Source organism: Cyanistes caeruleus, chromosome 3 (genome assembly GCF_971803275.1).
Source record: "Cyanistes caeruleus chromosome 3, bCyaCae1.hap1.1, whole genome shotgun sequence".
Classification (NCBI taxonomy): Eukaryota; Metazoa; Chordata; class Aves; order Passeriformes; family Paridae; genus Cyanistes; species Cyanistes caeruleus.
In genome coordinates, this window is record NC_141703.1 from 2,407,422 (window position 1) to 2,547,951 (window position 140,530).

General features: G+C 44.7%; 4 protein-coding genes and 2 long non-coding RNA genes across 27 annotated transcripts; 5 read left to right on the top strand and 1 right to left on the bottom strand.

Moving 5' to 3' along the window:
- Window positions 1–2,811: 2,811 nt before the first annotated feature.
- On the top strand, window positions 2,812–43,940 carry DOP1B (DOP1 leucine zipper like protein B). 4 transcript variants are annotated; one of them, XM_086883940.1, is made up of 37 exons: window positions 2,812–3,261; window positions 5,590–5,764; window positions 11,863–12,044; window positions 12,216–12,386; window positions 14,270–14,459; window positions 14,985–15,083; window positions 16,106–16,229; window positions 16,723–16,823; window positions 17,248–17,362; window positions 19,132–19,252; window positions 19,689–19,808; window positions 20,351–20,456; window positions 20,536–20,727; window positions 21,791–22,475; window positions 23,557–23,825; window positions 24,004–24,156; window positions 24,772–24,872; window positions 26,326–26,516; window positions 29,070–30,645; window positions 31,037–31,148; window positions 31,478–31,666; window positions 31,845–31,970; window positions 32,457–32,591; window positions 32,999–33,054; window positions 33,371–33,475; window positions 33,557–33,623; window positions 34,306–34,447; window positions 34,658–34,740; window positions 34,921–35,030; window positions 35,709–35,855; window positions 36,150–36,211; window positions 36,824–36,952; window positions 38,940–39,076; window positions 39,373–39,428; window positions 40,268–40,417; window positions 40,814–40,943; window positions 41,233–43,940. In XM_086883940.1, the coding sequence occupies exons 2-37, from the start codon at window positions 5,627–5,629 to the stop codon at window positions 41,488–41,490; spliced, it is 6,828 nt and encodes a 2,275-aa protein (XP_086740066.1). In that variant the 5' UTR covers window positions 2,812–3,261; window positions 5,590–5,626; the 3' UTR covers window positions 41,491–43,940. The 4 variants fall into 4 exon arrangements, with proteins under 4 accessions (XP_086740066.1, XP_086740063.1, XP_086740065.1 ...); XM_086883937.1 differs by having other exon boundaries at window positions 2,849–3,261; window positions 23,554–23,825; XM_086883939.1 differs by having other exon boundaries at window positions 3,054–3,261; window positions 5,598–5,764; window positions 23,554–23,825.
- Window positions 43,941–46,466: 2,526 nt separating this feature from the next.
- On the top strand, window positions 46,467–67,824 carry MORC3 (MORC family CW-type zinc finger 3). 4 transcript variants are annotated; one of them, XM_023926114.2, is made up of 17 exons: window positions 46,467–47,802; window positions 53,077–53,149; window positions 54,378–54,510; window positions 55,569–55,783; window positions 56,064–56,211; window positions 56,489–56,636; window positions 56,724–56,855; window positions 57,104–57,223; window positions 57,628–57,725; window positions 59,763–59,867; window positions 59,975–60,097; window positions 60,209–60,283; window positions 60,840–60,882; window positions 61,822–62,006; window positions 62,491–63,325; window positions 63,453–63,616; window positions 65,475–67,824. In XM_023926114.2, exons 1-17 carry the CDS (start codon window positions 47,542–47,544, stop codon window positions 65,527–65,529), a joined length of 2,913 nt encoding a protein of 970 aa, XP_023781882.2. In that variant the 5' UTR covers window positions 46,467–47,541; the 3' UTR covers window positions 65,530–67,824. The 4 variants fall into 4 exon arrangements, with proteins under 4 accessions (XP_023781882.2, XP_023781873.1, XP_086740068.1 ...); XM_023926105.2 differs by having other exon boundaries at window positions 47,665–47,802; window positions 66,185–67,824; XM_086883942.1 differs by having other exon boundaries at window positions 47,745–48,093; window positions 66,185–67,824.
- A 2,330-nt stretch (window positions 67,825–70,154) lies between these two features.
- Window positions 70,155–95,545, top strand: CHAF1B (chromatin assembly factor 1 subunit B). 16 transcript variants are annotated; one of them, XR_015285342.1, is made up of 20 exons: window positions 70,155–70,233; window positions 70,691–70,821; window positions 71,789–71,921; window positions 72,054–72,171; window positions 72,577–72,680; window positions 73,504–73,600; window positions 74,719–74,803; window positions 75,739–75,832; window positions 76,829–76,898; window positions 76,987–77,078; window positions 78,077–78,239; window positions 78,469–78,918; window positions 79,651–79,742; window positions 80,122–80,494; window positions 80,654–80,781; window positions 81,435–81,606; window positions 84,674–84,742; window positions 86,558–86,620; window positions 87,085–87,194; window positions 94,568–95,545. XR_015285342.1 is itself a non-coding variant. In XM_023926058.2 (14 exons), the coding sequence occupies exons 2-14, from the start codon at window positions 70,696–70,698 to the stop codon at window positions 80,241–80,243; spliced, it is 1,746 nt and encodes a 581-aa protein (XP_023781826.2). In that variant the 5' UTR covers window positions 70,155–70,233; window positions 70,691–70,695; the 3' UTR covers window positions 80,244–82,286. The 16 variants fall into 16 exon arrangements, 3 of the variants coding, with proteins under 3 accessions (XP_023781826.2, XP_023781839.2, XP_023781835.2); XR_015285340.1 differs by lacking the exon at window positions 86,558–86,620; XR_015285341.1 differs by lacking the exon at window positions 84,674–84,742 and having other exon boundaries at window positions 86,554–86,620.
- Window positions 93,993–95,402, bottom strand: CLDN14 (claudin 14). The gene has a single exon (XM_086883945.1). It carries the CDS (start codon window positions 95,400–95,402, stop codon window positions 94,710–94,712), a length of 693 nt encoding a protein of 230 aa, XP_086740071.1. The 3' UTR covers window positions 93,993–94,709.
- Window positions 95,546–97,039: 1,494 nt separating the features above from the next.
- On the top strand, window positions 97,040–99,250 carry LOC147653876 (uncharacterized). The gene is made up of 2 exons (XR_015285344.1): window positions 97,040–98,400; window positions 98,825–99,250. It is a non-coding gene; the product is annotated as an uncharacterized LOC147653876 (long non-coding RNA).
- A 17,448-nt stretch (window positions 99,251–116,698) lies between these two features.
- LOC111928652 (uncharacterized) lies at window positions 116,699–120,673 on the top strand. Its single transcript, XR_002864235.2, has 3 exons — window positions 116,699–118,043; window positions 118,299–118,635; window positions 119,709–120,673. It is a non-coding gene; the product is annotated as an uncharacterized LOC111928652 (long non-coding RNA).
- Window positions 120,674–140,530: the final 19,857 nt, after the last annotated feature.

Genomic DNA, 140,530 nt, shown 5'->3' on the forward strand with positions numbered 1-140,530 from the left:
ACGGAACAAAGGGCTGGTTATCAATTGGTTTTTTTAAGCATACAGGAGCATTGTTTTTGTGAAGAATTACCTCATCAGTCATGCCCCAGAGCTCCTTGAAGGGAAGGCCAAAAGTTCTCAGGGTAATCTATTCTCTGGGAAGAAAAAAAACTTGAGGCCTTGGGTTTAGGGGAAAAAAAATAACAAAAACTGTGTAAAGTTTTGGCTGCTACACTAACTCAACCCCCCTGATGTGCCACAGAGAAAAAACAGTTTGTGTGTGCCCTTCCAGTTACTGGGATCTCAGCAAAACACAATGTGGCTCTTGGATTTAGTCAGAACTTTGAGAGACTTTATCCAGCAGTGGGGAATCCTGCCTAATTCTTCATCCTCAAGTGCTGCCTGAGTCACTCAGTTTCAAAAGCTGGGTGTCCATCTGCATGGCATCTCCAAACATTCCAAACACACCTTGGCCTTTGTTTTCTGCAAGGACCGGACTGGAAGAGTCCTGGCTACCTTGACCACAGCCAGGAAATACCCAGTGCTAAAACACAAATTAGTTTTTAAGTATCCTCTGGGATCTGTAAGGCTCCTGCTTAAATCTAATTCAGGATCTGCTTTGATGGTTTGGGTTTTGTTTTTAGCTTCACCCAAATTCTACCAGATGTTACCAAAGGAGTTAAACTCATCCTGGAGTGTTTTGTTGAGCTGTAAAACTTTGTGTAGAACCCAGGCTGGAGATGAGAAGGCTCTGGGGTGACCTCAGAGTAACTTTTCAGTGCCTAAAGGGGGGAGCTGGAGAGGGATTTTCCATAGGGACATGGAGTCAGAACAAGGGGGAATGGCCCAAACTGGAAAGAGAACAGGTTGGGATTGGATATTGGGAAGAAAATCTTTATGTGGGGGTGGCAAAGGTTGTCCAGAGAGATTATAAATTCCCCATCCCTGGAAGTGTCAAAAACCAGGCTTGATGGGACTTGGAGCAACCTGGGATCATGGAAAGATCATCTAATTCCAACCCATGGCAGGGGGTTGGAATTAGATGATCTTCAAGATTCCTTCCATCCCAAACCACCTGTGCATTGCCAATTCTTAGATCAAGCTCTCTGTTCCACAAACTTCCTCTGAGGCAGGGTGAGGAAGCAAAGCAGGGGGTGAAGGCTGGAGAGTCACGGAGGTGTTGATCAGGAACAGCTTCCCATGGAATGAACAGAAGGAAGGGCAGGGGACAGATGTTCTTCTCACCTTTGCAGCTGTGGTGGGGGACTCAGGAAAGCAGAATCAGCAGCTGGAGGTGGGAACAAGAGGCAGAACATGTCAGGAGAGAGTGTGCCCCCATTCCCTGCTGCCCCTGGAAGAGGGAATGTGCCCTGGGACTCTGCACAGAACTGCATTGTCCAACCCAAATTTATCAATTATTAATTTCCTTTCTCCTTTTTTTTAACTGCCTCCCCCACTTCTCTCCCAGGTCTGTTGTGTGGAAATAATTTTGTTGCTCTCAGATGTGAAGTTTAAGGGTTAGGAAGGAGTGAAATAATAATGAAATCATCATGGGCTGGTGTCCTGTCCAACACTTCTACACGTGGTTTACTTTTCAGGGCATGCCACAACCACTGAAGGAGAACCATGGAATCACAGAATATCTGGGTTGGGAGGGAACTTAAAGATCATTCAGCTCCACCCCTGAGAAAATAATTGGAAAACATCCTAAAAAATACACTGTATTTTAGAACAGAAATGTTATATCTTAAGAAACTCATCAAAAATACCAATTCTTTGCTCAGGCACATGGTTAGAAGCTCTGACCAGCATTTCCAGGAATAATTTTAAAATTTAGGAATTGAAACTTGGTGGCATTGCAGTTTATAAAGGTTAAATTCCTAAAATCTAGCTAGGAAGGGGAGAGGCAGGTGGTACCAAGAAAAGAAAACAGTATATTAACATTACACTTAATGTACTTTTTGTGCTTAATGTACATTAATACTTAATGTAACTTAACAGGGGTCATTGCTGAAACAGTATCCATCCAAATCTGAACAGTTACATTGAATAACTGAATAAATACATTTCCCTTGATTTTTTTTTTTCCAGGATTTTCTGCCTGAATGTTAAAAGACAAAAAAAAAAAAAAAAAAAAAAAAAAAAAAAAAAGAGGGGAAAAAGGGAAGAAAAAAAGGGGAAGGGGAAAAGGGAGGGAAGAGGGGAGAGAAAAAAAAGGGAAGAGGAAGAGAAACTGAGGCTAAATACTGTGTTTCCACAGTAATCCTTTTTGGGCACGATCCTGTATTTTACTTCCCGAGGGTATTTTGATTATCTTTGGTTTGTTTGTTCCTTCGGTTTGCAGTCACAGGACTAAAAGTCCTCCAGCACCATCACTTCTTGCCAAGCAAACACACGGCTCCTTACATCGAACTCGAGCCCTCTATGGACGCGACATCCGATCTCTCGTGAAATCCACAAACATTTCCCAAAAACGCTTTTATTTTTCCTAAATTCAGCTGGACCAGGAGCGAAGCTGGAAGCGCTGGCGCTCCTTTACCTGCAGGGCGGCTCCCGGCGGGGCGGGGACAGGTGAGGTTGTCCTTGTTTTCCGAGCATGGGAGGCTCGGCCGTGGTACCGACGCTTCCCGGGGCTCTCCCGGTGCATCCCGGGGCTCTCCTGGGTCTCTCCTGGTGCATCCCGGGGCTCTCCCGGGTCTCTCCCGGTGCATCCCGGTGCATCCCGGGGCTCTCCCGGGTCTCTCCCGGTGCATCCCGGGGCTCTCCCGGTGCGCAGCGGCCGCGGGGTGAGCGCGGAGCCGCCGTCCCAGCCCGCGCCGCCAGGGGGCGCTCAGCGCCCCGGCCCGCCCGCCGGGCTGTACCATCTCCCCGCGGGGGGGGGAGGCAGGTGACGCGCTGCGGGCCGTGGCGCGACGCGACAGAGGGTGACACCGGCAGAAAGGTGACAGCGACAGCGCGTGACAACGACAGCGCGTGACAACGCCGGCGGCCTCGGCTTACAGGGACAGCTGGAGCCCTCCCGCACCGCGATGCCTCGGCGCTCCCCGCGCGGCGCTCGGTGGTGCGGTCCCGCTGTGGGCCTGGCGGCGCGGGCGGGGGCGGCGTTCCATAGGGCCGGCGTTCCATAGGGCCGGGCTTCTATAGGGCCGGCGTTCCATAGGGCGGTGTTCCTTAGGGCTGGCTCTCCATAGGGACTGCGGGAGCCGCTCCCGCCCCGCCGCCTCCGCCCGGGCTCCCTCGCGTCGCCGCCGGCGCCCCGGGAGGTGCGGGGGCCCTGAGCAGGTACGCGGTGGCGGGGAGGGGACGGGACGGGACGGGAGGGGACCCGGCTGAGGGGGCAGCGCTGGCCCAGGACACGATGCCAGGTTCCCATAATGGCAGGGTTTGGAAGGGGATCACCCTCCCCTGGAGCAGCAACAGGAGGGTGTCCAGGTGGGTTTGGAATGGCTCCAGACAGGAGCATTCCCAAGGAACGGGCACGGCCCCGAGCTCCGGCGATTGGAATTGTTGGGGGATTGTGCAGGGACAGAGCTCGGACTGGATGATCCTGATGGATCTTCCCCAGCTCGGCATATTCCATGATTCTCCCTGGGCAGCTGTTCCAGTGCTCCGCCACCTCCATGGAAAGCTCTTCCTTATGTTGAGGTGGAATTTCTTGTTTTAATTTATGGCCATTGCTCCTCGTCCTGACCACTGAAAAGAGCCTGGCACCATCAGTGGTGGAAGCTGAATAATTATTTACATCAGGATTTACCAAGGAAATTTGTGACCTGGGATTTGGGTTACGTGCCTAAAGGTCACTGGGTTTTGTACAGTTTTTTAATTATTTTATAATATTATTTATTTTCCTGCCTTGGTGTCCGAGCATATACAAGATCTATTTACCTTATTTAGATTATTGAATTTTATCAAACCTTGCTGACATCTGGCAGCTGAGGTGCAGGAATATCAATCCACACTAAATCACGACTTCCATCCCTGCTTTCCTGGGTGGAAATCAACTATTTACCTGTCTTTTCACTGCAAAAATCCGAATTAAATAGCTTGAGAGCTGATGTGTCCTGTCAGCAAACCAGCTGCCTGATTCTGAGTGATCCAGACAAATCTCTTCCTCATGGAATTGGCAGCAGCCCTTGGCAGAGAGCTGCTGGAAAAACTTCCCAGCTCCTGCTTTGTTCTCAGGAGTAGAAACAATCCCGTATTTAAGATCTTTAGATGAGATGAGGGAAATAGGCTTCCATTTCTTGCCCAGTGTTTGTATCAGATTACTCCTAATTTTTGCTGACAGTATCTTGCAGCTTTTCCACTTTGTTGGGTTTTATGGGAGGATTGACTTTGTTTCTTCCTTTTTTTTTTTTTTTTTTTGGAACAAGGAGAGCTTGATCCCAGATAAATGTTATTCCCTGATTTCAGTTCTGATGTGAGAAGCACTGCAAACATCCTGATAAAGACAAAATTAAATCCTCTCTGTAGCCAAACAAACCAACCCAATCTGACCCTGATGGCATTGTGTGGTAATTTTATTTTTTTCCATGGAGGTGGATCTGGCACAGAGTGGTTTTATTGGCAATTCCTCAATCCTGCTCAGGGGAGTGCAAAGATGCCTTAAACCTGCACTTAAAATCCTTCCTGTTTTTTCATTTCATCCAGCATTTTTCTGTTTTTAAGAGTTTCCTACCAAAACCCTTCTATTGATGGAGTTAAAGTTGTTTATTACAACATATTTAATGTTTTAAAGGACATGGAGGATGGTTTGGGTTTATTTTTGTGTCCTAACAGCAGGAGATTGAATGCAGATGCCCTTCAGAAATGTAAAATATTTGGTTACAGAGCTGTGATTTCTGTATCAGTGATGCAGCAGGGATTGACCTAAGCATATTTAAACTATTCTAGAAGAATATTTTAATGTTTTCTAACAGAACTGGTGTCAGAGGTAGCAAAGGAGAGAAGGAAGGATTTTTAAATAGGGAAAATCCAGCCATGCTTGGACTCCATTGTTCTAAATCAGGTGTATTTGAGTTTTTAACCTAAATGCCTTGCAAAACACAGGAAAATCAGGTCTGAACAGCTGATTTTAAAACATAAAAATAGATGGTTATGTTTTGTTGAAATACAGGGAAGATTATAATGCATGGCTTGGCATTTTGGCACAACACCTTGGACTTGGACTCGAGCATCTGCTGCTGCCGAGTTGAGCTGCAGAGCTCTGAGAGCTCCTTCTGCTGCAGGCTGAGAGCCCTTGAGCAGGATTCCTCTGGAAAGGGAATATTTCCCATTCCATGCTCCAGGTGACCTTGCAGAGCACAGGGGATGAAGGCAATTCCAACTCCCTGTCAGTGCTTGGAGGGAAACTCTGGAATCCTCAAATTGTGATATCCACGTGCGTGGAAGTGAAAAACACGGTCCAGAAAGAGGAAAAAGCAACTGAAAATCTTTTGGAAGAGGCAGTGGGAAGTCAAATTGTTTTGTCAGGGAATTATTTTTAGTTTTGTTTTGAAATTTTGATCCTGTGACCTGTTTATTGAGCTGTCAGTGCTTCTCCATATTTATTATCTCAGGTGTGGCAGAGCTGAAATCTGGGGGATTTTTGTAACTCTTAGCATGTTTCAGTTTACCAGGAGGTTCCACCTTGCTATGAGAAGCCAAGATGGATCCAGAAGAACAGGATTTACTTGGAGATTACAGATACAGGAATTATTCTTCAGCCATTGAGAAAGCTTTGAGGAACTTTGAATCATCCAGTGAATGGGCAGATCTGATCTCTTCCCTTGGCAAACTCAATAAGGTACAGTGTGAGGGGAATTTTTATCTTTTTTTTTTTTTGATGACATTTGTATTGTTATGAACTTTTCTGTCACTTCCAGCATCTGGAAAAATTGAAAATTCACTCAAGAAAAATAATGGGAAGAGCTAAGTCAGTATTTTTTTATATAAATGTGAGAAATTCTGGTGAAACCAGCAGAGCTTTCCTGCAAATGGTACTGCTGTCTTAACACTGCTAAGTTAATTTAATTTTTGCATCAAAGAAACCCTCACTCTAAAGCAGGTAAAAAGCTTTTCTAGAAAACAGAAAGTGGCAAGTTTTAGAATATTTTCTGAGTCAAAGCTTTTATTTAAAGGTCACATTGACTTGGCTGTGCCCTCCCCTTGGATTTGGGGAAATTTGAAATATTGTTTTGGAACAGAAGTTCCACGTTTCTGCCTTTTCATTGTGAATCTGGCTCTCATCAGAGGCCTTCAAAATGTTCTTCTCAAAGGGAAAATATGAAATAATGAGAGTGAGAGGTAGGCTTTGATCTTTTTATCTTGACCTAGATGAACACTGAACTGCTGAGCACACACCTGAGCCTTATTCAGGTATAGAATTGCCAAAATCTGTGGCAGCAGAGCAGAAACCAAAGGAAAAGCTTTCAGCTGATCCAGTAGTCCATCTGCTTTGGGGTTTTATGGATTTAATCTTTTTAGGAGCTTAAGAATTGGTGGAGTAAATCATTCCCAGTGTTGATCCCTGTCTGTTCTCTGAAAATCGGGGTGGATGTGGCAGGGGAAGGTGCTGCCAAAAGGAAAATAAGATGTCAGTAACCATTCCCTGAACTCCTGGGATTGCTTGGTCTCTGACAGCTTCAAATATAAATATAATTGTTGAGTTTTATCAGGGTTGGGGGAGGTGGTTCTGACAGAAAATCCTCATTTTTCCTGCAGTCAGTGGTGGAGGTGGGTGAGCAGGAAGGAGAACATTGATAAAATGGTTTTTACAAACCACTTCTGGTTATATTAAAGATCCTGGGGGTCACTTGTGTGCAGAGGTAACTGAGATCAATCACACACGAAAATGCTGAGAAAGGGAAGGACAAAACACAAGAAATCAAGGAGTTCTGAAGTTCTTTTCCAGAGCAGTGTGAAATCTGTTCTTGCCCATATGGGTGTAATATTTTTTGAGGCTTTTTCTCCTACAGGCTCTATTGAGACACAAACACTCTCTTATTTCCATAAAGCTCAGAGGTGTCACCCTCCAGGTAATCCAAGGTCGGGAAAAAGCAGGATAGGCTCTTGTTCCTTAAAAATGAGGATAAAAAATGGAGCTTGGTGAAAAGGAACAACTCTGCTGCTTCTCTGTGGCTCCTTGATATTCTTAAAATCTCTTCCAGCCTCAATGATTCTACTCAGGACAGACTGGAAGTTGTTTTTGAGTTTCTCTGTTGTTTCTACAGCTCAAAATAATATTTCTGGACTTTCAGAACCAGAGAAGCAACATCTGAATGCTCGGTTTGTGGATCTGCAGAGATTTGATTTTATCATTTCAGGGAGGTGAGCTTTATGTGACTTGACACAGCTTCAGCCCAGACAGCTTCACCTTGAATTGCTTTTAGACAGGCAGAGGAATAAAGGGGTTTATTTTTTTGTTTTGTGACTCATCTCTTGCTTGAAGTAGGTCAGAGGAATGTTGTCCTAAAATTGTGTGTGTTCCTCGTGGGTCTTATGGGGAGCCTGAGGAGTTACTGCACTTTTACCCATTTTTTTTGGCTGGTTTTTTTCGGTTTCTGAGGTCAGGAGAGATGAATCTCCCCTTCAGAGTTCAAAACCTGCAGGTAGCAGGTGAGAGCATGAGAGAATTGGCAGAATTTGCTCATTTATTTTACACCCCAAACTTCTAAGGGAGAGATCTTGGGGAGTTATTTTGGATAATGTGGGTACTATAGATCATTATGGGAAATGAGAAACGTTGGAAAGTAATATTTCTAATAAGAATGTAAATAGATGTAAACAGGTGGATAAAACAGGCAGTAAATATGGATGTCAATGTTTTAAAGAGGATTCAGCTTCATTTTCAGTGAGAAATCACTTTCATATTTTGATAAAAAAGCTGCTGGGGTGGAGGGATGTTGCCTCTTAAACTTAAAAATAGCTGGTGATTCAGAATAGATGGGTTTGTCAATGAAACAGGTGCTTTTAACATTGTTTATATATCCAAAATGCCTGTCACTGTTTCCAGAGTATAAACAAATAGCAAATATATCTAAAATGTTTAGGTATGGGGAACTTCAGGCAATTAAGAGGATAAAAATATTCTGAAGGTAGGAAAATCCAAATGCACAGTTTGCATTTATCTAGATTACAGGCGTGTGTTTTCCATCAATTTCAACTCTGGGTGTAGGGAATTAATAATTAAATGACACAATTGGCAAAATGAAGAACTGAGGAGCAGAAAATATTGGATTTTGGTTTCGTAAGGAAACAAGGAAAGGAGTGGTTTTAAAAAATCCTTGGAATTTGTGGTGAGAATTCCCAATTCCTGCACAGAATTTCCAGAGCTGCTGTGGCTGCTCCTGGATTCCTAGAAGTGCCTAAGACCAGCGTGGATGAGCTTGGAGCAGCCTGGGACATTGAAGGTGTCCCTGCCATGCCAAAGGTTGGAACAAAATGATCTTTAAGGTCTTTTCCAGCCCAATCCATTCAGGAATTTTAATATTATTTGCTCTAAAAGAGCACTTTCAAACTGCTTTTTATTCTTGGATATAACACAACTCTGTGAATCTGAGTTAATCTTTACTCTGCAATTTCAAAGCGATTAAAAAAAAACCCAGGAAATAAATCTGTGACTTTTTGGTTCTGAAGGCTTTTCTTGCCTCAGAAGCTTTGAGGTGGACCTGATCTCACCCAAATCCTTGGAGGGGAAAGGAAAACAAACCCCAAAACTCCTTGCAGCTGCACATTCATGGTTTGAACAGCAATGCTCAGTGTCCCAATCTGGCTGTTCTTGAGGGAGAGCCGAGGAGGATTCTTCTGAAAAGTGATTTAATGAGTGCAGCCATTAATTAAGCACTTGCTTCATAGGAAAACTCAGACATTCAGGGTTTTATACCAGCTGCTGGCTCAGTTACAGATTTATGCTGAAGACAAATCTTATTTATACTTTTGAGAAGTTCCTTTATTTTTTTCCCCAAACCCAATGGACAAATCCTCAGGATTGGGGATTTTATACACCTTCCCCCCCACTTTTTTAATACAACTCCAGCTGCTACTTTCCTTACAATCAATTTTAAAATTAATTCTCCTACTTTAAAATTAATTCTGTTCATGGTATTTCTATGGAAGCTGAAGCTCTGCTTGGAATTTTTTCTTTACTTGGAAAATGAATCAGTGGAAAATAGAATCACAGGTTCTTCTTCTCCCCCTCTCCTCACAACCATTGTTGTTTAAACAAGAATTATGGTATTTCCTAACTGAAGATAATCTTAAAAAATTGCAGCCTTTTCCTGGAATTCTAGTGATGGAAATAAAATTTTTTACTTGATTTGCATAAAGTTTTATCATTATTTTTAACAGATTTCTAGTGCAGAAGAAATTAAACCAGGAACTGAGGAAATGCAAATATTTTCCTGTGCCTGTGGTTTAATTTTAAGGCACAGGTGGAAAAAATAACAATTTTCCTTTTGTAGACAATTCTGTATTTTTATAGCTCGATTTCAGAGAAATTCTGAGCATCCTTAGTGTTGGAAAAACAGGTGTGGGATGGGATCCTGAATTTATTCACCTCTACCAGCCAAAGTTATCATTCCAGCATTCCTAGATCCTGATTCTTTGTTCTTTTTTTCTCTTGTGGAAGCTCAGGATATTTAAAAATCCAACTTCTCAACTTTGCCTGTCAGCTGGAGGAGATTAATTAACATTTCAAAATCTGTCTCTTACCACCTCACTCTTATTTCAGTGAGATCCCTCTGCTAATTAATGCCTTTCAAACCTTTTAAAATCCTTGGATCTGCAATTCTGGGGAAGCTGGGAAGAGCCTGAACCTTCCAGCACAGCAGCAGCAGCTGGGAGGGCTCTTTAGAGCCTTCTGAAATGTTGGAATGGGGTTTAAAATCCATGAATCTGCTGGGAGATCAGGAACAACTGGGAATTTTTAATAAATGGGGTATTGGGAGGGAATTCCTGGCTGGGAGGACCTGGCACAGCTGTGGATCCCTGGAAGTGTCCAAGGGTATTTTGGATGGGGTTTGGAGCACCCTGGGATAGTGGAAGATGTCCCTGCCCATCCCTGGATCTTTAAATTCCCTTCCAAACCATTCCATGATTTTAAATATTCAAATGGTGTTTGGGGAAGGGAGTTCTTATTTCCTTCAAATCCTTAAGAAATGTTGGAGCCAAAGCAGAGATTTGCTGAGGTGCCATTATTTCTGTGCTGGAGCTGATTTTCTGTGTAATAAATAGCAAAATTTAATTAAAAAAATAATTAATATTATAATTCATTAAACATTATTGATGCTTAATAAACAGTGAAATTTAATTAAAAAAGGTTTCCATTTTCTGATATTTAAATTCAAATTGTTGGAATATTAAGATGGTATTTGTTCAGTCTGAACACTGAGAGGGAAAACAATTACCACTGCTCTGCTTTTTTGTAATTAACTCCTTTTATATCTATAAATATACAGAGAGGGTGTGGGCAAATACATGCCAAGTAATATAAATAGAAAGTTTCAAAGTCCAGCTTTCCAGAAATCTTCAAAGTTCTTACAGCTCTTCAGATTTTTAATGTTGAAATAATATTCCTCATGTAACACATGGGGGAATGGCTCAAATATAAAAGGTGTAAAGAAGGTAACTGCACAAATATGTGAAATAATATTTTCTTTTTGGATTTTGGGGGGTTTTTTTCATCCATTAAACACAGCTCTGCCCATGCTGGGGGAGGGAAGGAAGGAAATGAAGTGGCTCTAAGTGACATCTGTGTGTCTGCCAGGATGGGGTGACATTTCTGTTTGCTGTTGTTATAAACTCTCAACCTTTTGGTTTTTTTTTCCTTCTCCAGTAAAATTCCTGCCAGCTGCTCTTACTAAAAGCTGTGGATTTTCTTCCTCCCCTTCCTGCTGAGGAGTGCTCAGGGTTAAGTGACCTGCTTTATGTTTATTCCAGGAAGGGTTATTCCACTTTCTGCTGCTTTTCCAAGCAAAATAGAAGAGCCTCAAGCTGAAAATAATTCCATAGGATGAGACCATGATTTAATTTTTGGGAAGAGACCAGAATTTACCTGATCCTGAAAATATCCCAAATGTTCACATTCCCTGGAACATGTTTGTGTTTGCACATTAAGCAAAGCCTGAAGTGCCCTTGGCTGGCAAATTTTCTTTTTGTCTCTGATTTGAAGAGAAAACTTCATTATTTTCCTGCTGAAATGCTCTGGTGGCTCAAGGAAAAGAGTCACCTTTCCCAAGAAAGGAGGCACATTTTTTTCCTAAAACCTGGCCCAGCAGCAAATCTCATTGAAGTATTCCCTGTCCTAAACATCTTGAACTTGCACCTGATTGCAGCGGGTTCCTCAGCTCAGTGAATTCCACAGAGAATTCCAGATCAGAAGGTTTTGTCCCATTTAATCATCTCTGCTTTGGCTGGAAGGTTTGGTTTGGAAAGTCCACAGGTTTTCCTCATGCCTGGAAGTGTCCAAGGCTGGGTTGGGCAGAGCTTGGAGCACCCTGGGATAGTGGAAGGTGTTGGAACAAGATGATCTTTAAGGTCCCTTCCAACCCATTCCATGATTCCATACATGAAGTGAGAATTTATGAGGAAAGATAAATCTTTAATTCTTTCTTTATTCCCTAGAAGCTGAGCTGCTTTTCTTGTCAATTCCCTTTTTCCTCTGGTGATGAGATAAGGATACCCTGTCCCAATCCTGGTTTTTGACTTCCTTTTCCCTCATCAGAGCAGACTCAGAGCAAGCTTTTCTAAATTTCCCGTGGCTGATCCCAGATAAAAGCTCAGCTGCAGAGTTCTGCTGGAACTAAATACAGTTAGGAGTTAAAACTCTTCTCAACCTTTAATAAACAGCCATGAGATATTTGATATTTCACATTGTAACTATTTCTTCTCTCCTTTCTCCCCCAGGCTCTTCAGAGTAACCTGAAATATTCTCTGCTGCCCAGAAGATTGATCATCAGTAAAAGATTATCCCAGTGCTTGCACCCAGCCCTGCCCAGTGGGGTGCATTTAAAGGCTTTAGAAACCTATGAAATAATCTTCAAAATCATTGGCACAAAATGGCTTGCCAAGGATTTATTCTTGTACAGGTAATTGGATTTATTTATATTTTTTCTCTAAGGCACAAAACAGCTTACCAAGGATTTATTTTTGTACAGGCAATTTTAATTTTTTTTTTTAAGGCATAACCATTTCAAATCTATTTTAATTAACTCTTCTTTTGTCTTTTTTTTTTTATTTTTTATTTTTTTTATTCAAAGCTCTGGCTTGTTCCCTCTGCTGGCAAATGCAGCAATGTCAGTGAGACCTGTTCTTCTTGGCTTGTATGAGAAATATTTTCTCCCTCTCCAAAAATCCCTCCTGCCTGGTCTCCAGGCCTTTGTCATTGGGCTGCTGCCTGGCTTGGAAGAAGGATCAGAAATTTATGAAAGGTAATATTAATTATTCCATATTCATTGAAGCAATAGCCAGGATTTGGATTTTCTAGGGAATTCTCAAGAAGTTTCTGTCAGATTTCTATAAATAAAAGAGCTTCTAAAAGGGGATGAATTGTGGGAACTGGAAAGATGTTGAAGAAGAAAAACCTTTTCCCCTCTGTCTTCATCCCAAGAGAAAAGAAGAGGAAAAGGAGAGTTAAAAAAAAAGAGATGAGGAAAAGGATGGTTAAACATAGAAATGCTGAGAGAAAAGAATAAAAGAAAATAAATTACATTTTTAAATTCAATTTAATTTAATTTTTTTTGGTTTTTTTGTTTTTTTTTAATTTAAAGCTCCTCTAATTTAGCTCCTCCTAAATAGTTCCCTTGACTCCCCTGACCACTGCTCTGGAGATAAATTCTCTTTAAATTCTGTTACATGAGAGAGCAGCTGATTTCTTTCCAATATTTCTGTATAATCTGACAAAATCATGGAGCAGGGAGATAATGGGAACTGCAGATGAACTTCCAAGATCTGACCTCTTGTTTTACACCTTTTTTTCCCTATTTCTGATGGCATTATTTTCCTCTTTGCCTTGAACAAACAGGATCTGACAGGAGCTGACATATATTTCATAAATCTGGGGAAATATTTGTGTTAAAACTAATTTAATGAGGTTTTTTGTTGAATTTACATGAGGGAGTTTTTCTTTTATTTACTCCTTGCAAGGATTCTGTGGTAAGAATATCTCATCATGAGATGTGTTAGGTTAATTTTCAATTCTTTTTCCATGAGAAGCTCTTCACTGAGTGTTTTCAGAACCTTCAATATTGAGGACTAAAATTAATCCATCTCCTGCTGTTCCTGAAAGTGAACAAAGTGCTGAGCTTGTGCTTCAGCCTAGACACCATTTCCAGCACTGAATTTCCCTGCCTTTGTGCACTCACACAGAAAATGGAAAAGGAAAACTGCTTGGAGGGATTTTTTTTAATAAAGAAATAGAAAAGAGCATCACACTGGGAGGTGTTTCCTCTTCTGAGCTGGGCTTTTTCCTCTTCTCTCAATCTTGCATTCCTCTCATGAGGTTTGATTTCCTCCTTTATGGTAAATAACCAGATGTTATTTAGCAGGGAATGTGCTCCAATCACAGGATTTGCAGTGGGATGGGCTGGAATTCATTTCAAGGGGTCCTGTGTGCAATTTGTTGTTTTATCTCATGGAATCCCAGAATGGTTTGGGCTTGGAAGGGACCTTAAAGCCCAGCCCTGCCATGGCAGGGACACCTCCCACTGTCCCAGGCTGCTCCAAGTCCTTTCCAGCCTGGCCTGGGACACTTCAGGGATCCAGGGGATTTCATCTCTTCTTTTTCTTCATCCAGTGCCTTAAAAATTAACCCTGTTGGTTTGAAAGTAGTAGTTTTTAGGATAACCTCCAGCTGCCAGACTGGATAAAATTGGCTTTCAGACTTCAGCATCTGCTTAAAAGACTTCAAATTTATCTTTTCACACCTCTGACAATAAACATTCTGCAGTCAGAGGTGCTGCAGTTGTTTGGCCAGAGCTAAATATTTGCAATTATTTCCTGGAGAATTTTCCAGTGTGTGAACAGAGACTTTGTTTTAGTGACAAAGAATTGAGTGGGTTTGATTATTTTTGTAAAATGAGATTCATCCATCACCAGCTGGGATAGGGGAAAGTTCCCTGCCCATAGCAGGGGGTGGAATAAGGTGATTTTTTAAAGTCCCTTCCAACCCAAACCATCCCGAGATTCTGTGATAAAGGGGAATCCTGATACCACAAAGCTGCAAAACATCAAATAAACTACGTCAGCTCTATATAATTCCATTTCTGTGGTATAAATCAGCCAGCAAAGGTTTTTTTTCTGTGTGTGTGTGCAGAACAGATGCTCTGCTGGTGAAGCTGTCCCTGCTGATGGGCCAGGAGGTGTTTTATGGAGCTCTTTGGGGCAGTGTCCTGGGCAGCCCCTCCATCAGGCTCCCTGCTTCCCTCTTCGTTGTCAGCCACATCAACAGGGAACTCTCTGGCAAACAGCAGAAATTCATGCTTGGCACTGATTACAAACTCACAGTAAGTTCATTTTTCCACCCCATAAACCCTTTCTCTGGATTAAATTAGGATGGCATGCAATTAAAAATATTTTCAGAGGAGAGACTGAAAGGTCTGTGCTCTGAAATTGCTTCATCCATTTAATTTGAAGAGCAGCTTTTCTGGTTTCAGTGTTTAATGTGCAGTTCCCAAAGTGTTTGCTGCTCTGAAATTTTGTGTCTTTATTTTTCCAGTTAAATGGAGATCTTCTGTGGGGAGTAATTTGTGTTGAGTGATGGAATAAGTGTAAGGCTAATTAAGTTAATGTCTGCATTTTGGGAGGTTTTACATCTTGTAACTCTGGGACATTCTGTGCTCTTACAAACCCAATATTAACAATTCTTTTAATAGCCACAAAAAATTAGTTTGAACTTATTTGGGTGCAGGAGTTAAATTGTAATTATTCTCTTATTTAAACAAAATATTGTGCATAGGTAGCCAAATTTCCTTATTTTCCCTCCCATTTGGTAGCAAAATCAAATAAAATATTGTGTTTTCCTTTTCCAGATAAAGTCTCTGTGTGTGTCAGTGCTGGATTCAAATGTCCTTGTGCAGAGGAACACTCTGGAAGCAATCCTCTTCTTTTTCCCATTTTATACAGCTTTGGTAAGGGGATTATTATGGGATTTTCCCATGGAAGGTGTGTTCTGTGCAAGCAGCCCAGCTCCCACCTCTGTTATTGCCAAATGGCTGAATTTTGAACCTTTAAATCTGTGAATTTTGGGCTTTCTTGTGCCACATCAATTTACCCCATCAATTTTGTGCCCCACAAAGGAGGGCAGGAGACTCTGCTGTTTCTCAGAGTCTTTACAGCTTCCAAGGCTGAAGAAATGATCTCACAGGAGCGTTTGGGGGATGTTTGGGATGTGCTTGAAGTATTCAGCTCTTGGCAGCTCATATGAAAAAAATACGGAGTTTATTCAAGTAGGATTTTAGAACTGTCCACATGAAGTTATTTCTGGTAAAGACCAGGGAAGAAAATCCTCCTTGAAACAAAAGTTGTTCCCATTGTTTCCTCACCTCCCTGTAGGACAGGCAGTGTTTAGGGTGGAGGAAGGATTTTTAAGTCTTAAGGAGAGGAGAGGCTTTGGGCTGAGCTCAGGGTGGCCTTGCAGGGCCTGAATGAGCCCCAGGAAAGCTGGAGAGAGACAATTGCCAAGGGCTGCGGGGCCAGGAGCCAGGGAATGGCTTCAAACCAAAAGACTGTAGGGTTAGGTGGGATATTGGGGAAAAAATTCATCCCTGGCAGGGTGGGGAGGGGCTGGGATGGAATTGCCAGAGCAGCTGGGGCTGCCCCTGGATCCCTGGCAGTGCCCAAGGCCAGGCTGGACATTGGGAGCAGCTGGGACAGTGGGAGGTGTCCCTGCCATGGCTGGGGTGGAACAGGATCTTTAAGGTCTCTCCCATCCTGTGACTCCATGATCCCACTTTTCTCAGATCCCTTGAGATTGTGTCACATCCTTTGACATTTTTATCACACAACCCATTTTCCTGTTGATGCTTTGTTACCTTTTCCCCAAAACATGAATATTCCCATTTCAAAAACCCAACCCATCACCAATTTGACTCCTTTCAGTGCTTACCAACAGCTGAAAAATCTTTCTTTAAATCTTTCTTTTCCACCCTAGGACAGCAAGGAAAGCACCATCCTGTTGAGAAGGGCTGATCTGGTTTATATCCTGTCAGCAGCCACTCAGACACTGCTGAGGAGAGACATGTCCCTCAACAGGAGATTGTATGCATGGCTGCTAGGTACTGTGCAAAATCCAGGGATTTTCAATGTTCTGGATGCTTGAGAACAAAAAAAAATAATAAAAATCAGTGTTTAAAGTTGAAATACACTTATTTAGCTGGAGCTACTTTAGATAAAGTGGTGTTTATTTGCTATTTATGAAGTGCCTTAATATAATGAAACTTTTGGCAAACAGAGGTGAATTTATTTCTCTCTGAATCCCAGGGTTACTGATAGGTGCTGGTTCCACCCACAGCTTGTTGTGAAGTGGTTCAGTGGACTAAAAGGACTAAAAGTTACTGTTTTAACCTTATTTTTCTGGAAGAAATAGTGATTCCCACTGCATTTGTCCTTGGTTTTGGTTGATGTGATGTGCTGAACATCTGGATGCCCTGAGACTGGGACCTGTGGGTTGTTGAAATGCCAAAGATGAAAAATGCAGTAGAATTCAGTAGAAACCCCTCAGTGCTCTGTGCTGCTCTCTGAGCTCCTCCTGCCTCTGTTTTCTTGCAGGCTCTGATATTAAAGGTGGCACTTTTGCTCCAGACTCCACCACTTCTGAAGACCATGCTGTGTATTTCTTTGGAAAATACTCTAAAGATCTTTTGGTTGAGGTTGGTGTTCATTTTGTACAGATATATTCCAGATAAATGCATGATCCTTTACATTTTAGCTCAAACTGTGTCCAGAATTATTCCTAATTATTGGTTTGTCCCTCCCTCCCTGTTCCTGTGGTTACATTTCCATCTATCCCAAAGCCTCTGTGCTGCATTTATCCCAATATTGGATAGCTTATGGAATCTTAGGGAAACCAAAGGGAAGCATCTTGGCTGAACTACCTGAATTATTTAAAAGTGTTTCTCTGGAAAAGAGAGTAGAGATGATGGGAAGATGGAATTGATTTGTTTACCCTGGATGGAAAATTTGAGTTCATTTGTAGTCAGCCCTAAACAAAATCAAATATAGGAACACTTCAGCCTTTAATGAGATGACAATCTGTCTCTGATGGGTAACATTGTGATGTTTTCCTTTTCCTAGAGCTTGATTGTGATTCTGCACCAGAAATTCCCGGAGTCTGACCCAGAGGAACAGCACCAGGCTTATCTCAAACCCTTCCGGATCCTCATCAGCCTCCTGGACAAACCTGAAATAGGTAAAGTCTTTGTCCCAAATCTCAGTAGGATTTAACAGAACCCAGCACAGTCCTAATCCTGACTCTGTTGTGTGGGAGTGTGCAGGAGGCTGCTCCTTGCAGTGGCCCTGCTCTGGAACAAATTCCCTCTCCAGGTTCCCTCTGGCTGTCCCACAGAGCCCTGCAGAGCATGGATGGATCCCAGGGAGGGAAATGCAAATCTGTGCCCTCCTGGAGGGTCAGCACAGCCCAGCCTGGGGGCTGTGCCAACCCCAACCCTACAGGCTGGGGACAGAGTGTCCTGAGAGCAGGAAAAGCTCTGGGGGTGCTGGTGCCAGGGGCTGGACACGAGCCCAGGGGTGCCCAGGTGGACAAGAGGCCACTGGCCCCTGGGCTGGGTGAGGAATTGTGTGTCCAGCAGGAGCAGGGCAGGGATTGTCCCTCTGTGCTGGCTCTGAGAGGCCCCTCCAGGGCTGGCTCCAGTTGTGGCTGGTGCAGGAGAGCCCTGGAGGGGCTGGAGCGTGTCCAGGGCAGGGAACGGAGCTGGAAAGGGGCTGGAGCCCCAGGAGGGGCTGAGGGAGCTGGGAAAGGGGCTGAGCCTGGAGCAAAGGAGGCTCAGGGGGCCCTTGTGGCTCTGCTGCTGTGTCCCAAGGGAAAGGAGGAGAGGAAATGTCCTCAAATGGCACCAGGGGAGGCTCAGGTTGGAGATTGGGAAAGAAAATTTCCCTGGAAGAGCCATGAGATGAGCTCATTGGGATGAGCTGCCCAGGGAGGTTTGGAGTCCCTGGAATTGTCCAGAGGAGTCTGGATGTGGGGACAGGGTTTGGGGGTGATTGTAGTGGTTTAGATTGAGGCACCCCGAGCTTTTGTGGGAACAAATTCTCCACTTTGGGGAGCTTGGAGGCCACACACTACAGCCTCAGGCTTCTTTAAATGTCAATTAATGTCAAACCACCACAGTGATGCTGGTGGGACTGGGGTGGCTCTGGATGACCCTGCAGGGCTCTTCCCACCTTGCTGATCCTGGGACTGTGTGCCTTGTGCTGGCATCTGAGGGACACTTAGAAAGAAACACTTCCACCCTTGTGTCAGTGTTCCTCCTGCTCCTTGGAGTTTATCTGCCGGAATGCTCTTCCCTTTCCCATGCCTGTCCTGCTGTGTCCGTGCAGCACCAGAAGGATGAGGTTCTGCCCATCCTTGTTTCAAGGGCAAATTCACCTTTCTGCACTAAAAAATTAAACCAAACTGACTTGACAGAATTTTTAAAATGTTTTGGGTGGGAAGTGATGCTGCCAAAGAGGTTGTTTCCATTATAAATGTATTGATTAATCTGATTCAGAAAGTAAAGGAGAGACATTGCCCTACTGGATGTGTTGGTTGGCTGCCTGACAATCTGCATTAATCCAAAGTACATATAAAGGGATAATAAATCCCTTTTAAATCAGGGATATTTAGCTCAACTACATTATCCAGTTTAATCTTTCCAGTCAGCACACAAAGTTGGATTCCTTGAGCCTTGAGTCATTAAGACTTTCACTCCCTTTAGAAATGGATTTAACAATGCAACAATTATTTAAAGGTATCAAACATAACAAGCTTTGACCTTTTCTGCTATTCTTAGTCACTTAAACTTTTATATTTTCATTTTTAAAAGTGCTCATTGCAGTGAGTTAAAACTAAAAATACTTTTTTTTTTTTTTTTAATTATTCCAAGTTTAGGCCACCAAAATTATTATTTCTTCCCTTCTTCTGTAGACAACTCCTGGATTCTTTTTTCCCTTTCCTTGCAGGGCCACAGGTTGTTGGGGATCTGTTCCTGGAAGTTCTTAGAGCTTTTTATTCCTACTGCAAAGACACCCTGGGTTCTGATCTCAAACTCAGCTACAATCAAAGTGGCAACATCCTGGCAAGGTATGACAGATTCCCAACTCTGAGCTGAAACTGGTTCATTTCTTTAAAGCTAAGTGATTAAAACAAGGAGTTTAATGGAGTTTTGGGTTCTAACAAAGTGACTTTCTGGACAGAGGATGAGGTTTTTCTTTGCCTTTCTCCACACACAGTGAATTTCTCTTGGATTAGCAGGGAATAAAAATGAAGTTTGCTGCATGTGATGGGTGTGGAGTAACCACGGTGACATCAGGCTGCTGACAGAGCTCAGCTTTGTGATTTCCATCATCTGAAAGATGCTCCTGCTATTCCAGAATGATTTAGTCTTTGATTTAAAAAAAAAAAATCAACATTTTTTAGCTTGTAGATAAAGGGAAAAAGAGATTTTAGAGTCCATCAGCTCACGTGATGTGAATCCTCACTGACATCTGCTTTTTTTTTCCTCTTCTTTCCCTTCCAGTGCAATCAAAGAGAACAAAAATGCTTCAGAAATTGTCAAAACAGTGAATTTGTTGATCACATCCTTAAGCACTGATTTCCTCTGGGATTACCTGACCAAATGCTTTGAAGATTGTTTCAGGTGTTTATGTTGTGCTCTCAAAAATGCCACTTCAGAGCTGTCTGTTCAGGATAATATTTACTGAAGCTTTTAAGGGACATCACACATGGTAGAGCCAGCCAGATCTGTAAGTTGTGTCCACAAATAATTCAGGAATGCAACCAGGTAAATAATTAGATGGAAATTTCAACCTGGGAACAAAAGAAATTCCTTTCAGTTCAACAGAGGAAGGAAAAAGGGTTGGGAGGGAAAGTGGAAAGGTCTTTATAGAAGAAAAATAAAGATACTAAATGGGCTTTAAGGTCTCTCTTCAACCCTCTATTCGATGACATCTCTCATTTTATCATTTTCTAACTCTAAGAAGATTCTGCAATCTGAATATTATCAGCTCTTCATCATACCACACTGAGCTGAGGTTGTTTTGACAGGATATTTTCTCCTGCTGTGTTAGGAGCCCTTTGCCTCAGAGCTGTTCAGTATTTTGTGCTGATTTTAATGAAGCTTTTTTGCTTGTAACCAGAATTTTGCCAAACCCTTACATAAGAATGTTTCTTTCACTCCAGAAACAAATCCACAGGGATGAGGTATCCTCTGGAAAGTGTGAGCACTCCTCCTACCATCTCAGAGCTCTGCACACTGCTGGTGTTCCTGCTGGATGTCATTCCTTTGGTAAGGCGGGGTTTATCAGTGGATAAACTGATATGGATGAGATGGGATAATCCCTTTAAACATTCCTTATTTATTTCAGGAGCTCTACTCAGAGGTGCAGACTCAGTACCTGCCCCAGATGCTCAGTTACATGGTGCAGTCTCTCCTGGAAAACATGGAAGTGTTGGGACTGCCAGAGCTCACTCATGCCTTAAAAACCTGTTTTAAAGTGCTCAGCAAGGTGCAAATGCCCCCTTCCTACCTGGACATCGAGACAGGGAGTGGCAATGGGGTAGGTGATTTTCAGCCCCTCAGAGATGGGTAAAACCCTTCAAAACTCTTGGTTTAAAGAATTTTGAGACAGAATTTAAAATGTTGATTCTCCTTCAGCCTAGATGACAATTGCACCTGAAGGGAGCCACAGGAAACATGGAGAGAGACAATTTCCAAGGGATGGAGGGACAGGACACAGGGAATGGCTTTAAATTGAAAAAGAGTAGGGGTGAATGGGATATTGGGGAGGATGAGGAGGGGCTGGGATGGAATTCCCAGAGAAGTCTCATCCTTGGCAGTGTCCAAAGCCAGCTTGGACAGGGCTTGGAGCAACCTGGGTCAGTGGAAGGTGTCCCTGCCCATGGCAGGAGTGGCACTGGATCATTCCTAAGATCTCTTCCAACCCAAACCTATAATTCTATGAAATTTTAAAGTAAAAAAAAATATTTTTTGAAACTTCCCTTCCAGGGCATTCTGCTGCCTTGTTACTCTCACTGGGTGTTCAGTTCTGGCCTGTTTGAATTACCTGGGGCACTGAAGGGATTTAGTCTTGTCTCAGCCTGGGGCTATAATTCGGCCCCTGGGAAGGATGGGATCTAAATGGTTTTGGAAACAGGATGCAGTAGCTAAAAACTGGAGTTGCCAAATGCAGCCCAGCTTCACAGCTGGCTAGGTCTGCAGGGCTTTCAATTAATATTTCAGTGGAACACAATGGGGCATTGTTGGTGTGCAAAGGAGCATGCTGAGGAATGAGGAATAAATGGGATAAAAGCAGCCCCACGAGCACAGCCTGCCAAAATCTGCCAGCAGAACAAATACCTGCATTTGAGCAGAAACAGTGCAGCAGATGGAACACTGCTCTGGGGGGAAATTGGTTTTAAGGGAACACATCCCTCTGTTTGATGAGTCAGTGTGTGAGGTTCATACAGATCCTAGTTGGCTTTTAAAGAGAAATGAATGGAGCTGTTTATAAACAACTGGGAATCACCAACAGGAATTTTTGCTTTTTCTTTCATTGCTGTTCTCTGAGTTAAATCTCTGTTGGCAGTGCCACATTAAGCACGTCCCTATTGCTGTTGCAGAGCCCAGTGCCAAAGGAAGATTTGGACATAACCCTGGAGACCAAATCTGTGCTGCAGGAGGAGGAGGAGGCTCCATTCCCTCCCCTCAAGTCAGAGGACAGTGGCATTGGCCTGAGTGCCTCCTCCCCAGAGCTGTCCCAGCACCTGGGGGTGCCCACGGTGACCCTGGAGAGAGATGATGTCTGGAAAAAAGGAGGGAGCATCCAAAAAACTCTGTATTGCATCCAGGAGCTGGTTGCCAAATTTTCCAGCAAATACATTTTTGGGATGCAGCTCCAAGAAATGAGCCCTGATGGGATTGCAGCGATAAATGTGAGTGGGAAGGAGAAAAAGGAGAATGGCTACAGGTTCCCTGAGAGTGGCAACAAGAAGAAGAGTCCTTGGGATGCCAAGCAAATCACTGTGCCTCAGGTGAAACAAATGCTCTCAGAGCTGTTCTCAGCCCGGGGCTCGCCCTTCAGGAGCAAGAATTCCACTCCTCTCCTCTCTGAGCACAGCTCTGGTCACAAAAAGGAGAAGGAGGAGGAGGAGTGGGACTTGGAGCTGGTTTTGGGACCCCTCAGAGGTGACTGCAAGGAAGCTTTCTCTGCAGCTTGTCACCTGCTGCTGGACTGCACCACATTCCCAGTTTACCTGTCCGAGGAGGAGATGGAACAGTTGTACCTCTCCCTGTTTCAGGGGCCTGGTAAGAAAAACATCCTTTCCTGAGCATTTTTTGGATGCAAACACTAAAAGCTTGGCTATTTTCAAGACCAGAGCCAGTAAAAACCCCTTTTTTCACTCTAAATTGTGAATTAAAGCCTCACCCACCTCAGCATCTGGGGTGTGTGCCTGGCAGCTGAGTTTTTTCCCCAGGTTTTTTAAATTCAAATTTGTTTGGAAAACTTCCACTTTTGGAGCTGAAAGAATAGAAATATCTCCTGGCCTGTACAGCCTTGTATGGTTCAGGATTTTCAGGATACCCATCCCTACTGTCCATGGGTTGTGCCCCCAAAAAAAGGATGTTTTAGAGGAAGATGGGTGTAGGTGGAAAATTTGAGCTCTAAACCATAAAAGAGGCAAAATCAAATCTTTTCCCAAACCCTCAGGATTCAGAGGAGTTCAGTGTAACAAATAAGAATAATTTTGCATAACTGGAGGGCCTGTTCTTGGATTTCCAGTTCATTCCTTAGCTTTAGCAGGAGCTGTTATTGGCCTGAAGGTTAACTCACAAATAGCTTTGTGGGGAATGGAGAGGTGGGAAACTGGAAAATTGGTTTCTGTTCTCCCCTCACTCCATATTCCTGCTGTCTGATGATATTCCCATCATCTGCATGGCTGAGCATGGCATGGACATGGAATTCTTCTGTTGTTCCCTCGGGAAAAGATGGCTTGGATTGATGTCAGCCACTTCAGTTATCAATTTATAAATCCTGAAATGACATAAATCCTCAGTTCTACTGGAAGAGTATCCATGGATCCTGAGCCCTCTGGAGCTGTTTGTGACAATGGCAGCTGGAAAACAAAACAGCAGCTCTGAATAATGGTTGGGAATAAACATAAAGGGGAAATCCTGTAGGTACTGGGGTCCTGCAGGAGCTTTCTGCTGGGAAAACAAGGAGAGGTTGTGGCTGCCTCATCCCTGCCATTTTCAAGGTCCATTCCAACCCAAACCTTCTGTGGTTCCATGAGCTATTGATGATGGCATCTGGGCACTCATTTTGGTCCTGTGACCTTGCTGAAAGGATTTAGTTTCAAACCCTTTCTGTCCCTTCCCTTGCAAGCAGGAGGTGATGCCAGCTTCCCTCTGTGGCTGAAGTCCCTGATGACAATCTGCTGTTGTGTCAACGACTGCTACGTGCAGAACGTGTCCATCTTCACCCTCCTGGAGGTCATCAACCACTCCCAGTCCCTGGCCCTGGTGATTGAGGACAGGATGAAGAGGTACAAAGTGTCTGGCCACAACCCTTTCCTTGGCAAGCTGCAGATGGTCACCCTTCCTCCCATTGCTCCTGCAGTCCTGAAGATGATCTCAGAGAAAACAGATTTCTACCAGGTGTCCGTTTCCTTTTCCTTTTTTACTGCCCAGCTACACTGACCCTTTCATTCATAGAATCCTGGGGTTCTGAGGCAATTTGGGAATGCCTTCTGGTAACAGGAAGCCAGGAAAGAAATGTTATTATTAAAACAGTTATAAATAGAGTTCTATCTAGTTGTTTGCTCTTTTTCCCTAGAGAGTTGCCTGTGTGCTCTGGAATCAGCTGAACAAGGAGACTCGGGAGCATCACATTGCCTGTGTGGAATTGTTCTACAGACTTCACTGCCTGGCTCCCTCAGCAAATATCTGTGAGGACATCATCTGCCAGGCCCTTCTGGATCGGGATAAAGTAAGTCCTGGATGCACTGAAGCCCCTCCAGCACTGGGGAATTGTTCCAGTGCTTCCCAAATTTCTTGCTGTTCCCTTCTCCCTGTCTTCATTCCTGTGGTTGCTGTGTTTTCCAAGAGTCTGACAGGCTCTGTCCATGCTTTTACAATTCCCTGGGATTTGTTCAGCATGGGATTAGTGCTGGATTTAATCCCTGGGTACAAAATCTATCACTAGATATCAGCTGGAGTTTTTAATTCAAGCCCAAATCCTGTAGTTTTTGTTGGTATTTCCCACTGCCCCAGCTCCACCAATATCTATAAAATCACTTTATTTTAGCTTGATTTTATAGTGTTTGGTCTCCCAATAAGCTGTATTTTAAGTGAGCCGGTTATTAATTATTTTCCTTCCCTCATATAATGACAGCATAATACTTTAACAGCTTTCACTACATTTTGCACAATAAAACTTCAACCAGTCTTTGCTATTGTTTTTCTGTCCTTGCAATTTTGCAACATAGAAGTTTGCAAACCTCTTTAAAGCTTTCCACCAATAACCACTGCCTGGATACCAATGTGTTCCCATTTTCATCCAACTTGGAAACCTCCCCTAAATCTCCCTTTTTTCCTTGCCAAGGGGACAAGGCTGGAAGCTCTGTTCAGATTCTCTGTCATGTGGCACCTGACCAGAGAGATCCAAGGCAGCAGAGTGACTTCCCACAATCGTTCCTTTGATAGGTATTTCCACTTCCATTTCATTTTTATATTTAATTGTATCATGCTTTGTTCTCTTTTCTGAGGTGGGGGAGGAGTTATCTGTAGGGAGAGTAAAAAAGATGAACAAAAGGAACATTTTGCACTTCCTTGGAGTTAATCTTTGCAGGGCATTTTGTGCATGCTGTGGTTTTTGTGGGTGAAGGGAGTTGCTGTAAAAATAGAAAGAGCTTCACAAAGGAGGAGTAGCTTTTCTGGAGAGCAGATATTTTTTTTATCTTGCAGCAAATTAAATTCACCTTCCAAAGAAAATGACACCAGCTCCTTGTAAAAATAAAAACCTTAGTTTAGTTTTACTTCCTATGGGATAAAATGAGATGAAAGCAAATAAAAACGGGAAAGAACTTAAGAAGGGGGAGGATTTGTGTAGCCTTGCTTGTATAATTCCTGAACTCAGTCCAGGAAAAGCTGCTTGGCCAAAGCTCTTGGGAGCAGAGCTGAGCCATTGGCTGGTGCTTCCTTGAGCACGCTCTGGGTGTGTTCCCTGCCAGGATTTTATTGCTTGATTTAACTTTTTCCAGGGATTTCAGCTGTCCTTGGTGCTGGTGGTGCCTTGGAGTGGCTCCCTAGAGCAGAGGCTAGACAAGGTTTAAAGAATAAAGTGGGTGTTTATTAAAGGCCTTGGGCACTCAGAAGCCTCCCAGAGGCTCCCCCAAGGTGGAAAATGGTCAGGAGTTTTTCAGACAATTCTGAGTTTGGTCCATTTACATAGCAGGGTTATTGCTGCAATTACAGCTTCAGCTAATGAAGTCATTTACCCCCAGTTTGCTCCCCCACAATTCACTTTTGTTTTTACTTTTTGGGGCCTGAGGCTGTGGGGTGTCCTTGGATCTCAGGCCTAGAGGGATTGTTTTGTCTGATCAAAATGTGAAGACAGTGATGCCTTGAGAGGCTGCCTGGAACAGAGGCTGGACAGAGTTAAAGGAATAAAGGGATTTATCAAAAGGATTCACCTTGAGCAGTGCAAGAGCCTGGCTGAGGCTCCACTCAAGAAGGACCCAAGATGGACGATGGGTCAGGAGTTTTCACACTTTTATAAGTTTTGGTCCATTTCCATTTTGGGGTTAATTGTCCAATTACAGCTTCAGGTGATGCAGTCCCACCCTCCCAGACTGCTCCATCAATTCTCTGTTGTTCACACTTTGGGGGCCTGAAACTGCAACGGTGTCCTTGGTTCTGGGGCTGGAAAAGGATTGTTGTGTCTGCCTGAGCTGTGAGGAGAACTTGCTGACACTTCATATGAAGTTTACAGTTACATCCTCATGCATTCCTCAGAACCTGGAAAATATGAATGCTAAAACTTAAGGCTTTAAGTAACTAAGACTTTATGAGGAGTTTAGAGTTACACACTGATACAGTACAGGATTTGAAAACTATAAAAGCTAAAACCCTAAGGCATGGCTGGTTTGTCCCTCAGGTCCCTGTTTGTGGTGCTGGACAGCCTGAACTGCTCGGACGGGGCCATCGGGGCGGCGGCTCAGGGCTGGCTGATCCGGGCGCTGTCCCTCAGCGACGTGGCGCGGATCCTGGAGCCTGTGCTGCTGCTGCTGCTGCAGCCCCGCACCCAGCGCACCTCCATCACCTTCATCAAGCACAGCAGCTCCCCAGGTATGGCTGGGGTGGGCACCTCCATCACCTCCATCACCTCCATCACCTCCATCGAGCACAGCAGCTCCCCAGGTATGGCTGGGGTGGGCACCTCCATCACCTCCATCACCTCCATCACCTCCATCGAGCACAGCAGCTCCCCAGGTATGGCTGGGGTGTCCTTTGACGCTGGCCAAACACCAGAATCACTCCTTGCCCTCCCCTGCCACAGCTGGGCAAAGGAGGAAAAAGGCAAAAAAAAATTAGTGAAGGCTTCGTGAGTGAGGTAAGGACAGGGAGAAATATTTTAATGGCAAAATAGGCTTAACTTAAGTTGCAAAGTGAATTCATTACTAACAGCATCAGAGGATAATGAGAAGTAAAATAAGCCCTTAAAAAACAACTCTGCCTCCCCAGCCCCTCTCTCTTTCCCACCAACAGCACAGGGTCACAGCACATGGGGGTTTTGGTCAGTTCATCACTGAGATTTTCTTCCACTGCCCAGGGAGAGGGATCCTTCCCCTGCTGCACCATGGGGTCCCTCCCACAGGAGACAGCTCCCTCTGAACTTCTCCAGCTTGGCTCTACTCTCATGAGCAGCAGTCCTGACAAAACTGCTGGAATGTGAATTCTCCCCATGGGCCAACAGTCCCTTCCAAAACTGCTGTGCCGTGGGTCTCTCTTTCCATGGGGTGCAGTTCTCCAAGGACAGGCGGCTGCAGCCTGGAAGCAAAGGCCCTCTCTCTCCACCATGTTTCCCATTGGACCACAGCCTCCTCCAGACATCCACCGCTCCAGCGTGGGCACCCTGACATGGGCTATGGGTGGATCTCTGTGTCCAGGGTGGATCCCCAGGGGCTGTGGGTAAATCTCAGTGTCCAGGGTGGATCCTCAGGGGCTGTGTGGATAGATCTCTGTGTCCAAGGTGGATCCTCAGGGGCTGTGTGGATAGATCTCTGTGTCCAAGGTGGATCCTCAGGGGCTGTGTGGATAGATCTCTGCATCATCTGTGGACCCCCAGGGGCTGTGGATGGATCTCTGCATCCCCTGAAGATCCCATGGGCTGAAGGGGTACAGCTGCTTCACCGTGGTCATCACCACAGCCTGTAGAGGAATCTCAGCTCCAGCACCTGGAGCCCCTCCTTCTTCCCTGACCCTGGTGTCTCCACGTTGTTTCCCTCACATGTTGTCACCTTGGGTCACAACAACCCCCCAGAGCTCCAGGCTGGGCAGAGGGGCTGGAAAAGCTGGAAAAGCCCTGGGGGTGCCGGTGCCAGGGGCTGGACACGAGCCCAGGGGTGCCCAGGTGGGCAAGAGGCCACTGGCCCCTGGGCTGGGTGAGGAATTGTGTGTCCAGCAGGAGCAGGGCAGGGATTGTCCCTCTGTGCTGGCTCTGAGAGGCCCCTCCAGGGCTGGCTCCAGTTGTGGCTGGTGCAGGAGAGCCCTGGAGGGGCTGGAGCGTGTCCAGGGCAGGGAACGGAGCTGGGAAGGGTGTGGAGCCCCAGGAGGGGCTGAGGGAGCTGGGAAAGGGGCTGAGCCTGGAGCAAAGGAGGCTCAGGGGGCCCTTGTGGCTCTGCACAAGTCCCTGGCAGGAGGGGACAGCCGGGGGGGTCGGGCTCTGCTGCCAGGGAACAGGGACAGAAGGAGAGCTCAGGCCTCAGGCTGGGCCAGGGGAGGCTCAGGGTGGATATTTGGAAACATTTCTTCATGGCAAGGGTTGTAAAGCATTGGAAGGGGCTGCCCAGGGCAGTGCTGGGATCACCTTCCCTGGAATGTTGAAAACTGTGGATGTGGCACTTGGGGCCAGGGCTTAGAGGTGAACATGGGGCTGGTTCTGGGTGATGGTTTGAACTCTGATCTTGAAACTTCAACAGTTCTGTGATTTGGCCCAAATATCCAAGGTTTGTTTTTTTTTTTTCCTGGAGCAGAGCAGGAAGTGGAGAAATTTCTTTGGCAGTTTTATACTCAGCAAGTTCCTGACACCTGTCTCATGCCTGTTACCAGGCTGTGCTTTCAGCATCATTTTTTGGTGTCAGTTGACAAATGAATGTCCCACCATTACAGCATCCACAGGGCTGTAATGAAACACAGAGCTAATCTGTTCCTTCCTTGTTCCACAGCATTTAAGTAAGGAAAATATTGGCTCTTTAATTAATTAATTTATCAATCCCTCTGTTGCCATCCTTCTCACTGCCCTCCTGATGTCCACAAATATTTAATGTTCAGGAAGCATAAAGAGAGACAATTTCACTCCTAGGCAGTCTCAGCCTAACAATGCTTTATGTTTTGATCCTGTTATTTTATAGTAGAACTGTTCTTTAAGCACTTTGAAAGAGAATTAATTCTTGCCTTCTGAATAATACTTGCTTGTTTCTTTAGCCCCACTCATTACAATTAATACTGAACTGGAGCAAAGTAGCGTTATAGACTTTTTTTTAAAATGATTTATTGAATATAAAGCATGATGTGTTGACTAAATGACGCTTAAAGGTCCATTCCAATCCAGACTGTGATGTGATTTTATGTGTGTGAAACGGAAATTAAATTAATTAAATGAAAAAAATATTTTTTCAGGCTATGTTCATGATTGGCTTTGCAAGAAAAAGGCCCCTCTGAAAGAGTCTGGCATCTCTGAGAGCAATTCTGAGGAAAACCTTCCTTTGAGCCAGTTCACTACTGTGGACAGAGAAGCAATTTGGGCAGAGGTGGAAAACGATCCCGAGACAGCAGAGCTGAAAGCGGAGCAGCCTGAAAACGCCGGATCTCCCCGGGACACGGAGGGCGAGCAGGACAGCAGCGAGCACACCGAGTCTGCAGACACCAGCACGGGCCACGACAGCGACAACACCTCCTCCTTCTCCCCTTCCCTGGAGCTGCAGGAGGTGGGCAAGGAGGACAGCGAGGCCCCGAGCCGCGGGAATTCCCTCAGCGCCTCCCTGTCCGAGAGCTCCAGATCCAGCGCCGGGCCCCGCCTCGTGAGGGCCGACTCCGAGAGGACTCAGGCCTCGGAGTCTCTGTCCAGCGACGAGGAGGTGGACTTGGAGCTGCAGGAAATCAGCCACTGCAGGCTGCTGAAGCAGCAGAAGGAGAAGCAGGAGCTGGCAGAGGCCCTGTTCAAGCACATGCTGCTGTACTTGCAGCCCTACGACTCCCGGCGGGTGCTCTACGCCTTCTCCGTGCTGGAGGCCGTGCTGAAAACCAACCCCAAGGAATTCATCGAGGCCGTGGCCACCACCAGCATGGATACCAGCTCCACGGCGCACCTGAACCTCATCTACAACCTCTTGGCTCGCCACCAGGAAGCTCTGGTAGGGCAGAGCTTTTATGGGAAGCTGCAGCCTCAGTCTCCCACGGTGTGTCCCCACTCCCTGCTGATCGAGCTGCTCACCTACCTGTGCCTGAGCTTCCTGCGCTCCTACTACCCCTGCCGCCTGCAGCTGGGCCACAGGGACCTGCTGGCCAACAGGGACGTGCAGGTGAAGAGCGTGGAGGTGCTCATCAGGATGATGGCCCAGCTGGCCGCCACGGCCAAGGCGGCCGAGCCCAATAGCGTGGAGTTCATCCGGGATTTGCTGGGAAGGTGCAAAGTGCAGGAGTTCGTGCTGCTCTCGCTCTCGGCCTCCATGTACGTCAGCCGCAAACGCTACCGGCTGCTCGTGGCCGACGGGCCCGGCCGCGGCGCTGAGGAGGAGCTCTTCGAGGAGAACCTCATCAATTTCGGCCACGACCAGATCTGGAGCGAGCACCCGCTGCAGATTGAGCTGCTGAAGCTGCTGCAGGTGTTGATTGTCTTGGAGCACCACCTGGGCCAGAGGCCTGAGGAGCAGGAGAACCAGCCAGACCTCTCCAAGGAGTGGCAGCAGGCTGTGAACTTCCAGCAGGCCATCGGGGCCATGCAGTACGTGTACCCACATCCCATCACTTCCCAGGGGCTGTTTGTCTCTGCCGTGGTCAGGGGGCTGCAGCCCGAGTACGGCCATGGGATGCATCCCGCTTGGGTGGGCTTGGTCACCAGTTCCCTGCCCTATTTCGGGAAGTCCTTAGGCTGGACCGTGGCCCCGTTTGTGGTGCAGATCTGCAAAAACCTGGATGAGCTTGTCAAGCAGTATGAAAATGAAGCTGTGAAGACGTCTGCCAAAACATCTGCCAGGTAAGAGACAGCCAGGGAGGGTTTTCTTATCCCAAAAATTCCACTTTCCACAGTGTGTAGGAACTCCCTGGGTCAGCACCTGCGTGGCTCCCAGAGTTTGATCCTTAATTCCTGCTGCACCTGGCCCTGGAGGGAGCTGGAGACAGGATTGTTGCAGCAGCTGGAGGACAAGAGGAAAGAGGAGCAGCAGCTGTGCTATTTCCTGGCTCCCTCTGCCTTCCATCCAAGTATAAAAGCTCCCAGTTTTATGGCTCCTTTCATTTTGATGTTGATATTTGACCTGATATTCCTGATATTCTCACCATTTACTATGGAGTAAAACCAGGAATTTTTAATTGAGGAAATACCACTTGGCTTATTAACATGTTTGGGTTTTTTTCCCTTTCCAAAGCTTCACTTCTAAAAGAGAAAATGTGACTCCTGATTACCCCCTGACCCTTCTGGAAGGGCTGACAACCATCGGGCACTTCTGCCTTCTGGATCATCCCAATCCAACCAAAAAGGTACGTGGGAACCCCCTGTGACCTTCCAGGTGAATATAAACAGTGAATTGTACAAGAAAATAACCTTAGAGAGGCCTCACAGCACACCCAGACAACTGAACTGACTCAGAGGGAAAGGACTGAGCTTAATTTTTCCATATTTGAAGCCTGAAAAGTGAATTTTAAGTCATTGTTCATGAAGATCTTGGTGATGCAAATAGCAGTCCTCTGTCCTTAACTCGTTTATTTTCCTTTGAGTTGACCATGTTTTGATGTGTTCCCTACCATTTTTAGGCTCGTGTGCATAAGAAATTATTTTAACATTGGTATTTTGGGGTTTTTTTCCCCAGTCATCCTGTTCAGCTGAACCTGCCAACCTGAGGAATGCCAGGAATGCCATCCTGGAGGAGCTGCCTCGAATTATGAACACCATGAGCCTCCTCTGGAGCGTCATAAAGAGGGAAGACTCCCAAAAGAGACCAACTGACTTCTTTGGGACAACTAAAGGCTCTTCTTCAGTCTACTTTAAAGCAACCAAAGTAGGAGCCCTTTTAAAATCCTGATTTTTTTGATCTCCTCATCCTCCCCAATGCATTTTACATGGAGTCCTTTTATTGTTGTGTATTTTCTGTATATCCTGCGAAAATAAATAATATTTTATAAACTAGGAGATGGTCTTTGCCTTACATTGATAATTATTTCCCCATCCCTTTACAGACACTGAGAACAAAAATATTGGACTTCCTGAATCCCTTGACAGCACAACTTGGGGTCCAGCTGATGGCAGCAATTGCAGCAGTGTGGAACAGCAAAAAACCTCACAGGAGTCACAGTAAAACCAAGGTGAAGCTAAAGAAAGGCACTCTTTTATTTCCTCTGTAAAGGCAAATGTTACATTTATACAGTCAGTTGCCTACAAACTCTGTAGATTCTTTGGGGTTTTTGAAATAGGACTGAAAAATCTGAATTCCTCTTTAAAAAAAAAACATCAGGACTACAATTAAACCTCAATAAATAATCAAATAAAACCCACATCGTGGTTTTAAATCTGAGAGTAAAAGCTGTTTTTTATTCCATACTGGATTGCAGTTGGACAATTATATTTTAAAGCCCATGAATCAGCTGAGTTTCTAGAGAAAATGAGAGCTGTGTTCTCTGGAACACAGAGAACTTTTCCTTTCCTGCTGTAGAATCCAGTTGTTTTCATCAAGTGTTGGGAGAAGATCTTCTCATGGCAAGGGCTGTGTTTGATTGATGTAATGTAAATGATCTCTGTTATTTCCATATAATTTTGAGGGGTGTGTCTTTGGTTTTGTTTGCTTTTGTCAGATTCTCCCAGTGGCCAGTGCATCCCAGCTCATTCTCGTGGACTTAATTTGTGCCCTGAACACACTGAAAATTGACACCATATTAAATCTGGTCAAAGAGGTGGTCAAGAAACCAGCACAAATCAAGGGGGAAGAGGTAAGCAGGAAGATAATTCCATTTTCTTAATGTATTCCAGCCTGGATCTGTTTCCTTGTGTCTTTGAAGCATTGTTAGAAGGGTTTTCTTTTAAATGTGGGATCGTCCTTTGCTCCTGAAGAAGTTTTGGTATCCAGGTTGTGTTTGATCCACAATAAGTAGATTCTTTAAAATATATCAGGCAGATGGTGATGGGACAAGGGGAGAGTGGTTTTAAACTATCAGAGAGCAGGGTTAGCTGAGATTTTGGGAATAAATCCTTCCCTGTGAGGGTGAGGAGGGGCTGGGATGGAATTCCCAGAGAAGCTGTGGCTGCCCCTGCATCCCTTGGAAGTATCCAAGGCCAGCTTGCATTTTTTTTTTTCCTTCTGATGGCAAATAATTGTGGGTTTGCTTTTCTTTTCCAGAAATCTTCTCTCGTGGATATCCCAGTGCTGCAGTTCAGTTATGCTTTCATTCAGAGGTAACTCAGTCCTTCTAAAACAGAATTTCCTGTTTGACTCCAATGAGGGAACAGCCAGTATTGCCATTTCTGCTTTCCTTTGATCTCCCTGTCCCAGAACACTTCTCTGCAGGAAATGTGTTGTCCCTTGGTTGTTGACACACAGACAGAGTGCCAGGGCTGTGACACTGGAAGGGGAGGTGACACTGACAGTCAGGAAGGGCAGGACTGATCCTGAAGCTTTTAAGCCACCGAGTTCCTCCTACCTGTTGTTTTTTGTTCTTTTCTTAACTCTGCCTTCACTCAGGTGTGCTTTGGTTTTATATTTTTTTGGCAGACTCCCTGTCCCAGCCCTGCAGGAGAACTTCCAGCCCTTGTTAGGGCTCCTCAGAGAGTCTGTGCAGCTGAACTTGGCTCCTCCTGGCCACTTCCTTCTCCTCAGGTACTGCATGGGACAGGAGAGGTGTCACTGAGGTTTTACACTGTGCAGTTCCTGACTGGGAGTGCTCTGCTCTGCCCACAGCACCCTGAATGACTTTGTGACAAGGACACCCACCCTGGAAAACAAAAAGGATCAGAAAGACCTGCAGGTACAGTGGCTTCAAATTCACCTTTTTGTGCCTAAACCTGGCACTGCTCAAGGAAAAGTGACCTGTCCTTTGGATCTGAATTCCTGGGCTTTTGGGAATGCTTGGATGTGCATCCACACATTTTGGCTGAACAGGGGAGACTCAGACATGACAAACAAACAGAATTTTATCCCAAATGCTTGAAATCTTTCCAAAGCTGGTTTTTTTGTGCACTATTAGGGTTTTTCTCAGAACTGAGCTCAGGACACGAGTGGGATGTCATGAGTTCACATCCTGTGTGTGAATACTGAAATCTCCAAGCTGTCTAGGAAAATGAATTAACACTTGGAGCTCCCAGCTGGGTTTGGCAATGGGAATGACGCTGACCTCAGCTGTGTAAAGAAAGGAGCAGAGCAAGATTCTCCTCCTGTAGTGCCTTATTTCACCAGGACACTTTGACCACTGCTTACCTGGGTGGTTTTGGGTTGTGCTTACAGGACTTTGATGTGCCAACAGAGAAATTCAATCTCCCCTTTCTGCCTCAGAGTCCTGCCAGCAAAATGCCAGCAATGCCAGAAAATTTTTACATTTTACAGCCTTTGCTTTGCTTTGGCTGGATGTGGTTTGGTTTCATTGCAGCTCATTTCCCTGGGAATTAAAAATTGCCAATTAAATACCTGATGCCACTTTGGTTACATTACAGGAGGTGACCCAAAAGATCCTGGAGGCTGTGGGGACCATTGCTGGTTCTTCCCTGGAACAGACCAGTTGGCTGAGCAGGAACTTGGAAGTGAAAGCTCAGCCTCAGATTTTACCAGATGAATTCAACATGGAGGATGTCAATGGTAACGTGGCTTTCCCTGCCTCCTGCTGCCCCCTCTCCTCTGCTGAAGGCAGTGAAGAGCACAAGGGGTCTGGTGATGTGTGCTTTGCATGATTTTATATTTTAGTGTAACACCAGTTTGCAAATAAATGTTCTGGTTGGGCAGCAAGTTGGGAATCAGCAACATTTAAACCTGTCTGAAGAGAAAACTCGATTATTTTGCCTCTTTTAGATACATCAGTGGCACCATCTTCAATGGTTTCTGCCTCTGCTCCTTCAATCTACAGCGTCCAAGCCCTTTCTCTCCTTGCAGAGGTCAGTGGGGCCTCTCATCCCTGGGGTTATTGGGGTCATTAAGCTGATTCCTGGCAGATTAAACAGGAGTGCAAATCTTTTGGGGGCTATTCCATTGTTCCAGCCTGAAACATGGCAGGCTTTCCCCTTTTCCAGCAGTGCCAGCTGTGGCTCTGAAGGGTTCTCCTGTGCATTGTGCAGGTTCTGGCCTCGCTGCTGGACGTGGTGTACCGCAGTGATGAGAAGGAGAAGGCCGTGCCCCTCATCTCCCGCCTGCTCTATTTTGTTTTCCCCTACCTGCGGAACCACAGGTGAGTCTCTCTCTGCTCCTGGCATTTTTCCCTGTCTGATCTTTTGGGTTTTTGTATTCCCTTGTTTGTCCATTCTCTGTTCCCATTTGAATGGGTTTGAGCTGTGTTTGAGCAGTGTTTCCCCAGGAGCTGAACCTGTTGTTGTGTCAGTTCTGTGACAGCACTTTCTGCTCAGCTGTGGGGATTCCCTCACCTGGGATTTTGGGTTTTACTCAAATCTCCCCTTTCTGTGCCCATCTGGGAATGGGGATGGGGCAGTAGAGCATGGGCAAGTCCCAGGATCCACCAGGAAGCAGGAAAAGCATCATCTCTCCCTATCCCCTTCCCAGTTTGTCTCACAAATGTGGGAGAAATGGATGATATCCATTGGAGACACAGGGCATGGAATCCTGGAATGGTTTGGGTTGGAAAGGCACTTAAATCCCACCCATTCCCAGCCCTGCCATGGCAGGGACACCTCCCACTGTCCCAGGAGCTCCCAATGTCCAGCCTGGCCTTGGGCACTGCCAGGGATCCAGGGGCAGCCCCAGCTGCTCTGGCAATTCCATCCCAGCCCCTGCCCACCCTGCCAGGGAACAATTCCTTCCTAAAGGAATTCAAACCAATCCTTTTGTGAGTTGGAATCTATTCTTGAACTTCAAAAAAGCCCATACTGATCATTTTTGTCCTCTCTCCCAGTGCCTACAACATTCCCAGTTTCCGTGCTGGTGCTCAGCTGCTCAGCTCCCTGAGTGGATACGCCTACACCAAGAGAGCCTGGAAAAAAGAAGTCCTGGAATTGTACATGGATCCATCTTTTTTCCAGATGGACACTTCCTGCACTCAGTAAGACATGGAACTGCAGCACTCCAAGTGCTGAAATTGTGTTCTGAATTTGCAAGGAAGGGCTTTAAAGGAGAAGAGTAACTTTGGGAAGAAAATTCCATGTAGTGTTTTCTTATGGAATGGGATCATGTTAAAAATGAGTCTGTCCACTAATTCTGCTCCAGACAAGAGTCTGCACACAAATCCTGCCTGGAAACTGTTTCCTTGTATGAAAAGTTTGACCCAGATGATTTCTGAGGTGAATCCACACCACAGCTTTCCCTGGATATCTAATTCCTTCTTTCTCTCCTGCAGCTGGAGATCCATCATTGATCATCTCCTCACACATGAGAAAACCATGTTTAAGGATTTGATGAGTAAGTATCAACTGCTGATCATTTATTTCTACCTCAATTTGAAATCTATTTGCATTTGAGCCATTTGGGTGCATTTTTATTACACTGATTTATCCATAAAGTGCAGACTGTGCATAATTAACCATTTTATTAACTTCATTCCCAGCTAGAGCTGAGTTAAATCTGGATTTTGGTCACGTCCAAAACACACCAGAGGAGGTTTTGCTGTAGAGGTGCTCCTGTTGGGTTCCCACATTCACATTTTGCTCTAATTTTGAGTTGTGCAAGAGAGAATTTGGCAAACTCTGCAGGTGTCTGCCATGAGCAGCGCAGCAAACCTTCCATCAATGTGCTGTGACCTCTAATCCAGGCTTGAGGAGAGCATGGAAGAACAAATCCTGGGGAAAAGGGTGGGACAGGACCCCTTAAATTGACCTCAAGCAGCTTTAGTCTCTTTTCCAGCCTCTCTAAAAGAATAATTGAACAGTTACAACACCAGACAAATTTTCTTACGCAAGACAAATTCCCGCTCGGCGAGGCAGAGAGATTTTATTGTGGAGGATTTCAGGGATTCTGTGCAGCCCCCGAGGCAGGCAGCTGTGGTGGGGTGGATGATTGTGCTGTGTGTTGCAGCCATGCAGAGCAGTGCCCTGAAGCTGTACCCCAGCTTTGAGCAGAAGGCCATGCTGCTGAAGCGCCAGGCCTTCGCCGTCTTCAGCGGGGAGATCGACCAGTACCACCTGTACCTGCCCCTGATCCAAGGTGAGGCTCCATCCCTTCCCTTCAGCTGGAACACAAATCCCTTTGTTCCAGAGCAGCTGGGGCTGCCCCTGCATCCCTGGAAGTCTCCAAAGCCAGCTTGGATGTGTAACTTTATTTAAAAAAATCCTTTTTCTGTTTCTCTGATTCTGCTTCATTTCTTTTGTATTTTTCTTTTTCTTCCTGGATTTCTCAGCTTCCTTTGGACTGAATTTTTTTGGGATCCTCCCTCGTGGGGAGCCCTGCTTATCTCAGTTCTTATGATTTGAAGAAAACTCTCGAGCTCGTTAGAATCTTGTTTCTTGTGTTTATTAAAAGGTCATCACAAAACTTGACAGTTTTTTCTAGGCTGGCTGCACAAGGTTAATCTTTGTAATCTGGTACATTGCTTTCTTCTGATGGTACAAACAAGGCCTTGTGGCTCACCTTGTGTCTGATGCACAAAATGCCCCCAAAGTATACAGTTCTTTTATCTTTATATTTATTTTTACTCAATTAACAATATATTGTTATATTGTTATATATAACAATATTATTTATTAGTTGAATTATTAGAATTCAACTAATTAGAATTAGAATTATTTAATATTCAGATAAATGGGATTTGGAGGAATTATTTGGTCTTGCTGTAGGAGGATTTCAGCATCCTCTTCAGGGGATTCCTTAACTTGGAAAATTGGGAGAGGAGAAAGGTGGGGATTGTTTTTCATCTGCACACACTTGGGAATGATTTGGAGCTAGTTGTATTTAAATATTGACAAATAATAGCAAAAGAGAACATTTATGACAGATTTTTATAGAAACAACCAATATTAGACATGTATATTATTTTTCTTAATGACCCAATGACCCATCACCTGAGTGCTGCACTGTGACATTTTCTGTCCAATCACTCACTATTATCCAAAAACTTCTAGGAGAAGAACATGAAGAAGAAAGAAAAAGGACAAGAGACAACACCCTAAATCCTCCATCTTGTCTCTTGTTCTCTAAACTTTAACTTTTTCACCCAGTGATTTAAGAAAATTTTCTAATCTACACACTCACACTTTTAGCTTTTCTGTCTAACTTTAACAGTTGTTTTCATGTATCACCATGCAAACATGCTCATGAATTTCATGTTGTATGAAATTCAGTGTTTTTCTGGATCTTAGAGCTAGGTATCAGAAACAAGGGCACACACTCTATCCCAGATTCCAACAGGATGGGGCTTGGAGCAGCCTGGTCCCAGCCCACTGACCTGGCTGATCTTTATTGTCTCTCCCAAGACAAACCATTCCATGATATAAAATTTCTGTAGGAAAGCAAACTCACCTCTTTTCCAACAAATGCTTCTGTATTTTTTTTCATTTTGAACAGAATTTATGAATCTCTCAATTACAGCAGATAAATTATCTCAGCCAGGAAAGACAGGAATCTTGGTTTCACAGCCTTTGCTCTGGAAATGTGGTTATTTCATGGCAACCTGTTGTTGTTCTCTTTAAATTCCACTTTTGATCACATTTTGTGCCCTATAAACCCACTCAGGCTACATCTGAATTACAATTTCGTTAATACAATGTGAGGAATTCAGCCCAAAACCGATGATGAAGTAAAAATTGTGTTTTGCCACCTGCAAAGTGGAGAGGGACCTTTCACAGGGGCTGGAGCGACAGGAGAAGGGGAATGGCCTTAAACTGAACAAGGAAGGGTTTGATGGGATGTTGGGCAGGAATTGTTCCCTGGCAGGGTGGGCAGGGGCTGGGATGGAATTGCCAGAGCAGCTGGGGCTGCCCCTGGATCCCTGGCAGTGCCCAAGGCCAGGCTGGACATTGGGAGCAGCTGGGACAGTGGGAGGTGGCCCTGCCATGGCTGGGGTGGCACTGGGTAGTCTTTGAGACCCTCCCAACCCAAACCATTCCATGATTCCACACTTTAATTCCCAAAACAACACAAATTCAGGAAAATGCTGTTTTTATTTTGCTTTTTCCCTTTTTTATGCTTCCTCCAGAACGCCTGACCGAGAACCTCCGTGTGGGCCAGACTTCTCTGGTGGCTGCCCAGATGTTTCTCTTCTTCAGAGTTCTTTTGCTGAGGATTTCCCCACAACATCTCACCTCCTTGTGGCCAATCATGGTCACAGAACTGGTAAAAAAAGCAGTTCTGAACTTAGACTTGAAAAAAAAAATCAGCCTGTGATTTTTCCCTTTTTCCTCTTCCCTGCTTGGAAATGTTTCCACAGTTTTACATTCATCTGATTGTTTATGGGGGAAAAAGTTAAATTATCATTAGGAAATTCCTTTTGGATTAATTTTGGTGGTGTCAATGGAATCTCTTGCCTGAAATATTAATTTGTTACGAGTCATGAAGGTTCCTTTTCATCACTTTTAGTTGGGATTGAGTTGGATGAACATTTCAGCATCTCCATAATTATTTCTTTAAAGATCCAGACATTTCTACAGCTGGAGGAAGATTTAACTGAGGAAGAGGAACCAGCAAAGTAAGAGTTGTCATTTGAGAGAGTTCTTTAAAATTAATTAATTTAATTAACTCTCTGGGATAGGGAGGAGAGTTTGAGAGATTTCCTTGAAATTAATTAATTGTTTCTCTGGGATATGGAGGAGCCAACAGTGCTATTGCACTTTTATATTTCTATAAAATACTAATAAAATATAATTTATAATTTATAATATAAATTATAAAGAATATAAATACTAATAATGTAAATAAATATAAAAATAATATATTAACATAATATATTAATATATTAGCATAAATATGATTAATATAATTAATATAATTAAATATAAATAATATAAAATATAGAAATATATATTTAAATATACTTAAATATTAATATAAATTAATATAATTTATAATATAAAATACTAATAAATCATAATTTAGTTATTTAAAATTTAAAGTACTAATAAATCATAACTTAGCATTTTTTCCAGCAGTGGTGATATGCTTAAAAATATTATTCATTATTAGTTGTGTACAAAAATAAAATTAAATGCTAAGTTGGCAATTGAATATTTTAACGTGGTGCCATTTTTGGGTGTATTTTAGATTATTTTGCTCCTTCCTAAAACAAAATGAAAACACTGATACAAGAGTTCCTTTGTGTAAATGTCAGGGTTCCTCTTGTGCTGACTGAAAAACTTTGGGTGGATTAGAGACTGGGGGACTTTTAAAAAAAAATATTATTTATTATTAAACTAAATATTATTTATTGTTAAATTTAAATTATTTTTAATAACTTTTATTTTTAATTACTTAAATATTTTTTTTAAAAAAATTAAATAAATGGGGCTTTTTTTTTTAATTTAAACACAGGAACAACAGCAAAATCAGCAAAGCCAAAGGCTCTGGGGATGGCAGTGGGGCAGAGATCCAGCCCAGCGAGCTGTGCCTGTACCTGGCAGCCTGCAAATTCCTGGACACTGCTCTTTCCTTCCCCCCTGACAGGATGCAGCTCTTCCAAATGTGAGTCCCTCTTCTCCTCTTGTTCCCTTATCCTTGAAAAGAATTCTGCTTTCCTCAAGTTTGCATTTTGCCTTTCGTCAGTTCCTTTCAGGAGTGGTGATATTCAGATAAATGGGATTTGGAGGAATTATTTGGTCTTGCTGTAGGAGGATTTCAGCATCCTCTTCAAGGGATTCCTTAACTTGGAAAATTGGGAGAGGAGAAAGGTGGGGATTGTTTTCCATCTGCACACACTTGGGAATGTTTTGGAGCTAGTTGTATTTAAATATTGACAAATAATAGCAAAAGAGAACATTTATGACAGATTTTTATAGAAACAACCAGTGCTGCACTGAACTAGGCATGATCCAAACAAAGGATTTCCATCTTTTTGAGGAATCAATCCATTTATTCCAGGTACAAATGGGCCTTTGTGCCAGAGGTGGACACAGAATCATCTCCTGCCACCTCTCACCTGGTGGAAAACCACCAGGAATGCCAACCACACATCGTGAGGATCATGGATCTGCTCAAGATGAAATATGGGGTAAAAAAACTTTTATTTTTCTTTAATCCATTAATCTACTTTTCCAAACACAAGATTTTAAGTTACTCAAGGGATTTTTAGATACTCCCTGTGAGGAAGAGGAAAAGGCTGCCCAGAGCAGCTGTGGCTGCCTCTGGATCCTGGGAATGTCCAAAGCCAGGTTGGACAGGGCTTGGAGCAGCCTGGGACAGTGGAAGAGCTCATGGATGAGCTGGATGATCTTTAAGGTCCTTTCCAACCTTTACCTTTAGTAAATCCCAGCCTTTTTTTTTTTTTTTTTAACTTTCAGGAGCCAAAGCACCCCGAGGGAATTCCCAGGAATCCCAAATTCCCCCTGCTGACGCTGCACTCTGTGTCCAGCATCACCCAGCTGATGCCTTTCTTCCAGACTCTGTGCTGGGCATTCACAGCCCGTGGCACTGACTCCCAAAATTCCCAGCCCTCTGCAGCTGCTTCCATGGATTCTCTCAGCAGCAACAGCATCAGGATCCTGCAGCAGCTGGAGGACAGCGTGGAATGGGATTTCCTGGAAAATATGGAAAGCTGAACCTCACCTGGGACGCTCCTGCTGGATCAACAGCAAACACAGGGAAAGCCTGGCTGAAATTCCTTCTTTTCCCCCCAAGATTTCCAGCTACATTTTGGGATTTCTCCTTGCTGTTGCAGAGTGCTCTTCAAATTATTCAGGAGCTGGTGGTAAAAAGCAGGAATGTCCAGTTCCTGTGGTGGGAAAAAAGGGCAGTTTGGTGGGAATTTCTCTGAGTTCCTATGTTTTATTTGTTTTCCGTGGGAAGGATTAAAGACATTTTGTAAATAAGGGAAGAATATTTTGGACTTGGTGGAAGCAGCAACTGCTCTGGGACTTCTCCAGTACTTGAAAGTGATTTTGGAGCTGTGTCCTGAAGGAAAGTTGAAGGAAAATCCAATATTGCATGTCAGTGTACAATCAGTTTGCAGTGAGTCGTTTCCTGAGGTGAAAGCCCTTTAATTTGGCCTAAATTGATCAAATTCTGAACAAATCCCCCAAATTCCTCACAGGTGGATTTCCTAAGTCTCAGCATCGTGCAAAGAGCTGCAGCTTTGCCCTGGCTGTAATTTCAGCTCTGTGCTAGAACAGAATCTTCAGGCTTAGCAATTCCTAATGAATCAGAAGTGTGCATAAAACACAAACCTGTGTAGGAACATTTTGTAATTAGCATTACTTGAGCGGGGTTTGATTTTAATTAATCGATTAAAATATTTAAATTCCTATTTTTTAAATTAAAAACTTGCATTCTTTCAGTGACTCAGGTGGCTGCAGCTTCTGAAATGCAACTAAATGAAGATAATGCTGTAAAAATAGAAACTGCTTAACTAAAATGAAAATAATATTCTTCTTTTTTTTTTTTTTTAAGAACATTTTTTTGTACAAAAGAATGTATTTGGTCATTCCTGGATGGTGAGAGAGGTAGGGAGATCATCCCAGTGCTTTTTCTAAATTAAAAAGGGAAAATTAAAATGGGAAATGTTTGGTTGGGAGTGAGGGGTTTCTTTCTCTCAAGCTCCCATAACAAACACAGGAGGCTTTTCTGCAGTGGGTTTTAGGTACAGATGGATGAGATTTTTCATCTTGGGTTTATAAATTAAAATAATGGAACATCCTTTCCTCTCCTACTGGAATACTGCAAAAAAATAATACAATAGGATTGTGCTAAACTTCTTTAAATCCTCTGCATTTTCACAGTGGAGGAAAGTGGTGGGCTGAGGTGTGGTCATTGAGAATGTGAATTATTTCTATTAATATAATTTATTAATGGTCTCTAATGCTGTTGGAATGAGCACAAGTGAAAAGTTACCCTTTGAAAGTGTTACTTGAATATTGGAGCAGGCCACTTTTAAAATGTTGGTGTTCATTTCCTACCTATCTTCAATAATTTTTATGGATAAGCTGAACACTCAGGATGGTTTGGTACTTTTATTTTCAGTTTCCTGCTGGTTGAATTCCATACTTGGATATTTCCCTTAAAATGCTGATAAAGGAGAGTAGGATTTGATGGGATCTTGGGCAGGAATTGTTCCCTGGCAGGGTGGGCAGGGGCTGGGATGGAATTGCCAGAGCAGCTGGGGCTGCCCCTGGATCCCTGGCAGTGCCCAAGGCCAGGCTGGACATTGGGAGCAGCTGGGACAGTGGGAGGTGTCCCTGCCATGGCAGGGCTGGGATTGGGTGGGATTTAAGGTCCTTTCCAACCCAAACCATCCCAGGATTCTGTTATTCCATGATTCTATCAAATGGCTGCTAAAATCTAAGACAACTTTTTGCCATTAAGCTGCTTTCAGTGGCCTCAAACATTTAAGGGACTTGCAGAATCCTTCCACTTCAAAAGAAAAAGTTCTTTAATGTTTAATATCCAAGCAGACCTTTTGTAATTATAAAGAATGTGAAAAAGGAAGAAAGGGCTTTAACTAAAAGTCCTGCTTGAGAGGTGGAGGGGCACAGGTCCATGGGCCCAAAGGGGAATATTTTATTCCTTTCTTCCATAACTTTATTACTTTTCCATGTGGGACTAACTGTGGTTGTATTCTCCTTATGCTCCTACTGCTGAATCCACCAAGGAAGCACAGCAGGGCTGTCCTGCTCTAAGCTGCTCCTGCCAAAGCAGAACAACCTCACTGCCCATGAATCTGGAAATGTTTTTGCCTGGAATTCCAGACTTTCTCTCCTTTTCCAGGAGAGGAAATGCTTTTGCTTTGCTGTGTTTTTGCTTTTCAGTCTAACCAAGCTCAGCTTTATCTTTTGGATACTTCAGCTCCCATACAGCAGAGCCACAGTGCAAAGAGACAGGCTTGGAAATATTCCAAAGGATTTCGTTTTCCTGAAAGAAAAAATCAGGAGGTAAACTGCTGAAGAGCAGCAGGACTTGAAGTGTAGAGCATTAAGTGATGGTTGTGTATCCCATACCGTACATGAATGTAATTCTTCTAATAATATTAAATGTTATTTTGCAATGCCTTTTCAAATGCAGTTCTTATTTTTCAACCTGCCTACACTGCTCACTCACCAACTTTAATTTTTATCTGACTCTGGAGAAGTTCCCAAACTCAATCATGGAGTAATTGAGGTTGGAAAAAATCTCCAAGGTCATCAGGTCCCAGCTGTGCCCTATGCCCACCTTGTCCCCAGCCCAGAGCCCTGAGTGCCACGTCCAGCCCTTCCTTGGGCACCTGCAGGGATGGGCACTGCAAAGCTCCCTGGGCAGCCCCTGCCAAGGCCTGAGCTCCCTTTCCTTGGGGACATTCCTGCTGAAAAATCCCATTTCAGGATGAGGGCTGTGATGTGATCACTGCTGGCCCCTGCCTTGGGAGAGGCTGTGCTTGCTGCTGCCTCTCTTCCCCTCTCATCCCACGGCCCTGCTGCTCCACTTCCTGTATCCCTGGTTTTACACCCCTGGAATTCCCACACTGAGATCCCTGTCCCTGCTTGGGACAAGCTTTGGGGAGTTGTGTCTGGAAGATGGAACATCATGGAGCATGTGGAGGCAGCTGCTGCTGGAGAGATCATGGGTTGACCCTGGATGCAGGGAGAGGCTTCCCAGGAAATCAGGAGCTGCTGCTGCTGCACGACTCCAGCCTGAACGTTTTCACATATCCAAGGGAATGCCCTGGAAGTGCTGCCTTTAATGCAGAGGGAAGAAAACTCCTGTGCCACGAGCTTTAACAGCTGAGGCTGGAGGAGTGGGGTTTAAAGGACTGTGGGAAAGCTGCTGCTCACATTTCACCCTTCCCTGTATCCAGGGCCTCCCCTGGAACGCCGTGTGAGGGATTGTGGATGTGCCAAACACCGCTGGCTGTGGAGCCACCCGAGGGCTGCTGGTGAGGATACTGTGAGAAGGAACAGGATGTGGCTGGGGAAGGGGCCAGCAGGAGCTGGGGCAGCAATTTCTGGGACAAACGTCCTTGTTCTGGCACAGGGATGAGATCAGGGAGTGCCAGACAAAACTCCCAGATGCTCCTCCAGGGTCATCCTGCTCTCCCCAGGAGCCAGCCTTGGCTGCTGGTGATGCGTGGACAAAGACTCTCCAACTAATTAAAGTTACAAAGTGATACGTTAATTACAACACTGGAAGTAATCTCCCACAGGCACGTGCAAAATCCATGGGGCTCTTGCCCTCTTTTTATCCACAAAAATCTTACATATTCATAGAATTATTCAATACATCTATACATGTGCATTATCTAACCCCATCTACCCCACTTTGCGTTAAAATGAGTTTAAAATCTTTCCATCTACATGCAATTCCTTCCTCCAGATGGGTTGGTGGGTTTCAAAATGGGTTGGTAGTCTCCTAAGATGAAGTCAGGAATGTCTTCCTCACGTTAAATGTTTTATCTTTGTCCTGCTGGGAGGCTCTCTGGTCACAGCCCACACTCCCCACCCTGCTTCTGGCTGCTTTTGGTCACGGTTTCTTCATCTTGACAATACCTCATCCTCCCATCCTGACACAACAAAGTCAAGCAAATGATTTATTGTCTTAGCTCTCACTAGCTCCACCTGCTAATAATTAACTCTTCTAAATCCTTCATCATTATATATATTGCTTCTCTCCCCTAGCTAGGCTCTTAACCCTTTCATTCTTTTAGACCCTTGATTCATTGGGGTCAAAGAAGAGAATCCCAGAATCACCAAGGTGGGAAAAGACCTTTAGGCTCTGTCAGGATCCAGTTATTAAAGTTATAAAAATGCCTCTGCCTGAATCAAGGTGCAAACAAGACCATATGCCAGTGGAATAGGATGGGTTTTATTTGACAGTAAATATGAGAGAAAATAAAGAGATGGAGAATAGGTGGTGGGGAAAGGACAGCAAGAGAGCGACAGGGATGGAATAAAGAAATACCACCAGTCCAGAGATCCCAACCATGTTCTGCTGATCCTCTCCAGCTGCTCTTGGTGGTGATGGTCCCACAGAAGCACAGAATCCCATGGGTTATTATAGCTCGGGCCAGGTGGGAATGTCCAGGGCTGTCTCTTGCAGCAGACTCCAGATCTGTTGGATCCCGTGCAAGGCTTCAGGAATGACTCTGAGGGGCACTTTGGGGGGTCTTTGATGGGTTCTGACACCCCCTGAGGTGTCCCTCTTGTGAATGTCCCGTGGATGTGGCCTGTGGGGTTGGGGCAAGGCAGGATGGGTGTTCAGTGCCTCTGACTAGAGCTTGCACCCAAAACCTCACCCACAGCCTCCTCGTTTCGGGGCGAGGCTCTGGAAAGCTGGCCACTGTGGGCTGAGGTCTCCACACCCCAAACCCAGCCAGGGAAGGATCTCTGCTGCATTTGGCTCTTTTGTGGAGGCGTTCCTCTCCCTCAGTCCTGTTTGTTTCTCCCTAGGCTGTGATGATTGAACCACAGCGTTTCTAGGGGTTTAACTTCCAGCCAAAGTCCCAGGCAGGTATCTCCAGGGCAGCTTCTGTGGTTGTAGCTTCTTTATACTCTTTTTGTTATAATGGGCAAAACTTTTTCATAGCAGTGTTCAAGGCATGAATCATTCCAGTCCCTGAAATGATGAAAAATCATTTTGTCACATCCAACCATGACCCCAGCACCACCAGCATGTTCACTATCAAACCCCATCATCAAGTGCCACACCCTCAAGCTTTTTGAACGTTTCCAGGCATGGGACTGTATGACAATCCTTGGCGTCCTGTTCCAATGTTTTACCACTCTTTCCAGGAAGAAATGTTTCCAAATATCCACCCTGAGCCTCCCCTGGCCCAGCCTGAGGCCTGAGCTCTCCTCCTGTCCCTGTTCCCTGGCAGCAGAGCCTGACCCCCCCCGGCTGTCCCCTCCTGCCAGGGACTTGTGCAGAGCCACAAGGGCCCCCTGAGCCTCCTTTGCTCCAGGCTCAGCCCCTTTCCCAGCTCCCTCAGCCCCTCCTGGGGCTCCAGCCCCTTCCCAGCTCCGTTCCCTGCCCCGAGCACTTGGAATCAGCAGAAATGGAGAAGGAGAAAGTGCGCTGGAGAGCCAGACAGGAACACTCCGAGTGCCTGGAGAGCAGGAATGCTGTGGGAAAGTGCCACAGTGGGAAAAGCCCTGGGGGTGCCGGTGCCAGGGGCTGGACACGAGCCCAGGAGTGCCCAGGTGGGCAAGAGGCCACTGGCCCCTGGGCTGGGTGAGGAATTGTGTGTCCAGCAGGAGCAGGGCAGGGATTGTCCCTCTGTGCTGGCTCTCAGAGGCCCCTCGAGGGCTGGCTCCAGTTGTGGCTGGTGCAGGAGAGCCCTGGAGGGGCTGGAGCGTGTCCAGGGCAGGGAACGGAGCTGGGAAGGGTCTGGAGCCCCAGGAGGGGCTGAGGGAGCTGGGAAAGGGGCTGAGCCTGGAGCAAAGGAGGCTCAGGGGGCCCTGGTGGCTCTGCACAAGTCCCTGGCAGGAGGGGACAGCCGGGGGGGTCGGGCTCTGCTGCCAGGGAACAGGGACAGGAGGAGAGGGAACGGCCTCAGGCTGGACAGCAGCAGGAATTTGCCCATGGAAAAGGAGCTCAGGCCTTGGCAGGGAGGTTTGGAGTGCCCATCCCTGGAGGTGTCCCAGGAAGGGCTGGACGTGGCACTCTGGGCAGGGTGACAAGTCGAGGATATGGCACAGACCGCACGGGGCGATTTCGAAGCCCTTTTCCACTCGGAGCCAGCCCCTGGCTCCGTCCCGCCGCCATCCCCTCACAGCTCCCTCAGCCCCGGCCCCGCCTACAGCGGAGGGGGCGTGGTTTCACCCAAGCCCCGCCCCTACGCGCGCGCCCGGTGCCGGAAGCGCGAAAGGGCCGCGGGGAGGCGGAAGCGCGCGCGGGGCCGCGGCCCGAAGATGGCGGCGAAAACACAGGGCGGAATCCGCCTGAGCGCGGTGAGTCTGAGGGGGCGGCGGGGCCTCGGCCGCCCGGGGGAACGGACCCGAGGGACCGCCTCGTTCCGACCTGCTGCCATGGGCAGGGACACCTTCCGCCATATCCCAGGCTGCTCGGAGACCCGTCCAGGCTGGCCTTGGACACTTCCAGGGTCACTCCCTCAGCGAGGGCGGGGAGCGCCGCCTCGTCTTTCCGGGGGGACGTGAGGCCGGGGGCTCTCCCGCCCTTATCCCGCCTCACATCTTGGAAAATGAACTTCTCTCGGTCCGGCCGGGTGTGCCGAGGGGAAGGTGAGGGCTGGGGGTGGGCTCGGGATTTCCCAGCCTCTGGTCAGCGCCGTGACCTCTAATTACCAACTTGTAACTTCAAACCTTAACTACTTTTATTGCGAGCGGCCTAATTACATTTTAACCCTAATTGCATCTGAGGGGGTTGAGTGTTCACGCAGTTAAACGCTGCTGTGTTGTGCTTTTCAGTTGCAGTACTGTTGCTGAGCTGTTGTGGCAATCGGTCGTTTATTTGTGGTGATATAAGTGAAGTTAAAGCGGTTTTTTCAGGTGAAACGGGAGGGTTTTTTCCAAGTCAGTGCCCCTAAACCTCACCTAGAGCTACACCTGGCTCATCACCTTGTTTATAAAGTGGAAAGAAGCAGAAGTACTGCGATGAGTCAAAATATTTCAAATATGTCAAATATTTGAGTGAAAAAGGTGGTTTTGGATTTGCTCAGCGCTGCTGGAATTACAAAATTAATTAGGATGGGAAAGACCTGTGAGATCGTTGAATCCAACCTCTGTCTGAAATTTTATCACCTAATATCGATTTATGTTACCCTAATAGCAATTTCTGTTACCTTGATGTGAATTTATATTACCCTAATAAAAGTTGCCATGATTCTAGAGATGAGCCCTAAATACTGTCACCCTGAAGTTCCAAAATTGCATTTTGATTTTGATTTCAGGCCTTTAATTCTTGCAAGTGTTTGAGATCTGCAGATTGTGTGATATTTTATCGCAGCAGGGTTGTCTTGCTTCTTTAGATAAAGATTTGGCTTTATTATTACTTTCTGGATGTGTTATTGGTCTTCTTGAGAGGTAAAAGTGTCAAAAATCAGCCTTTGCATCTGGCAGTTCAGAGTTTAAAATCATTCTCAGGTTTAAATCACTTTGCCAAGCTGAACTCTGAGAGGCACAAGCAAAACAAGTTTTACTTGGTAACTTTCTGAATTATTTTTAGGCTGCTCTTTGGTTTTGTCTCTTGCAGGCACAACTGAGAGTTTGCATTCAGTGGCTTTCCAGTGAAAGCTGTGGGTTTTGTAAGGTTTTTCTTGGTTTTGGTTTGGTTTTTTTGAGGGGTTTTTTTTTTTTGCTCAGGTGAAGCAGCTGATGCAGTTTTGACCAGGTTTGTAAAAGGGTTTGTAATGCAGAGCCTTGGGGGGAGAGCTGATGCTCCCAGTTCTTTGAGAATATAAAGTATTTCCATGGATTCAGAGGCTCTGGGAGGGCCTGGGAATTCATTCCCATGCTGGAATTTATCTCCTCCTGTTGCTCTGGCAATATTTTTGTCCAGCTGAACAATGAAGCAGCTTGGGGAAGCAATCCAGGTTAATATTTTAAGAGTGGTTTTTAATTTGTATCAGTCACTTGATGTGGTTCATTGCACAGTTGTGGACCTGGGATTGTGTAGCTGGGAGGAGAAATTTCAGGAGGTTTCAGCAGGAATTTGCCCATGGAAAGGGAGCTCAGGCCTTGGCAGGGGCTGCCCAGGGAGCTTTGCAGTGCCCATCCCTGCAGGTGCCCAAGGAAGGGCTGGACGTGGCACTCAGGGCTCTGGGCTGGGGACAAGGTGGGCATCGGGCACAGCTGGGACTCCATGGGCTGCGAGGGCTTTTCCAGCCTCAGGAATTCCATGAAAATGTCAGTGTTGTTCCCAAGAAATTGCTTAATGCAGGATAAACTGTGTTTTTAACTCAAATGCATTAATTACTGTAGTGATGATGGGTAACACAACAAAAATTTATTATGTGCAAGCAATAAGTTCCTAAGATAAGGAAACCCCTAAACTCTGCAGGGGTTTGGGATTTGTGCACACCTTAGGATCTGCTAGGGATGGGACAGTTCAGGTTTGCTTGGAAAACTGAAAGTCCTGAAGCTGCCTGTCATTTTTGAGAGATAAACTGTTTTATTCTTCAATATTTGCTGGTGCAGGAGATGCTGTTCTCAGGACAGTTTAGTTTCAGATATGCCCAGCTGGAAGAAGTTGAAGGTTTGGGTTGTATTTGGCTGCTCTTGGTCTTGGCAGAAAAAAGGAAATTACAAAACAAAACCCACTTAGTAACGAAATATGTTTGGCTGAGGGAGCAAAGCAGCTGGATTGGCAAAGGGAGTGTTCAGCTCTTACTGAACCTCAATTAATTATGAGCTAATTAAAGTGGTGCATTGATGAATGAAGTGTAAAGGGACAAACGGACTTAAATATTTCCTGATGAGTTCATTAGGAATTAGGGAGTTGCTGGATTGCTCTGGAGGAAACTACAAAACTGATGGCCTTAAACCACTGTTCTCCTGGTCTTGAATCTGGTTTTGTGCCCCTGTTTCAGTGCCTGGCATGAGGAAGGCCAGGCTGGATGGGGCTTGGAGCATCCTGCTCTTGGTGGGAAGTGTCCCTGGCTGGTCTTTAGGGTCCCTTCCAACCCGGACCAGTCTGGAATTCTGTGCTCAGCTGGTGCTGTCTGCTCTGAGGTAACTTTTCCATGAATTCCTTGTAGCATGCTTGCTCACCTTTTGCTGAGGGATGGGAGATATGAGAGCCAAGACCCATTTGTTCCAGTTCCCATCTTCCAGCCCTTCCTATACCTGTTGCAATTCCCAGTCCTGTGAACCTTCCAGCCTTGCTGAAAGCCTCTCCCAAGCAGTGATCCAGAGAATATCAGCACGATTCCTGTGATGTTCTCAGAATTCCCAGTGGTTCACAGCAGTGAAATGACGGGTGGAGCTGTTGTGTTACACAGGCAAGGATTGATTTCTGTGCACACAGAATGATTTGGTTCACAAGCAAAGAAAAGGATGTTTATTAGTGATCATAGCACTGTGGGTGGCACTGAGGTTTTTTCTGTCCTTCCTCAGCATTGTCTGATGGTCAGAGGAGGTGCTTCTTCCTTCTCAGAAGGAATTTTCTTCCTGGAAAGGGAGCTCAGGCCTTGGCAGGGGCTGCCCAGGGAGCTTTGCAGTGCCCATCCCTGCAGGTGCCCAAGGAAGGGCTGGACGTGGCACTCAGGGCTCTGGGCTGGGGACAAGGTGGGCATCGGGCACAGCTGGGACTCCCTGGGCTGCGAGGGCTTTTCCAGCCTCAGGAATTCCATGAGATTCCCAAGTGTGAGTTGATGCCTCTGTCAGAACCACAGTTTTCTTGCCAAGTCCGTATTGCTGAGATAGCAGGGGATCCAGGAGGGAATCCAGCAGGGAATCCAGCAGTGAATCCAGCAGTGAATCCAGCAGGGAATCCAGCAATGAATCCAACAGGGAATCCAGCACTTTCAGCCTCCTCTGTGGCTGGAGCTGTTCAGTGTTTCAGCAGGGAGCTGAGCAGATGTTAAATCCCTGAATGTGCATCCCTGTGCTGGGTTGGGATTTTTAAATATGATTTTCTTTCTGCCAGGGAGGGATTTCAGGTGGGGAAAAACCCCACCAGTTGTTTCTGGTGGATTTTGATCCCAAAGCTTAGAAAAGAAAGGAGCAGATGCTGACAGCTCTGTGGAAGTGAAGAGAATCACCCAAGGCTCTGAGGATCCCCTGAGTTCCTGTACAGCAGAGGGAGAAATCCAAAGATCCTTTTACCCACGTGCCGTGGCACATGTGAGGTTTCCATTAATAGCCCAGAGGAATTTTCTCCTGGATTCAAAATTACTTGGAAGTGTTGGGAACACCCTGGCTTAGCCTGTCTCCATGCACCAGATTTTTTAAACCTGGAGCTCTGAAGCACAGATGGCAACGAGGAGCGTGGTGTCTGTTCCCAGTGGTGCTCCATGGAGAAATGCAAGGATTAAGTTGCAGTTGGAAGTGTGTCATGTGCTGCTGTGACCTGAGGCTCGAGGTGACGGCTCTTGGCACTTTCTGTTGCTCTGAACCAGGGCTGCTGCTTCTCCCTGTGCCTTTCTCCTGCTCTGGTGCCTGGTTTGTGCTCTAGGATTTGCTTTTAGCATCATTCCTTTTCACCTTGGAGCTTTGAAGTGGCTGCTTGCTTTTATTTGCACTTTTATTGACACTTTTATTTATGCTTCATACCTTTATAAAAGCGCTTGTCAACGAGTAACTGTAAAAATTACACATTATGGATATGTACACAGTATTTTAAAACATCTCTCAGATCTCCTCTCTAATAATGTGGATTCTGTTTTGTTTTTTGTGTAACTCAGTGGTACAAGGGCTGTTTTCAGGGTTATGCGTTCATAGGTGCTGCTTTTTCTGCTATCACCACAGCTCTGGCAGGGGGCTTTGAGCAAATCTGTGCCGGGGTTTGTGTTAAAGGCTCTGTAGGAGTGTAACCATGGATTTCCTCAAGGATAATGCACACAGAAGTATTGGTTGCAGCAGTTAAAATTTCTCCAAATGTTGCATGGACAGCTCCTTAACTTAAGTGGATATTTAGTTTTGGTTTTCCACATCTTGAAGTGAAGATATGTGAGCCTAGGCTAGGGTTGCTTTGTCACTGACATCTCCAAGTTACATCCCATAAAGAGGTGCTTTATTTTCATATTTTCATCTCATTCTGGCAGTGGCTGTACCTTGGGCACATCAAATGTGTGAGATCCAACTGCTAAAAGCACAAAACACCCTTTGAGAGGGTCTGAGAGGGGATTTTGGTCGCTGTGGGAACACACAGTGACCCACAGAGGATATTGGGTGCTGCTCACTCTTCACATGAAGTTTGGATCCTCCTGGTTTAAGATGTGAGTTTTTAACATCTGAGAGTTCTGTGACTGGGTTTGGACCACGGCTTTGGTGTTTTCTGTAACCTCTGGCATTAGATAGCTATAGTTTCATATATTTTTATAAAGACTGCTAGGATGACAACCCATGCTCAGAATAAGCTGAGACTGTGCTGAATTTCCTCTTCAAGGGCTGTATTAATGTTCCCTGCCAATACCCAGAAATCAATTTAATTCCAGCCTTTTGCTTTGTTGTCCAAAGCAGCTTCATGGAATCCTCCTTTATTTAACAGTCTGGTTTCTGCCTTGGAGAGCACAAACTAATGCCCCTGCTTGTGCTTTATTCCAGCTGTGCCCAAAGTTCTTGCACACCAATTCCACCAGTCACACCTGGCCCTTCAGTGCAATTGCAGAACTCATAGGTAGGTGATCAATAGCTTGGAGTAATTCTTATTTATTGTTACAAAACCTTTTTCCATCAGCTTGGGGAAGACCTGGCTGAACGTCCTCGGTGTTCTGCTCCTCAGTGTTTTGTCCTGTTACCTGCATTACCTGGGACTTGTGCATTTGTTGATTGGCTCCTGTTGAACATCTTGCCTTTGATTTTGAGCAAAGTTAATTGGCTCAAAATTAATTTGATTTTGAGTAAAGTTAATTTGCCATTTCCAGTGTTCCTCTTTTCCACAGTCAGGGAATGACGAGCTGGTTCCTCAAAATAAAGGTGTGGCTTGGGACCCCAGCCAAGCTGATTGAGCACTTTGTTGCTGCCAAAGAGAGTGACTCTTCTGGTTTCACATCTTCTCCCTGCCCCAGAAAATTAACCTAACAGAAGAAATCGGGGATTTTTCAGCTGGATAAGGTCAAAGCTGTCCCAAAGGAGGAAGCCAGAGCCCTGTGGCTGTGGAAAGGCCTGGCTGTTTTGGGAGTACAATCTGTTAAATCATCTCGGCTCTTTTCACAGTCCAAATACTTCCAGACTTTCACCTGTATGTCCTCTTTTTGTGATGCTGAAATACATTTTATGAAATATTTCACTGTGATGCAATTTGGATTTAAAGTTTCTAGGAAGGAACTTGCCAAGCTGTGGTTCCTTTTATTTGCTTTATTGGTTGTTTTCTGTCTCTCAGCTGAACCTGCAGACCAGGCAGTGAGGCAGAGGTGCCATCACATCCTACCCTTCCTCCCTTTCCCAAATCCTAGGGGATGAGAGGAAGAGATGGAAGGAAAGTGATGTTTGTTGGGGCAGCTTTGCTGCCAGAAGGGCTTTGTGGAGCCCTGGTTTCTCTTTCCTCGTGTTTGACTCTTTCACATCCTGTAAACAGAAAGTTTAAAAGCATTTTGGAGCTCCCCTCTGTAAGGGCTGGGAGAAATTAAAATGTTGCACCAGCTGCTCTGCAGGCAGGCAACGAAACTGGAACCTTGGCTTGGTTTCATTTTCTGTTCTCCTGTGAGCTGCTCACCTCCAGCTATGTATTTGGTCTCTGTGTTGCTGCCATTGATAATTTGGGGGATTTTGCATTGGTTTGGGTGAGGTTCTGGGTTGGATGCAGCTGTTCCATCCTAACACTCTGATTTACTTTAAAATGTGTTTGCACTTCGTTAAATTTTTGTTTTCTAGTCTCCCACGCTGTTTGCTTTCCTTGCCCTCAGATAATGCTTATGATCCAGATGTGAGTGCCAAACAGATCTGGATCGACAAAACCGTCATCAACGACAACATCTGCCTGACGTTCACGGATAACGGGAATGGCATGAACTCGGAGAAGCTGCACAAAATGCTCAGGTGGGCAACCTCTTCACCTGTCTTGTACAAATTCCAGCTCTGCTTCTGTTACTGCTCAGTTTATTTCTGTTTCTCCTATGTAATTCACTGATTTTGCTCATAAATTCGGCATTTCTGAAGATCCTGAATGTCCAGGTGAGACTCCAGAGCAGGCAGATGCTACTAAATCTTCCCTGTAACTTTGTCAGGGAGCTTTTACCTCATCATTTCCTTTTGTCCTTTCTCTCATCCTTCCTTTTATGCTGTGGAAACTCTCTATAGTCCTGCTAGTAGTGATAAGGGCAACTCAAATATTTTATTTTTACTATCATAATAATTATTATTATTAATTGTTTTAGATTAAATTAGTGAGAGAGAGAAAAAAGGAGATTCAGCTTAAACCCATTGGAATATCAGTAATAGAATGTATTTTAGAAAAATAAATTAGTTTTCTGTTTTTTAAATAATTGTCTATTTATCTTCAAATATTCTGTAGGGTTGGAACTGATTTTTCTCTTAGTTCTACAGAAGCAAAAAGCTTTCTGTGCCACTTCTCTTCTAGTGTAAAAATTTGCTCTGCCTGCAGATTTAAATTTGAGCAAGCTTGTATTCAAACTCTTATTTTTCTGTTAGATACCATGATTAATATCTTAAATTCCATATGAAGTTCCCTGTTTTACTTGAAGAGCGATATGAAAATGGAATACTTGTGGATCAAACATTTTCTAGGAAGTGGAGAAAAAGACAGACTTAGGGGCTTTTATTAGTATTTATTATGAAACTACAGGAAAACCATCAGAATCCCCTAAGAATGATTTTTTCACCTAATTCCAGACTTGATATTTCTATTCCATATTTAAAAGCTGGAAGCAGATTTTCCCATGTTTTTGCTGTGTGGTTTTAGAAGTGTTTTAATCTAAAATCCAGATTTTAGGATTTAATTGTTCAGGAGTCCCTGACCTCTAAAACGAGAAGGTTGGGTTAAGTAATTTGCCAAGTCCTACACTTGCACCCTCTTGAACCCTCAAGTTTTCCAGGGATTTTGTTTTTGCAGCCTCCTCACATTTTCCATGTTGCAGTTTTGGCTTCAGCGAGAAGTCGGTGATGAACGGCCGCGTTCCCGTGGGGTTGTACGGGAACGGCTTCAAGTCGGGATCCATGCGCCTGGGCAAGGACGCCATCGTCTTCACCAAGAATGGGGACACCATGAGCGTGGGGCTGCTGTCCCAGACTTTCCTGGAAGTCACCAAAGCAGAGCATGTCATGGTTCCCATCGTGACATTCACCAACCAACATATCCTTTCAGCATTCCCGGTGAAAAGTTGTGGGTACATCCCAAGTTTGGGGGTAACGTCACCAAAAGGAAGTCCTTGGCTGCTTTTATGGATGTTTATATCAAGATTCTCGCCTTGGAGAGGAGTCATAAGCCAAAAAAAATTCTGGGAGATGCTGTAATTGGTTAAAACCTTTAAGTTTAAGATGTGGGATGAGAAGCTGGGAAGTGAGTCCAGAAATTCACTCATTTTTTAAATCTTTACTCCATTCCAAGTCCCTCTCCTTAACACAGCGCCCACGGCAGATCAGTGATCCTGCAGAATCCAAGAACAGCCTCAAGGCCATCCTGACACATTCCTTGTTCTCTACTGAGGAGAAATTACTGGCTGAGCTGGATGCCATCATAGGGAAAAAAGGCACCAGGATTATCATTTGGAATCTTAGGAAGTACGATAAATCCAGTCTCATTAATTATCTGTCATTAATTTCACATTTTATTTCAGTGTATGTAAACATAGAAGGATTTGGGGTTCTTTGTGTGTGGAATAGCTGGAACAAGTTGTGTGCAGTTAAAAAAACGGGAAGCTGGACTCAAATGTGAAGTTCAGCAAATCTCTGAGGAATTCCCCTTTTTTTTCCTTCTTTCCTGTCTCCAGCACAACACCTCCTCTTTTATTTGCTTTTTTCTCTTTTAATTAATACATTTTCCTTTCTTCATTCTTAGAGATAAAAATGACAAACCAGAATTTGACTTTGACAAGGATAAATACGACATCAGAATTCCAGAAGACTTGGATGAAACAGGAAAAAGAGGCTACAAAAAACAGGAGAGACTGGACCAGATTGTTCCAGAAAGTGATTACTCGCTACGAGTACGTCTTGGATTTTGAAAATCGGGTTTGATTTTTGAAGTTGGAAGGTGTAAATGTTTCAGTTTTAATATAATGTGTGTTTTATAGGCTTACTGCAGTATTTTGTACCTGAAGCCAACCATGCAGATCATCCTGAGAGGACAGAAAGTGAAAACACAGCTGGTTTCCAAAAGTTTGGCCTTCATCGAGAGGGATATTTACAGACCCAAATTTCTCAATGTATCCTTTAATATTTCCATTGCAGAACTGAATTGTGTGACTGGATTTTGATGCAATTATATTGATTATTTTTGGGGTTTTTTTGTTTATTTGTGATTTTTTGTTTGGTTGTTTGGGTTTTTTTGATTAAGTCATACTGAAGGAATTATCTCAGTACAAGAAAAGAAAGCACTAAGACCCACTCAGAGTAACTCTTATTTTTTGTATTCATGAGATTCACCCTGTTTTTCCTTAATATCTGCTCAAAGGCCAAAACAGTCAGAATTACTTTTGGATTTAACTGCAGAAACAAAGATCATTATGGGATAATGATGTACCACAAAAACAGACTCATCAAAGCTTATGAAAGAGTTGGCTGTCAGTTAAAGGTAAGAAACTGAGGCTTCAAAATATTTTAACATCTTGACAAATTCAATTAAAACACTAATTTTAAAAAAGCATATGGATGGAAAGCAAGATATTGGTGTACACTTAATAAATCAGCTCTTTTGCTGTATGCAGCAGTTAAAAATTGTATTAAATTGTTTGTTTTTGAGGCTGTTTGATACAAAAATATGAATCTGAGCATATCTTCCAGAACATAAAGAGGGATGTAACAGAGGATTTGTTATTTGGGGGGTTTATATCAAGATCCTCTTCTTGCAGAGGAGTCAGAAGCCAGAAAATCCTTTTTACCCAATGTAGATACAGTTAATCATTACCTTTAGCAAACTCTTGCAATATTGGCATGGATTTTGTGTTCGTTTTCCTGATAAACTTTAATTCCCTGCAGGCAAACAACATGGGAGTGGGTGTTGTTGGAATTATTGAATGCAACTTCCTAAAACCAACTCACAACAAACAAGATTTTGACTATACTAATGAATACAGGTATTTTTATGTGCATTTTCTATCCCATATTACCATTTCCTGGGAAATACTTGATAAAGCTGCTTCTTTTAATAGGAAGAATAAAAGTTGGTGTTCTGACCAAACCTGGTTTAAATGCAAGCAGCTCCTTTTAGACTTTTTTTTTTTTATCTCTTTCCTTATTATAAATATTTTCCCACAATATCCACACCAGCCTTGTTCCCATGTTTTTTCCATGGATATTCTTTTTGTGGCTGTTCAGGAGGAGGCATTTCTCATGTGCCCAACAGTGCTTTTAATGTGGATTTTAATGTGGAAATTTTGGGCATGGATTGCAAATGTTGGTGATTCTGAACCATTTTCTGTGTGTGGCACCAACAGTTCCCTTGGCAGAGCGGCAGGAATTGGGAATGCCCTTGGCAGGCACAGTGAGCAGGGAATGTTTTCCACTTGTTGGGGTTTTTTTGAACACTTCACATGAAAGGGGGGTTTCCTCAATCCCTGGGGTTTGATTTATCAGCACCTCAGGTATTCCAGGACCTTTGTTCCCAACCAGCCTGTCCTTTAATATAATATAATTAAATCAATATCCAAACACATGGGGAGAATCAGAGGATCATTAAGGCTGGAAAGACCTCCAAACCTTTGAGTGCCACATCCAGTTGTTCCTGGACATAACTTTGGGGTGGAGATGTGAGTTAATCTTACAATTCAATTTTAATGAGCCAAGTTCATCTGAGGAGAGGCATTTCACCCCAGCTGCTGCTTCAGCAGCAAAGCAGCTTCTCCTCTCTTGGCTGCTCTGTGTTCTGTCAGCTCCTGGTCCCATGCAGTTCCTGTTCCTGCAGGGATTCTGGCAGGACTTGGCTGTGGTGTCTCCACTCTGCTGTGCTGTTCATCACCCAGGAACAGATTCCCCATGCCAGCTGTATTCCATCCAGAAAGCAGCAACTGCATTTCACCTCTGATTTCAGTACAGTTATAACTTCCCAGCTTTCTCTGATTTTACTTACCCCTTCCCCACATTTGGAATGTGGGTGGGCACAGTGGTGGCACACTTGAAAGATCTTCTGTGAAGGTTTTTCTGCCAGGAGTGCTCCAGGCTTCACAAGATGTTTTTGTTTTGGGCTGGAAAGCTGTGAGCCTGATGTGAAGGTGCCCTTCTTCCTTCCCCAGAAAAGGACCCATCCCTGCTCACTGCTCATTTCTGCCCTTGTGGTGCCCCTGGCTCAGCAATCCCTGCCTGGGGTTTAGAGGTGACCTGGATCCCAGCTCTGGGTGACACGAGTTCACTGCACAAACATTTGTGCTGGTTCAAGGCCCTGGGCGGTGTCAGGTGCTGAGCCAGGCCAGGGAGGGCTGGGCCTGGTTACTCATCCCCTGGATTGCTCAGAGGTGAATTCCACAGGCTGACAGGGGGCTGTCCTCACCTCCAGCTCACCTGGGAGCTTTGTTGTTGTTCCTTCCCTCTCCTTCCTGGGTGTGCCAGCTCTGGGAGTCCCTGAGCTGCACCGAGAGCCCTGAGCAGGAAACAAAACTGAAAATCACCCTGGGTGAGACTGACCCGCTCCTTTTGTCAGGGTGCAGACTTTGTATCACATCAAAGTGATCAAATGTTGTAAAGTTGGATATCAGCTGAGAGTAGCCATGAACCTGCACTTGGGATGTACAGGAACAGCCAAAACCACGGTGAGGTGCTGGATTGGTTTTGTGCTTTTCTTAATTCTCTGGTTGAGGCTGAACTGGTGAAGCCCCTCCAGGATTTGCTCTGTCCATCAACAGCACTCTTGATTTCAGCCTTTGTGCCCTGACTTGTATTCCCAGGAATTCTTTTGCTGACAAACATGACTTCAGACAATCCCTCATTTCTCCAGGTTTCTAAATTAAAAAACTTTTTATAAAAGAAAAAAAGGAAAAGCTTTTTTTTTTTCCCCACTCTCATGCAATTAAAAATATTAAAGTGGTTCATGCACTTACTCTGTCACTGGAGTTTATAAAGGCTCTTTCTATGTTAGAACTGGATTATTCAAGGTGATCTTCAAATTCTTTTCTTTGTAGACTCACAATAGCAGCTCTGGGAGAAAAACTCAACGATTACTGGAACGAGATGAAAACCAAGAAAAACGAGGAATATCCCTTAGCTCTGCCCGTCGAGGAGATCCAGTGAGTCCCACTGTGACAGCAGGGAACTGCACAGGCTGCCACTGGTTTATCTGATAGGAGAACACTCTGTGGTGTGCAGATCCAGAGTTATTCTGGTTTTTCCCCAGGAAACAGCCTGACCAGACGTGGGTGCAGTGTGACGCGTGCCTCAAGTGGCGGAAGCTCCCGGATGGAATCGAGCACTTGCCGGAGAAGTGGTACTGCTCCCTCAACCCTGACCCGCAATTCCGGTAAGGACACGGCCCAGGGACACTTCCTAGTCCTTGTTGCTCACCTGGGAGCAGCAGGGGTGTTCAGCTCCTTCTGTTGTGGGTTTTTTCCTGTACCTTTCCTTCCCTCAGGAACTGTAACGTGCCAGAAGAACCGGAGGATGACGATTTAATACATCCCACGTACGAGAAAACCTACAAGAAAAAGTGAGTTCTGGAGACTTTTACAAGGCTGCCAGCACTAAAAATGACCAAGGAGAGCTGTGCAGCAGTTGGGGTGAAAGTCCAGCACCCAGAGGGATATGTTCCGTAGGAACATATGTTCCAGATGTTCCAGATGTTCCATAGGATTTGGCAGTGTAGGAATAGTCAAGGTTTCAAGGTCCACATTAAAGCGTATTGTAAAGATCAATACATTTATTTAGGAATAAGAAGGTTCTTAGCTAAAGTGTATGGCAAAAACTGCTATGGGTAATTGTGATGCTGCCTCACATTCTGGAAGTGGGAGTTTGGGGTTGTTTTAAATAAATATTTAAATTTAATAAATAATTTAGAGGGAACTTGTTGGAAGTTAAGCTGACTTCGACAAGCTTCCAGCTTCCTGAGGAAATTTTCATTCAGTAGAGAAGAATACTTGGATTATTGTATCTAGTTGAGATAAGGATTACTGTGCTTGCTTTTAGATCTTAGATTTAGTTTTTATAATGATTGAACAGTTTGAATCTAAGCTCTTAATTTCTGTGTTTTCCTTGCTGCTGTGCAGGGACAGGGAGAAACTGAAGAGGCGACTGGAGTACAGCCACCAGGTAACTCCTGAAGCTGGCAGGAGCCTGTCTGCTTTAACATCCAGTTCTTCTCTGATGGCTCTGCAGGATTTGCTCACCATGGGGAAACCCAAAATCTCCTTTCTTTGCTGCCCAGTGATGGAAAAACCACCATTGCTTTGTCCTTAGGAAGGAGTTTAGGAGGGACAAAGGTGTCTGGCCAAAACTAGGAGAGATGTCAGTCACTCGTGGCTGTTTTATGGCAAGACACCCAATTTTTGATGGGGATTTGTTGGAGAGAGATGTGATGAGGATATGGAAGTAAAGATGCCCTTGGAAGTGGGGTTCTCAGGGGGTGGTGATAGACAGAGGTGGCACAGCTACACTTGTGCAAGGAAGCACTCAAATTCAGATTAAATCCACATGCAGATGAAGGTGTTTGATGGGAATGTCTGGATTGTAACGCAGAATCAAATTCATAAGTGGGATTTAGTTTCAGTTGCATTCAAAGTCAGTTTCTGACCTAAAATCCCTTCCTTTCTGGAGAAGAGATGCTGCATGTGCTGTTTGAACCTATTTATTTCATTTTATTGTTTCTCTGCTGTTACATCTCCCCCAGTGTAAAAATAATTTCTAAAAGTGAAGTAATTGCTCATTTTGGGCCAACTGGGTGAATCCTGAGCAGCTTTCCCAGGGATGTCTGTCCTGGAGTTTGTGTCTGATGGGCAAACTCCAGACAGAGACAGCTGGGAAAATCTCTTGGCCTGGGATTCTGCATAGCACTTTAAAATGAAAAACTGGGATTTGCAGTAGTCTAGCCAGTCTTTCTCATCCCAAAATCCTGAGCCTGGGTTCGAGGAGGTACTTGGATATGGGAATGTCAGAATTTTAGGTGTTGGTATATAAGGAACTGCTTAAATCTATCCTGAAGAATCTACTAATATCTGTTTATTTCCATTCTTGACTTACATTGCCTTGTAGATCAATAATGAAATATTTTTAAAAACATCTGTTTCTTCAAGTAAAGACTTCAAAACATTCTCAGCTCCAAATACAAAGGAAGCTCTTCCAAGGTTACTTTTACCAAAATCATCAGATGCTTCTGTTAGAAGATCTCTGCCTATTTTAATCAAAGTTTCTTCCCCTCATTTGGATGCTGATAGCAGGTGAGTGGACCTGTACAAAGGAGATTCCTTTTTATTTCTAAAATTAATAACTTAATGAAAGGCATGCTGTTGGGAGCAGCTTCAGCTGCTAAAATTCCTGTGGGAATTCTGGGGGCATGGGAAGCTCCAGGTTAAAGGGACCTGGCAACTTTAAGTACAAAAGTGAATGCAGGAAAATGACAAAGGAGCATTTTTAGTGATTTATAGACTTTGTGTTCTCTACACTCCACAGGCTGTTTTCCTGGAACTCTGTGGGGATGTTCCTGGGAATACTGAATCTGTTTCAGAATAATGTGGAGTGTGTGGATGGCAGGCATTTGTTTTTACAGGAATTTACTCTGGCTACACAAATTACAAGCCCATGCAGATTTTCTGGAGTGGTAATTTTTTAACAGTGTTCAGAGAAACACTGCACATGGTTGGAAACAAATGATTTGGCATCTCTTAAGCAATAAACTGATAATTTTAATATTTTCCTCCTCAGTCTCAAAAGGAGAACGCAGAGCTGTGTGACACCTGTGTCCCTGAAGACACCTCGGCTCAGTGACAAAACATTCAGCAATCACGAGGAGGAGGATGATGATGATGAAGATGTCATCATTTTAGAGGAGAGCAGCACTCCAAAGCCTTCAGCAGATGCTGATGTTGCTGTGGTAAAAACAGAATGTATCAATTTGGATCAGGAGGAGAAGCAGAAGGAAAACTCTGCTGTGGGGGAACCTTGCAGTGCAACCACTTCAGAGGCAAAAAGTGAACAGCTGAGCTCAGCAACACAGACAGAGCTCCCAAACCTGGTGGTGAAAAAGGAAGAGGTGGAAGAGATCCCAGTCCAGATTCCTGTGGCAGGGATGGAAGAGGAACAGCACAAGGTCAACGGTGCTCCTGAGACATCTGTAGAGATGGAAAATGAACTGAAAAATCAGCTGCAGTTATTGAGCAGAGAAAAAGAAATCTACCAAAGCAAATGCGAAGCGTTAACCAAACAAGTGGAAGCACTGGAACAGCAGCTTTTGGAGATGAATAATAAATATGTAAAAAAGGAAATGTGCCATCAGGCAACAGAGACAGTTCCCTCCTTTGGAGAAGGAAACGCTGACGGGAGGAGCTTGGCAGAGGTGACAGCTCTGTATGAGCAGGCCCTGGGGGAAATAGCAACGCTCAAGGAGCAGTGCAGCACCCTGCAGAACCTAAAGACTGAGTGCAGCAAATGTGCTGATGGCGAGAGCAAGAGTGAGGTGGATGAGATGGCAGTGCAGCTGGATGATGTTTTCAGGCAGCTGGACAAGTGCACCATTGAGAGAGACAGGTACAAGAGCGAGGTACGTCTGGTAAAACACTCCCATCACTTAAATGATCTCTATTTTTTCCTCCCTGCATCATAAAACTTGTACTACACAATGTCTTGAATAGTTTTTACAGCTTGATTTTTTTTCTTTTGATTGGCAGATTGAAGTCTTAGAAGTGGAGAAGAATCAAATGGCCTGTCAGTGTGAGGAGCTCAAGGCAGAGCTGGCTCAGTTAAAAGCTTCAATCCCTCAGGCTGTAGCACGTGCAAATGATTCTACCACCAGTAATGTAGAAGACTCTGTAAATTTTTCTGATGGAGAAAGGTATCAGTTTTGTTCTTTCTAGATGTTATTTCAAGATTTTTGCTTGTTGGTTGTATTTGCAATGTTTTGATGAAGGTTATGTCTGATAATTGTATAATAAAATGTGATGCTCAGAATTCTTTTCTACTGCCTGTTGTGACTCCTAACTAATGTTGTTTCTTTTTTTATCAAGTGTTGTTTGTGATTTATGATTTGTTTGTGTGAGCAGGATTGGCCACTGCACAACAGAATGGCAAACTGATACTTCTTAAAATGTCCAAAATGGTGTATAATTTCTAAACACAACTTGCAATGCAAGGAGAAAAAAGGGAGGCAAGAAAGAGGGTGATTATTATTTTCTGCTGTGTAATGAACTTCACTTTGAGGGTCTGTTTTTCTGTTTTCAACCACCTGAAGAGTATGGATTTGAAACTTTCCTATAAGAACTCCTAGCTGCAGGCAAATCCTGTGGAATGAGGGTCCAGGGTGTGTCTTGGAATTCAACAAGGGTTGAAATTTCCAGCTGGAGAGCTTGGAGCTCTTGGGAAGTGGGAAAAGCACACACACACCAGAAAACCCAGAGCAGGTGGAAGCAGAGTGAGCTGAGTCTCCCCCCAGGGGTGAATCCAAGGGGAGAAGCATCACCTGTGATAAAATGGGACTCAATTAAGGGACCAATTCAGCAAATTGATCCCTGGGACCAGAAGAGAGGCATTTCAGAGGGAGCTGAGGGCCTTGTGGCATCTCCAAAAGTTAACATTCCTGGAAAAAAGCAGCTGTTATGCCCATATTTAGGACAGCCAGACCTCCATCCTGGCACTGCAGCCTCAATCCCAGGGAAAACCTGGAGTAAATCTACCTGGAAGCCACCTGCAGCCCCATGAGAGTCAAAAGGGGAGTAAGGACAACCAGCATGGGGTGTCTGAGGGCAAACTGGGGATCAGCAGCAAGGCCAGGAGTGAAAAAGGCTTTTGCACCTCAAGTCCTGTGTCCAGTTTAAAAGGACATTTAAAAGTGTGCCACTTTAAAAGGACATTGAGGGGCTGCAGCGTGGCCAGGGAAGGGAGCAGAGCTGGGAAGGGGCTGGAAAACACAACCTGGGAGAAGCAGCTGACGGAGCTGGGAAAGGGGCCCAGCCTGGACAAAAGGAAGCTCAAGGGGGACCTCACTGCTCCCCACAAGTCCCTGACAGCAGGGGCAGGGAAAAAATGAGAGGGAACGGCTTCAAGGTGCAGCAGGGGAGGGTCAGGTTGGAGATTGGGAAAGAAAATTCCCCTGGAAGAGCGGTCAGGCCTTGGGATGAGCTGCCCAGGGAGGTTTGGAGTCACTGGGAGTGTTCAGGAGGAGTCTGGATGTGACCCTCAGGGATGTCATTTTGGGGTAATTGTTGGACTGGATAATCCCAAGGTTTCTTCCACTTCTGGGGATTCTGGGATTAATGGCTTGGGTGACCGAATTCCTGATGCCATCAAATTGGAGGGAACGCAGAGGGCAGAGCTGCTGCTGAGGGACTTTGCCAAATTGGACAAATGGGCTGGAAAAAAAAAAGCCTCTGAAAATTCTGCAATGGCACCTGTGAATTCCAGAACTGGAGCCAGCTCCTGGCACAGCAGCTGCAGGAGGTGCCCGTGGTGCTGGGGGTGGCAGCACAATGTGAGCCCACAGTGCACTCTGCTGGTGGCACAAACCAGCTCCTGCTGGGCTGGACTGGGGAGCCCAAGCAGGGAGTGCTGGATCTGCCTGTGGACACCCTGGCAGAGGGTGGCAGGGGAGTGGAGAATGAGCTGGATAATTTCCAGAGACCCCTTTCAGTCTTAAAAAAGAAATTGACCCATGTTAAAAATTATCTGTCAGCATTTAATTTTATTTTTCCTTATAGCTCTGACTTGTGTTTACTAAAAGAATTAGCAAGTAAATGCAGGACTTGGAAGTAACTTCCCTCACAAGTTGATGGAGATATGGCAGCACTGGGAGAACTGGTGGTGGAGATGATTAAAGGATCTGAGAGTAGAAGGAAATGGGCCACAGAAGGGATGGCTCATGGCAAAACAATTTGATCAGGAAGAGGACACAGCAAGGACATCCAGGAAAGAAACCAAAAAAAGGGAGGCACAGCATTTTCCCTGGGCTACAACTCTTATATCCTATTTATATTTTAAAGCCTTTGGACAAACTCCTCTTTCTTGCCTTCTCCTCTCTTTTTCTCTCCTTTTGTTCCTGTGGGTTGTGGTAGTTTGGATTTCTAAAGGGATAAAAATACCAGGGCTTAATATTGCTTTGAGAAATACAGGTGGCGTGGGGTAAAGGATTGTACCCATGCTTATTCTGAAATATTTCTGAGGGGAATTCAGTTTAGTATTGGTTTAAAATTGAAGGAATATTCCCCTTCAAGCTGAAAAACCGAAGAGAAGCTTGGAAAGACCAGTAGATTTAGAAATAATCTTGATGCAGCTTTACCTGCACCCATGTTTTTTGTTGGTTTATGGGAGTCATGGAGCATCTCCAGTCTGGATTATCAATCCAGCTTTGTTAGGTGAACTTTGAGCAGAGAATTCCATCTCCATTTAATCCTGTCCCATCTCTCCCTAGCCTGAAGCTCCGCTCTCTCCGAGTGAACGTGGGACAACTCCTGGCCACCATCATGCCCGACCTGGACCTGCAGCAAGTGAATTACGACGTCGATGTGGTGGATGAAATCTTAGGGCAAGTGGTAGAACAAATGCATGAAATCAGCAGCACTTAAAATCTCCATGTTCCAGCAGAGTTTTATTGCTCTTCCATTATAACCTGTAGGTTCCAGACTGTAAATAGGGCTGCTTCACTTTATATATTTGACATAGGTGGATCTCTCAGTGTAAATATTCCACATTTAGCTGTTCACTTCCTCCTCAAGGAACACTGTCGATACTGACCCACCCTGAAGTACTTAATTAAGGATTTTGCTTTGGAAATGTATTTGTAATTAAATTTGCAGATATTTTTACTATTAGGAATCTTAATACTTTTCTACAGACACCTTTTGGTTGACTTTGGATCTTATATGAGCATTAATACCTGTGAGTATTTCCTCTTCTAAAGTAGTGAAATATCTTAAAAATTAAAAAAAGAAAAAAAAAGAACTTCCTTGATTTCCTTCCCAGAGTTGTTGTATCCCACAGTGTTGTTCCATTGCTCCCAGCAGTGTTCTGTGTTGCATTCTGTTACATAGAGATGTAAGTAGTAGGTGAGAATTTGGACAATATTTGGGGAATATTTGTGTGGTACTACCAAAAGAAGGCTTCTTTCAAGGGTTTCATCCTGCAAACTGGGGATGGGCCAGTTGGATGGAAGCATTTGGAAAAGGAGGGATGTTTCTTTGTCTGTGGTGTAAACTACAAGGTGAGCTAGAGCTGAAGATGTTCAGCTTCAACAGCTTTGGACAGTTTTTATTATAGGCAAGAAAAGGGAATTCCTCTTTTTCACATCTCCCCTTTTAGAGTTGTGTGCTCTAAATCTTCTCATTTTTCCATGGTCATGGGAAAACCTGGAAGCAACGGTACCAAGAGAAATTCCCAGCCAGCTGCAGGATTTCTTTCCAAGTCATTGGGAATGACAAACTGGGTGGCAAAGACAGCAAATCCGTCTTTTCTTCTGGTGGGATTGGTCACCCAGAGAGCTATCCAGAAAAATGGGTCTTGCTTTTAAATAAAAAAAAAAATAATTAAAAAAAAATCATTGAATTAGTTTTCAATGTGTTAATTCTTAGGAAGTATTTTTTTTTTTTTAAATAAAGCCAATATTGTTGTTTTTTTGCACTGCTACCTGAGTTAATCCCTTGGTGTCCCTTTTAGTTGTAGTTCAGTGGAATTCGTTCCATGGACAGTATTTCAATGGAAGATCTCTATGCCAATAACGGGAATGCACTACTGTTGTACTTTATAAAAGAGAAATTGAATGTTTGATTTGGGAAGAGGTGGCTGTAATATAACTACATATGACTTTTGCAAAGTTTATATTTCCCATTTCTTGGTGTGTAGCTTTTCCATTTCTTAATCATTATTTATTACGTTTCATCAGACTGTAGCTGAATTTCTTGTAGACAACTGGCAAAATAGAGCACATGTCTATATTAAAAATGGCAAATTTACAATGTACATTTACACTTTGGACAACGGTGGACTTATGGAAATGGTTTCTATTTACTTGTTAAAATGTATTTTTTGTAAAAAATAAAAAGCTAAAAATCGGGAGTTTGCAGGATCCCAACTTGTGTTTGTTTCTAAATAAACCCTGTGCAGAGTGGCTGAAGTGTTGGGTGTTACAAGAAAGCCTGGCTTTGTTGGACTGGGCATGTCAGTATGGAAATGGTGTGGGAATGTCCTGGATATGGAAAAAGCAGCGCCATTATAAACCAGGGAGTGTTCATGGAACTGAGCTGAATTTCAGGAAGTTCTGCTGTTGATTCCTGGCTGAGCTTCCCTGCCTTCAGAAGTTCACTGAGCACGTGAACTTGCACCATCCTGGTTTCCTAAGGCAGTTCCTCCTGCCATGGAACTCCTCAGGACTTTTGTAAAAATAATTTTAAAATTCCCTACTCCATACACATCCTTCTCCCTCAGCTGGAAAGAGATGGATAAGGAAGGGCTGGGATTGCATCCAGAGGTTTGTGGATCAGGGTATGGGGAGCAGGATTGGGAGTCCCTGGGGTGTGGGGACTGGGATTAGGATTGATGGAGATGGATGAGTGTTGCTGCTAAAGATCAATAGATCACACAGACACAGGTTGAGGTGTGGTGCAAGAAAGAGCAGAGTTTATTTTTCCTCACAGGATTTATAGGCTTCTTACCATGGCCAGGGATTGGATGGTCAGGATAACACTTTCTCACTGCACTGGCCATGAGAGATGCCCATCACAAGACGTGTAACAGAAAGAATGTTCACATATCTATGTTTACAGTTACTGTCCTGGGAAAGTCCTTAGAAAACTATGTTAGCAAGCTCGGAAGCTGAGTTTTCAGGGCGACAGATGAGGACTGGATCTGTCAGGACTTAATTCAGTAAATGATCTCAAACACTGCCAGAGGAGGGAGATCCCTCAGGATAACTCAGCTAAGACAGGCACAGTTGGCAAACAGGAAGGGGAAAGGTTTGGAATGAGCACAGCACAGGACAAGATTCCAATGTGCAGACAGTGGGAAAAGCGCAGATGCACCACCAGGAAGGTGCCAGGCAGATCTGGGTGACCTGTTTGGGCAAAAATTCCCTCCACGGCAAACTGGGGGAAAAGGAAGCAACTGCTTCCATGCAGGCCATCCCAAATTGTGAAGGGAAGGGCAGCTGGAGCTCAGCCCTCTGTGGGGACAGGCTGCCAGCTCTGCCATGGCTGTCCTGCCTGGGGATCTCCAGGGACACTCACACCTGGGGCACAGGTGGGCAGCACAAGGAGATGGGGCCACAGCCCCACAGCCCATCCTGGGATTCTCCTGCAGCCCAACAGCCCCATGCTCATTGTCATTGTCCCCCAGGAGGGTGGCACAGGAGGGTACGGCCCCTGTGTCTCCAAGCTGGGGGCTCCTGCCATGGAGCACAGCACAAGGCTGGGAAGGATCAGAGCTTTGTGCCGGAGCCGAAGCAGCCCTTGGGCTGTCCAAAGAAGATTCCAGAATTCAAGGGTTGTCCAGAGAGTAGGAGGACAATGACAGTGAGCTGTGACACAGGGATGACAATGAAGAGTTCTCCCGTAGGAATAGAAAGGCTGAGAGAATTGGGATTGTTCAGCCTGGAGAAGGTTTTAGGGTGACCTAATCGTGGTCTTCCCGTATCTGAAGGGAGGTGACATGAAAGATGGAGAGAGACAAATTTCCAAAGGATGGAGTGACAGGACAAGGGGGAATGGCTTCAAATTTAGAGAGTAAGTTTACATTGAATACTAGGATGAAATTCTTCCCTGGGATGGAATTCCCGGAGAAGCTTTGGCTGCTCCTGGAAGCGTCCAAGGGCAGCTTGGACAGGGCTTGGAGCAGCCTGGGACAGTGGAAGGTGTCCCTGCCATGGCAGGGGGTGGAATGAAGTGAGCTTTAAGGTCCCTTTTATGATTCTGTGATATAAAATTAATCTTCCTTTGTTCTCTGCTGCTCCCTCGCCTGCTGCGTGAGGCCGTGTTTGGCCTGGGGAGCTCTCAGAGCACCATTTTGGGCTTCAACCTCTGCCCAGAGGCTCTTCTTCCTGTGGGCAAGAGTGAAAGAAAAAGCTGTTATCTCACTATGATGATGATGATGATGATGATGACTATTATTATTTTTTATTTATTTATTTTTATTTTCTCCTGGCAAGAGGATTGCATTTGAAACAGGGAAGTTTGGGGACACGTTACCCTTTAGGATTTTTATGTACTTACACCAGTCAAGCACAGCAATGCCTGTGAAATTAAAAAAAAAAATTAAAAAAATAAAACCAAAACAAAATGAAAACAAAAAACCACACTGTTTTGAGAAGGTGCAAGCATTGGGCTTTTTAAATTTGAGGTTTATTCTTGATATTTTTGCGGGTTTGCCCCCGCCAGCAGCCCCTGAGGGCTCCTGAGGCAGCGCGCGGAGCGGGCGCGCGCATGCGCGGGGCGGGCTGAGGCGAGAGCGCGCGGGAGCCGCGGGCGGGCTCAGGTGAGGGCGGGGGGGACCCGGGCGGGAGGAGCCGGGCCGGGGTCTGGGGGCTCTGGGGAGCGGGATCGGGGTTCCCCGCGGTCCGGAGAGCGGGACTGGGGATCCCCGGGGCTCCGGGAGCGGCCAGCGCCTCCTCTGCCATTCCCCTGTCCGCGCCGGGCCGCCCGTGCCCGCTCGTTGTTTGGATTCCAGATGGGGTTGTTACCCTAAAAAAGTTTTTTTCTCTCAAGTCTTAAACCGATGCACAGGGCTCGATACCATCCTCTTGCAAGCCCCAAACAGGAACTTTAGGCGTAATAATCACAACTTTTAGAAACGGCCTCCCTCAAAGCATCCTGTCAATGTCTGCAGTGCAGTTCCGGGCTCTGCCAGCGGTGCCTGGGAAATCTGCACCAAGTTTGGCCTCCTGAGCCATAAGAAACAAGAATTGATGTGGAGTTTGCTCTGTTTTCTGCAGGAAACATGAAAGTCATCACCTGTGAAATCGTGTGGCACAATAAGGAGCCGGTTTACAGCTTGGACTTCCAGCATGGAGCGGATGGGAGGATCAATCGCCTGGCCTCGGCAGGGGTGGACACAGCCGTGAGGGTGAGTTCAGCCTGGGCCCGGAGCGGGTGCAGGCTGTGCGGGTTTGTGAGCCAAAATACCGGGTTGGTTTCCTTAGCCAAAATATCGGCTTGGTTTCATTATCGAAAAGATTGGGTTATTGGCAGGTATTGGTGCCACGGTGAGTGGATGGTTCCAGGAAAGAGTGTAAGACTGTACAGCTGTCTATAGAATTACAGGGTGTTTTGGGTTGGAATGGGACTTAAATCCCATCCAGTGCCAGCCCTGCCATGGCAGGGACACCTCCCACTGTCCCAGCTGCTCCCAGCCCCAATGTCCAGCCTGGCCCTGGGCACTGCCAGGGATCCAGGGGCAGCCCCAGCTGCTCTGGCAATTCCATCCCAGCCCTTCCCACCCTGCCAGGGAAGAATTTTATCCTAATATTCAGTGTAAACCTACTCTCTTACTTGGAATCCACTCCCCCTTGTCATTACATACTCTTGTAAATAGTCTCTGTAGTAACTTATTCCAGCTGTCTCAGATAAAACTTTTAACTTCCTCACTGGCAAATTGACCAGTGTCCCTTCCCTGATGGTGCATATGTTTTGGGGATTTTTAAATACATATTTTAGAGCTAGAAAAATGTCAGTTTTCTTTGATATGAAAGATGCTCCCTAACAAGAGGGGCAGTGGGGGGGCTCTGCTGCCATGTCCCAAGGGAAGGGAGAGGAGGAAATGGCCTCAGATGGCACCAGGGGAGGCTCAGGTTGGACATAGGGAAAGAAAATTTCCCTGGAAGAGCAGTCAGGCCTTGGGATGAGCTGCCCAGGGAGGTTTGGAGTCACTGGAATTGTCTCAGAGGAGTCTGGATGTGGCCCTTGGGGACAGGGTTTGGGGCGATGCTGCTGGGGCTGGGGTGGCACTGGATGGTCCTGGAGGTCCCTTCCCACCTTGATGATCCTGTGGCATCACATCTTGCCCTCCAAAGCTGTAACACTCTCATAACTAGATCTGGAAAGTGGAGAAAGGCCCGGATGGAAAAGCCATCGTGGAATTCCTGTCCAACCTGGCGCGCCACACCAAGGCCGTGAACGTCGTGCGCTTCTCTCCCAGTGGGGAGATCCTGGCCTCAGGAGGGGATGGTGAGAGCTGCTTCTCCTCTGTCTCATCCAGGATTGTTTTCAAGTTAAACTAAATTAAATCCACCTTCATTACATTTTGTGTGAACAAAAGGGAATGGGAAATAAAGCAGCTTCCTCTGATTTCTTCTACAGACGCCGTCATTTTGCTGTGGAAGCTGAATGACAGCAAAGAGTTGGAGCCGTTGGTTTTTCAGGATGAAGATGAAGCTCAGCTCAACAAGGAGAACTGGGCAGTCGTGAAAACTTTGAGGTAATTTATTTTTTGGTGAGTTTGGTTGCCTTTTCAGTGTTTCTGTTTCCTCAGTGGCTTTTATCACTTGGTGCAGTTTTCAGTGTGTGTAGAACTCCAGGGCTGTCTGCAGTTTGCTTGCTCTGATATTAATCCTTTTAATTCCCTGTTAATGGGACTCAGACAAGGGAGGGAGAGGGACATTTTAAATAATCAGGTGGTGACAGGACAAGGGGCAGTGGGTTCAAACTGAGGGAGCAGTTCCTGGCAGCTGCTGAGGCTGATGTGAGAAGAGTTGCAGAAGTGCTTGAAGCACCAGCAGGAGCCTCTTGATATTTTCTTTTTTTAACCTAAAAATTCGTGAAACTCATATTTACACGTAGCTTTTAATTTTCAAATTAATAATTGGTTTCTCCTGCCTTCTAGAGGCCACTTGGAAGATGTGTATGACATTTGTTGGACCTCAGATGGAAATTACATGGCATCTGCTTCTGTGGATAACACAGCAATCATGTGGGATGTCAATAAAGGTAAATAAATGCTGCAGTTATCCCTGGGAATTCCAGATCTGCTGGAAGTGCCTCTTGGCATTTCCCACCCCCCAAAAAAATGGGGAAACATCTTTTTTTGTGCTTGTTTTCTTTGTGTGATTTCCTGGGTTTGTGAGGCCCTTCTATAAATAGATGTAAAATATTCGCAGGCCAGCAAAATTTACACCTGAGGAATCTGTTCACCTTGGAAATAACTTCACACATTTTTTTACCCCCCAAAACTCTTGCACAAACATATTCTATATTCCTTACTCCACTTTTTGGTGTTGTGCAGCGTGGCCTCAGCTCTGTTTGTGTCTTCCTTTTGAAAAGCTGTTTATTTTCTTTGAAACTTGTCAGCTTCTGGTATTTCTTTGCAAGAAAGCAATACTTAAATAATAGGAAAAATCCTACCTGTGGCCAGTATTCAACCAAGTTTTTCTAAAACCCTCTGTAACTTTGTCTCATCAAAGTATTTCTAAAATTCTCTGTAAGTTTTTCTCATCAATGTTTTGGCTCTGAGACCTTCCCTTGTGGAACATCAGTGGGGTCAGAGAGCTCCTGCTTTTGCTTATCTGAGTTCTAATATTAAATCTAATATTCATTCTAATTAATTATTAAATTTGTATTGAACAAACCTTAAACTGGCACTTGAAAAGCAATTTTCTCTGATATTTTTTTCAGCCACCATCCAATGAACACTTTTATGTTTAAAAAATTATTTCCTTACATTTTCAAGCATTTTTTTTTTGGTCTTGTTTTATGTCTAAAATGTTTGGAAACACTTTCAAATTTATGATCTGAAAGCTGTTTGTAATTTCAGGACAGAAAGTTTCAATATTTAATGAGCACAAGAGTTATGTCCAAGGAGTAACCTGGGATCCTCTAGGCCAGTATATTGCAACCCTGAGTTGTGACAGGTGAGCTCTTGGTCTGAGTGGTTTTCCTGAATGTTCCTTTTTCCAGGAGGATGAATTAAAAGAGGAAGGGTGTCAGATAAACATGAGGTTTTGTTTTATTCACTTTCTGGTCTAAGCAGGTTGGTGTGAGAGCAAAATGATATTTGAGTTCATTTTTTGGTTTGTGGTAAATGATTCCTGAAGTCTCTCTTAGCAGCAAATAAACTTTTGTAGGAGTCTTCCTTTAGGAATGAAGTTTTCATGTTATTGATCATTATTGATACTCGTTAAGAGAGTGGTTGTGTTAGTGAGCTGATAAATTCATCCCTGGGCATGGAGCAGCCTGGAAGGGTGGAATTAAATGATCTTTAAGGTCCCTCCCAGCCCAAAGCATTCCATGATGCTATAACAGATAGAGATGTAGTTAGTTGTTTTTAAGATGAATTCCTACTCTTGAAGAACCTACAGTGCAGGTAGGAAGAGCCTGGCAGTTCCCTGTTTCCTAATTCCCTTATTCCTCCATAAATCGATGTGCTGGGACTTGCCAAACCTTGTGGAGTCCAAACATTGCAAGGGGTTCTTTGGTTCTTTAGTCATTAAAGCACATCCCTTTGGGGGTGTCTCCTGTGAGAAGAATTTTAATTCACGGTTAATTTGGGGTCCAGATTTATATTTTGAGATGCTGACTGAGAAGAGAGGTCCTGGGACATTTTTAGGAAAATTGGGGTGAAAGGAGACTGTTCATGTGAGAGCTGGGATTGTTCAGCCTGGCCAGGAGAAGCTTTGGGCTGAGCTCAGGGTGGCCTTGCAGGGCCTGAAGGAGCCCCAGGAAAGCTGGAGAGAGACAATTGCCAAGGGCTGCAGGGCCAGGAGCCAGGGAATGGCTGCCAGGGGCAGAGGGCAGGGCTGGATCTTGGCATCTTGGGCAGGAATTGTTCCCTGGCAGGGTGGGCAGGGGCTGGGATGGAATTGCCAGAGCAGCTGGGGCTGCCCCTGGATCCCTGGCAGTGCCCAAGGCCAGGCTGGACATTGGGAGCTCCTGGAACAGTGGGAGGTGTCCCTGCCATGGGAATGATTTTTCATGTCCCTTCCAAAGGATTCCATAATTCCCTGCTGGAATTCTCTGCTCTCCCTTGCAGGGTCCTGCGGGTTTACAGCACCCAAACCAAGCGAGTGGCCTTCAATGTCACCAAGATGCCATCGGGGTCAGGAGCTGAAGGAGAGGTACGTGGTTCTGCTGGGGCTGGAAACTCTGCTGAGGTCTCTTTTAGCTGAACTTTCTGTTCCATGAAACCAAAGGATCAAATATTTTCCATGCAAATAATTATGTCACAGAATCATCTTGGAAGGGACCTTCAGGCTCATCCACTCCCACCATCATCACCCCGAAACAACATCCACAAAGTTTCTTGCTGATTAAAGTAACACAATCCCTTTGTTGTAAAAGTTTAAAAAAGTGTGGAAAAAAACAGTTCTTAACAGGAAAACCTTCAAACATACCTGGCAGTAGCTGGGAGTTTATTAATGGATGTGACACAGTAATAATATTTTAAAGCTAACAGTCTGGAATTTTTAAGGAGGTAGTTAGATTTTGTAGAAAAATATGAATTAGGGATAATTTAGGAAATTATAATCCTAAGAGGAAAAACAAAGTTTTTTTTCCCCTCCCAAAAAGCTTTAAATGATAGTAAAATAACACCTCCAAGCTGGCTATAATTTCCTTAATTCCTTCTATTCACTCCTTTTCTTTTTGGGGAAAAACATTTTTAAGAGTTTTTATAGACCCTGAAGAACAGACTCAGAGCAGGCACTTTGCCATGAGAGAAATTCTCTTTCAACCTCTAATCCTGGGGTTAGAATGAGTTGCCTGAGCACCACTGGGTGTTAAATAATGTTGTTCTCCAGGTTATGACTATTTTTTGATGGCTGCTTTAAGGTGACAGCTCTGGGAGTGTTTTGCTTTGCAGCTCAAGAGGGATCAAGGACTATTTTTCTTAGCTCTGAAGAATTTCTAGAGAGCTCGAAGGAGTTATGGCTTTTAAAAGGTTTTATTTGAAAAGTTCCATCAGGCTGGAGTGTCCAAGTGGATGTTTTGTCTCGCTGGGATTGCAGCTGGCACATTCCTGGCCTTTTCCACAATCCTGTTTTCCGTGTCGCAGGCGCGGAGCTTTCGGATGTTTCACGATGACAGCATGAAGTCGTTTTTCCGCAGGCTCAGCTTCACTCCTGATGGCTCCTACCTGCTCACTCCAGGTGTGGGGACATCTCCTGTGGCTTGGGTTGTGTCACTGAGGTTGGAAAAGATTCCCAAGGTCATGGAGTCCCAGCTGTGGCCGATGCCCACCTTGTCCCCAGCCCAGAGCCCTGAGTGCCACGTCCAGCCCTTCCTTGGGCACCTGCAGGGATGGGCACTGCAAAGCTCCCTGGGCAGCCCCTGCCAAGGCCTGAGCTCCCTTTCCATGGGCAAATTCCTGCTGCTGCCCACCCTGAGCCTCCCCTGGGCCAGCCTGAGGCCTGAGCTCTCCTCCTGTCCCTGTTCCCTGGCAGCAGAGCCCGACCCCCCCGGCTGTCCCCTCCTGCCAGGGACTCGTGCAGAGCCACAAGGGCCCCCTGAGCCTCCTTTGCTCCAGGCCTTTTCTCATTCCTATTATATCCTAATTGGCATGTTCTTCAGTATTTCCTACATCTCAGGGATGCTGATCTATCCTAATTAAGCCATTCTTCATTCTCCCTATTGAAGAAAATAAAAACTCCACAATACTGTCCATTAACACTGCACAACATCAACTTTCTCCCATGATAAAAGTGATATTTATGGCGTTTTGTTGAATAAATTGCAACACCAGAAGTCTTAAGATAGAAACAAAGGATAAATTGAGTGGGTTTTTTTGACTGGTCTCTGTTTGGGTCCTTCCCTCAGAACATTCTGCACTCAGAGTAAAAACAGCCCTGCAAGGAGGGATTGGTGTGTGCCTGTCCAAACCCTGCTTTTATTGATGTCTGTCAACATCAAAAAAGCAGCTTTGAAGAGGGAAGTGTATGAGGGAAACAAAACCAGCACTAAATAAATATTTGGGATGCCTTTTTAAGTTGTATTCAGCTTTTGCCCAACTGACAAGCCTAATTCCTGGGCATTAGAATGTTTATGGAGAAGCCTGATTCCCAGGAACTGGAATGTTTATGGACACAAGGTGTGTGCTCAGGAGCTCTCTGAGGTGATGAGTAATGCTGGAACCTTTGTTTTTGCAGCTGGCTGCGTGGAATCAGGAGAGAACGTTACAAACACCACCTATGTTTTCTCCAGAAACAATCTTAAAAGGTAGGGCTTTAGTGAGATAAAAATCTGGTTTTATTTCAAAAGAAGCCATTCAAATAGTGCAAATCTGAACTCCTGGTTCTCTCTGAAGGCCCGTGGGTCACCTGCCCTGTCCTGGCAAGGGAACTCTGGCTGTTCGCTGCTGTCCTGTGTACTTTGAGCTGAGAGGAGCCTCTGCTAAAGGTATGGGGAGCTTCAGGGAGTGGGAACTCCCAGCAAATCTGGGAAAAGATGTGGCTGGACATTGTTTTATGCCCCAGCCTTTCTGCATGTCCTCTAAGACAGTGCTGTACCACATCTGAGAAGCTGTTTCCTGATTCTGAGGCCCTGAGTTCACCTCAAGTCCCTCATGAGTGGCTTTTGGTAGGGTGGATAAATGTTGTTCCTTGGCCTCTCAGGCTGCAGAAACACTGTGAAATATTTTCCTTGAACTGTTAACCATTTTGTGTTCAAAATAAATAACCTGGTTTAGCACCAGAGGAGCAATGCAGTGCAATAATTCCTGTTAGTCTCAACTGCCCACATCACAAGGAGTTGGAATAGTTTGCTGAAACCACCGGTGTTTATTCAAGGAAGCAGTGCTGGTGTTACTGGGCAGAACAGGAATTCTGAGCTGGGGACAGGATTGTGTGCAGTTACACAAGAATTGAGTTTTTATTTATTTAATCCAGCTTTATTGTGGGTCTGGGGATGTTTGTACTTTAGCAAGACTGACACTGGTGAAAAGGCAGAGCTTGGCTCCTTTCTTTAGAGGTTAAATTTGTAGTATTCCCTACAAGATTTACCTGTTCTATTTCCATCATAATTTTAGGTCCATGGTGTTGCAAAGGAAGGAGATGAGGGGTCTGCAGTCGGTCTCTGTAGCTCCTCTAAAGGGAGATTTCAATATTAAAGCTCATATAAATATACTGGAAAAATTCCAGCTGGAAAATAGAGGGGAAAATTTACAAAACAAAACATTAGTGATCCAGAGTGAGAAAGCTGCCAATTTTTTTTTTCAGCTAAGAAAATAAAGGGTAAATTTCAGACAACAGAAATGTTAAATTTTACATTTTATGCAAGAGCTGTCTGCTCAGTGTTTATACTGATAGATGATGTAATTTTATTTAAATTAATGGCTGAGTGCAGTCACTATCTTGCAAGAAATACAAAGGGAATCCTGTCTGTCCATTTCTTTGCAGATGAAACCAATCCCAAATCGCCCCCTGCCCTGTTTAACCTCCCCTATCGATTGGTGTTTGCTGTTGCTTCAGAAGATTCTGTGCTTTTTTATGACACTGAGCAGTCCTTCCCCTTTGGTTATGTCTCCAACATCCACTACCACACCCTGAGTGACATTTCATGGTAAGGAATTGCATTCCTAAGATTTATTGTGATGGGGGAAATGTCCTTTTTCCATGTCCACTTCTGCACTTTGGGCTGATATTTCATTTATGACACACACTCAGTGGTCACTCAGTGTCTGAGCAGCAATGTTTTGCTCTGTAAATGACAGAATGATGGCTCTTAATCAGTTGGGTGAGGGTTGAAGTAAAATCATGGCCTTTAATGGCAAAAAATAAATCCCAAACAGGTCCAGTGACGGATCCTTCCTGGCCATTTCCTCCACGGACGGGTACTGCTCCTTTGTCACCTTCGAGGAGGATGAGCTGGGAACACCCCTGAAGGAAAAGCCCCAGATCCATGTCAGAACTCCTGGTGCAGCAGCAGCAGACAAGAAAGCCAAGAAGAGCCACAAAGTGATTTCCCCAGGCTCCAGGCTGGCAGAGGGGACCCCTCCCAGCAAGGATCCCCCAGTCCAACCCCGAACCCCCAGCACTGCTGGGAAGGAGCTGCCTTCCACCCCTGTTGGCATCAAAACCCTTCCAGTGCCATCCCCTTCCACCCCTGTTGGCATCAAAACCCTTCCAGTGCCATCCTCAGAGGAGAGGAGAAGCAGCCAGGCAGCCACCCAGAGCAGCAAAGCCCCCCAGCCCAGGAGGGTCACCCTCACCACTCTGCAGTCCTGTTTCAAAACACCCAGGTGAGATTTCTGGTGCCCCTTCCAGGCATAAATACAGGGGCCAAGACAAGCTGTGTTTGTGCTGCATTTAAAGGCTGAGCTTTGCACACAAATTCCCAGCCCTGGCTCTGAGTGGAAGAGCCAGGTCTTGATGTGGAGTTTTTTTGTTGTCTCCTAAACATGGAGCTTTTAGGTTTTTCTGCCTGAAATGTGAGGCAGCAAATTCACCTGACCCTTCACAAGAAAAGGTGTGTCTGTCTTGGCCAGGAGTTGGGCTTTGATCCTCGTGGGTCCCTTCCAGCTCAGAATATTCTGTGACTCTGTCTTCAGGTCCAGTTTTCTGTACAAAAACAGCACCTGAAGCCTTCAGCTGCCAAGAACTGTTTAAACACCCTTCTGCCAAAGAGCATTTTAAGAAGAGTGCAAGTCTAAACAGGCCCTCAGTGTGGGACTTAAAACACTGATTAGGTGACTTCCTGAAAGTTGTATTTTTTTAGTAGTTTTCAATAATCCAGGTATTGATTGTATTGGGGCTCTGAGCACCCTGATCCAGGGGAAGGTGGCCCTGCCCATGGCAGGGGGCTGGAAGTGGGTAATACTCCATTCAACTTGTAAAAAGAAGGGGAAATGTGCAGTAGAATGTGTCTGAACTACCTTTGCAGTTAACTGATTCTGTAGGAATTAAATCTTGAAGTGAAATATTCGTGGAAATGATGCCTACAAAGCAATTTAACTGTTTCTGCTCTTTTAAAGGAGAATAAACCTGATTTCCTTGAAGCCAGACACCCCAGCCTCTGCATTTCCAGACCCAGCTCCCATCCCTCCTTCCTCAGAACAGGAACACGGTGAGTTTTTGTGGCTCTTAATACCAGCCAAGTTTCTTCCCAGTCAGATTTTCCCCTTATAGGTTTATTTTGTAAAAAAATCCTCACTCTTACTGCAAATTCTGAAGCTTCTTGTTTGTTTTGATGTGAAAGGTGCTCTGGGCAGTATGAAATGTGTTCTCCCTGCTCTGGGGCAGCTGATTGTGATTGTCCCTACAGTTTTAGAGCAGTGAACCCAAGGATAAATTCATGGGTGTGATGTTCTCCAGCTTTTAAAGACTTTTGTACTTGCAGCTTATCGTTGTTGCAGGTGCTGGACTCTCTCAGACCAGGCTTGGGTTTGTTTTTTTAATATCTGAATTTATTAATTTGAAATTATTTTCCTGTCTGATTCTTCCAGAGAGTCCATTGCCATCTGATGAGAGCCTCCAAGCTCCCCCAGCACCAAAACGTGCCAGGACTGAGGAATTGCCCCTTCCTGCATCTGCTGGAGACCAAACCAGCTGTGAGCCCAACAAATAAAGGCTGAGCAGACCCCTCACAGCCTGAAGTCAAAGCAGCCATGTCTGAGTACATTTCTTCTTGCAAAAATTCAACCCTCAATTCCCAGTTCAAGTTCCCTGTGTGTATTTGATGTAGAACTGTGAAGAAACTGCCAGTAGAAGACCCAGGTTTCAGGAATGTGGTTCTGCAGCAGGAGAAATAGTTGGGAAGTGACTCCAAGAATAAGAAAATCAGGGAAATCTGGGGATTGAAAATCCATCCAGTAAGCTGTGAGTCTCCTCAATCCATGTTTAGAAAGCATTATGTCTTCCAGTAACTGTCTGGCAAAAAGAATCAAATTTTTTCATAAGATCTGACATGCTTCAAGACCTAAAAAAAGAGGAAATTGTGTCATTCCAACATTTTGTTTTATTTCTTGTGTAAAACAGTGTTCACCAGTAGCTGATTCACTGTGAGGCAGCAGCAAAGCTCAGGACTGGGATGTGGAAGCAGAAAAGGGAAGATTTAACTGCAAGAAACAAGAAAGCAAAAGGAAGAAATCCTCTGAAGAGCTGCTGTAAGAATGAAACAGCAGAAAGTTCTCACTTGTTTAATTTCTAGACTTAAATGCAGGTGTTAGATTTTCCTGAGGCAGCAGGATTTGAGTGTGTACATTGAAATTTCCCCTTTTTCCCCAACTTAACTCCCTTAGCCAATAAAACACAATCCAGTGGATGGGAAATTTCTACACCTAAAATTTCTTTTTAGCATTTAGTACTTCATAAAAGCAGAAATACAAATGTTCCAGAAGTCTCACAGGGAGGAAATATTAACAAACACCTCTGTCAGTCCTTCAGGCAAATGAACTCTTGCCTTCAGTTAAATTTCAACAATTAATGAGCAAAAAGTTGTTGGAAACTTGGTGGGATCTTTGTTTTCTTACTGTGATGAGGATGGATCTTCGTTAGACTTAATTAAACCTGGGCTTTTTTCTAGTTAAGAATTATAAAGAGTTTAATTACATTTATTTCTCTGGCTTGCTTGTAGATCTTTTAAAAGATGATTTCTGTGTCCCTATTTCTGCATTTTTTTTTTAATATCAATCAATTTTCTCAAAAAAAAAAAGTTTATTTTCCTTCCAGAATTAGATTTGCTTGAGGAAAATTAGTCCATGCCTTGAGAGCATTTCTCAGTTGGGAGATGCAAAATGATCCTCCTGAAATTCCACAGGCAGCTCCAGCTTTTCCATGGATGGCTTCAGCATCTTTCTGCAGAATGGGGAAGCCCTGTGGATCATCAAAAACCACTTTGCCATGGATAAAATCACACGTGGACACCTGAAAATCCAAATATTTCTGTGAGCCTCTGAACTGAGCAGGATTTGTTCCACAGGGATTTAGAGGTAACTGCACCAGGAGTTTCAAATACAATTTGTAATTTTTTACATGGGTTTAAGTGGAGTTTGCAATATTTCAGACAGGTTTCAAATAGAATTTGCAATTTTTTACATGAGTTTCAAATAGAATCTGCATTTTTTTAGATGGGTTTCAAATACAATCTGCAATTTTTCAGATGGATTTCAAATAGAATTTGCAATTTTTCAGATGGATTTCAAATACAATCTGCAATTTTTTAGATGGGTTTCAAATAGAATCTGAAATTTTTCAGATGAGTTTCAAATAGAATCTGTAGGTTTTTAGATGGCTTTCAAGTAGATTTTGCAATTTTTCAAATGGGTTTCAAATGGAATTTGCAATTTTTCAGGTGGGTTTCCACCAGATTTTTTAACTTTTTAGCTGGGTCAGGATTCATGATTGTCTTGCTCCTGAAAAGTCTTTTTGCTGTATAATAATGATTAATTCTGAGACAGCCAGACCTTGTGCTGCTGTGCTGTTGAAGATTTAATTTTTAGCTCCCCAGCTGTCAATATTAATTTATCTTGTCATTAATTAACCACTGCCTTCTGGTCAAAATCTGCTTTATCCTTGCCCATGGATTCCAAACAGACTCTGTATTTTGTCTGCACATTACCTGTGTTTATATGAACATTGTTATCAAATAAATAACATAAAGACCATCAAATTAATCAAGAAAAACCAGATTTTTCAGGGAACTCTGGGTGTTTTCTGCTCTGGCAGCTGCAGGATCCTGAAGAAGAGGCAGATGGATTATGTGCTAACAAAAAATGTCATGAATTAAATGACATCAGGGATGTGATTCCACCGCTTCCCTGGGCATCCTTCCTTTTCCAGGAAGAAATTTTTCCTGATATTCAATCTAACCTGGCCACAGCCCTGTGCCCAGCACAGGGACAAATTTTGGCAGTCCCAAATCTCTCAGTGGTCCCTGTGAAAAATGGAAATTGTGTTAATCAGGCAGGTGTGAGATGCTCCTGCCCTGGGGGAGCTCCTGATTTTCTCTGGCCACGTGGAAGGAGGGTGTCCATGGAAATGGAGGGAGTGGAAAGGTGGGAGAGGAAAAGGAACAGGAATGGATTAACTGCAGCTGGGATGTGGAGAGAGGCTGGAGGAGGAGACAAAACTGGTGTTTGAGGAAAAGAAATGGATGGGGAAGGAAGCTGAGAGGGAGTTTGGTGTCTTTGGGAATTCCTCTGCAGGAACCTCAGCCCAATGAGGATCTTGGTTATCCAAGAACACCTCATTTTCCAGGCTGGGTTTTAGTTGAGAGGTTTTTTGTGGGATTTTTTTTTCCCCTCTGGGATTGGGAGACTTTTTTTGCCACAAAATTCCGATTTTGTGCTGCCAGCAGGTGACAGCATTCCCTAAAGCAAAGCAAACTGAGCAGAAGTTCCCCTTTACTCCAGATTTCCATCCTCCCAGACATTTTTCATCCTCTTTACTTTGTTTTGTTCTACAAACTGATCATTTCAGGCTTCTTTCCACATGGTGAAGAAGCAAATGGGGTTTTACAGGGAAGAGGAAAACGCAGCAGGGTGACTTCAGTGGTGAGCAGAGCACAGCCTCTCCTGCTCAGTGAATCCAGAGGCTTTTCCAGGAGGAACTGGCACTACAGAGTGTCCAAACAATCTTGGATTAATCATGGGCTGAGGTGACACAGATTCCCAGGATTGTACATCCAGCAGAACCTCTGTTATAAATGCAAATGCTGGACTTGCCAGTGGAACTTTTAAAAAAAATCTTTTTTGTTTCATTTCTCTCTCAATTCTGCTGCTGTGCTTCTGCACTTCTTTTCACTCCTGGATTTCTCAGCTCCTCTGAGCTGAGCTCCTTGGGGATGTTCCCTCACGGGGAGTCCCGTTTATCACAGCCCTCTGGGTCAGGACACAAACTCCAAAGCCTCTTGGGATCTTCTTCCTCGTGTTTATTAGGATGTTATCACAAAACCTGGCAGGTCTCTCCAGACTTTCTGCACAAGTTTAATTCACCTCAATCTGGTTCATTTTCTCCTGATGGTACAGAATGGCCTCACTTGTGCCTCACTTTGGGCTTTGAAGGCACAAAACGGCCCCGAACCATTCAGTTCTTTTATCTTTATACTCATTCTTACCCAATTAACAATAGACATGTAAATTATTTTTCTTAATGACCCAATGACCCATCACCTGAGTGCTGCACTGTGACATTTTCTATCCAATCACTCACTATTACCCAAAAAACCTCAAGAACAAGAACATGAAGAAGAAAGAAGGAAAAGAAACAACATTCTAAACCTTCCATCTTGTCTTCTGCTTTCTAAACAATTTTAAACTTTAACTTTTTCACCCAGTGACTTAAGAAAACTCTCTAATCTACACACTCACACTTTCAGCTTTTCTATCTAACTTTAACAGTTGTTTTCATGTATAATTGTGCAAACATGCTCATAAATTTCATGTTATATGAAATTCAAAAATGTATTGATTGGTTTGATAAAAGGTGAGCAAGTTTTTACAGTGCTGGGTGCATTGAGGGCCTGTACCCTCAGCAGCACACAAATTCAGGTCTCAGAGGTTCATCCCTTACACCATTCTAGGCATTTCCTCAAATCTTCAGTTATTTTCTATTTGCTTTTTCTTCATAATCAGCAGTTGTGGTTCTTGGACATCTATTGGGGAGGTGGTCCAAGGTGATGTCTCCTTAGTCTCTCATCTTTTAAATTATCTTTTTCTCTTAGCAGTTTATTTAACTAAGCTTACATTTTGTTAGTCAGCATATATTTTGCAAGCTTTCTTCCAATAACTTCCCAACTTTAACCTGTCTAAAAATACCTTCATAGGCTCTTTCCTCAGTTATTACAAAACTCAAAGTTAGCATGTTCCAAAATGCTTTTGCAGAGCTTTTTAGCTCTTGTTGGTCTTAGTGATTACAATTGTTTCTTAAAATTAGTTTATACAAAGGATACAAGGTAGTTTAAAGTTTAATATTTTGTTTGTTAGAACAAGCTGTTATCTATAAAGCTCATTGCTATATAATTATTTAGTTAAACTTTATTTCCATGCTTTATTTTAGTTAATTTTCCGAATATTTTTTGGTAATAATCCCATGGTCTCTGCATTGCTCACAGACACACATCCAGAGGTGAGTGTTAATTGATTTAAACCAATCACCATTTAATTTCCCACACCTCTGGCTGTGGGAACAATCCACAGGGTCTTTATGGAGAGACTGGCACGGATTTGGGGTTTTGGAGAGAAATCCACCGAGGGAAGAGGTTCAGTGCCTGGAGGAGGTGACAGGAAAGGAGTGACAGGACAAGGGGGAATGGCTTTGAAATGACAAAGAGTGGGGTTAGGTTGGATAAAGGGGAGAAATTCATCCCTGGCAGGGTGGGGAGAGGCTGGGATGGAATTGCCAGAGCAGCTGGGGCTGCCCCTGGATCCCTGGCAGTGCCCAAGGCCAGGCTGGACATTGGGAGCTCCTGGGACAGTGGGAGGTGGCCCTGCCATGGCAGGGGGTTGGAACTGGAAGATTTTTAAGGTCCCTCCCATCCCAAATCCCTCTGGGCTTCCCCAGGTATTTTTCCCTGCTCAGGAATCTCTCAGCCCTCATTCAGCAGTGCTTTGACCAATACTCTCCAAAGTCAAATCCCAACATTTGCTCCCAATTCTCCCTCTCCCTGAGCAGCCCCAGCCTCACACAGCAGCTCTGTTCTTCCTCAGGGGTGGGATTTTGGGATGCTGCCATTCCCTTTCCAAGGGCATCTGACAGAGCTGCAGAGAGACAGGACTGGGGGCACTGAGGCTGCTCCTCCTTCCCAACCCCTGTGGGAGAAGCTTTTCCATGCTCATCATCTTGGAATCTCCCAGCAAAAAAAGCTGGAATGGGCAAACTGGGAGCAGTTTTCCCTCCTGTGGCTGCCAAACTTCCAGCTCAGGGACATTGATACTGGTGAGGATCCTGCTGCTCATTCCCTCAGCTGGAAAATCCCAGGAAAAGCCACAGCCCTGAGGTCTCTGGGCTTGCAACCCAACAGGATTTGCCTCTCAGAGCATGAATAATTAAAAAAGTTCACAGATTTCTTTCTGTCTGGAAACTGGGTGTAAATTTGGGCTCTTCCAATGTCTGGGAAAACCTGATGCTCCTGAAAGGAGAGGAACCTGTTTGTGTCTTTTAAGTTGTTGCCATCTTTTCTGTCAGGGCTGAACTCCCCAAATCTTCCTATTTGTGCTCCAATTATTTGTGTTTTCTGCTTAAAATGTTTTCCTTGCTGAGAGTTTAACCAGGAAATCTTCATTTTGAAGGGAATTGTTTCCTTTGTGCACCTTTCCTTCTCAAGATTTGAGTTTCAATAATGCTAAATTTTGATCTAAAATAATGTCAGGTTTTGTCTCAGCGTAAACTTCTCCCCTTCAGCCACCAAAGTTAAATAAATAAGCTTGGCAGGAATTTTTCCTTTGATTTCTGCCAAGCTGAAATAACGTTCAGAATGGTACTTGGAGCTCACTGAGTTCTCCTCCTACAAACCAGGAGCTGCAGGAGCCTCTGGATATTTTTCTTTTCCCTTTTCCTGTGGGGTTGCACCAGCTGGATGTGCTTACAAATAAATAGCAGGGCAGGGAAGGAGGTGTGGATTTACTCTGCAAGGAGAGGAGGTGTTGGCTCTGTGCTCCAATATTGGAAATTTGAAATCCCTAAAAAAATCTGCATCTCTGCTGTGGGATGGATTATTGCAAGGGAAAATTGACAGCCAGGAACAGTCAAATCGGAGTTCCTTGCTTGGATCAGCAGGAACAGCACAAAACACTTTCCATTTTAGTGGATAAATGATGTAATTCTGAGCAGACAGTGCAGGGAAAAGATGGGTTATTGTCATGGCAGTTATTCCTTGGAATGGGAAATCCTGTCTAGTGGGAAAGGATGAGTATAAAACAACTGCATTTTATGTCCAGGCAGGGTTTCCACCAAAAAAATGGGAGAACTTTTCCAGGATCTGAGATGTGCTGCTTCCTGGAGCAGGTGGGCTGGTAAATTCACCATTGTTTCTGTTCACTCTCAGCTTCCCAGAAGGAGGGAAGAAATATTCCTAATAAATCACAAAATCATGGAATGGTTTGGGTTGGGGGGGACCTTAAAAATCATCTCATCCCACCCCATCCATGGCAGGGACACCTCCCACTGTCCCAGGTGCTCCCAGCCCCAGTGCCCAGCCTTGCCAGGGGCAGCTCCAGCTGCTCTGATGTGGCTCTGGGAGTTGTTCCCTTGAATTTTTCTTGTCAGTGTAGAAAAATTTATGTGATACTGCAAAGAAGGGATTATAAAAGAAAATATAATAAAACCACCAAAAATCACGAATTATTACAGCAGTCAGGATAAAGTAATTCCAGAGCTGGAACGTTAAAATTTCACTTTCAAGCCATGTCAAATACAAAGAGTATTGAAAGTGATTCCTTGTCCTTTTTTATTCCTTCTCCTTTCTGTAGGAAGAGGGGATTTTCACTTCTAGAATTTCTGCTTGGATAACTCAAGGTGAATTTTGGAGTGAGGTTTTCAATACGATCTATAAATCCCCGAGGACAAGGAGCACAATCAGGTGTGATGTCACCTTATCCATTGTACACATGTTCTTGCTGTAAAAATAATTTATATATTTTATGTATATAAATTGTATATATAAATAAATAAATAATTTATATTTTATTTATATAAAAATATTTAATCTAAATATTGTATTGTATTATATTGTATTATATTGTATTATATTGTATTATATTGTATTATATTATATTAGTTTAGTTTATATTAGTTTATATTATATTAGTTTATATTATATTATATTAGTTTAGTTTAGTTTATATTAGTTTATATTATATTAGTTTAAATTATATTATAATAGTTTAAATTATATTATAATAGTTTATATTATTATATTATATTTTATTATATTATATTTCATAGAATACTATATTATATTATATTATATTATATTATATGTTATATTATTATATATTATATTATTATATTATTATATTATTATATTATTATATTATTATATTATTATATTATTATATTATTATTTTATATTATTATTTTATATTATTATTTTATATTTTTATTTTTACTTTTTATACTTTATTATTTTATATTTTATATTTTATTATATTATATTTTATAGAATAATTTTTATATTATTTTTATATTATATTTTATATTATATTATATTATTTTCCTCCAACAATAACAACTTTAAACATTGTCCCTGAGTTTGAGCAGCAGCATCCAGGTGCAATCTGCTTTCTGATCAATAAATTCAGGCTGATGCCCGAGCTTTTGCTGGGAGCAGCCACATGATGGCAACATTGCCAGTCTTTAACTTGGTTCATTGAAGCAGCTCCTGGAGCTTTGGCTCAGAACAAGTTCTGAAGTTCTCTGGGGTTTAGAGGAAACCTTTCTTTCATGGTTGGACTTGGAGAGGGACATTTCACAAGGGATGGAGTGGCAGGAAAAGAGGGAATGGCCTTAGGCTGAGGGAGGGCAGGGACAGATGGGATTTTGGGAGGAAGTTCTTTATTTCGAGGGTGATGAAGCACAGGGTGCCCAGGGAGGTTGTGGATTTCCCATCCCTGGCAGTGCCCAAGGCCAGGCTGGACATTAGGAGCAGCTGGGACAGTGGGAGGTGTCCCTGCCATGGCTGGGGTGGCTTTGGATGGGATTTAGGGTCCCTTCCCCCCAACCATTCCATGATTCCATGAAATCAAACCACTTTACGAGACACACTGTGGCTCTCAGCTCAACACAGACAGGAGGGAAAATGCCACTTTCCTCTTTTTCTTCCCCTGTTTTTTTCATTTTTCCCCCCTTTTATGAGCTGCAGTGGAACCTGTAAAAGGCTTTTCCCTGGTGACAACCAAGCAATTCCTGAACTGGTGCAGCTCTGAAACAGGAGAACAGGATCTGGCACTGCTGAAGGAGCTCAACCAAGTTCAAGCAAGATCTTCATTAATGCCCTGAGATCCTGGACATGATAAATATGGGCGAGTTTTGGTGGAGACTGGAAGAAAAATGTGTCCTTTCAGCCAAAGTAGCTCTTATCCCGAGAAACATTTTGCTGGATTGTTATTTGAATGAATATTTAATATAAAACATGCAACCTGCTCTAATAAGAGCACATTCATAATTTTGAGCAGGCAAGCCCTGTCCAAAATTCCCTTGGCTTTGCTCTGGGTAAGGAATAGCTTAAGAAGGAAATGTTGGACTGCAGCTACTCTTGGCTGAAGGACACAGTACAGCAGGACCAGCTGTGGAAGCAGATTTACTGCAAGAACTGAGGCTGCTAAAATCCTGACAGTGCTTTGATTTTTTTCTGTTTTTTTTTTTTTTTAACTGAAAAAGTCCAATATAGAGTTTATGACTTTTCATACAGTTATTTATTTTAGGAATAAGAGAGCTGCCAAACACAGCAGGTAGTTAATACCCAATTCAGACTGTGTTTAAAAAGGGAAGGAGCTATTGGCTGCATCCTTTGGGATTCTGTGATTAACCCACAGGGAGCTGGAGATGGCTTTTTCCAGAGGCTTTCAGGTGAAACATGACTGGGAGTTGGCTCCCTTGGAGTGAAGTTGGAATCAGATGTAGCAGATAATTCAGCTCATCCTGAAATGATTTCTCTATTGAAATGAGCTTTTCCTTTGGATGGGGAGAAGGAGCTGCTGGAGATAACCTGGAGCTGGCATGGAGATTCAGTCTCTGCCTCTGTTCCAGACATGGATCTTTCCTGGTGAGGGTGGTGAAGGTTCTGGAGAATCAATCCTGTGAGGGAGCTGGGAAGGGGCTGGAGCCCCAGGAGGGGCTGAGGGAGCTGGGAAAGGGGCTGAGCCTGGAGCAAAGGAGGCTCAGGGGGCCCTTGTGGCTCTGCACAAGTCCCTGGCAGGAGGGGACAGCCGGGGGGGTCGGGCTCTGCTGCCAGGGAACAGGGACAGGAGGAGAGCTCAGGCCTCAGGCTGGGCCAGGGGAGGCTCAGGGTGGACAGCAGCAGGAATTTGCCCATGGAAAGGGAGCTCAGGCCTTGGCAGGGGCTGCCCAGGGAGCTTTGCAGTGCCCATCCCTGCAGGTGCCCAAGGAAGGGCTGGACGTGGCACTCAGGGCTCTGGGCTGGGGACAAGGTGGGCATCGGGCACAGCTGGGACTCCCTGGGCTGGGAGAGCTTCACCCCAGGGGTGAGGGAGTGACATTTGCCAGGTCATGGTGCCAGGAGTTTTGTGGGGATCAGGATCCAGCACTGCCTCATTTGTTACGTGATCAGGTCACTAAAGGAACATTGGATTTTACTGGGGATGGGAATTCCTTTTCTTTGCTTCCACTTTTCTCCTGCTGGTTTACTTGATAGTTTTCACTTGGAGAGGAAGCAAATGCTAATTCTACAAAACTCTAGAAAACATTGGCTAGTGCAAAGCTGATTCCCTGAGCTCACAGTGTTCAGTGAAAGTAAAATATTTCAATTTTCCCAAATATGTCCCAATTTCCAGATTCTTCATCCTCAACTTCCTTTCAAGAGTGAGTGGACTTAAAATGTTCTAACGTTGCAAACATGATGTAACCCAAATCTGGTGTTATTTTATCTGATCTTTACCGTGTATTTCACAGAATCACCCAGGTTAAAAGAGACCTTCAAGATCATCCAGCCCTGCCATGGCAGGGACACCTCCCACTGTCCCAGGCTGCCCCCAGCCCCAGTGTCCAACCTGGCCCTGGACACTTCCAGGGATCCAGGGGCAGCCACAACCCCTCCCAAGCACTTCAGTCCTAACTCTGATTTTCAAGGCTTATTGATGCTTCTGAACTTTTGCTCTCTGTGTTTTCCATATAACATATTTATTTCACTGAATAAAGTGAAGAGGCAGCTCAGGGCAGGGCAGAGCTGGGATTGCTCTGTCAATGAGCTCTTTTCTCCCACACAGAGCCGTGAAAAGCAGCTGAGGTTCATTAGCAAGGCAGCCTAATTGGGCTGGAATTGCCAGGGGTAGCAACAGTGGCAATAGCCTGAGCCTGGATGGATCTGAGAGCACCCCTGGTGATCAATACCAGTGATTATGACATTTTGAAAATAAAATTGCTTGTCCTTGACTCCAGTGGAAGGGAGAACTCGCTCACACATCCCACGGGTTGCAGCTGCTCTGCTCAATACCAAACACTTTGTGAAATGGCCAACAAAAGCCTTTCCCTGCCATCCCATCCCTTTGAGGGGGAAAAATCCCCCTGACTTTGATTCTCTTTGCTCTGGAGGCCTTTTAGTTAAAAGCTCTCTAATAGATTTGGGAGTATTGACAATAATAATGAGCTTATGGGTGAAATTGTGACCTCAGGGAAGTCAATGGAGCCGGAATTCCAGCATTTGAAATATCCACACATCTCTATGAATTCTCTACATGTGCTCTCAACAGGTCAAATCTCTGCATTGATTCACTCCACTTCCCAACAGTTTGCTTACCAAACATCTTTGAAGTGTGAGCTAATGAAATTAATGCATTTTCTTCCTGCTTAAAGCAGAAAATAAAATTAACCACCTTTTCCCCCAGGAAAAAGGAGGGGAGGTTGGGTCTATCCTGCCTTTCTTGTCCATAGAGCATTTGAAACCCATTCAGATGTTTGAGTTTATGGGAAACTCTCTGAAACTGTCAGGATTCTCAGTGAAGGTTTAAACATGATTTCATGGGCTGAAGAATTGGAAAGGATGATCTGAATTAAGTTGGGAATCAACATGTCCAGGTGCCTCTTATTTATAGGAATAGGAAATGTGGGAAATAGGAATGTGGGGACTAAGCTGTATTTATAACTTTTAAGAAAACAAGTGAAAAAGGAAATCTCTCTCATGTTGCATGGCAAAGCAAGGCATTCAAGGAAGGGATAACATCTTACATAGATCAAAGAAGGAAAGAAAAAAAAGAAGGAAAAGAAAGAGAGAGAAATGGAGAAGAAAGAAGGAAAGGAAAGGAAAGGAAAGGAAAGGAAAGGAAAGGAAAGGAAAGGAAAGGAAAGGAAAGGAAAGGAAAGGAAAGGAAAGGAAAGGAAAGGAAAGGAAAGGAAAGGAAAGGAAAGGAAAGGAAAGGAAAGGAAAGGAAAGGAAAGGAAAGGAAAGGAAAGGAAAGGAAAGGAAAGGAAAGGAAAGGAAAGGAAAGGAAAGGAAAGGAAAGGAAAGGAAAGGAAAGGAAAGGAAAGGAAAGGAAAGGAAAGGAAAGGAAAGGAAAGGAAAGGATGTCAGTTTTAGCATGGGGTAAGATCCACTGGTTCACAGCTCTATGAAAGAAACCATTTCCCTCTTTATTGATATCTGAGCACTTCCAGGTATTTTTGCCAGGATTTCATAAACTGTTCCTACTCCTGTCACATATTCTGCCTGGCTGGGGATTGCTGCAGTAAGAACAGCCCTACACAGGAGTAATCCCACCACACCAAGCCCTGGCAAGTGAATGAATTTATCATTATATGGCAAACACCCCCCTAATGAGCCACAGCCCGTTTCCTCCCCTGGAACTGAGCTCCAGCATTCATGGCTGTCCAAAGCCCTGCCTCAGGTTGATATCAAATCACTTGGCAGGATCTGTTAGAATGGAAATACAGGAAAAGCCCAAGGAATCGACCACCTCCATTGGGCTGAAAAAAACATCCCAGAAATCCATCATGGACCATGAACAGTTTGTCTCCTTATCTTCTCTAAGAGGCTCTTGTGCACTTTGTGCCCATTCCCTGCACCTCAAGGTCTGAGGTCACCGAGATGTTTGCAGGGTCAGTGACCACAGAATTTGGGCTGGAGAGGACCTTAAAGATCATCCAGTTGCAACCCCCTGCAGGAACACTTTGCACTGGTATCCAACCCTGGGGCCCAGCCCAGGGAGCAGCTGGGGCTGCTGGAGAGAGCCCAGAGGAGGCTCCAGGATGAGCAGAGGGATGGAGCAGCTCTGCTGGCAGCAAAGGCTGGCACAGCTGCCATTGTTCAGCCTGGCCAGGAGAAGCTTTGGGCTGAGCTCAGGGTGGCCTTGCAGGGCCTGAAGGAGCCCCAGGAAAGCTGGAGAGAGACAATTGCCAAGGGCTGCAGGGCCAGGAGCCAGGGAATGGCTGCCAGGGGCAGAGGGCAGGGCTGGATCTTGGGATCTTGGGCAGGAATTGTTCCCTGGCAGGGTGGGCAGGGGCTGGGATGGAATTGCCAGAGCAGCTGGGGCTGCCCCTGGATCCCTGGCAGTGCCCAAGGCCAGGCTGGACATTGGGAGCACCTGGGACAGTGGGAGGTGTCCCTGCCCATGGCAGGGCTGGCACTGGGTGGGCTTTAGGGTCCTTCCCAACCCAAATAATTCTGGGATTCTGTGACTCTATGAATGTAGATTGTTCCAAGCCCCAATGTCCAGCCTGGCCTTGGGCACTGCCAGGGATCCAGGGGCAGCCCCAGCTGCTCTGGCAATTCCATCCCAGCCCCTGCCCACCCTGCCAGGGAACAATTCCTGCCCAAGATCCCAAGATCCAGCCCTGCCCTCCTTCAGTTTTAACCCATTCCCCTTGTCCTATCACCACAAATACCCAAAGTCAGGTCCCAGATCACTTCTATTATTGTTGGTCTCAGAAAATTGCTTAGAAATTCCATTTGTTTTTAAAAACAATCGTGATGTTAACATGAATCAACGCTGAAAACCCTCTGTCCCAATTCAAATCAACACCAAGCCAAAGGCAATGGTGATCAGCCACAAAAAGGAAGATTCAGAGTGGAACCATGGGAAATGTTAAGAATCTCCCAGCTCTGGAGGTGAAACAAGGTGACAATATAATTGCAAACAATTTTTTCTTTTTTTTGCCAAATGAAGGATTGCTGCCTCTTAGGTCTTGGAATTGTTGTTTTTCAGTGTGTTGGTCCATCTGATGAAAGTTGTATAAATTTCTGATTTCAGTGAAATCCATTGATTCTCTGTTTTATCATAATTTTATGTCACGATGTGCGTGCCTGTAATGTGAAATGGAGAGATCTGGGCTTCTTTGCTCATTATTTTGATTTTTGATTGTTTGAATGCCCTGTGGAACGATGGAATTTTGTAAGGATCTTAGAAGGAAATGTCTGGATTTGGTACTCCTGACAAGCAGTGGTCACAGTCCATGAATGTTGGCATGGAGGGTGCCTTGTGCCCCACTGGAAGTTCCCCAAAAATCACTGGAGGGGATGGAAATATCCTTGCTAACCCCAATGCACCTTCAGGCACAAAATACCAGCATTCATCCTAAGAAATGAGCACATTTCATTACATGGGATTTGGGAACAGGATTCTAGAAATGGTTTTTCCACTCCCTATAACGCAGAGATTGTGTAGAATGCTAAATCTGCTCAAAAGCTAAACGTGACAAATTCTGAGACTTTTTAATTTTAATTTTTAAAGTATATTTACTATCAAATGTCTGTTTCCATTCTATTCCCAAAGTTTGTAATAAACTCCAGTTCTGAGAAGGTTTGTCTCCCTCGTGATGCATTTCAAAAATGCGCTGAAATTTTATTTTGATCAGGTCAAAACATTGTAATATAACTTCAAATATTGGCTGTAACAGGCTGTCAAATACATCTGTCACGGTGCCACTGAAATTCTTATTTCAAGGGACTCTAAAAAAACAAACAAAGACTTAAGTCAAAGCAAAATTAATACCTTGTCATGACGAAATATTCATGAATTATGGAAATGAGGAACTGAGCAGGCAATCAGTGCTGGAAATCACTGTGTATCCCCAAGAAATTCCAGGTTTTAGGGGAAACTGTCTTTTTTGGGAAGAAACAAAGAGATGTGGCCAGCTCTGCTTCACAGGGCACCGACTCCAAACCGAACCGTCATTTTTAACAAAATACCCCTTGAATTACCTGCCTGCAAAGCTGTGATTGGAGGTAGACAGGGATGTGCTGCCTTGGGAACATCTCAGCCTCCTTTTGCCTTTATTTTCCAGGTTTTGCAGGCAGCAGTTCTGTGCCCACATCCTTTCCTCCTCAGGGAAGAAAAGGAAGGAATAAACAACGCCAAACTTCAACGCCGGTTCCGAGTTCCCTCGTGCCACGCACGGGATTCCCGAGGCCAAGATCCCGCGGAACTCACACGTAGTCACTCAGCCTGTAGCCGCTGTGGGATGCAGATGTCAGGGAAGGAGCGTGGTTGCCCTTGGAGGCGCTCCTGGAGGAGGGAGGCTCTCCAGGCCCGGAATGCGGCTGGAAAGGCGTCTGGTTCCCGAGGCACGACGTGCACAGCAGGGCACCACCCAAGATGGTCAAGGCCGAGGAGACAAATCCCAGATAAAGAGCCTGCCCTATCTCATACTTCATCCCAGCGGGAAGCGTGGGGTTGTAGAAATCCGTAACGATGTCGTTGGTGCTCCACGACACCGGCACGAGGCAGAGCAGCCCGGCCACCACGAAGCCGATCCCGCCGGAGCCGGCGATGGAGGCCTTGGCGGGGCTCTCCTCGGCGCAGTGCGTGCACCTCATGCCAACCACGGCGACGCCGGCCGCCAGCACGGCCAGCAGGCAGGAGATGACCATCATGGCCCGGGCGGCGCGGAGGTCGGCGGGCAGCGCCAGCTGGGAGCGGTGCACTTGGCACTGGTAGACGCCGGTGCTGTGCCACACGCACTCCATCCACAGCCCCTTGACGTAGGCCACGGCCGTGATGATGTTGGTACCCACGTGCGCCGAGCGCCGCCAGTGCGGCAGGACGGTGGTAATTAACGTCCCAATTAGGCCCAGCAGGCTCAGGGAGAAGCCCAGCAGCTCCAAGGCCCAGCTCGCCATGGGAATGTTTGTCCTGCCCCGTTCTCTTAATGAGGCACCTCCGCTTGGGTTCCCTTGGAAAACGCCAGCTTTTCTTGGAAGATACGCGGCTGTTTTACTCTGACACCTCCTGCTCTCCTAATAAAAGGTAATTGAGGGAAAAAGGAGTTAATTATTACCCTAAAGCATTGCCTCTCCAGCCAGTGAGGTGCATTCCAAGAGCAATAATTAGCATAGTTATCGCTGTTAATCGTATTTTTGTGGAAGTAATGGGAAAGCAAGCTTCCCTCTTCCCTTGTATAAACAGCCTTGTGCTGCCCGCTGGGAAGAGAACTCAAGACAATTTATGAAATGGAAAAAAAAATATTTGAAATGCAAATATTCCTCTTCCCAGCAGGCTCTTCAAAAAAACAAACATGATTTCCTCTCTAAAGCAGAGAATTAGGTAGTGTTAACACTTGGAATGAAGGAGATTTATAAAGTAGGGAACTGCAGGTTGCTTTACATGATGAAAACATTCCCAGAAGGTCATAGCAGGACTAGGAAAACAATAAGGGTGTATTTATTTGCTCAAAGTAGGGAGTAAAAAGAGTGATTTAAAACCTGTGGAAGAGGATAACAAATATTGGATTAAAATCACTTTCCTGACTGGCCGGTATTTCTTGAGGTTGCATTTCCATGAAGGAACTCAAAGGGGAATAATTTTCATTAGGATCTGTGGAGTTTCAGGTCATGATTTCAGGTCGTGGGTGAAATGTGGAATCAGGTGAACATCCTGGAGCTTCTGTGCAGCAACACCTTCACAGTTTGGTCATGTAAGAATCCAAGCTGAAAAACAAGGAAAGACTCTTCCTTCTGTGTAAATCCCAGAGTGAGTGGCCTTTCCCAGTGGCTGCCTTGCCAGCTCTGTTATCCATCACGCATGATGTGTGTGGGCAGAAATCCGATATTTTCATATATAAAATAACCCTTGCGTCACAATCCAGCTTGGAATTCAGAAACAGGAACAAATTTAGGCTCCAGCTCTGCCAAGCCCCGTGCACGTGCTGAACTCCTGCTCGGAGGAGAAAGTGGAAGTGTTTGCAGGAGCTGGCCAGAGCAGGAAAAGGGAGGAGAACCATCTGGATCAACTAATCAGTGCCATCAGGAGAGCAGAAGGATGCAGAGGGAGCAAAGTGAAAGCTGCTCCACGTTCCCATTAGCTCAGATTTGTCTCTAACGAGTCTGGAGAGCCTGGGTTGACATCAGTGCCAGGGCTGGTCTCTGTTCTTGTGGCATTCCCTGATCTCTGCCTGACAGCAAAATCATGGAATGGTTTGGGTTGACAGAGGCAGTAAAAATCAGCCAATTCCATGGGCAGGGACACCTCCCACTGTCCCAGGTGCTCCCAATGTCCAGCCTGGCCTTGGGCACTGCCAGGGATCCAGGGGCAGCCCCAGCTGCTCTGGCAATTCCATCCCAGCCCCTGCCCACCCTGCCAGGGAACAATTCCTGCCCAAGATCCCAAGATCCAGCCCTGCCCTCTGCCCCTGGCAGCCATTCCCTGGCTCCTGGCCCTGCAGCCCTTGGCAATTGTCTCTCTCCAGCTTTCCTGTAGCATGGCTCAGCTCTTCCCAAAACAATCCCTTGGATGTTGTGAAAAGAAAGGGAAAAATGGAGAAGCACAAGGATTTTATGGCCTGGGCAGGACAACACCACAGGCTGAGGACTGTGTTTCTGCACATTCCTTTATTTGGAGTGTGCCATGGGATGGGGAGGAATGGGATGTGGAAGAGCAAACCAAAGAGCAGATTCCTTTAGTGTGCCTGTTTTTAGGAAAGTTTTTCCTCCTGTTGCAAATTCCTGGCCTTTCAGGTACTCTTTATGTAAGGCATAAATGAAAACATAAATGAAAACACCTGAGTTTATGTGGCTGCTGAAGGAATTTACCTCATTTGCATACCCTGAGAAAAATCACAGAAGGTTTTATATCCAAAATCCTCATTCCAGGGGAGGTCAGGCTGCAGATTTCTCTCAGCTATCACAGATATCACAGACAGGCCATGAGTTAGGGACAAGCACAGTACAAAGGAGCAAATTGTTACCTCCAGCACTACTGGAGATATTTTATTTCTGTCCCAACCACGAGAAGACCTCATGTACGTTTGCCTTGCAGGTTCTTTGGGTTTGATTCCCTTGTTAAGGAAAATTAAGCAGTATTTTTCCTTTTTATATTATTATGTGTTTTCTGTGTGGTGCATCTGGATTTAAGCTTGCCACAGGGAAATTCTCCCGGGAATATTCCTCCAGGATCAGGGAGATCTCCACACGGTTTTGGGTCACAGCAGGACCATGAGGGACCTCAAGACATCTCACAAGACATCTCCAACTGAGCTGGAAATGGAACTCGGGTCTCCTGTGTCCTTAATCCCAGCAGCACCTTCCTCATCCCTTTATTTGCCTGGTCTGGGAATCTCCCACTCCCTCACGATGAGCACGACCCTGAGATTATCCCTGTCCAGTTCCTCATCAGGACACACGCGCTGTCCCCATCCCGAGCAGCGATCCAGCTCCCTCTGGTGTGTTTGCAAAGAGGATCCCGAGGTCAGGCACGAGGCTTTGCAGCTGATCCCGGGGAGAGCAGCACCTCAAAGGAAAATGTCATTTACACCAGCAGTCCTGGGAAATGGAACCCCCCCATTTAATGGAGGTCAAAACCCTCTGGGGCTCAGCAGCAGCTATTTTTAGATGTCATTAAGGTGTTGTTTTTAAACATTAGCCATTAAAAGCTTTCTAATTTAAGCAGCCGGCGTTAATTAGCCCTGCTTGCTCGGCGTCATGTTTTCCATGAGCCTCCCTCAGCAGCTCCAGCTGCCCCTGGTGCTCGGTAACGCTTTCACTGCTGGGCACCAGCCTTCCCCTCCTGGCTGCCAAGTGGAGAAAGCAGCAGGAGCTCAACACCTTTATCTCCAGGAGCATCAGCAGCCTGCTGGAAACGTCTCCCTTTACAGCTCAGCTGAGGAGCATCCAGTGGGATCAGGTGAGTGGTGGCTTGGATGTTCCTTGTGGGCTGAGCCAGTCAGATATCAAATCAAAAATCAGCCTTTTTTCTCTGGTGTGGGATGTGTTTGTTGATATTTCTTTACAAAGTGAGCACGTTTTGCTTTCTCGCTTGGGAGTCAGCCTTTTCTAGCAGGGAACAAGGGACAGGATGAGAAGGAAAGGCCTCAGGCTGGGCCAGGGGAGGCTCAGGTTGGATATTAGGAAAAGTTTCTTCAGGGAAAGGCCTTGGCAGGGGCTGCCCAGGGAGCTTTGCAGTGCCCATCCCTGCAGGTGCCCAAGGAAGGGCTGGACGTGGCACTCAGGGCTCTGGGCTGGGGACAAGGTGGGCATCGGGCACAGCTGGGACTCCATAATCTTGGGGTTTTTTCCAACTTTCATGATTCTGGGATTCTTTCAACCAGACTCAGCCGTTGTGGGGAAATGAAATGGCAGCTGGGATGAAAACCAATAAAAAAAAAGAGACACAATGTCCACGTTCAGCCTTCATGACCTCCAAGGCCCATCTAAGCACCCAGTGACTGTGAAATGATGTGACAATTTATGAAACTTCCGAATTCCCTCACCCTGCCAGCTCTTGCCAGCTTTATTTTTATGAGCACAAGGGCTGGAAAGACAATTTTTCCTTCCAAACTTTACTTTTGCCTGATGCCTGTGCTGAACAAGAGCAGCCACGTCTGGGATAAATCCTTGGGCTGAATCCATGGGCTCTGTCCCAGCTGCCTCAGCCTTGGGAGCCACGGCTCCAGAGTAAACTCCAAACAAACAGCAGAATCTGATGTCACTAATCTGGGTATTTACCCAGGATTAAATAACAGATGCATGTTTTACTGCTGTCTCTTTCATTGTTTCTCATTTTACTCCTTCCCTGCCCGTATCACTCCTACCCCTTTGCTCCTGCTCTCTCTCCAGACCTCTGAGCTGTTCCTCTCATGCAGACCCGGCTGCTGTGCCCCTTCCCTGGGCTGCAGGGGGTTCTGCCAAGGATTTCTGACCCAGTAATTTTGGCGTTTCTCTGTGCACTCTTCCCGACTTCAGTTTTACCTTCAGCAGCCTCTAATTCTGCACCAATTCCCTCAGAAATGCCAGAAATCCCTTTCAGCCTCCTCACTGGGAATGCAAAATGATGTCATGTCCTTCTTACTGTCTGCTGGACCTCAGCTAAGCCAAGCCCTTAAGTATGGACTCATTTTACTCTTAAAATTAATTTCATTTGATTAATCTCTCACAGCTTGATTAATCAATGTTTAAGGATCAGGGCTTTGGGGTGTGCTCAGGTTCAGCAGACAAGTGAGAGAGGTTCCACACCCTGGCATTGTAAATTCTGCTGTTTCAACAGAGCCAGGCCCTCTCACTGCTCACTCCTGCTCAGATCTTTTCAGGGGAAAAAAATGTAAAATTGGCTGGTAAGAAGAGCTCCCTGCTTGGATGTGGGTGAGGGTGGGCAGATCTGAGGGGAAGCAAGCCTGGCTCGCAGCAAAATTCTTCTCTTCATTCCCACCCCTCTTCACTTCTTGAAAGAGGAGATTAGGAAATCAATAAAAGTTTGAAAGGCACATTGTAACCAAGCCTTATCCTCCACCTCCTCCCACCCCCTCTCTGCCACGGATCGGGGCAGTGCAGCTGCTGCTCTCTGCCAGATGTGCAGCAGGAATATCCTCAACCCCTCCTCACACCCCTGAAGCCTCCAGTGTTGGAGTCAGAGGCACAGAGTGTGTGCCCTTATCTCTGAGATCCAGCAAAACACTGGATTTCATCTAACATGAAATTTATGGGCATGTTTTCATGGTGTTACACGAAAACAACTGTTAAAATTAGAAAGAAAAGCTTAAAGTCTAAGTGTATAGATTAAAAAAATTTCTTAAGTCACTGGGTGAAAAAGTTTAGAGTTTAAGCTAGTTTAAAGAGCAGAAAACAAAATAGAAGATTTAAAGTGTTGTCTCTTTTCCTTCTTTCTTCTTCATGTTCTTCTTCTAGAAGTTTTTGGGTAATAGTAAGGGATTAGATTAAAAAATGCCACAGTGCAGCACACAAGTGTTAGATCATTGAGTCATTAAGAAAAATAATATATGTGTCTATTGTTAATTAGATAAGAATAAAGATAAAAAAGCTACACAGTTCAAGGTCATTTTGTGCCTGCAAAGCCAAAGTGAGCCAAAAAGGCAAGATGAATTGAACTTGAACAAAGAGTCTGGAAAAGTCTGCCAAGTTTAGTGATAACATCCTAATAAACCCTAATAAACACAAGAAACAAAATCCTAACGAGCTTTAGAGTTGTCTTCCTGACCCAGAGAACTGAGATAAACAGAACTCCCTGTGAAAGAGTATTCCAAAAGAGCTCAGCCCAGAAGAGACTGAAAAATCCAGAAAGTGAGAAAAAGTGCAGCAGAATCAACAAATCAGGAAGAAAAAGTTACATCCAGCACCTTCCCTGGGTGGCTCCAAGGATTTAAAACTGGCCTTGCACCACCTCATTATTTCCCCAAATTTCCTCATGGGTGCCAGGGAAGGTTTTTGGGGTTGTCTTGGCTTCATTTCATTGCTCCTGCTGGATTTAAAATCCTCTCTCTTTGAAATACTCCTCAAAAGACACCAAATGTTTTGTCTCCATGGATGGAATTATGCAGCTTTTCATGGTGTGGTGTTTGGGGTTTTTCCTAGAGGAGGAAACTGGAAGTTTCATCTTCACCCTGGCTCTTTATAAAAGTCAGGAGACCTGGAAAAACTGTAAAGGACAACAAAGAGAAGAGGATCAGGTCCACATTTTGGTTCCATTTAATTTTACTCCCCAAATTTTAGAGTTTTGTCCCCTCAGTCCCATAGATAAGCAGTGGCTGAGGGAGGTACATTTAGGGAGAGTTTTAATGCACATACAGCATTAATTTCCAGCCCTCTCAAGGGCTGCCACCTGATTTTTGGGGTGCCTGGGTGGATCATTTTTCACATCTCTAACTCAGTCACTCAGTGTCATCCCATAAAATCTGTGGTGTGGGGAAAGAAAAAAGGGGGTGAAAGAGCAAAATTATCTGACTGTGGTTATAAAATGATTGATGTGGTCAGAGGAAGGGATATTCACATTTAGCTTTTTGGCTGGCATGTGAACAAAAGCTCCTGCAGCTCACAGGAGCTGATATTTTTGCTGGAGGAAGGCAAGGTTATTAGTTTTGAATGATAATAAACATCCACCATGGGATAACATAGAGGAGGGTATTATAACTTATTAGATCTACATTTATAAAGTATATTCTGCTGCCAGTGGAGACTATTTATTATAGTCTTAAAATACACACCTAGAACCTTCATTTCTTTTCAGAAAGTGACTGGAATTGGTTTACTGAATCCTGGAGGTGTTTGTTTGCCTGTGGGACTCTGCTGGAGGAGTCAAAACCCCCAAAAAATGGCTCTTTTCTTGTTCTTGTCTGTGGTTTTGGAAGAGTTATCAGTACCTGTCTGGATAATCTTAATTTGGATTTGTCTGCAAGCTCACAAACACAATGAATTCCTGTGTATGAACATGATAAATCAGCATTTATTTCCTTTAGAGCCCATCCCTCATTTGGTCTGGAGTAATGGGCGGTAATCAGGGAAAGGAATCATTCCCAAAGCTCCTGGGGAGGGAGGGGCAGATGCCAGATTTCATTTCCAGGGGGTACCAAACACCACAAAAAATTCAGTGGCTGATGAGACAAGGTGCTGAAATGCTGAGTGCCATTAAAATCAGGTGATTCATTCCACTGGCCAAACACTGGGTGACATTTTTTGATGATTTTGACTTTTATTCCCTCCATGAAAATAACTCCAGCTGAGGGCAAACTCATGGGTGCTTAAATCACCGATGTTTTACAGTGAGAAAACAAAGCTCTAAACTTCACCTCACATTTTTTTATAAGACTGTTGCTCTAAACCTCATGTAACATTTCTTTCTGAGTTGATACACAGGGAAAAGACAAGAGTTCATCTCCATATTTCCACGTGGGATTGGAGTGAAAATAAATCTTAGCCAAAAAAAAAAGTGGATGTGAGAAGCAAATTGTATTTTTTTGTGAGGCCTTTTCGTTTTCCTTCCCAAATAAGAGCAGCCAAACCGACATCAGAAAAAGTTTCCCTGCTGGAAAGGAGCAAATCCATTTGTGGAACATGATCTGTGGAGCCAGGCTTTTATCAGCCCCCCAGATTAGAGGGGAAGGGGGGCACCAACATCTGCACAAAGGCTTGGGGCTGCAGTGACGCAGAACTCGCGGGGGGCTCGGTGCCCTGGAGGATTCCTGTCTGCGAGCCAGAGCTGGCAAATTACAGAGAGCCTCGGGGATAAATCAGGGTATTTGTTACCCTGGATGCCAGGGGATGATGGAGCTGCTGCAGCCCCGGGGTCAGGAGCTCTCGGCTCGCATAAATCATCCACACACCTCAGTGCAGGGAAAGGAGGTTCACCAATTTACACCAGCATGGATTTGGCTGCCGGGAGCTTGGGAGGCAGAGTTTGGAGCTCTGTGTCCCCATTCCATGTGTGCAGTTTGCTGGCTACCAGTTGTAGCTGAGTTATTATAATTTATAGCCAGAGACCTCTGGGCTTGCCCAGTTCCACCAGCGTTTCCCTCCAATTTATTCCGGGTGATTTTCCCCACTCCGTTTTTAACTGACTCAAGCCTTGGAGTTTCTAACATTTCCTGTGGCAGATTTCTCCACAGTCTGCTACACTCCACAGAAATACATCCTGAGAGCCAAACCAAACCCTCCTGCTCCTTCTCCCAGCTGGATTTCCTTGCATCAACCCAAACAAATGACCTCGTTCATGTGCAAGCTCTGCCAATATCTATTGAGAGCAATCGTGCCTTGTTTATTTTCCGTGTCTCACCTGGGCTCATTCCTCCTCTCAGTGTTATTTCTGTTATTTAATAGTGCTTAAAATGGTTTCCAGCCCGATTTAACTTCACCTTTGTTGCGAGGTTTTGTGAGTTTTGGACTTTAAGGTGCTTTTGCCCCTTCAGCCATGGCACAGCCTGGTCTCAGAAGGGGATCGTGGTCCCCAAACCAACTCATTGCAAAATCTTGGTCACTGCTGTTCCGTGGTGCAGGTGCTTCCAGAAACTTCTTCCCAACTTTTCAACCTTTGTTAAAGACCAAAAGGAAATTTGATGCGTTGCCAGTGATGTAACCTGCTGGGGGTCTGCATCCTCAGCCATCCTCTCATTCCCAGGATTGCTGGTGGCTTTCCAGAGGCAGCACAGCCCCTCTCCTGACCCTCCTTCCCCAGGCTCAGCCCCGGGGCTGTTGCTGTCCCACATGGAGGGGCTGGATCTCTCCCGTGGAAAGATCTAAGGGAGGAAAAATGCGCCAGCACAAGCCCTGAAACAGGATCTGGGCTGCCATGCTGCACACGAGGAGGGGGAAGGGGAAGGGCAAGGCCATGTGCTGGATCCAGGCTAAGCTGCCCGGAGTCAGCAGGATGTCTCCCCACAATTTCCATGCTCATGGACTCAGGGAACCCTTCCCCTCTCACTGCTGCCCCCGTCTCAGCCCCATAAACTTTCATCCCACAGCTGCCTGGGCATCCTCAGCCCTCTCACATCTTTCTCTTTATTTCTTTGCCTTTTTTGGTTCCCATGTTTCTCCCAGACTGAATTGGAGGCAATGTCTGAGCAGCTCATCCTAAACACAAAATCCCTGAGGCTGGGAAAAGCCCTCCCAGCCCATGGAGTCCCAGCTGTGCCCGATGCCCACCTTGTCCCCAGCCCAGAGCCCTGAGTGCCACGTCCAGCCCTTCCTTGGGCACCTGCAGGGATGGGCACTGCAAAGCTCCCTGGGCAGCCCCTGCCAAGGCCTGAGCTCCCTTTCCATGGGCAAATTCCCCCTGAATTTATACACGGCTGTGTGTGCTGCACAAACTGCTGCTCTCCTGAATAGATGGGATTGGTGGCACCTGTGGCACCCAGGTTTGGCAAACCCCAGGAGTTCAGCTGGCATCGCTGCTCCAAATGCATTTCTGGAAAGGGCTGGGCAGCCCCAGACTGGCCAAACATTGCCCTTCAGACATCCTCAGACACCTCAGGGAAGAGGTTTGAACTCGCTGCTGTTGGTGTGAGCAGAGAGCAGCTCCCCCAGAGCCCGTCTGATGGGATCAAACATGAGCCAAAGATCTTCCTCTCCCTCATGTGTTCACCTTAATTTTGCACTGGTGGCACTCATGGATCCCTGGAGCTGTCCAAGGCCAGGCTGGACAGGGCTTGGAGCAAGCTGGCCTAATGAGTGGCATCCCTGCCCGTTGCAGGGGGTTGAACCTTTAAGGTCCCTTCCAACCCAAACCATTCTGGGATTCTGGGATCTTACACAAAGTTTTAGGTCCTACCACTTGCACAGTTTCATTCCCAGGCTGACAGAATTCCAGGACTAAACCAGCCCACATCTGAGTGACGCAGAGCTCAGGATGCTCGTGCCTTCCTGCACCAGACCTGGGGCACTAAACCTCTCATAAAAATCCCTGGAAGCACCAAAATGTCATTTTTCCTTGGAGCTGAGCAGTTGTTGGACTCCTCACCGCCACACTTTAACCTGTATTTGCTCCCTCAGCTGTGCCTTTGGCCGTGTGAGAAGTTCTCCCCACATTTTTGGTGTTTTCATTTGTTTTTCAGGATGACATCAGCAGAGCCAGCGCTGTCGGCCACAAACTCATTCATCTTCCCTGCGGCTCTCAGAGAGTGCCGTAATTATTTAGCTTCTTAAACCCTTCACACTCTTACAGCTCTCATAAAGTAGTTATTCAGCTCTTGATATTTTCTCCCCCAGCTGTGATGATTTAATCTAGCCTGGGGTTTGAAAGGCTCGGCCAGGAAAATCCCAGAGCGCAACACAGCTCATTTATAAGGCTCAGCATTTCTGCAGTACCCAGCCCGAGCTGGGCTCTCCATCTGCCTTATCTAAACACTGCCATCACACTGCATTTAGGCTTTCATGGTAACTTAAACCACCACACAGAGCTCAGGGAAACTCCCACATCTGGCCTGGAAATATCATCCTGTATTTTAAACATTTTGTGGCACAGCTCGGTATTAATTCAGGTAGAGCACATTTGTTTGGGGAGGTTTGGTTCTCCTGCCAGCAAGGGGGAAGCACTGTGGTCTCTTCACACAGAAGTTCTCCCAAAAAATAAACCAAACCAAAAAAAAACCCAACCCAAAAGATTAGTTCAGTTCCCTAACTATATAAATCACAGCTTTTTATAAGCATCACAAAGTTATTCTGAGGTGGTTATAACACAGGTGAAATTCCCTTTCTTTCCCAGTGATGACCAAAACCCCAAAATAACTCATCCAAGCAGCAGTGCCATTTCACTGCAGAGCCAAGCCCTCTGAATTCCACAGCCAGGAAATCTTCATGATTAAGATGCCTCTTCGAGACATTAAATAACCAATATAGTTTATGCTGCGTATTAAATGGTCAACAAGAAGAATTTTAAAGTTTAAATTTCACACAGAAATTGCAAGTACAAGCTCCTCTCACTACATATATTTGCTGTTGCTGAGCTAACATTGAAAGACACGTACTAACTTTTTAAATTTCCTGACTTTTATGATTGCTCAATTTTGCAACCTGAACGTTATTTTGAAAGTAGGATTGTGTAAAATTTTCCTCAAGGGACTCAGAGAGCTCTGTGCTTTTGGAACGTGGCCTTGCTGTAGCTAATTTCCCTCGTTTTGTTGGAGGGTTGTTTTTTTGGGTTTTTTTTCCCCAACCTTGCAGACAGGAGCAAAATTGCAGGACCTCAAAAATAATCAAGCATTTTTCTGGTACCCTGGTGCCTTAATTTTGTGCATTTGCTGGGTTTTCATTCTGCAGTGCAGGTGTACATCTGCTATGGATCACAGCCCTGCCCAGGAAAGCTCTTGACATCTCCAGAACCACTCAAGGACCTGAGCTAAAGCTCTTGCTTAATGGGCGTCCTGGATGGGGGAATATCTTCAGAGATATTTAAAACTGAAAAGGAAATTGAATTTAATTTTCCTATTGATGCACGTGGGGTTTAAACAGATGACAAATTACAGGTAATGGCTGCTGGGTGCCTGCTCCTGAGCAGGAGTGGGAAATGAATCCTTTCTGTCTGTATGGAATTATAAAGCAACACCTTAAGGAGGAGAAACTGTGTTCATCTGAAAGAATCACAGGTTGTGCTCAGCTTGTTTGGCACAGCGAGGTAAGAACTGGGTTCTGTGCCCACCACTGGGGGTGGGCAGAGAGTGGGAGCTCTTCCATTAAATGGAATTGTTAGGTGCAAATTCTCCCCTTCTGAGGGGCCTGAGCAGAGCCACACAATATTGAAACCCCCTCAAGGAGGATTATTCAGCGTCTGGAGGTTAATGCTGGCTCTCCACAATGAGGGGGCTTTTGGAAATGTGAATTTTGATGGCAGAGGAAGGACGACATCCCTCAGCCCAACACGGAGCGGTGCCAGGCACCTGCATCTCACCCAGCCCTCTTCCTCTGGGAAGCAAGAATCCCATAAATCCCATAAATCCCACTCTACACCTGTCTGGGCTGATCTGGTTTTATTGCTAACCTTAAATAACGCTCAGAGCAGATGCATTCACCGCAGGAACTCACCCCTACCTGCAGGACCGAGGGCTGCAGTGGAAAACCAATATCTCCTTAAACAACAAGCAAATCACTCGTGCTACAAAAACCACAAAACCTGGTGGAGGCAGAGGTCTTCCAGAGGGCTCAGTGTCACACAGCAGAAAATGATTCACTCTGCAGGCAGCCAAAAATCTGTACAATGATGGGGGGGTTAAATTTGGGAAGCACCGGGAGATGCAGGTTCTTTTCCTTTGAATACCCCTTAATGCCTTCCCTTTATTCCTTTATTTTCAGAGGAAAACACCAGACAGCATCCCCTTTTTGTCCACAAAATGAAGGTATTGTTTCCAATGCTTTTTTCCCAGCATGGAGCAAGTTCTCCTATGGCACAGAAAAAATTTGCAGTGTCGGCTTTTCCAGGGACTCAAGGATTCAACCATCACAGCCTTATTAATCTCATTATTCCTGATCTCTCACTCCTATTTCCATGGCGTCAATACACTTTTCAGAGGCAGTCACATCTTCCAAGGAGTTTATCAGTGCCCATCCAGAGCTGGAAAAAGGCATTTGTTGTTCTGACTGAGCCTAGCACGGGAATTACGCCTCCAATGCTTCCTTGGAGCGGCGATTCCCGGTGATGAAAGCTCCAGACCTGCTGGCTCCAAGGAGTTACTTTTTACTGTGTCAACTTTTCACATGTCATAAAAAACAAGAAATTGAAGTTATCTGTGTAGCCCCAGGTCTCAGGGAGCAAAAGACTTCTAAAAGCAAGTGATGTGATTAGGAGAAATAAGGAAATGAAATCATTTAACGGGAATGCGCTGCGCGGAGAAGGAATCAATAAATAGTTCCCAGGAGTTATCAAGGGCCATTTAGTGCTTTTTTGGATCTAAACTCTCTAATCCCTGCCCTTTCTGGTTTATTTGTCCTCCATTCTACCTCGTATCACCGGGCTGTGATGCATCTTGAAGATCCCAGCAGCTGCTCAGCCGCGGGATGGAGGTGCTGCGGAAAGGTCGAATTTTCCTTGAATTCCATCTCAGATTCTCCCTGAGAACCCTCTGTCTCTTCACAAGTGCTTTAAAGCCTCATTAAGGATATGGATAGAAGCCTGTTTCCACACACACCGAGTTCCTCTTCCTGTGGATTTATGGAATAACCATCCTGCGGGATTGCCCGGTAGCAGCGAGTCCATCTGGATGCTGAGAGACAAAGCAGTGCCTGGCTGCTCAATCGCTTACAAAAACAATTCTTGCCAAAGAGAAAGGAGGTAATAAAAGCCTACAGGCCTCCTGTGACATCTCTGTGACCTTGCTGTGACTTCAGCGTCTGCCCCTGGACAGAGTTGCCTACCTGGGGTTCTTCTAACAACACAAAAGAGATGAATTAACAAGGATTGCAAGGCCTGAATTCGGCAGCTGCTGATGTTACCCCTCACTCGGGCAGGCCCTGGGCCAGGATTTTAATTCTGGCTGGTGTCACATTATTCTCTTGTCCTTGTTGACAACAATAAACATCACTTTTATCAAAAAAACCTCAGAGAGGAACAAATTGCAGACAGAACTTGCACCAGCGGATGCTTTTATTGCGAAGCTGCGTTAAGCAACGCCAAAGATTTTTGTTTAGTGGTGTCTGCCTGAGCTGAGGAAGGTGTGCCAGCAATCAGTGGGGCAGGTTCATTTATGTCCCTGAACCCCTGTCACACATCTTGATTTTTGACCCTTATTACACCCTGAATTCAGTCAGGAGGATGGCTCTGTACACTGATATTTATCACTGCTGTGAAAACCCAAAAATGCTTCCCTGAGGGAAGAGGTCCTGCTTGTTCTGCTGGGAGCTGAGCCAAGGTGTGCAAAGCTGAGGAAGGCTTCAGGCTTTCCCCTGAAGATCAAAAGATGTTATCTGTGGAATGGACAAAGTTTTATCTGATAACACAAACAATTCACTTTTTATCAGCCTGAATTCTGAAGTCAGGATAGCCCTGCACCCAGTAATTCTGTGTGCCATGGGATCACACCAAAACCTGAGCCTGAAAACATCTAATCTGGGAGATCTGTGCTATGGTTTAGACTGAGTTTACAGCTGAAGTTGTATCTCCATACACGAAAGTCTTTCTATGTGAGTTATTCTCTGCCTCAAAAAATCTGTTTCACCTACAAATGTAAAAATTATGTTGGGTTAGATCAACACAATATCCAGCACTGCCAATAGCTGAGGTTTAGGAAATAAGAATAGGAAGAGGATGGAGCCTTGCTTTTCCAGAATATTGTCCCTACAAGCTGATCATCACAGATTTCTTGGCCCTAAAGTGTTACTTTACTGATTCACCTTAATGAGTTTTTTTTTCATTGTCCTGTCCAGTTATTTTTTGAACCCATGAAGGTGTTGGATGTCAATTGTCCCATGACAAAAGGAACAAAACTCTTTGTTTTCTTACTATTTTGAACCTTCTTTCTGTACTAGAATTGTAGAATGGTTTGGGAACTTAAAGATCATCTCCTTCCCACCCTCTGCCATGGGCAGGGACATCTCCCACTAATCCAGGTTGTCACTCCCAATTTAACATCTCTGTTAAATTTTGGAGCACAGGAACCACTGAGAGGACAATCCAGACCCACTGATTGTCCCCCATCAAATTTATTTGATATCAGGATATATACACCAGTTTGGCTTTTCATATTGAAGCTCCATTTCCACCTCTTTCCCCCCCTTTTTTTTCCTCCACCGTTTTCAACCTGCAGTTCTCAGCATAATAAAAGGTAACAAGCACGAGTTCTTGGCAGATGGAGGGAAGTTATTTAATGCCTGTGGAGAATCTGTCCCCACATGTTTAATAAATGCTTTCTTTCAATAAATGTATACTCAGCTTTAAGGAACATGGAAAACTGCAGGGTTTTTTTGCATCAAGTGCCAAGATAATAATAATCTGGCAAGTGATTCCTTACTCCAAGTAGTAAAAGGCCAGAGAAGCCAAGACTCGCTGTTACCACTATTTTAATCATTATTTGCTGGTGACCACCAGTCTTCACTGAAAATTTCAGGTGCCTCTGGTATTTTTCAATTTTTTGCTGAGTGCCAGGTGACTCAGGGCCCAGCTCTGCTGCTCTTTCTCACAGAGTTTTATCTGATTGAAAATTAGCCTCCAAAGACTCGAGCTGAAGCAGAAAAACCACTTGTGCTGAGGAACAGCAGCAGAATCTGATCCCGTGTTTCTGGTCTCTAAATGGTTTTTGAGTAGCTGGCACCAAAGCTTTACATTCATCTTTAAATACTGGAGGTCTGGGGTTATTACAAAACCTTGGAGGATTGCTGGGGTTTTTTGGGTTTTTTTAAAAATAAAAATATGTTATTTCTATTAGATTCTGTTTGTAAAAATTACATATTGTTAGGCTGAATGGTGCAACCCCCGAAACGAAAAGTAAATGACAAATTCAGACTTCTGGAATTGTGTAAGTTCCACTGAGAAAATAATCCTGAAACCTCACCAGCCACATCTGTGTAGATCACTGCTCAATTATTACCCTTTTACTAGACTGCAGGTTATTTTACCTTACACCCAATGGTCCAGGGGAAAAAAGAAAAAAAAAAAAAAGCAGCCCTTATTGACAATCATGGGGAAAAAGTTAAATCAATAAAATGAAAAATTATCTGACAATCATTGCAGTTGCAAAGCTTGCTCCTGGGCACACCATGAAAGCAGCCTGAGTTTCAAACCTCTGTTATTGCACTGCTCCAGTTCAGCTGTACAGCAACCCACTTTGGGACTGGGAGTGCCAGATGCTGAAATCACTTTTTTTTGGAGGAAAAAGTAGACTGGAGAAAAAAAAAACAGACTAAAAAAAACCAATAGACTAAGAGTACTCTAAAAACAAAGTCTGAGCAAAGATGGTGCTCAAGTGGATTTGTGTTACCGTGGAGCTCAGCCCAAAGACAGTCACCCACAGGAGGTGTTGCACTTGCTGCTGGCAAGGAGAAATGGGGGTACAGAGATGAAAAAAATCATGGAATATCCTGATCTGGGAGGGATCCCACCCAGTCCCAGCCCTGCTCTGCCCAGACCCCCCAACAAGCCCAGCCTGGGCATCCCTGGATGCTCCTGGAGCTCTGGCAGCCTCGGGGCCGTGCCCATTCCCTGGGGAGCCTGGGCAGTGCCAGCAGCCTGTGGGGAAAGAAGAGCCTTGCCCTAAAAGCCAACCTAAATCCCTGCTGGGCCAGCTCCAGCCATGCCCTGCTGCTGTCCCTGTGGCAGGAGCAGAGATGGGAGCTGGTTCTCAGGAGGAGCTGCAGCCCCCGAGGAGTTTCCCCTCAGTCTCCTCCAGCTGGACATTCCAAGGTCCCTCATCCGCTCCTCTTCCCTTCCAGACCCTTCCCCATCCTCACATCCCTCCTTTGGATGCTCCCTAAAAATTTCATATCTTTCTTCTATTTGGTCACACACAAGACTGGGAGGAGCCCTTGGAACAGATTCCCACATTTCCCATTTCCTGAGGAGGAAACTTCTTCAGACAGAGCTGAGATCCCTTCTGAGGGCACAAATTTAAGCCCAAATCTTCCTGGCCACACCCCAGCAGCAATTCCTCAGGACAGGCTCCACAATGACACATTATGATACACGACACATATGGTCTCAAATATCAGCCCAGTGAGGAAATACGAGGTTTTGTGCAGTGGCAGTGGCTTCCCGTGGATGCATCTTCCTCTGTCTGGGAAGCTTCCCAAAAGAGAATTACAGTAATTCAAAAATGAGGCCAAGAGAGCAAGCACTGCTCTTGAAGGATAATTGCAAAGTCAACAAGGGTGCACACAACATTTGCAAATTTTACAGACATTTAAAAAAAGGAAAATGAAACCACTCTTGTGACCCACAAGTCTTTCCAGCAAGAGCTCAGAATGAAAAAGAGCTGGAATAATTTTATTAAAACACTTCTAATTGCATTCTCTTCTGATAGGCACGACACAAACATGTATTAACCACCTACACATTTTTGCATTTGCTCTGCTTTACTGGCTTTTCAAGACTACTGAGCCCAGAAAAGGGTTTCATTTCAATCTCCAGCACAGGAGCTCGGCTGTAGGATATCAATGTGCTGATCAGATGTTCCATATTCAGCACAGCCTAAGAGAAAGGCCTGACAAAATTCTCAGAAATGCCAGATTTCAGACCTGGCAGTTCTGCCTTGCAGTGACTCTCAGATGAGCGGTGACTGCTCCCATAAGTGTCAAAAGCTCTGTGAGGCTCATTGTGGACAAAGCAGCGAGCACAATCTGTGATAAACAACCTGAAAAGCTGCTGAAATGCGCTGCCTTGTCAAGGATCTGGACAGGCTGGATCTGTGGGCTGAGGTCACAACAACCCCCTGGAGCTCCAGGCTGGGCAGAGGGGCTGGAAAAGCTGGAAAAGCCCTGGGGGTGCCGGTGCCAGGGGCTGGACACGAGCTCAGGGGTGCCCAGGTGGGCAAGAGGCCCCGGGCCCCTGGGCTGGGTGAGGAATTGTGTGTCCAGCAGGAGCAGGGCAGGGATTGTCCCTCTGTGCTGGCTCTGAGAGGCCCCTCCAGGGCTGGCTCCAGTTGTGGCTGGTGCAGGAGAGCCCTGGAGGGGCTGGAGCGTGTCCAGGGCAGGGAACGGAGCTGGGAAGGGGCTGGAGCCCCAGGAGGGGCTGAGGGAGCTGGGAAGGGGCTGGAGCCCCAGGAGGGGCTGAGGGAGCTGGGAAAGGGGCTGAGCCTGGAGCAAAGGAGGCTCAGGGGGTGCAGCAAAAAGAGGGAGAAGCCACCAGGTGTGTAGGAGCTGTGGTTTCATCTCTGCTGTCAGGATTTGCCCTCCTGCAGCTCAGGTGGATGCGGGCCTGAGACTCCCACTGTTCTCTCTGCTTCAGGAAACCAAAATAACAACAGGAAAAGCTAATTTCACCTCAAACTAGCCAGGAAATTGTGCCACTCATGTTTGGATGTGGAACTTGGCTGAGCAAATTAGGCTTTCATCACCTTCAAGTTCACCTATGGCAAGGAATATATTCTCAAGCTGGAGCTAGCCACAAAAAGGCACTCAGAACTCATGGCCTGTTCAGATTTGTCATCTGAGTCAGATGTGGCAAAAAAAAGCACTTCACACCAGTGCCCTGAACTCCTGGTGCAGTTAAAGGTTTGGCAATTTTGTCTTTAGCCTGTAAAATCTCAAAAGTGTGGCTAACAGAACATTATTTCTTCCTTCTTCCTCTGTAAGGAAGAGGGATCAGTGAGGGCAGCAGTCACCATTTTCCAAAACATCAAGAGAGATTATGAGGAAAAATTTGCTCCGTGTGAGGGTGGGGAGGCCCTGAGGTTGCCCAGAGAAGCTGTGGCTGTCCCTGGATCTCTGGAAGTGTCCAGAGCCAGGTTGGACAGGGCCTGGAGCAACTTGGGATAGTGGAAAGTATCCCTGTCATGGCAGGGGTGGCACTGGATGATCTTTAAGGTCCCTTCTAACCAAAACCATTCTGGGATTCCATTATTTAGGAGCCTTTATCTTTGTACATGGCAGTGGCTTCATCTTCTACCACTCTTGGATATTTGTGAATATTTTATCCGTGTGAGGAATCTGGAATTTTGAATTCTCATGTGCAGGGAAGAGGGGTTCCCAACAGCTGGGCTCCAGAAAGGAATGTGTTTGAATGAAAAGCAAGGATTTAGGATGCCACCTCCCCAAGATGTTCTTGGCATCAGAAAGCAGGCCCAGTTCCTGAGAACAGATGAGATAACCTCCCCTGCCCTCCCAGAGCTCGGGGAAGGTGACAGGTTGGTGATTAGATCCTCCCTGGAGCTGCCTCACAGCCCCTCTGTGGAAGGTTCAGGAGTTTATTTGGCTTCTTTGCTTCATGGAGAGTTAAAAATCCCACAAGAAGTTCTTTGTGTGTGGAAGAATCCCAAAGGACAGGAGATAACATTTTCCAAACCAGTTAAGTACTGGAGGAGCGACATCATTTCCATAATAGCTCCTACCACAGGATTCAGCAGAAATATTCACAGAGTGCTTCTGACTGTATATTTAAACAACAATTACTCCATAAAAACTCACAGAAAATTCTATTCCTTTCCTTCAATTCAAGCTTTTCCTTTTCAGTGATCTGGGGATTTGACAAAAGAAGCTGTGGGTGCAGTGACCCACAACTCCTCGACTTGAGAAGAAGCGAGGGAAAGAAAATGAATCTCATTATTGTAGATTGTAGAGCTCAGACATGAAGGAGGGATAAGGAATAATAAAAAACCACTGAATGGGAGTGAAAAGAGAACGTGACAGGAGATCCACAGCCCTTGCCACCAGGGAAGAGGAGACAATTCCTGGAGCAGAAAGGCAGGGAAAGGAGATGTGGGGCAGGGTAGGGGATGGAGGGCAAGAGCTGGAGATGTGTGAAACACATTTGGTCTGCAGTGATGTTCTCCCTTTCCTCCGGTTCCTCTTTGTAGCTGCTCCCATGACTCACACATCTCGTTTGGCCTCTCTCTCAGGGCTCTTTCCTCGTTAAAAAGGCTGAATTTTAAAACATCTTGAGGACAAATGGAGCCAAACGTGTGATGGTTGCCGTGGCTCAAAGCAAGTAGAGATAAATGTAAAGGACAGACTGAAAAATCGACAGGAGACATCCCCGGGGGCTCTGTCAGGAAAGTCTTTTGATCAGACACTTCCATGAACCTGAAAATCAGGATTTTCCCATCCTGAAATATGGCAATTTAAAAATAATTACTGCTGATCTCCTCTAGTTAAGGCTGGTGGGGTAGAAAAGATCAAACCCTTTCTATTTGTCTGCGGTACAACAGCTATTTTCTGATTTTACACTCTACCTTTCCCAACATGCTAAAAATTCCAAGAATCTTCTAGGAAGTGGTCTGGATCTAATAAATTATTTTGCTTTGAGAGCCAAGTCTTCTTGTCTTACTCACAAAGAATAGTCCAAGTACCAACCCTGCAGTCCAAGAAAGTGGAGTTTTACTCTTTAATGCAAACCCTGTGACTGACTGAATTGCCTCTGCATTTCATACACTGAATGTCATGTTCCACATTTATCCTAAACCCATCTTTTACAATCCACTCTAAAAATTCTCTTTAATTCAACAAGGAACAGACAAAATTTCTTCCATCATATTTATCATTACTGACCGTCATTGTACAAAAAGCAAAGTTCAACCAGTCACAATCTGGGTTGGTTTCCCATCGCATTCATTTCCCGAGGAGGAAATTCATGGAGTCTTTCTTGCAGTTATTCCATGAGCAGTTTGGTTTTTGAGCTGTGGGGATGACATGTGAGGGGAAAAAAAGAGGGGCAGACACACAGAACTTGAATATTTTCTTTCTGCAGCTTCTTTTGCATAGACTGGAAACTTCTTTTTGTGGCTAGAAATGGTTCCAAAGAGATTGTGGGCAATTCTGGTGTAGGAAATTCACCCCAAATGCCAAGGTCTGCGTGGATGGGGCCAACATTTAACACAAGACAGTGAGACAGAGGACACCAGGAGGAATTTCTTGATGGAAAGGGTTGTTAAACATTGGCAGGGGCTGCCCAGGGAGCTTTGCAGTGCCCATCCCTGGAGGTGCCCAAGGAAGGGCTGGAGGTGGCACTCAGGGCTCTGGGCTGGGGACAAGGTGGGCATCGGGCACAGCTGGGAGAGCTCCGTGGGCTGGGAGGGCTCAGTGGAGAGTGGAAGGATGCTGATCCAGATGGGGAATATGGAACAATAATCTGAATTTTGGGTGACCGACAGCAACACTTGTTTTGGTTGCTGAATGTTGGAAATGGAGGCTTCGAGCCAGTGTTTACAAAGAGCTCTGAGAAAGGAATCTCTGCAGGAGAGTGAAAACTCTCAGCCTGGGGTTGAATCCATGTCCTCAAACACTCTAAGTGGATCCTTCTGTATAATAAAGGCTTTTCCAAATCATCTTCTTCCTCCTGGGAAAAGGAGGAATATGAGGAAACCCTCAGCTGCCACCACTGCTAAGCACACACTTCAGTTTGCTTTCCAGCAGGAAAGGATTTAAAGCTCTGCCTCTTCTCTCACACAAATTAATTATCACCTCCTTTATCTTTAAGCAAACTTAGGATAGACCCTAGGAGAAGGACAGAAATATTGTGCTGCAGAGGCAATATTGACATGATTATTAAAGCTGTAAAAGTCAGGCAAGATGGGATGAAGGTGAAAAATCTCCATCAGCCAGACCCATGGATTTATGGCATGGATTTACCCTTGCTTGGAAAAGGAGGGGTGAGGAATAAAATCTCTCCCTCAGACTCATAATATGTTATATTTTGGGGGTTTGGTTTCATTTCCCCTTCCTTCTTCTGAGACAAAGAGTAAAGGAATTAAATTTATCTGTACAGGATGCAACTGGTTCAAGTCTTTGTCCTCTTGCACCTTTTATCCAGGTATTGAGTTGCAGCCAGTTAAATGCTCATCATCTTTGTGATAACAATAACCACAATTATTTCTTATCACACACATTGATTGTGTGTGTGTGTGTGTGTGTGTGTGCATAATTACACTAAATAAAAAATGTCCCACTTCTCCAAAATTTAGCCCAATCTTGAAAACATAGAAAGAGAAAACATGGAGTTTTCTGGCAGGTGTTTTTAGCCCACCCCAAAAATTCAATAGTTACATACTGCTGGAAGATTAAATGCATCGTGGGAGGCATCAGGAATTAAATTCAGGTGTTATTAATTTGGTTACAGACCTTTTACCCTTAAAGAATGAGGGTCAGGGTTATAAAGCAGGGGAAGAGAAGGGTTTGGGTTGTTGAGGACAGGACAATCCTCAGTTCTGCTCTGCTGGGGATTAAAATGCAGAAGAGAGTGGGGAGAAGCAGGTTCAGACTTAGTCCTTCTGAGTTTGGGGGAGGGAGGGTTAGAAGAGTGCAGCTCTGTGAAAAAATTGTATCATTTACTCACTTGTCCCTGTAAGGGCTCTGGTTTACACAGGAGTTTTAAAATTCCCCAGTTTTCTGCCTGTGGCTGCCTTCTCTGAGCCAAACTGCTTTGTAGCTGGAGTGAGAGCTCAAGTGAGGATGGCACTGGCTCCCAGCTCTCTTTTTGCTGTTTAATGTTTGCTTCAGAACCTGAAAGAGAAAAGATTTTCCCCTGCTCATCTCTGTTGGGACAATGAAATGAGCAAAAGCTGAGGAAATCTGGAGTTGTAATCAACCTGTGGCATTTTCATTTCTTAGGGAGATGAGGGGGTTTGGGTAACTGGTGTGAGAGTTGGGACCTTCATTCAGCACCCACCTCCCTCTGAACATCCTGAATGGCTCCAGAGGGTTCCTGGGTTGGATTTCCCAGCTGCTTCCCCAACCCTCTGTCCCCCAGGATGATCCCAACCCTTCCATCACTTGGTCTGTAACAGGGTGAAGGTTTGACAGGGCAAGAACAGCCTCAGGTGGGGCCAGGGGAGGCTCAGGGTGGACAGCAGCAGGAATTTGCCCATGGAAAGGGAGCTCAGGCCTTGGCAGGGGCTGCCCAGGGAGCTTTGCAGTGCCCATCCCTGCAGGTGTCACCTGGAGGTGGCACTCAGGGCTCTGGGCTGGGGACAAGATGGGGTCACATCTTGGTGATCTTGCATCCCTTTTCCAACCTCAGTGAATCTGAAATTCTAAGTACGTGAATTTATTAAGAAGTGGGCTGAAAAATCATGTTTCCTGCAGAGCACTGAGCATCCCCGTGGTGGAACTGTGCAGTAAACGCAGCTCTGCTGCTGCCTTTCGTACCCTGGAAGCATTCCAAGGACAGTTTTCTCTGCCTTGCTGCTTATTTTCATAAAATGCTCATGGACCTGATAGCTCAGAAGCTCCTGCTCTCTCAAGGCTGGTTGATGAGCTCAAAATTAACATTAAATGTGTGTTTCAAGCGCAGTTGTAACTGCTCTGCTCTAATCTGTGGGAGAAATCGCATCCAGGTCACAAGTTTATCCCAAACAATGACCTGACAGGGAATGTTTGTGAGAGACAAACACAGCCTTATTGATGACATTTGCTATTTCAATCATATAATTATGGATATGACTCAGGAACTGAGATGCCTTTGTGTCCTGATTTTCTGTAAGTACTGAGGACTTGTGAAGGAAGTTTGGTTATTGCTTTAAAAAAATCCCAACAAAAAAAGAAATATAGCCTGAGTAGAGAAGAAAGGCAGGGGGATCTCTCAGAGGTTTAATTTTGTATTGTGTTTGCCTCTATTATAAAATTGTTAACATACTCTCTCCCTCTTCTGGAAGAGTAATGGCAATATTAAAGCCAGTTTTACAATTTTCATCCTGTGTCTAAATCCTCCCTCATCCTGCTGCCTTCTTCCAGGCCTGAGCTTTGCTCCAGTATTCATTACCCCTCTCCAACAAATAAAACACCCCACACCTGCGAGTGGAATTTCATCTGGGCAGGAAAAATGGAAACTTTGTCCTGCTGGAGAAGGGTTTGTGCAGGTCCTGCAGGTCTGAGGGGCATTGCTGCAGCAAGGAGCGAGCTGAGCACCACCAGGATGTTAAATTGAACGCTCTGCACTGGCAGAGAGCTTGGAAAATAATGCCAGGGGGTTCAGGTTACTGCATCAGCACTTGAAATGTAGGCCACTGGATCTTAACAAGGTGGATGTTCCCTATTCCCCTTCCCTGGCTTCTGAAAGAGCTGGGAAAAGGTGAGCAGCTTTTGTGAGTTAATATCCTCAATTCTTGAGTTCCCCTGCTAATTACAGCTCCCTTCATCCCTGTATTGTAAAGTTTGACCCAAACACTTAAACCAGAATGGGAAAACCACCACAAGAGCAGCACAGACCAAACCTGCAGGAGCAGCAGACCCAGCACCTGCACTCTGAGAATTAATAAGTTCTTGGGCTTTATTACAGGCTGGCTCTGTTTGGGTTAGTGCTTGGCAGAGCTGAGTTCAATTTGTACTCAGGAGTGTGTGAACCAGTTCTCTGGATCCTTTCAAACAGTTTCTGCTCCTTCAGAACTGTCTGCACTTGTCCAAAATCTAAGAAGGCTCCAAGAAATTTTGGCAACCTGTGATGTGAACAGAACACAAGAAAATGCTCTCCAGAACCTGAAGTTTGTACAGAAATAAGGTGGCAATTACTGTAAAATGAAACTTTGCCCATCTGGGCGTCTTTGGCCTGACTTTTATTTAGATGTAGAGGATGATGTGCTATTATTATTAATAATAATATTATTATTTAAAATTCTGAGCCTTTCACAGCTGGACCTAAAATTCAGTGCAAACTTCTGATGTTGACTTGTGCAGCCATGGCAGGGAAACTGTTTAGAAGCAATCAGTGAGGTACCAAAAAGTTCCTTTGGCTGGTGCTGTTTAGTTACAAACAACAGGAACTTTGCCAAGCAGCTAAAACAGCTCTCTGTGCTCACAGCAGGCTGGAATAAATTCTGTTTATTTAGGTAAAAATACAAAAAAAATAAAATCACTCCCAGCTCTCTTCCCCTGAAGTTTCATACCCTCTTAACACATGGTGTTGCCTTATTTTTTTATTTTTTTTTCCAATTCTTAATAAGTCAGGAGAAGAGGAATCTTCTGGAATTTGGAACAGCACTAAGCAAACATCCCACTCTTATAAACTCAACCTGTGGAGGAGCTGGAATTTTTTTAAGCCCTAATTAAGACATAAGCTTATGCATTTCATCCTGCAAATAATCAGCTTTACATTGCTCAGGAAAATAGGTTTTGTCATCTGTTCTCTGTCATCCTTGGATTTAACAGGAAAGACCAGAAGAGCCTGTTCTCCACCCCGGTGACTTACGTGCAGCTCTCTGGAATCCCAGAAGATCTTCCCTCTCTGTGCTTCAGGAACATCAGCACAGCTTGTGGAGGTGATCCCTGGTGGGTTACAGGAGCTGAGGAGTGACACCATCACCCCCTTGGATAGACAGGAGACGTTCCCTGTTCTTTGGGAAGCAGAAAATCCATGGCAGACAGGGAAATGCTCACCCCCATCCTAGGGCTGTCCTGCTGTGTGGAAAGTGAAGAGCTGATCCTGTCTCTGCATCAGCTGCTTTCCTACAGGCTCAGAGATCTGGCACGGATCCCTTGGAGGTGACATGGATCCCTTGGAGGTGACACAGGTCCCTTGGAGGTGACACAGAGCACCAGGAGATGCCACGGAGGATGAGCCCAGCAGCTCCCAGAGGGCAGGGTTCAAGGAGACCTCCAGAGCAGGAATTCCAAACACATCTTCCCACCTCGAAATGCTCCAGGCAGATTTGCTGAGGAGGAGCCTCGTGTCAGGACCCAGCTGGGAGGACATGACCCAAGCTGTCTAAATTTGTCATGGCAGGGGAGGTGTCGGAAAGCAGAGCTCGCCTGCTCCGGGCAGGACACAATGCTGGAAAAAGGAGCATCGGGTTCAGCTGATTGTTTACAGTCTCCTAGAGACCAGGGGCTGGGAGTTTTGGAGGGATGGGCACTGAAATGGAGACAACAGATGCAGCTGGGCAGGACTGGCTGAGATGGGGTCACTTCAGTCTAATATCCACTATTAATTCCCTTTTTCCTTGCAGCAGTGTGGGTTATGGCAGGGATTCAGCTGCAGGATCAGACCAGGATGGGTAATTAATTTTCCTACCCCTCAAACCCAACACCAGAGCCCCTGTTTTTTTGTAATATGAACTTGAAAGGATGTAGCTAAAATAAGGAAGGAAGTCATATTAAAAGAACGTTCCTGAAAATATTTTACCTTCACTTTTTCTTGTTCCTTTCTCCTGCTACATTCCCCTACCAAGAGTCACTTCCCTTTTCAGGAAAGTCTGTAGAGATGTCTTGTCCTTCTCAAACCCTAAAGGGCACTTGTCAGCTGCACCTGGAAAATAGCTGGAAACCGTGGCCAAAATAGGGATGGAACAAGGAAGAGGCTCGACTTTCTCTGTGTTAATCAGAGAATGATTTGTGTCAGAAGGGACCTTAAAGATCATCTTATTCCAATCCCCTGACATGAACAGAGAACTTTCCACTACCCCAGGCTGCTCCAGGCCTCACCCAACCTGCCCTTGGGCACTTCCAGGGATCCAGGGACAGGCACTTTTCAGGCCCTGCCCGATGGCTGAAAATCGGTGAGCTGCAAAACGCTTCTGTGAAGTGTTTTTTTGGGATTTTTTGGCAGCACAGGAGACAAGGCGGTGCTTTCCCCCGACCCCGCTAGATGTCAGTGTGCTCTGCGGGTCTGCCCGGCCTGGGCTGGAGATGCTCCGGAGCTCTCCTGTCCCCAAACTGCTCCCGTTCCCAAATGAAGTTGTGCTGCTGCTGCTGAGTTCGTGCCTTTGGGAATCACGGACTCATCAAGGCTGGAAGAGCCCTCCAGGATCATACAGTGCCACCCCAGTCCCAGCAGCATCACCCCAAACCCTGTCCCCAAGGGTCACATCCAGACTCCTCTGTGACAATTCCAGTGACTCCAAACCTCCCTGGGCAGCTCATCCCAAGGCCTGACCGCTCTTCCAGGGAAATTTTCTTTTCCAGTCTCTACCCTGAGACTCCCCTGGTGCCATTTGAGGCCGTTTCATCTCTCCCTTGGGACACGGCAGCAGAGCCCGACCCCCCCGGCTGTCCCCTCCTGCCAGGGACTTGTGCAGAGCCACAAGGGCCCCCTGAGCCTCCTTTGCTCCAGGCTGAGCCCCTTTCCCAGCTCCTCTCCTCATCAGATTTGTGTTCCAGCCCCTTCCCAGCTCTGTTCCTTTCCCTGGACATGCTCCAGCCCCTCAATGTCCTTTTAGAAATGAAGAGCCCCAAACTGGGCACAGGACCTGAGTGAGGCCTCACCAGTGCCGAGTACAGCGGGAACGGGCACTCGGAGAGATGAGCACAGATTTGGGGATGGTTGAGCCTTGTAGATGGACAATCCTTCCCAAAGAATTGGGCTTGAAAGCCTAAACTGCCTTGGGAATGTTGCAGACACCAATATCTGAACTGGAAACCTCAATATCTGAACTGGAATTGTGTTTGTTTACCACTAGGCCGCATCACTGAGAAGCATTAATTACACAAGTATCCCAATATTCTTCTGGAATAAGAGGCTGTAAACTTTCCCTGTGTTTTGTGACCACTGCCACTGGCAAGGCTCCTTTGGGAAGTGCCAAGCTTTCCTAAGGCAGATCTTTATATCAGCCACTAAACTCCTCGTCCCTGCCTCCCTGGAAAGGTCAGGGATGTTTCTGCCTGATGCCTTTGGTGCAAATCATTCCAAAGTGAAGAAGTGGCCCAGCATTGGATCCAGATGTGGCTTCAGAATCCCTGACCCTCCCTGTCCGTGCTCACACGTGTTGGAGCTTTCCTCATCCCGTCTTCTGGGCCTGCCTCAATCGCAGACATTTCACTCTTGATTTATTTTTTTTTTTTTTAAAATAAAAAAAATCCCACTCCACTATATCATCAACTCCTGGCAGATCTATGAAAATCTACTTATTCTGCTGTTTCAAGGGACTGTCTTTCAAATAATATTAATATTCCTGAGGTCTGGTGTTTAACAAAAAAACTCTGGGTCAAACCATTGCAGGTCTGAGAGGCAAGAGAGGATCCCTCCTTCAGATGTTTGACGTACACCTGAGCTGGAAGTTTGGCAGAGCCTTCCCAAAGCCTGAGCAAATATTTGTGACAGGTATTTGAGAATTTTTCCCTTTTATTTATTCCATGATGGATGTACAAGGCCAGCCTGAAATGCTCTCTAAGGGAAGAGCTGTGCTGTTCAATGTAAAGCAGATTAGGGGATGGAAATTCAAACTGAAATGCAGCAACAGGGGAAGCCAGATATCCACCCTATTGATCTCATCACTGCTGAAAATATTACTGAAAATTCCTGAGCTGACCAGGACTGTGCAAGGTCTCTCCAAGGTGATGATGCACTGGGTCCCTAAACAGCATCCCTAAATGAAGATTTAGAAAATCTTTCTGTTTCAGCAAACAGCAGAGGTGTGTGATCACAGATTTGTAGAATTACTCAATGTCCTCTGTACTGAAATGCATAGGTATTTAGAATTTATTAATTATTTAATGTATCTCAATAAAACCTGCTCCTCCCACGAGGCATTCTTCTGTCCAGAAGACTGACATGGTAAGTTTTTTAAACTCTGAGGCTCTTTCACAGAATACCAGAGTCACTGAGGCTGGAAAAGCCATCCCAGTGCAATTTGTGATCCATCCCCACCTTGTCACCCAGCCCAGAGCACTGAGTGCCACATCCAGGCCATCCTTGGACACTTCCAGGGAGGATTTCCCACAGCAATGTGCCCTCATGGCACTGTACAATTCCTAAATCACAACATTTCTCATTCCTGGTGTCACTGTCATTTTCCTTTTAGGGATGAATTTTCACTAAGAGAATCCTATAAAACTCTACAGCCTAAGAGCCCATAGCAGATACTGAAATGTTTCCGAGTTACTAGAATAATAAATCATAATGGTAAGGTCAGGAGTGGACAAAGTCAAGCAGGAGAAAGCGTTTTGTGCTGTGTGAAAGGACCAAAGTGTTTGTGACCCAAACTGTCTGCTCAGACTCCCAAACCCTGCTGAGTGGTCAGAGCTCAGCTGATTTCTCATTAATTGCCTTTGGGCTGCTGCCAAAATGCGATGTTCTGCTGCTGAGAACAAATTCCAAGGGTGGAGGTTAAAATGGAGAGGGATTTCACAGCCCTGGGCAGTCAGGGATGGAGCTGCTCAGAGAAATGCTGGAGGGCAGAGGCTCCTCTAGTGCCTCACACATAAATATCTGGATTCTGGATGAAGAAACACAAATATCTGGGTTTCTGGACCAAGAAACTTTCTCTAAAACTCTGCACCTTTGAGTGCAGAACTTGCTGAAGGAAGTTTCTCCTGGAGGAGCTCAGTCATTGCAGGAGAGCAGGACTCTCCCATGGAATACTAAATTTGGAGTTTTAATGAAAGCTCAGGAAAGCAGGAATCAGCTGAAACCAAGTGGTTTGCAGAGGGCCACCATCTCCAGCCAACCATCACTGCAAGTAATCCAAAAAGCTTTGAGAAAAATCCTTATTTTATTTTTTATTTATATTTTAATATATTTTTTTTATTATTTTATTTTATTTTTTTCTTTTTTCTTTTTTTATTTTATTTTTTATTTTTATTTTTGAGAAAAATCCTTATTTTCATGAATCACAGGTGAAAACCCCTGAATTCTCACACCTATTTAGATAAAACCAGAAATATGTGTGTCTGTGTGTTTTTAATTCTGTTTTTTTTGGGGAGGGGTTTTGGGCTTTGTAGCACCTAAGTTTGGATTTCAGGCAATGAGGGGTGGAAATGGCTGCATTCACCCTGAAGTGTCTCTTTTGCTTTAGAACAGCCCAAAGATCCCTCACAGCTGTCTTACAATCGACTCTTTCCAAATCCTTTTAGGTTTTTCTTCAAGAATTTCTTGGACACTCATTTTTAATTTTGAAATTAAAAATGTTCTGTTCTTCTAGGTTTTAACTAGGTTTCCCCACAACATTTATTTATTGGTAACAAAGGTGGGGAGATGTTTTATTTTCTTATGGTGTCAGACTGTGGGCTCTACTTAACTCCATAGCTTGGTTGGAAAAGATCTCTAAGATTAACAAATCCTGCCTTGGACCTTTTATTTTAAAGAAAAATCCATTTTCTTTCCCTAATGTGGCAGAATGAAAACCAGGAAAGGTCTTGGCTCTGTGTAAGCCCTGCTCAGCAATAACAACAACAACAAAATCTCTGTATAAATCCAAAGCACAGCTCCATCCCATCCACTGGGGGAAAAAAAATTGAGCTTTACCCCAGCCAAAACCAGCAGAGGTGGTAATAATGACAATTATGAGTTTTGGGGTGCAGCACAGAAATGAAATCTAAACAAATGAATCCAAAGAATGGTTCATATTTATCCATTTGTAACTAAGACACAGATTTCCCCTCAGAACTGGCAGACTGACTATTAGCAAAATGATTTTTTGTATCACTACGATTTGCCTCAGGGTAAGAAAACCATGAAGAAATTTGTAGGAGAAGATCTTATATATTATTTAAATAATTGAATCTCCTTGCAGATTATGTGAAAAGTAAACCCAAGGCTTTGTGCTTTATTTTCTGAGTGGTGCCCTGGCAATAAAGGTTGTTTTATCACCAGTCCCAGAAGTCACTCTGCCTGTTGAGGTTGGCAGTGCCTGTTAAACACAATCAGTCAGGCTTTATCACCCAGAAATATGAGACAAGAAAGTTGGTTCTGGTCTCAGTTTCAGCAGATACCAATCTGGTTACTGGCTGGGATCAGGACTGTGCAGGAGTCTCCTCGGTAAAATAATTTCTGAGGCAAAAATTCAGGTCTTGTTTGGGTTATTTTTAAGGGTTATTGAATAATTTGGGAGTGGAGTGCCAGCTTTATCATCTGCCACGAAGGAATAGAGGCACATGTGAAGGTAATGCTGTAATCATCCTGGAATCAGATTCCTGGAATCACAGAATCCTTTGGAAGAGATTAAAGTTATTTATCCCTCTGCCATGGGTGGGAACGCTTTCCAAAGGACCAGGTTGCTCCAAATCCCATCCAGTCCATTTTCCATGGATCTTGCACAGAAATTTTCCAGCTGGGAGGAAAAGTGTGGATAAAGATTGCTGAGGATGGAGGAGGTGGGAGCAAAAGTAGCTGCAGCATCAGCCCGGGGTCTAATTCCTACTTTTCAGCAATCCCTGAGCCAGCGGAGGAGAAGTCACAAAAAGAAAACATCTCGCAGAGGCACAGCCAATAATCCTCACGTTACATGCTGAAATCGAGCCTGTTTTGTTGTGATCCTAATCTCAGCCCTCTGCTTCCACATCCCAACAGGTCAGGGTGGAGCACAAATTCCCTCTCCATCCCAAGGAATGCAGCAGGTACGGAGCCTGGGCCTGCTGCTGCTGCTGCTCCAACCAATTATCTTCACTTTTTGTCCTTTATTTCCCCATATTTTAGAGCTTGAGTCTCAGCCTCAGAAGCTCTTCAGCCTGTCTGAAGGTTCCTCAGAGGGTCCCTCCTCTGCAAAGACCATGTCACAAACATTAAATCTGTAATTACAGACAAAATTAGACCTTGCTGGGCACGAGGCCTATCTCTAAATCAAACTGGCGTGAGGCAGGGTGGTGTTACTGGAACAGGCTCAAAATCAAGTTATGAACCATGACTTGGCTCAAATTCTCTCCCTAGTCCTCAGTCATTAGGTTTGATATATACAGGATTTTTGCAGGGACACACTGGAATTTCCAATTTATTTTTGATCAAAGTCTCCAAAGAACGGAGCAGGAAAGTTTTGGCAGTTCAGGGACAAGTTCTGTTATCACCAAGATCTTTCTTAGGTTCATAAATATAACAAATTCAATTAAATGCGCTGATAAATTAGGAAACATGAATTCCAACCTTCCTGCTAGATCAGACTGACACTTAATTAGGGTGCAGCTACTTCAGTGATCTCCTGATCATTGCCACTTAGCACGCTTTGGCTCAGAGCACAGAGCAGGCTCTGAGTGAACAAACTGGGTTCTTTTTGGGTTAAATAAAACCAGACAATGTTCCAGTGTTGCTCTTAATTCTCCCCAATTATTTCTACACATTCAGCCCACAGGCCCAGCCTGAAGTCAAGCCCCTTGGACATCTATCATCCTCACATCAGATACTCAACACTGGTTTTTCACTCTATAAATCCACTTTTATCAGGCCTCGTGCTCGCTGATGTCGATTCAGCCTTATATTTGCAGTTTGTTTGACAAAAATCACTTGGAGAACGTTTCTGAGAGGTCCTCAGACTGCACAGTGAAGCTGTTGGCTGTGGATCCATCCCCCCAGGCGAGCAGTTTGGATTTAAAAGCTGTCTTTGAAATCCTCGTGCTGCCAGAATTTGCCAGAGGTTGCAGGAAGCGCATGTGGAGTTGGAGCGTGGGATTTGCAAGTTTGTCCCTTTTGACAATTGATAACAAATGAACATCCAGCGATTCCTGCTCTGCCAGTGGCGCCTGGGCAGCATGATGGGACCTGAGGATGTAAACAAAGCTGAAAAACTTGGATAGAAGGGATGAAAATCCAAAAATAGAGGCTGTGTTGGGCTGGTGGTCACCTCTAAATATTCAGCAATGGGGTTTCTAAAAGTTCTGGTGGCATCAACATTATCAAAGAAGAGAATTCATTGAAACATCCAAATCCTCTTGGATGGATGGGAAAAGAGAGTAAGGGAGAGAAGCTGGGACAAAAACGAGGGAAGGGAGCACTTGAGCCTCATGGCAAACTTGTTCAAGTGAAAAGAACTGGGACAAAACAGCTGTGGAACCACAGAATCACAACATCCTCACAAGGGCTGGTGGAGAAACACTCTGGGAGCAGGGATGGGACCTGAGGGAGTGGCTGCAGCTGGCCCAGCAGGGATTTAGGTTGGCTTTTAGGGCAAGGCTCTTCTTTCCCCACAGGCTGCTGGCACTGCCCAGGCTCCCCAGGGAATGGGCACGGCCCCGAGGCTGCCAGAGCTCCAGGAGCATCCAGGGATGCCCAGGCTGGGCTTGTTGGGGGCTCTGGGGTGGGACTGGATAATCCTGTGGGTCCCATCCAGCTCAGGATATTCCATAATTCCCTTATTCTTTGATAAATAGAGCTGAAAGTCCGTTTGCCTTCAGGGCACGAGTCTTTGGCTGATCTACATAAAAGCTGCCAAACCAAATCTTTTTCTTTATGCAGTAATAAAAAGATGCCTTTAATTTGGTGAAAACTTGCTTTCAGCTACTTGTCCGCTACGTAAACTCAGTTCAGATTAAGAAAAAAAAAGAAAAAAAACCTCTTTGTTTTTCCATAGGTTCTCGTTAAAGTAACTCCAACAACTACTCCTGGAATTGTGTGAAGCCTGCTTGTTCCTCCCAGCTGTGATAATGCCACAGACATGGACCACCCTGCCAGCCTGTCAGCTTTAAAATATTACTCCTGGAATAATGAAAAATTACCAGTTTCTCACTATGGCTTCATGATTTATGTGCAGTTCCTCAGAGATTGATCAGTTGGTTTGTTTCCTTACCTGGAATGAATGATGAATATTTTAAAAAACACTTAATGCTGGATCTGGTGCAAATGAGATAATTTTACAGTGACTTGTTTGGTTGTTTCCAGAATAATTGGACATTATTACCTGCCCACCATGCGTGAACTATGGGTCTCTGGAGGGGCTAAATGCCTTCAGTGGATGTTTCCTTAATATTTCCATGGAGTTCATCTGCTCTGTTCCTCCAGGAGCTTTTACCAGATGGTTCTCCAGGCCTGGAATGACATTTCAGGTTTTCCATCTATTACTCACCAATGGAAAATGAAACAATTTTGATTTGTAACTTTGGACTGACTCACTTCTGTACCTGCGCTAAGGAATCGTGTCCAGAGTGTCCCAGGGAGGTGGAACTGGGAAGGAATTTGCTCTTACCTGGAATGGGATTAGCACAATATTGAAGAGAAAAACTTCCTCTTCTTTATGATGGGAGAACAAAGAAGAGTTTTAAAGGCTGTTCCTGTCAATTAAAACAGTTGGGTATCTACCCCAAGTGGAATTTTTTAAAAAATTCATGAAGAATCCATTATAATTTGGAATTGCTCCTGGGAGAAAACCAGGAACAGAGGTCACCTCACCTTTGATGATTTTTGGGCAGTGGGGAGCTGAAGACAACATATAACCCAAGCTTACCTTTGTTTCCGGACTGGGAAGTGTTTAGACAGCTTTATTTTATTTTATTTTATTTTATTTTATTTTATTTTATTTTATTTTATTTTATTTTATTTTATTTTATTTTATTTTATTTTATTTTATTTTATTTTATTTTATTTTATTTTATTTTATTTTATATTTTCATTTCATTTCATTTTGCTGGAGGGTTTAGTTATGTTTTTTCTACATAAACCTACCATTGAGATATTCAGTGTCCCTGTGTCTAATAAACTACCAACATTCCTTTTGTCACCAAGGATCTTCAGCATGGATCAGGTAGCAGGAAATGGTCACTTTTGAGAAGATATTCAGAAAACTGCTCTTTCCAAACACAATCCTGCCAATGCTGCCAGAAGTTGCAAACCAGGAGTTGGATCTGAAGACAAACAAGGCTGGTTTGTGATCCTGCCATCCTTGTTATTCCACTTTGAATCCACACTTCTCTCAATTCTTCCTTTTAGGAAGGACATGGAGCTGCTGGAGAGAGCCCAGAGGAGGCTCCAGGATGAGCAGAGGGATGGAGCAGCTCTGCTGGCAGCAAAGGCTGGCCCAGCTGCCATTGTTCAGCCTGGCCAGGAGAAGCTTTGGGCTGAGCTCAGGGTGGCCTTGCAGGGCCTGAAGGAGCCCCAGGAAAGCTGGAGAGAGACAATTGCCAAGGGCTGCAGGGCCAGGAGCCAGGGAGTGCCTTCCCACTGAAATGGGGGAGATTTAGGTGAGATATGGGGAAGAAATTCTTCCTTTTGAGGGTGGGGAGGCCATGGCAGAGCAGCTGGGGCTGCCCCTGGATCCCTGGCAGTGCCCAAGGCCAGGCTGGACATTGGGAGCAGCTGGGACAGTGGGATTTAGTGTCCCTGCCATGGTTTGTGGTGGAACTGGAAGATTTTTAAGATCCCTCCTATCCCAAACCCCTCTGTGCTGCCCCAGGTATTTTTCCCTGCTCAGGAGATCTCTCAGCCCTCACTCACTCAGCTGCATTTTTACCAATCATCTCCAAAGTGTTTGAGGAACTGAACAAGGAGATCACCAACAGCTCCAGCCACGCCTGAAGTGTGAAAATCTCCCATAATTTGAAGTGGAGCAAGCATTGGGATGGCAAAAGAGCTTTTAGGGCTTCCCCAAACCCTTGGGGTGTCTGAAAATTCTCCACTTTTTAACCTGATGCTACAGAAACTTTTTGCTCCAACATCTCTTCCCTGGCTGAAGTCCTCTTTTGATGTGGTGGTTACTCCTCTCCAGAGGTCCCTAAAAATGTTCTTGACTGGAATCTTCAGGATCTCTGTGAACACAAGAAAAATGGATATGCTGGGAAATCTTTTTCTTGTGGTGGCAAAGAGTTGGGCGTGGGGAAACTGCTGCTTCTTCATTGAATTGTGCTATTTTTTATTGGTTTTGTCTGTGTTATCTCCACCTCAGTCTTCTCCTTCCAGGTAATTTTGGGCCATGAGTACCTGTTATTGTGTGTGCTTTCCCAAATAACCTCACTGGAGTCTGGAAGTGTTGCTGAAGCCTGTTATGAAAATTTGACATGGTGGAAATCAAAGAAAGGAGCAGATCATATTCAGAGTTGCACCATATTATTTCGATGTCAGAAAATCAAATGGAAAGGTCTTTTTTTCACTTTTCTGAAAAAAAAAATATATAAAGAAATAAGAAAACCTCGTTTTTATTCATAAAAGAGGCTGCTTCTTTAGCTGGAAAGAATTTTTCCCCTCTCCCTAGGAATATAAATAATGCAAGTAGAAGAGAACAGAGAAGCCACATTAATCATACATGTATGGATATATTTTATTTCAAAATTATTTTCTTAAATCTAAAAAACATCCATGACTGTCTTATTCGAACACAGTAGTTTTCATAACATAGTGGACATATATAAGTATTTATTTCTTCCCTCAGAGACCTGGGTTTTAAAACATTTTTCTTTTTAATATCCAGAATTCATGTAAGGTTTAGGACTGACTTAGGCTGAAGCCATAATTCTTCAAGGGCTTGTGCATATGCCTGACTGGAGGAATGTAAGTCCCTCTCAGTTCAATAGAACAACTTTGTCTAAGTTAAATGCTTAAAGAAGATCAAAGCCTGAGCCTAACTTCCCAAATAGAACTTAGGAACATTCATTATAATGATCTAAGCCATGCAAAAAAATAAAAAAAAATTTAAAAAATATAAAAATAGCTTTTGGAAAAGCCACTGAAGTTTCAGACATGACAGGATAAAGCAGAGGTGAGAGGTGGAGCCCGGATCCGTGCTGGCACCAGGAGTTATCCCCACGGGAAAATCAGCTTTTGCAGGAGAAGTGGGAGGCAAAGGGAAACCAGGGACTGGAAAAGAGCTGAGCTCTCTTTCAAGAGAGTCTTAAACTACAAAAAGAGGGAGAAAACCACACTGAAACCACTCCTGGCTGTGACTTTCTTTGCAAACCCTGCTGGTAAAAGCTTCAGCACGGAGCCCATTGCACCCACTGAGACGTAAATATTGGTAAATATTTATTTAGATTCTGAGAAAATTGCAAGGGAGACACAGAGTGTCTGGACCAGAGCTCTGTGGTGAGCAGGGAGGAGGTTTCCAGCAGGGAATTCAGCAGACAGTTGCTGCTCCAGAGGCATCTTTTCCCTTTTCTTTTGTGTGTGGGTCAGGCTTTTTTCCATCTGCGAGGTTATCAGGGAGTTCATGTGGCTGCTAAAGGAGTTGAGGGCTGATTGAAGGGAAGGGCGTGCTGGAAACTTTGAAAAAAAATTAATTTCCTGTCGAAAATATGTTTTGTGCTTTGGTGAAATAGCAGGACCTGAGCGTGCCTCTGGTTTTAATAAAAATGTTTAGGGCTTGGTTTTTGTTTTTTGTCAGTGGGAGAAAATTCAGCCATCTCCACTACAAAGCGTCTTCTCCATGTGAGGGAGCAGATGGGAAGTTTGGATCCCCAGATGGTGAGCAGGGATTCTGCAGGGGTGGATGGACATTTTTCCTCCTTCCCCATGGAGATCTGAGTTCCCCAAAGAGGGAAGGGAAGGCTCCAGCAGCAGTGTCAGAAATGGGGAGGCCCTGGAGGCACAGGCACAAGGAAGAACCCCTGGATGAGACTGAGGGAGACAGGAAAGGAGAGGGAATAGCTGGAAAATCCTGCAGCAATCATCAAGGAGCAGAGAGGAGACCACAGAGCCCAGCAGAAGCTCTCTGAGATGCCAGCAGAGCCCTGGAGTTGGGCATTCACCCCAAAAATTGTTCTCATCTATATCCCATTTCTGCAGCCTGCATCCACATAAAATTGTATCTTCAGGGAGAGGGATCTTTGTATTAACAAATCCTCCAGGGACACCAGGAAATATTTTCTCTGCAGTCTTTAAAACACACACAGAGCCTTGGTATAGGATAGGATGATGTGAACATTTCCCATTTTCTTGCAGGGAACTCTCTGGGATGGACTTTTCATCAGCTCTTCCTCCACTGCCACTGCCCCTAAATTACATTTATTTACTACTGAAACCCTTTTTTTTTTTTCTTAAATATTTTCACTTAAATATTTCCACTGCATCATGGCTGGTAAGAGGTTTTTAAAGCAGTGGTTGCTCAGTGGGAGGATTGATTTTTCAGTTCTTCGTTAGAAACAAACTGAATAAAACTTGAGGAAAAAAATTCATCTTATTTGCTTTCCTGGCCCTTGAATGCCTATTAGCAATTTGCAATTATTTAACACTCGCTTGTCCTAATTTGCTCAAAAGATGTTTTAATGGTTTTGGAATCATGAGGTTTTTTTGAAGAGTTTGATGTAGACTTTCAGTACTTCATACTCAAATTTGAAATCTAAAACAGTCGAGAGTTAACACCAATATTAGTGAATATTCTTCATTACATCACTAAACAAGTGCAGCTTTTTCAGCTTGGGGTGGGGAATGAAGAACTTAAAGCCTCTCAAAGTTTTCCCCTAGTGAAGAATTTGTTTTCAATTTTTTTTAAGAATAAGCAGCAAAAAATCCCCCTGAGACAGGCGTGTGCTGATCTAGATTTAAAGATTAAAAGCACAAACCAATTTGTCCTTTCAGAGATTTAGTTACAGAGGTCACTGTAAGATTTGTTGTCTCAAAATATGGAGTTTCAGGGGAAAAGAGTGTGATAGGAATATCTTGGCTAAACAAGTTGTGGAATATCATCTACAGGGTGGAAGCTTGAATGTGCAAAGCAGATTTTCAGCTCTTTTGAACTGTGGTGGTGCCAGTGAAATAAATCAAATTTTGACAGTCAGCATGAGCTGAGTTCCTATTTTGAGGTATAAAATTTGGAAATGCTGAAGAGCAGCAGTGAGGAAGATGATGGAATCTGCTTGCAGCAAATTGTGGCAAAATACACTCTGGCTCAGAAATAGATGGTTTGAATTTTTAAATGGTGGAAGAACCCTGAAAATCCACGGGCAGCGGGAAAGGGATTGGGATTCTGTCCCTGAGGCCCCTGAGGTGAGACCCCACCTGCAGAGCTGGGTCCAGCTCTGGAATTCCCAGCCCAGGGAGCAGCTGGAGCTGCTGGAGAGAGCCCAGAGGAGGCTCCAGGATGAGCAGAGGGATGGAGCAGCTCTGCTGGCAGCAAAGGCTGGCCCAGCTGCCATTGTTCAGCCTGGCCAGGAGAAGCTTTGGGCTGAGCTCAGGGTGGCCTTGCAGGGCCTGAAGGAGCCCCAGGAAAGCTGCAGAGAGACAATTGCCAAGGGCTGCAGGGCCAGGAGCCAGGGAATGACTGCCAGGGGCAGAGGGCAGGGCTGGATCTTGGGATCTGGGGCAGGAATTGTTCCCTGGCAGGGTGGGCAGGGGCTGGGATGGAATTGCCAGAGCAGCTGGGGCTGTCCCTGGATCCCTGGCAGTGCCCAAGGCCAGGCTGGACATTGGGAGCACCTGGGACAGTGGGAGGTGTCCCTGCCATGGCTGGGGTGGCTCTGGATGGACTTTGAGGTCCTTTCCAACCCAAACCACTCCATGATTTTATGATGAACCCAATCAGGTTCTTCCCCTGGCTCCTCACAGACACAACCTTTGCCTCAAGGAGTCAAAATCTACACCAAAAGACAGGAAAGACACAAACACAGTGATTTCCCCCATTTTTTTCAGCAGATCAGCATCAACTCCAGAGGTGGAATCTCCTCTTCAAACTGCTGGGACATTCTTGGGTCACACTCTGGGCTGAGGTTGGGCACTGCCAGTGCCTGTTTCAAAGCCAACTTGGATAAAAATGAAAAAAAAATTTAGATAGTTGTCTTTTATATCCCTCACATCATTAAAATGACCTTATCTGGGGCCATGAGGCAACAGAGAATCAGAATCGTTTACCTGAAGAACGGTTTTGTTTTACTTTATTACTGTAATATTAAATAATTCTGAGAATAGAGGTAAATTGTGAGCATGGGGAGACCCTGACGTGGCACAACTGCATTTTAAACGCTGCAAAAGGAGAAAAAGGCATTTGGTGTTGAAATACAAATGAAACAATCAAATCTCTGCCTTCCAGTCCTCAAAATAAGGTGAGATAATTTCATTAACTTGAGGGGTTGGTGCTTAATTAATTTCTCCTGCAGGTATTCTGCCTGTGTTTGTCCTTCAGAGACATTTTGGGTTTCCCTCCTCATGGGTAAGATGAGAAATGAAGAATTCTTGAACACACCCCTAAATAAATTGTAACCATCTGAGTTATCCCTGGTGGAATTCCTGTGGAAGAGCAGAGCTTTGGTCCTCCTGTCCCTGCTCATTCTGAGAGTGGTCAGGGCCAGCAAAATGAAGAAATTGTAAAATATTCCAGCTCAAGCTGTTGGTGCAATAACTTCTAATTACTTAGGAGCTTATTATCCTGATGGAAAAGTCTTTATACACCTTCCAAAATGCACAAAACATCAGCAAAACGCCCCTGGCTGGTTTCATGATTTGTTTAAATCACAGCTGATGTGCTGAGTGGAAAAAAAAGAAATCAACAAAATAAGCAACTCTTATAAATATAAATATAAATATAAATATAAATATAAATATAAATATAAATATAAATATAAATATAAATATAAATATAAATATAAATATAAATATATAAATATAAATATAAATATATAAATATAAATATAAATATTAATGATAATAATAATAAAAAACAATACTACTACTACTACTACTACTACTACTACTAATAATAATAATAATAATAATAAAAAACAAGGTTTGGAATTGAAAAGAAATTTATAAATGAACCAGGGACCGTTCTGGGAGTCACTGATTTTTTTTCCTGAATAAAATGAAGTGAATCATTATGAGGGGAGAGAAAGCAGGGAAGAAAGTGGCTTTTATAAAGTGCAAAGGATGGCAGGTAACTGCATTTTGACACTGGCTTTTCTTACACTTGAAATTGTCCTATTACTTCTTTTAAAAGTTCATCACTGTAACAACCCTGCTGTATTTATTTTTATGAGCAGCAGACCAATCTTGGAGTTAAACAGCTATTTTTGATAGTTTTCAAAAGTTGGTTTTTTTTTGGTTTGGGTTTTTGTTTGGTTTTTGTTGTTGTTTTTGGGGTTTTTTAATCGTAAAAAGGGAAAGCGCTGCTGTCCCAGAAAATATCCAAGATTTGCTAATGGTAAAAAATAGGATAAATGGTAAAGTTACTGCATTCATCAGTCAACCACCCCAAAACATTTGCAACCCATTACAGATTTCAAAACTTGGCTGGGAGTCCTGAGGTTCCTTGTAAGCAACTTTCTGCACTTGTGCCAAATATAGGAAAAAGAGAAGGTACTGCTGAAACATGTGCTGAGAAAAATACCTGACTCTCGTTGCTGCTGCAGTAGTAATAGTAGCAATAATTATAATTATAATTATAATAGGCCAGAAGCACAGGAATAGGTTTGGACTGGTAGTAAGACGACTGTAAAGTTACAAAAATTAACCATAATAAAAATGTCTCGTGCATGGACCATTTCCTATTTTATTGTCTATGAGCTGCTGTTAAACCATGCTCAGGTTGGGGCTCTTCCTGCTCTTGCTGGAATATTTATCATGAGAATGAGGTGCCAGAACCTGAGGATTTGTCCTGGGAGAGGGAATTGTCACTCGGGGTTTGTTGTAAGAGCCTCCACTAATGGTGGTCTTGGAGTTAATAATATTTTCCTTCCTCCTCTTTCCTTTCTCTGACTCATGTCTGGCATGCCCTGGATTTATAAAAACCTTTCTTACCCCACACATTGGACATCACTCATCCCTTTCCCGCTCTCTCACACCTTCCTTCCCCTCATTATTCCTCTTCCAAGGATGTCGGGCTCCCACCCAGACTTTGGGCCATGAAATCTTTGTTCTTTCCCCAGTGATGGAGGGAGAAAGCTGAACTCCTTGGGTGTCTCATTTTTTTGGTCACTGGGCTCTGGGATGTTGCTGTTTTCTGTCTTTTCTGCTTCAACAAAGGCAATTTTAAAATTTCTGGTGGTTTTTAGGCCGCACCCTTCCCTCCCTGTGCTTTTCCTAAGTGATTTTGCTGTTCCTAAGTGATTTTGATGCCCTTTCTAGCCCAAAAGAGTGGGAATGAGCTTGGGACATCCTTCAGGATTGCAGTTGTAAAGAATATTTCAAGCAATATGCACAAGAAATACGCACAAAATCATCTGTGTATTGGAAATACGTGGGACTTGCCTGTGCAGTTGTTCCCGAGCGATTATGACTCAGTTTTAATTACCTGTGATACAGATTTTGGAATATAAAATCCTCTACATCAGATGCATTTTTTTTAAAACTCGAGGCAAGGCTTTGTCTCTTGGAACAGATGTCATTAGATTGGTATTCTGAGACTGTGGTGATTTAGTAGCACTTTTTTTAGGTTTTTTCTTCCCTTTTTCTTTTGTTTGCTTCCCTCTGCTCAGGTCCTCCTGGTAAATTACAGGGCTCTTCTTGCTGTCCATGACTTCTGGTTCCAATCAAATTCCCATTCCAGCCCACAGAAGTATTTTCAGTGATATCACAGTGCCTGGAACCGAGCCCCAATCGAGAGCAGAGCAGACATTGGTGAGCCGAGATCCGTGTCCAATATTGGCCTGTGGAAATCTTGGAAGAACAATCCCAAAGAAAAAAGAACAGGTTTGGAGCTTTGAGCTCCTGAGTGGTTTTTGCTGAGGCAGTCAGGCCACCTGCTTGGGTTTGGGGTTTTTCATTTTATATTTTGAGCAATTTGGGCAGCTGTTTTTACCTGAAATCTCACTGGTTTGTGGTAGCTCCACAGCATTCTCATTTTCTTTGGAGGAGCAGTGTAAAGTGGAGACCTGGGGTGTCCTTTTCCACCAGTTTCTCCTCTGGACAGCTCTGACCTGATCCTGGAGGAAAGGAGGCTCAGGGGGGACCTTCTCAGTCTCTGCAGCCACGTGAAAAGAGGGTGTAGGAACAGCAACAGGAGGAAATGGCCTCGAGTTGTGCCAGGTTGGACACCAGGAACGATTTCTTGATGGAAAGGCCTTGGAATAGCCTGGAGTTCCCATCCCTGGAGCTGCCCAAGGAAGGCATGGACATGGCTGGGGACAAGGTGGGCATCGGGCACAGCTGGGACTCCATGGGCTGGGAGGGCTTTTCCAGCCTCTATAATTTTGGGATTCTCTGATCCCTGTTTTTAAGCTGAGACACTCTCCTGGCCTCGAGGGAGGGGAGCTGCAGAGAGAAGCAGTGGTTGGCACCACAGCCAGACCCAGGAATCTCCAGCCCAGGCAGAGCTCCCCTGCTCAGCTCCTGCACAGAACTTGGGCCACGTGGACTTGCTGCCTCGCTCAGCTCGTTAGCCATTAACAAGCAAAAAATTAACGGGTCCAAGGCCATCATCTACATTAAAATTAAATTTCAGGCAAAAGTAGTCTGGAGGGTAATGAAGAGGAAGCTGTTCCTGAGGAATCCTTTGCTCCTGCTTGGGTTATCCTGATATTTCAAAGACTTCTCCAGGTCCCTCCATGACTCCTGCACTACTCATTAAAACTGATTCAAATCAGAAGTTCAAATTACGAGGTCATCACAAGTCACGTTTAAAATGAGGGGAATTTACTGGCTGAAGTTGCTTTTTTTGTAAAAAAAAAAAAATTACTAAGTGAAAACACATCCAATTTCACAAATCCACCCAAACTGAGCTTAATTCCTGGGTCATGACAACTCCAAACGGATCACAAGGATTTTATATCCTGTTTCTAGGAGAGTTTGCTTCAGACAATACGTCATCCATGCTGTCACCTATGCTGAAAATCTTCCTGGGCTTGGTTGTTATGTCTTTAAGGCAGTTCAGCAGCAAAAATGCAGAGAAATGCAATTTAATTGAAGACCTATTGGCTAGAACAAAGAAAACAAAGAAACAGATGCTTCCAGCTTCCTCATCTGGATTCTGGGGAATTTTTTTTTTCCCTCCCTTCCACTGCATCTCATAGGTACTGGATTTGAGGAAAGGGATAAGGAACACAAGGCTATCATTCTTCCTAACATGATTACAAAAATCTTATTGTATTAGCAGCATTCCAGATTCCCTTACAGAGTGCTTAAGTGAATTAGTGAGTTTTATTCTCGTGTGAGAGCCTACCATTATTTAACTCTGTAATTTACTATGAAACCCTCATTGCTTTGTCCCAGGGGTTTTACGATCGTTTTCCCCTTAATGATCGGAGTCTCCTTTGCACCAAGGAAGTTTGAAGGGACTCTTTTGTTTTTGATTTAATCATGGTCTTAAGAGATTTGAGACTTTGGGGATTAATAAAGGATCCCCCAAATCATAAAGCAAATCACAGCATACCAAATCATTTCTCCTTTGAGACCGGTGCCAAACATTTTCCGTGGTGTTCCAGTGAAACTGGACACTCCCAACCCAATGGCTAGTAAAGTCAGGGAAGAGGGGGAAAAAAAAAAAAGGGACCAAATTTTATTTTCAGTGCATAGCTGGAATTTCAGCCTCTCTGCACACAAGTCCTTGCCATTACAATTTATTAGATGTTTTATGCAGCAGATTTTATTGAATGATTTAGGTAGCCCCGACTTGATCCTTTCCAAATGTGTTCAACAGTATTCGGCTACATGCAAAAAGTGTTTTTACATTCTCACTTTCATGTAACCAAAGCTGCCCAAATCTAGATGGAGTTACCCTGCCTGCTGCAGGGATTGTTTTGTTTTCAGAATTAGCTTGGAAAGGCCTGGCCTCTGCAGCCTTTTCCAGAAGATTTAGGATTATAAATCAGCTGGAGCCGGAAGGAAGAAGAGGGGCACTGGAAGCACCAAGCTGACTGAGAGCTATCAAACTCCCGGGAGTGGGAAGGGCAGGGATAAAAGGAAATGGAGAATAGTAAGGATGCAGGAAGTACATTTTCCAGAGTGTTTCTTGATTCCGTGATGGATCCATGTACGGCCCTGGAGTTTGTCAAATGCGATACCTCATCTCCAAAAAAAATCCCTCATCTCATGGAAAACACCAGGGGAATGAGGGAGACAGCCCTGGGAATTGCTCTCCACTGAAATCCAAGGAATTCCTCAGCTTCTGTGCTAAGTGTGGAACACAAATATTTGGATTTGCCCTCACACGCAACCGCACCGCAGCAGGATTTATAATCTTTGTTCTGAAGGAAAGGGAGAGCCTTTATCCTTCTAAATCACCTTGTAACAATAATTCCTCGGGAAAAATGTTTTTTATGATGCACAGAATCCCTTATGGCAGCCTGGACCTCTTCTGAGAGTCACCAGGGCCAGATCAAAGGCGATTTCATTTTTAAAAGCCGCTTCAAAATATACAAGTGGCAATTCCGGTATTTTCAGGTGTTACAAATTCCTTATCTGAAGGTAACTTCCTCCCCAGTCTGATTTAAATCTTAATTTTTCAGTTTAACCAGGGCATCACTCAAATTCTCAGTGTAATGGATTGAATTACCCAGAGAAGCTGTGGCTGCCCCTGGATCCCTGGACGTGTCCAAGGAGAGCTTGGATGGGGTTTGGAGCAGCCTGGGACAGTGGAAGGCGTTCCTGCCACGGCAGGGGTTGGAATGAGATGATTTTTAAGGTCCCTTCCATCCCAAACCATTCCATGATTTTAATCACATTCTGCTCCTCTAGCAATTCCAGACAACACAAAAAAACAACATTAAAGGCCAAAGGATTTAATCCATGAAGCCAATTCTGGTAGGAACGAGCAGTGATCTGAAATGTGCTTTAGTTTCACTTTTTGGTTGCTCTTATAATATTTACAATAGATAAATTGGTTTTTTTGGTGTGTGTTTTGGTCCTGTAAATGCACCAGAAGTAGGGAAAAAAAAAGGATGTTTCAATTTGAACTGGGAGCTCACACTCTCAAACCAATCTAAAGAATGTCCAGGCCCCAGTCTGCCCTGCTGAATGAACAGATAAAAATATGAATGTATAAAAAAGTGAGGAAATCCTCAGTGGGATGAAAATGGCCACTGCCTCCACAGACTTCTATCTGTAGAATTTCAGGTGCAAATATTTCCACCAGCTCTGTCTATGCTGTTCTCATTCAACTGCTCCTTTATTTCACTGGTGAACTTTCTTATCAGCATCATTCCAAAGTGCTTTTAAATTATTTGTGGTTGCTGGTACCTTGAATTTTCATTTATTTCAGTTACCTGGCTTCTGGAAATAAAAAATATCTGTGTATCCAGCTAGTTTTGTGCCTTAAGGGATGCAAAGTGAAAGGGGTAAATGTCAAGTTTATCAGAAACACCTCCCTCTTCAGCTGAATTGAAAACCAGGCCAAATGTTTTCAGGGTTTCTTGTCTGGCCCTAAATCTATGCATCATTCACTTTTACAATTTCGTTATATTTCAGTAAATTGCATTTTTTTGGGTGTGTTTTTGAACCTTTCCAGACCAGGCAGGGAAAGCTGAGGGCTTAATGTGGATGTGACAGG

Bases quoted from the DNA above. Each gene is read 5' to 3' on its own strand.
- CLDN14 (XM_086883945.1), bottom strand. From the start codon at position 95,402: ATGGCGAGCTGGGCCTTGGAGCTGCTGGGCTTCTCCCTGAGCCTGCTG.
- CHAF1B (XM_023926058.2), top strand. From the start codon at position 70,696: ATGAAAGTCATCACCTGTGAAATCGTGTGGCACAATAAGGAGCCGGTT. The intron at 72,172-72,576 runs GTAATTTATTTT...CCTGCCTTCTAG, and splicing joins GCAGTCGTGAAAACTTTGAG to AGGCCACTTGGAAGATGTGT. The intron at 76,899-76,986 runs GTAGGGCTTTAG...TTCTCTCTGAAG, and splicing joins TCCAGAAACAATCTTAAAAG to GCCCGTGGGTCACCTGCCCT.
- MORC3 (XM_023926114.2), top strand. From the start codon at position 47,542: ATGGCACAGACCGCACGGGGCGATTTCGAAGCCCTTTTCCACTCGGAG. The intron at 47,803-53,076 runs GTGAGTCTGAGG...GCTTTATTCCAG, and splicing joins GCGGAATCCGCCTGAGCGCG to CTGTGCCCAAAGTTCTTGCA. The intron at 60,284-60,839 runs GTGAGTTCTGGA...GCTGCTGTGCAG, and splicing joins GAGAAAACCTACAAGAAAAA to GGACAGGGAGAAACTGAAGA.
- DOP1B (XM_086883937.1), top strand. From the start codon at position 5,627: ATGGATCCAGAAGAACAGGATTTACTTGGAGATTACAGATACAGGAAT. The intron at 14,460-14,984 runs GTAAGTTCATTT...TTCCTTTTCCAG, and splicing joins GCACTGATTACAAACTCACA to ATAAAGTCTCTGTGTGTGTC. The intron at 22,476-23,553 runs GTAAGAAAAACA...TTCCCTTGCAAG, and splicing joins CTCCCTGTTTCAGGGGCCTG to CAGGAGGTGATGCCAGCTTC.